Source organism: Apteryx rowi, unplaced genomic scaffold (genome assembly GCF_003343035.1).
Source record: "Apteryx rowi isolate R43461 unplaced genomic scaffold, aptRow1 scaffold_275, whole genome shotgun sequence".
NCBI classification, from domain to species: domain Eukaryota; kingdom Metazoa; phylum Chordata; class Aves; order Apterygiformes; family Apterygidae; genus Apteryx; species Apteryx rowi.
The window spans coordinates 225,049-362,040 of NW_020449141.1; the positions used below are offsets into that span (position 1 = coordinate 225,049).

Consider the following 136,992-nt stretch of genomic DNA (forward strand, 5'->3'; position numbering starts at 1 on the left):
GGGACCGTGCCGGGAGCTTTCGGCAGGTGAAATGTCCCCGCGGGAGCAAGCGGACCCGAAGGGGAAGGGGAGCTGGTGGCCAGGATGCCTCAAACTCCTTGCAATTATTATGAGACCTCAGCAGTAAAATCCTTCTGAGAAAGGATGGGAGAAAAATCAGAGACTACTTGGAAAATGGTCAGGATCAAACCCTGAGGGCCAGGAGACGTGGAGGGGAGCAGAGCTGGCTCCTGGATGAAGGGATCTCCAGTGGGGAAACGGGGTGGGTTGGGGTCCAAGCAGCCTGCGAGCAAGTTTCGGAGGGAAACTGCCAACATCTCTGACCTGAGAGGTCTCATCCAGACCCGTGAGAGGTCCCACATTTCCTTCTGGCATGCTGGTTCCTTGGGGAGCAGCTATGGTGCCCAGCCAAGCTGATGTTTTGCTACGCAATTCGCCTCCAGTTCAAAACGGAGCATGAGCTGAGATGGACAGGTGCCATCAACATAGCTCACTGCTCACGGGCCACCTCACTCCCTGGACTCGCTGTCGAAGGAATAACAGCCATGGTGAACTGCAGCCCTCGCCTCTCGTGGCCAGCTCCTGTCTCATGCCACCTGGCAATCAGAGCCTTTAACGAACCCTTCAACTACATCTGGCCCTGGGGGGTCACCAGGTGGCAGGGAGGCTGCTGTGGAGGAGTTGGGGCTGGTGTGACGCCTCTCCGGGGACATTTGCCCCAAGGGGTCTCCCGGGAAGACTCCCACCTTGGCCAGGCCGAGCCGCGGGCTCTCCCCGCTCCGGGCAGCACGTCCGCCCCGGTGGCCCCGGTTCGCACCGGGGAACAGGATCCTTGAGCGTGGCCAGACTACACGCTGTTCCAGACAGAGGTGACACACCGCGCCACGTATAGCTCATAAATCTATGTATCAGGGAGGTCTGTGACTTGCATTTAAAGTGGGGGTGGAAGCTATATGAAGTTTCAGATTTCTCCTCTCACCTGTCGGGAAATCAAAGGCCATTTGGATTTAATCTCCTGCTGGGGGAGAGGCAGCTTTAACCCTCTCATGTGCAGGAGGAAATTGAGACTGAGTGTCCCAGCTCCCGGGTGAGGACCGGCCTCACCAAACCCACGGGGTGGGAGGGAGGACCAGCGGCAGCCCCTCTCCTCTCCCATTTTTCCTGGTTTCCCGTTCAGGGCTCAGGCTGGGGGGACATGATGGTTCATCCCCTGGGTCCCCACCAGGCTTTTGCCCAGTGCTTTCTGTGGCAACGGGAAACACCTGGGGACACGCTGCCCCCCCCCAGGGATGTTCTCGCTTTGGTTTCTCATTACTGAGTGCTTCCTCCTCAAGGTAAAATGAAAACCAGAAAGCCCTCCTGCAAACGCCGCCGCTCTCACGTACGCCATGAATATAACCATGGGCAGAAAGAGGAGGTAGGAGCAGAAAACAGGCTGTGCAGGGTGAAGAGCACCCTGCTGACACGGGCTGCCTTACCTGCATCCGTGTCCCATCATGGGGCGCGCAAAGCCGTGGGGTCCCTGGGCTGGCACCGGCTTGTTCCTTGGCTCTCCCACCGGCAGGGCCCAGGGAAGAGGGAGCCGGAGGAGCCGCTGGCACAGAGAGCAACAAAACAGCACGCATCTGCAAGCTCTTCTTCGCTGCAGGTCAACCCGACTGTTCTTCAGCCGGATTACGGGGTCAGCCAGCCCCTGGCAGCCGGCAGGTCGGCGTTATGTAGCATTAACGGTGCTGCAAGGGAGGAGGAGGAGGACACGCTTTGAGTTATGATTCACGGCCTGCTTCACCTTCCCGGAGGCAATCGGAGAGCCCGGCTCCGGCTCTCACCCAGCCCAGAGACCCACCAGGAGCTTGGCATGCTCAGGAGCCAAGCCTTGCTGGTGGGAAGGGGCTGGCGAGGGCGGAAATCCCACCAGCTCTCAGCCCCACCGTCGGCTCCCAGAAACTGGCCCAGGCTGGAGGTGGAGGAACGTGGTCCCAGCCCTGTCTCAGCTCACGGAAAGGCATCACGGTGCTGCAAACTATCCGTCAGAGCAGTTTACGACGGTTCTTATTTCTAGCAATGGGCAAGCAACGCTGGTCCCTTGAGCTAGGGAAACAGTTCATCCAGTGTGTGAGCATCCAAACTGCTTATCTGCCCCAAATCAGCAGCCCTGGCACTGCCAGGGTACTGGGTCATCACAGCCAGGACTCAGCGCCAGAGCGGCGCCAGTGCCGTCCGTGCCCTGCCAGCGCCCGCGCTGTGCGCCCAGACAACATCGCTTCCCGGCTCCTCTGCATTCACCGTCCCCTCTGAACCGTGACCGCCGGCATCTGCGCGCAGCCTCGCACAAAGCACATCCGGGTGCAGCACAGACCGTTCCCTCCTGAATTTTGCAAGCCGCTGGAATAAAGCACGTTTCAGCGCTGCACACGAATTGTGCATCCTGGGAGGGGAGTTTGGGAGCGCTCGGCTGGTGGGAAAGGTTTGAGTGCTTCTCCGGGTTGCCACTCACGGTCAGTTTGAGGCTGTGAACGTTAAGTTCTCCTTCTGAAATAAAAGGAACGATTACAAAAGATGCTGCAAAACTTGGCAGAACATTAAGACCTTTTTTGGGGGGAAAGCTCAGCTCAAATCCCTCTAACAAAGGAATTACGTCCCTCCTGTACCATTGCATGTACTAGTCTATGAGCTGTGCAGAGAAGGTACCTTTGTATCACACGCCCTGTACTGCTAAAACTAATGTGCACGGAGTGTGTTTATTTGTGCAGGACTCAGCGAGTTTCTCCTTTACTAAAGCGCTGTCAGCTTTTTCCATGAGCGCAGGTCCAGCTCCCTCCTCTGTCCTCAACCCTGAGCTTCACCTAGGACCTGCTAATCGCCGGGGCCTCCCGCCTTACCCTCGGCACAGTCACCTGCTGCTTCTCGGCAGTGCAATTCTAGGAACTGCCTGTTCACGCAGACGCAACCGGCCGGCGGCTGTGCAAACCGGCTGCACCGCGCCAGCCGTCCTGCCGCTTCGCCGCCCTGCTCGGCGCTTTCTGCATCTCGCGAAAGCAGCAAAGCCCCGCTCCAAAAAGCAACCAGCAGCCGGGAGGTAGCTCAACGCGTTTGCGGTTCTCACGGCTCCTGTGAAGCAGGGCTCCGGGGTAGCTCCAGTTTGGGCATCCGGCACCACCTGGCAAGGTCAGTGGTAGGAGATCGGGTCTGTTGGCAGTGAAGGGCCCCCACCACACTAACACAGCCCTGTGGGTGCTCTGCTGCCTCAGTGGCCATGCCCACGTGGCCCCAGGCTTTGCAAGCACTGAGCATGCACCGAGCTCAACATGCGCCGAGCTTTCACCCACCAGCATGGTCTTCGCTGGACCGTAGGCTCTTCTCACCACTGTGTCCCTCCTCTTCCAACACACCAAACTGCAGTGAGAGCACCCACGCCAGCCTTGTGCCATATCAACACTATCCCGCAGCTGTGAAGAAAAAGCGTATGATTAATTTTCCAGGATTCTTCCTCAAACTGCCCTGTCCTGACCATTTGTGAAGGCTGTCCAGCCCCGCGGTGGCTCTCTGCTTGGGCAGGGCCAGCCGGCACTTCAAACATGGCTTGTTGCCAGCTCTGCCATGGTGGCATTGCCTGGACCCCGGCACTGGCTCCTGTGTGGACCTTGGGGAGGCAGCCCTCACCTCCTGCCTGAGCCCCTTTCGGCTCCCTGATGTCCCCGACATCGTGCCATGGCTCTCCACCCCATGGAGGTCTGGCCTGTGGCTTGGGGGTGAGGACGACCAAGCAGCCCTGTTGTAGCAGCTCTCCTCCAAGCACCCTTTGCTCCCAACCTGCCTTTGCAAGACCGGGGTGGGACCTCCACCTTCCCCAGACCTGCTCACCAGATCGTTCACGCTCCATCCCAGCTCCTGGAGGTCATTATTTTCTTTCTTTTGTCCTTTTTCCTGCCACCACTCTCAAGTCCCTTCTCCTGGCCAGCAGCTCAAAGCTATTTTCCCTCTCCTGCTCTCTCCAGCACTGCCCTCAGCCTGGAGACCTGTTACCCCGAGGTCACTGCCTACTCCTTTTGGGGTGTCACGGGCCCTTCTGCTGCCAGGGGCAGGAGCAGACACCTCCTTGCCAAGGCCAGCTCAGGAAAAGCGGTCGGGCTCTCTGTCCACCGCTGGGAGAGGTTTCACCTTCTCTGTGCACCGGTCCCCCTGGGTGCAGTCTGTGCTCTACCTTTACGTACAGGGCAAGATCATACGGTCCCTCTCCACCTGATTTATTAAACCCAGCACCACAAGGGCTTGATCCTGTCCACTCCCCTCGGTTCAGCAGCCCTACTGAGGACAATGCCGGCATGGCAGAGTGTTCCCAGGCCTGGAGATTTTCAGGCATGATTCAGCCCAGAATGAACCATGCTGGGTGCCCCATGTGCTCACCCCATGTCAGCGTAGAGGAAACACCATTAATTTTTCCCCCGCTTGCCCAAGAAGTACACTCGCCTATGCAGCTGAGAGACGATTCAGCCTGGCAGAGTTACTGGTTCCTAAATGTCCCAGCCAATAAAGAGCTAAAAGTTCAGATGTGGCTCAGCGCATGGCACAGGCTCCCTCCCGCACGACAAGTCTGGGCTGCGGCAGAGTTTGCGAGGGCGAGCTCCAGGGCCGTGTCCTCCCTGCAGGCAGACGCTGTCTTCCCCACCCAGGCGAAGCACCCGGTGGTCTCCCCATGGTCCAAAGCCACAGCACGCGGCGCGTGGCCCGCGGGACTTTCCTGAAGAACGTCAACCCTGAAGCGAAGAGGATGCAAGCCCGGTCCCTGAGTGCCCATAAAGGTCCTGTGAGCTGCAGGAGGAGGAAAGACAGCGCCTTTTCTCTACAGTCCTGATTTTGAGCGATTGCTGAGTGCACACAGCTCTCCTTGCAGCTACACTGGGGGGGAGCTGGCTGTTGTAGCTCCTCCGGGAATAGGTCTACACAGAAGTCAAAGGGGTGAGTCCACTTTGCAATGGTGCATCCAGGCCAGCCAGACAACGCCGCTGCCTGTGCAGACACCCAGGCAAGGGGGGGCAGTGACATGGCCCAGTGCAGCCCAAACTACACTGGCAAGGCTGGGGAGCACAGGCTGGTTTTCTTTTTTTGTAATACCTGACCCACGTTGGCCTAGCCGGCCCTCCTTGAAAAATACGGGATTCGGGCATGTCATTCTGAACACAAAAGGCTGCAATGGAAAACATGGTTCTGCCTTCATCCTGTTCTGGTTTCTTCCTTTTCCTTGCTCGCAGTCCCCTACGTTTTGCTTTCCATTCTATCAGTGGACATAAGCTAATATGGAATGAGATATTAATGCAAAAGGCCTTTGGAAATATTCATTGTTCATCTCTTAACAAGATTACCCCTGAAATCCTCCATTGCTCTGAGGGAGATTTAAAACCTTTCAGGCTCTCGGTAACCATAGCAGCACAGATGTGAAAACTAAAGGGAGACAACTGATGTGAAAAATCACTGGGGACATACGCACACACACACACACACACACACACACACACACACACTGTTTGCGAGTGCGACACAAAGGCAGGGGAATTTCTTATCATCGGCAACAAATGTCCTCGCTTAACTCTGTGTAACCTTTAAAAAAAATTGACTTCAAATAGCAGCAGCCGGTTTGCCTTTATTAAGACCTTCTATAACATATGCACTCTTTGCAGAAATCAGTAGAATTACTGGCAGCAGCGGTTATATTATTATTTTTCTGCACACGTACAACAAAAGACCCGTTTGCCCTGCCAGGGCATCTCCTCCGCACACACGGTTGTCTCCAGCCCCACAGAGCGCAGCGACCTGCGCCGTGGCTCTCAAGGCAGGTACCCGCCTCTCCTTCCTCCAGGCGGACTTTGGCAAACCCTCCAGGGCCAGCAGAGTTGCTCAATGTTTCCCAGCGCGTCTGTGAGCTTGCAGCTCCTTCCCTGCAGGCTACCGGGGTAACGGAGCAGGTGTAGAGCCAAGACGGGGTGTTGGAGATGGTCTCTCTCTGAAACGGGTTCCTCCTTCCCCATGGACCATGGACAAGCCATTTCTCCACGTGCAAGAGAGAGAGAGAGACGCCAGCTGAGTGTTGTGAGGTTGAAGAAAAGTCACGATGCTCTTTTTGGAAGAAAATCACCCAGAAAGTGAGCAGTGGTGAGGGTATAAACTAGCTTCCCCAGACACCTCCTGAGAGCTACTGCTGGCTGGGACATGCAGAATTATGGCCCATATTCACCTGGGAGAAACTGTGGAAAATAATACATTTGCTCTCTCCTGAAAAAAGCAAACAGCCCTCTATCTATGTCAGTCTAAGCACAAAGAAACATTAATAAAGCTTCTTTTCAATCTATTTAGTAAACAATTGATGGCTTTAGACAGCTTCAGTTTCCAACGTTGGCTAAGACAATTTGTCATCCCCTGCTTCCGTCTTCATTCTTCATTCTGGCAGCGCCTTCGGTTCTTCATTCCCACTGAAACCGATGGCACGCCAGGTCCCAAACTCAATCACTGCTTCGACCATCAGCCCTTCCTGCCTCTTCTGTTTGCACGGCTAAAACTGGCATTCCCCAGACGCTCCCGGCTGATCCAGCCTTCCCCCGCCCTTGTCTTGGGCCTACCAAGGTCTTCGGGCAGGTGACCACATCTTCTGCAGCCTCAGCACCCCGGGAGGCAGCGGGAAGAATAAAAAGACCTGAAAACAGAATGCAAAGGGAAGACAGTCATTTTCTGGGGGAGAGAGAGGAGACTCTTATGAAAACCAAAGTTAAAAAAAAGATTAGAACAAAAGGCATTTTCCATGGACATGGTTTAATTAATATTTTTAATCAGCTCCCTAGCTGAGCCTTAGGGTGCCATGGTTTAGTTGATGTTTTTGGAAAACAGTCCCATTGCTAATGTTACTAGGGAGCCCAACTTTCCTCTTCTGATAATGCAGAGTCAGTGAGGAGATGACTCTGCTTGCCCTGATGAAATCTCTTGGCTCGCCTCATAATAGGATCAGATAGGAATAGCTCTTAATACTGCTAAAATACGATCCTAATTGGGGAATTGAATGGCAGGAATAATTCTTGTGAAAAAGGCTTTTGAAATCAGCTGAATAAACTGAGCCAGAACTAAATGCTAAAACTGGTACCTTGCTATGAAAAGAAAACGAACTGCATTAAAAATACAAAAACTGGTCCAAAGCTTAAAAACAAACATAACAAAATTTAGCACAAAGGCTTATCTTCAGCTTTTGAACAAATTCCCTCTGTATTTGCACTATTCATAAATCAGCTTCTAAAACCAGTCCAGCAAGAAAAAGAAAAGGTGAATGCTAAGGAAACACATCCAGACACGGCAACCTGCATGCCTGCCAGGAAACCTGCTTTTGAAAGCAAAAACATCTGTCTGCTCAGAGAAGGGGAATAACACACATCCTGCTTTTCTGCACCATAAATCAACCAAGCATTCCCCTCCCGACCTTTGCCAAGTTTGAGCCCACGAGTTAAACACTGGCTCTGCCTCTACCCTACTCTACCCCTTTATGTGGGTCTGCAGCTCACACTCCTTTCCCTGTGCTGAAGGTCTTCTCCCCGCCACCACGGATGCCAGGGTTTTGCACTGGGATAGGAGTGGCGATGGGTTTTTTAAGTTTTGCTCGGTTTGACCCAGTTTTTGCCATGCTGGTGCGCAATCAGTGCCACGCATCATTTCTGCAGGGAGCTGCCCCACGTTAGCTGGCTCCTTGGGTTTGGAGTGTTTGTTCCAGAGCCCAAAATGTTCTGGACACAGTGGAGAACTTGGGAGCTTTGGGTCAAAATTTCACTGAATCCGAGACAGGGCCAGCGTTCCTATCTCGGACTGTTTGGCAGTTGAACTTGGAGATTACGGTGCACAGCTTTCTGGGGGATCCTGTTTTTCCCTCAGGTCAAATATTTCATAGAATCAGAACTATTGACAGTTGAACTTGGAGATTATGATGCATGTTTTTCACGGAGATCTGACTTTCCCCTCAGGTCAAATCATTCACAGACTCATAGAACAGTTGAGCATATTTGCAGCCACCTAGTCTGCAAACATGTCTCCAAATACACACAAGTGTCAGAAACGACATCAAGCAGCCCCCTGCCATGTCCATCCATGAACCACCCAACAGGAGGGGGAGCATGAGTTAGCTCCCTTGCTGAGAGCAAACCCATGCCAAGAAGCACAAGTTATTCTTCACGGAGGACAAAAGGGCAGGACGGTTTGTGCAGAGCTCCGGCTGCAAGGCTGCCAGCTCCCCAGCGCTCCCGGCAGCGGCGAGAGACGCGGAGTGCAATGTGCAATGTGGCGCGGTGCTCTCCAGGGCTGGAGTGGCTTTCCAGGATAGAGCTCCGCGGATTGGCCCGGAGCACCCTGCTCTCCTCCCTCCCTGCCCTCCCTCCTTCAGCACCCTCAACCCACAGAGATTGGACAGCCAGGTGCCACATGGCAGAGAGGAGCCAGGATAAAAGATGAGCTGGTCTGGGGGACTGTAGAGTCTGCAGCAGAACAGCCGGGAGAAGTTTGCAGGAAGGTGGCAACAAACTTCGCTGGGTGCGCAGAGCCGGATGATTCAAGGCACGGGAGACACCAGGCTTTGGGCTGCAGGGGAGGGCAACAGTCACCCAGAAACAACCACAGTCTGAACGCAAGCTGCGGTGCATCCTGTCCCCTGGGGAGCCTCTGTGCGCAGCCATGTCGCTGGTGGTGAAGGAGAAGAACCACGTGCGGCTGGTCTTCTTGGGCGCTGCTGGCGTGGGCAAGACAGCCCTGATCCGCCGCTTCCTGCTGGACACCTTCGAACCCAAGCACCGGCGCACAGTGGAGGAGCTGCACAGCAAGGAGTATGAGGTGAGCGGGGCCACGGTCAAGGTGGAAATCCTGGACACCAGTGGTAGCTACTCTTTCCCAGCGATGAGGAAGCTCTCGATCCAGAACAGCGATGCCTTTGCCCTGGTCTATGCTGTAGATGATGCCGAGTCCTTCGAGAGTGTCAAGAGCTTGCGGGAGGAGATCTTGGAGGTGAAGGAAGACAAGTTCCCTCCCATCGTGGTGGTGGGCAACAAAGCAGAGAGCGGTGGAGAGAGGCAGGTCCTGGCGGAGGATGCCCTGTCGCTGGTGGAGCTGGACTGGAACAGCCGCTTCGTGGAGACATCGGCCAAGGAGAATGAGAACGTCCTGGAGGTCTTCAGGGAGCTCCTGCAGCAAGCCAACCTGCCCAGCCGGCTCAGCCCAGCCCTCTGCAAGAGGAGGGAGACGTTCCCCAAGGAGCCCATGCTGAGGCCACCCATGAACAAGACCAACAGCTGCACCATGTGCTGAGCCGGGCTGCGCGGGGCCGGGAGGAAGGCGCGGGCAGCAGCCGCACTGGCTGGAAACTCAGGTGGGCTGGGTGGAGAGAGGTGCTGCCTTGGCCAAAACCAACCCTGCTCCCTCCCACCCCTTCCCTCCTCTTCCCCACCCAGCCTGTTCAGACTGGTTAGATTTGTAGATCAAAAGGAGGGACTTGGAAGGGATGCTGGTCGCTTTGATTTGGCTGGCACCGGAGCGGCGTAGGGAGAGGACGGGTTCCCAAAGGGCGGGAAGCGCACCTGAGAAACCGCGGTCTGTCTGTACGTCGCTACCCCGGGGCGCCAAGCCGGCAGGCATGGTCGCATCACGGGAGAGGGGGCTCAAAACTGCGTCGGAGAGCATGTTGCACTCATGCAACGGCGAGCTTGCAGGGTTGCAGGCAGGACCTCACGTGCTGGGAAGGGGGCAAACAATGGTCTTCTGCTGCAGGCATCAGGAAGCAGATGTGGGCATCTGTGCAGCTGCCTTGCACTCCACCGGCTCCAGTCTCCCAGGTCTCATGCAGGTCCCATGTCCACCTTGCCCCAAGCATTTGCATGTACAACGTTCTGCTGCCAGCTCCGTTTACAATGACAGAACCAGTGTCCAAAGTAGTTTTGATTTTGTACTTTAGGTAGGCGTGTAGAGCATGCGATAGGGAAGTCTATGCATCTCCTCAGTTTTCTACTTTGTTGTTGTGTTTTTTTAAAGCTACCCAATAAACACGTTGTTGCAAGCGGAGCTGGAAAACATGTGGGTTTCTTTCTTCCGTGTTTCAAATGCTGCAGAGCCTGATATGACTGTTTTACACCTGGACCCCTTATCACTGCATTTGCTTTCCCTCCTCCACGTGCCGTCCTTATCTGGAGCATCCTGGCACCGGAGGTTGCTCCCCCTGCTCTCCAGCCTCCCCTGGCAGTGTCAGTACCTTTGTTGTTATGATTCCCCTGATAATTTATCCACTAAAATTTTACCAAGCAGTGAGTAACCAAAAATAAAACAGCCCTTCTGACATCCAAGCACAAAAAAGAACAACAGCCATTAAAAGACAGCTGATCCGCTGAATTAAAACCATAAACACATTAAGATAAAAAAAGGAGTGGGAGACGAGCACATAAGGGCAGTATTTACCATGCTTCAGCATGCACTGCACTGATTTACTCTCCCTCTCGCACAGCCCGTCCTTGCTGTAACCAAGTGCCTAACCTGCTCAGCAGCCACACAGACACAATGAAGATATTAAAATCTAGCAAAGAGCCCCCCAACCCAATCCATACCCCTTAATATCACCACGGCAGCTGGGCAGCTTTGGGTCCTCAGCGTTCAAAAAGTTGGCCCTAAAATATTGTTGGCTCCTGTCTGCCCCGGGGTGGCTCTCCCCATCGTCGCTCCCCAGGACCGTGCAGCCAGTCCCTCACCCTGGCATCGCTCCGGTCTGCAGGTGGGAGTCATTTCCAGGCTTAATCCCCTTGTTGCAAAGGGACAAGGCCAAATGGCACTGGCATCTCCACTTCCCACCCGGGCAGGACAGGAAAGGCGACCTCCAGGGTCCGGCCGTCTCCTGGCCCCGCTTCTCCCATCCTGGCAGCCACCCCGCTGCTCCTTAAGGCGAAGGGCAGAAAGCAGCAAAATAGAAAGGGGTGGCCAAGGTTCGCCTGCACACCGGTTGTCTGGGGAGAAGGAGACCAGCAGGGTCGTGCGAGTCCTTCGAGGGCTGGTGAAAGGTGGTCAATGAGATCGTAGGGCAAATCCATAACAGCTCGGCACACTGGGGACCGGAGTGGGCTCTGCATGGCCAGACAAGCACAAGAGGCAGCTATCGAAAATGCAATCAACAGTCAGCAGTAGTAATTTCCCAAAGCCACTTCCAGTGTGTAAATGCACAGGGTCCTTCTCAGCTTTCTGGAGCACACAGGCTGGCACATGAAGGTCGGGGCATGGACCCAGGACTCTTCCCCATGTTGGGGTGCCAGAGTCAGCAGCACGGCAGCATATTGCAGCGCTGCAGCAAGGCTGACCCGGGCCAGCCACGCGCGGGACTGGCTGGAGAGACATGGAGCTCAACGCCTTTTGCAGGGGACCCAGAGGATCGGACAGGGAGAAGGGAAGGCAGCAGGTCCCGTCTCTTCTGCAGAGCAAGAGCAGGCACCAGTCAGGAGATGCGACTGGAGACCTCTGATGGCAGCACATCAGGAGAGGCCGGAGATGGGAAGGGTCACGGCGGGCGGAAGCACGCCTCTCGCAGGGATGCACGGTGCAAACGGCTTCTTTCGGGCAAAGTATCAGCTCGAACTCCCTAGGATCTCGGCCTGGCCGAGATCAGCCCCCAGCACCCACCAGGAGGGACCCTCCACCACCCCAGGCTTCCCCTGGCAGCCAGCGCTCGGTGCTCAGGCACATATAAAAAAAAACCAACGTGCTTTTAGACACGGGGTTCCCAGGCCGTGCCTCGGCCAGCGCCCAAGACGGCTGCCGAAGGCAATGGCCACCCCCACGTYGCCTCGGCTTTGCTCGCTCGGATACCCAAGGCACAAGGCCCTGCCTCGGCGCAACAGCTTGAGGCTTTCACTGCAGTGCTCCAGCCCAGCGATGAGCACAACCGCCGGAGGCTTCAACCAAGCAGACGTGTGCCGCAGGCCCGGTACCTGCCTGCCTTACGCCGGCCACGCTCGCTGCCGTCTTTAAAAGCAMGGCGAGGATGCCCTCTCCTGGCCCTGCCGGAGCCCCCTCCTCCGGCCTCTCGTTCACCACCGCAGCTGCTGGGGAAGGGGCTGGAGGAAGGGGGGACTCCTGGGCGAGGGGGTTGGAGGGGCGCTGGGGACAGGAAAGCAACCGCGCCGCGGGGAGGTGCTTCCCAAAGCCGACAGCGGGGTGCTTCCGTCCCCTCGCTTGCAAACCCTGCTTCTGTTGCATTGCAAGTTCAGCGGCTTTGCAATGCTGCAGGAGAAACCCAGCTGCGCGGTGCTGGTCACCTGCGGTTAGGCACAGCTACTTCGGCTGGAAGTTGGGATCAGCAAGCAGGTGGCACACCGGGATGCTGGCAGGACGAGCGCCTTTCCAGACGTTACCTCCTCCGGCTCTGTGCTGGCCTGGGAGGCGGATGGGGGCAACGCAGGGCCAGAGCAGCCGGCAGCCTTAGCCCGTGCAAACCTGCAAGGCACCAGATTTGCTGGAGGAAATTGGTAGAAGCAGCAGCAAAGCTAGGGAAGGCTTGGCAGGTTGGTGCAACGCCGAGTAGCAACAGTCTGATCGGAGCTCCTGAGGCCGATCCCGGCAGAGCTGCCTGCGCCAGGGCTAGGCGGAGGCTGGATCAGTGCGCTGCGCCCGTGCAGCGGGGCTTTCTCCCAGGACGGAGCAGGGCGAGGAAGGAGCAACCTGYTCACCAGCATGCCAAGCAAGGTCCGTGCTTCAGCAGCTAAATGCCATTCCCAGGAAGAGCTGAGCCATGGAGGAGTTTCCAGCGGGGCTTAGCTTTACAGCCTGACACGCCAAAGAGCTGAGCACCTGTGTTTCGCACTCCTCCGACAACGGCAACATGCGAGGAGACTTTTGTCTCCCAGCCACTCAGCACAGTCGCCGAACCAGACGTATTCGCAGCCTCAGAGGCCAAGCCCAAGAGACGGGCGGCGCTCACGGAGGGAGCATTCGGGAGATGGTGCTGCAGGCACGGCGCTCGACTGGCCCCGTCTCCACAAACGTCCCGCTGCCTTACCTCTGAAGAAGAGGAGCAACTTGTCCTGTTTGCTTTGCACTGGAGGTTACTGCAATGCCCCGTGGTGGAGAGCCTGGAGAAAAGCTTTTCTCCTTGGCGAGCCACGTGTGGGCCTGAACCCACAGCACCGCTATCCCCAGGATTGCATCCAAGGCATCAGCAGCACTTGGGCTCCTGGTCCCACCCCTGGGACCGGAGAGGTTTCTTTGCTCTGCTCCACTTGATGCCATTCAGCTGTGGTTTGATTTGGTTTTTCATACGTGGTTTGTTGTCTCCACACGTAGAGGGGCCCTGGCAGCGGGGAAGGGAGGCTCATGCCTGCACACGATCCCGCGGGGAGGCAGCGGGAAGTGCCGGACAAGGACACCAGGGTCCCTTCTCACGCTGCCTGCACCCGAGAGAGCCTGTGGACAAGTCGCTCTCCCCAAGGTCGCTCTTTCCATCCCCAAGAGGCAGGAAAGATCCTGAACATCTTGCCATTGCCCTTCCTTCCCTCTGCCACCCTCTGTGTGACCCCCCTCACTCCAGACTCGCATCCAGACTGGATACCAAACCCGCCACCAGCTCGGGCTCAGGCCACCTCGGCGGAGCAGTGCGTCCTGCTGCCTCCTGGTCTGGTCCAGCTCCGGTAGCCCATCGCCCTGATCCGCAGCGAGACGCTCCGGTCTCATCTGGGCACACAAACGGCCGCMGAGGAGCAGGACGCGGCGGGAGCCGTCAGCTGCCGGCCGGTTACGTGCCTAATTGGCGCTGCCTGCTGCCGCTTGCGCAGGTTGTGATCGATGGGAAGACGYGGCGCAAACACTTAAGCCGAGGACACCCAACGAGAAAGCAAAACATTTTAAAAACAAAAAAAAAGCGGCGCTTACTCGTGGAGGATATAATTAGCCTTATTTGCCTTTAGGGCCTCTCGCTTTAGCGAGGCGCAGCACCGGGGAAAACAAGCCTGCACGCTAAGCGCTCTGCAACCGGCAAAGCGCCTGCCCTCACGTCGCGGGAGGCAGCTGGGGAGACGCCAAGCGGGCTCCTCGGGTCTCCCTGCCCCGCCGGCACGGCCACGGCCCCACCGCCTCCCTCACCTCCTGCACGCGATGCCGCGGGGAGGCAGGCGCCGTCGTGGAGCCCCCGCGCGCACCCCGGCGGCGCCCAGCCCCGCGGACACGCACTGCCGGCAGTGCAATCCCGCGCCTGAGCGGTGCGTTGCAGCGCTTTGCAAGCTAATAAATATTCTTATTTTATATATATATATATAATATATGTATATATATATATATATGTTCTTGCTAACACGTTGCTTGCTTTTCTCGATCGCCTAAGGCTTGCTGGCTAGGTCAAGAAACACRCTACGTAGCAAGTTCGGTCCAGCCCAGACCCTTTCGGGCAGTGCTTGCTCTTATGGTTTGCGTTCTGTGTCAGATAACTGGTTGCAGCAATGAGGAAAACCTCCTTTACCAGCGTGCAAACCTCAATTYGAAATCATTTACGAGCAAGGAACTTTTTAAAAAAATATGTCTGCACTAATTCGAACCACTTTGGGGAGGTCAGCCAAGCGTCACACGTAAGTGGGACACAGCCTGCACTGTCACTGTGACACACACYGCGTTGTACATGCGGCTGGGCAGCAAGGCCTCACCAAAGTCATCTGCAAGCAGTCACGCCTGGTCTGCTGCTGTCAAGCAGGTAATCGCTGAATCAATCTGCAGGGCAGAGAGGCAAAGAGAGGTGGTGAAATCTAGCCCGCATCACCCGGCAAGCTCGCAAAGCCCGGTGATGCTCCGAACATGGGGCCCGCGGACCCGCGTCGCCTTCTGCATCCAGCCCTCCCTCCCTCTCCCTCACTCGCTTGAGACATGAGCACAGCAATTTCTCCGCACCATCTCGTGGCAGAAATTGTGAATTGCAGCTGAGGACATTTTGTGAAAACGAACTGCTTTCTCCCATTTCGTACCGCAAGGAAGGTGGCGATTTAAGAAGGCATCAAAATTTTTCATGAGGTGTGAGGGGACAGAATAGGATTTGCTCGTACAGATAGTTCCGAAAAGAAGACTTGAGTGGTTTTTAGGCTAAGTCTCCAGCTTTTTCTGAAAAGAAAAGTCGGAATATGAAGCCATGTATATGTGAGCAAAATTTTAGATTGCAAAATTTGAAATGTGCACAGTTGGTCAGTGTAAATATTATTCTTCCTATGAAGTCTGCAGGGCACCCTGTGTTAGCTTGCACACTGACAACCACCAGCTTCCCGTGCAGGCTTTGCAGATGTGATGTGGATTTCTTTCCCAGATAAAACAGGAAACAGAGCACCAACCTGTCTGCAAAATCTGACCTCCTGGACTGCAAGAGCTCATGGATCTGCATGGTGCCGGAGCTGAGGAATGGGGAAGAAGCAGCATTTGCCCAGACAGATTTACAGCACTTTGCCTACGAGCGACCTCTCAAGTGACAAAGAACAGGGGACAAACACGCAGAAAACTGCTTAAAACMAAGGTTTTTCAAATTCAAACCCCTACATTTAGGACCCTAAATGAACCTGCATTTGTTCCCTGCCCCTTTCAAGGGCTGAGTATCCAAGCAGCCTTCAGGATGGACAACAYGAGCTACTGAAAGCTCATACCCTATAGAGGCTGCTTGTGCAGGCTGCAGGTGGAGAGGCCCCAGTAGGTGCTCACAATGGACAGGCAAGGCCAGGTTGTGGAAAGCCCTCGGTGAAGAAGGGCCTTCTGCCATCTCACCACCTGCCCTGCAGCGCCTGTTGCCAGATCTGCCCCGGGAGTTCATCATCTATCCRTCAGCAAGCCTCAGGACTCCTGCACTCAGCCTCTCTTCAGTTAATGTCCTCCCTGCTCTCACACGCAGTATCAATTTGCTCRTGCACTTCAATACAAGCTCAGAAGAAGATAACTGAACCATGCTCTGGAAGAAGTGGTCCTTGGGAAACCCTTGATGGTTTAGGCATCATTCAGGAAGTCTCAGCATAGAAGTTATCCCCAAAATTCTCTTTAAGAGTGAGAAAATGTCAGACATGAAACACTACAATTCTAGTGAGGGGGAAGAACAGAAGCTGAGCTGGAAGAAACAGAAGAATCCATCAGCTGGAAGATGTCAGTCCAGGGCATCTTCCCTTCTTCCCAGAGTCATGATCCCCAGATTACTCACCAAAGAACACCAGGTTTCCCARGTAGGAAGCTGCTTGTGATGTACATCCTCGATATAAGCAAAGCATCTGCTTGAAGGAACCTCAGCATCTCCTGACCAGACTACAGAGAAAAAGGGAATATAATTTTTATGTTGTCTTGATCTCCCTCATTTCTTACGAGAAGCCATTCCCTGATTCAAAAACCAGCTGTGGCTCACTCCTAGTCCTGAAGTTTGGGAAGAAGTTTAAGCCTAGCTTCTACCTTCCTCCACAGTCTGAGTTTGTTTCCTCCTTTCCTCCCAAAACTGCACGGAGACTGAGAAAGTACAACTAGAAAATTCCCATCTTGGTTGGCCACCAAGACTGGCAGCGTCAACTGCAGAAGGTCTCTTGACCAGGGGAAGTTCAACTCTTGCATTATGTAGGAAAAGAGGGTTTTCTTTTTCTCTTGAAACCTGCTGGAGGTCTGGCTCACCCTGCCCTGGCACTCTCACACTGCCCAACCAGTGTTAAACTCTTCAAGCTTTTCAGCAAGGCAAGCCCACTCACCTCAGCAGCCTCAGCACCCAGATCTCAGGTCAGCATTGAACCAGGACTGTTACGAGCTGGACTCCAGAGCACTTCATTAGCCCCCCTCTGAGCTGCAGGCGCTTTCCCAGTCACCAAACCCCAAAGTGAAACTTCTACTGCACAAGCCCTATCTATTTCCAGCCCTGCTTGTATGAACAGATAATCTCCTTCCAGGTGTGCATCTTTCCCCAAGAGAAAAATCAGCCCTTTGTCTGCCACTCTCCTGCATCGCTCATCTTGGATACACTCCCCTACCCCATCCCCTCAAACCCTACCATATTCAGAAGATCTGGATACAAAGGTTTTGCTCATTTGCTCATTTCTGGACTTGAAGAAAAWGGCGAAATTCCTTCATTTCCATGCTACAGAGCCTTTGAAAGCATTTCATTGCATGGAGAATTTATTTGGCCGCAGTCGTGCCTGTGAATTGCCAAGGAGACTGCGAGAGGCAGGAAGGACTAGGACAAACTGAAGGGAGAGGTGAAACTGAAACGCCGGCAATAGAAACAGAGCAGGATCGTGGTCAGCATCTTGCAGGTGTCTGAGGGGCACAGTCACACGCACAGCCCAAGCGAAATGACTGTACGGGTGCAGCTGAAGGCTCCAGAGAGACATAGTTCACCAGAACCTGTCTGAAATACAGCAGACTGAGCTACTGACTCTGGAGGCTAAAGGATGGACCCCATGATCTGTGAGATTACTGATGAACTTGAGTTTATACTGGCTGTTCCTTTAATGCTTCCTGGAGTAAAACAGTTTAAAAGCCGAGCAACAGGGCAGAAGTAGCTTTCTCAAGTCTCTCCACTGTGCAGTCTTGCTACTACCCAACTACAGCAGCAAATCTTCTTTCTGCTTTTGGATGGCAAAAATTATCTTGTTCGGAAGATTTCAGTAGTGGGACAGAATCTGAACACGAGGCCTCGTTTCCCAAGGAATAACTGCCTTCAAAGGCAACACTACACACACACACTTGCTGCAGGGCAGCATTCCCCTTCTTCACATAGGATTGCTGCCAGGCAGCRGTAAGATAGAAGCTGGAGAGGGACCGTAACATCCAAACGTGGAGTCTACATTCATGCCTAACATGGATCAAGTCTAATGCTTTCAGTGACAGACCCCGCAAAGACCAGGTCAGCAAGGAGCAGATTCTGACCCACAGACTCTTTTGTGATGTGGCTGTGACATGTGGGGGCTACCAGAGCACCGCAAGAGGAGCTGCAGCATGCATGGACCCAGCACGCGGGGCTGCAGGGAGAGCCCAAGCGAGCAGTTGCGTTGAGATGCAAGTAGTCAGAAGCAGAAAAACGGCAGCGCCTTCCCCACCCACATCAGAGCCTCAGGAAGCTGGACTTTCTTCTGCTGCCAAAGGAGCTGGGGAGCAGGTGCTTGCTATGGCCAAAGGAGGCCCAGCAGCTRTTCCAAAAAAGCGGGAATCTCCACTCTCTCCAGTGTCTTCCCAGCTTTCCATTATAGCTGTTTGGTCTTCCCATGACAGGAACTGTCCATCCTTATCAAGGCTCTGGCCCCTCGTCATAGGGCAGTGAAATTAAATTTTGCCTGTGCTACTAGAAGCCCTGACTCAATCCTTGCATTACAYCCTTGTAACCGGTGGGGAGAATCTGAGATGCTCATAAATACCCTTGTTTCGCACACCATGAATCTCTGGCCTCTAGCATGATGCACAGTAGATCAGATAAATCTAAACTTGGTATTTCTTCTCTGTCAGATACAGCTCCCATTGAGCAAAGAGGCTGGACACAGCCAACACCTCTCTGGTCTTAGCATTGACTATGAGAACTGCAAGGCATTTTTAAGAATGCTGTTTGTGTTCCTCATCACTGCTCTTGAAACATGGATCGCTTCTCATGCCAGCTGGAATACTGCAATTTAAATGCATTGTCCAGGCAAGAACACTAAAAATAACTCAATCTGAAAAATGCAGTGTTTGGCCTTCTAGCCTTGTTGAAGGTCCAAGTGGAAAAAGAGAATTCTTCAAGCTTTGCCCTCTAGGCTTACTTCAGAAAAGCTTCCCTTTCTTCTCTGCTAACACAGGTGGCGCCCACCGTGGCAAATCTCCCATGTCTTGGAGAACCTGGATTCTAAAAAACAGATCAAAAGACTCAAAAGACAGTGTTTGAACTGGAAGGTGATGAAGCTCACTATCTGTACTCACTGGTATCTCTGCTAGAAGAAGACATTGACACTGACCTATGTACCAGATCCCATTATTTTGGGGCACTTTCTCTTCCCCTCTCCCCTGCCCTCCTTGCCCTCTCTCCTCAGTAGCACAAGCAGAACTTCCTTATTACGGTCACTCTATACCTTATATTTTATCTTACAATGGCTCAGTGCTTTATTCTTAATCTCCACCGGATGAGGAAATGATTTTGAAACTGTCTCCAACTACAAGCCCACCCAGGTTACCGCGTGAGCCGCAGTTCACAAACTAACAGGTAGCAAAAACTTAACAGGCAGTTCGGGGAGACTGCACCCCCGAATGGCTTTTATACATAGGTCTATTTTGACACTGTCCCTGCAATGTAGCCGTCAATGCTGCAGCCATATTCACTCAGAAGCAGGACTTGAACCCAGGGGGGTTTTCCCCAAACCTGCAGCAACCACACAGGAGAGCAAGAAATAAAGGATATTAGAACAATCTTTGTATTTAACAGTTTTAGCACTATCTTACTACATGCTCAACGTTTACATATTGATGGTATTAAGAAAGCCGTAAAATAAACTATCATTTTCTTGCTATTGCAGAAATGTATCTCACCCTACAGCCAACCCAACGGAGGCAACTAGCTCCTGGTACCTATCTGCCTATTCTGGTCCCCGGCTTCCCAGCCCTCGCCACCGCCTTGCCTTATTCCCCTGTTACCGCTTATCTTTGAGGCTGGAGGGATTTTTCCTGCTCCTGTGGGGTACAGAGAGTCAAACACAACAGTAAGCGGCCATTAGTACTGTAACCGAAACAGTGAGACCTGCTGCACAATCAGAAACAGAGTCTTCTCCTTCCCAACAAAGTCCGTAAACAGTTCTCATCTGCTCGAATGCATTTTTCCAACATAATTAGTGAGCAAAGGGACGAGGGAAAGTGGTTAGACCTGCGGAGAAATTATAAAGGAATCCGGCAGAGTTTTGAATTATCGAGATCATCCCCCTGAAAAAAGAAGAAAAAAGAACATTTAAAACAAAAACCTATTTAATCGCTATTTAATCGTAGCTCAGGATTGCACCTTAAGGTTAAAGGTAGCTAGGAGATGGGATGGTGGCGGGGCAGAAAGGGCTTCTCGTCAACAGCCAGCAGCCCCGGAGCTATTTCAAGGCAAGCCACCTCTACTACCAATAATATTTATCGAAAGCAAAGCAATCTTCCAGCTTATTGTGTTTTATAACATTTTAATAACCCTGAAATCATGACTGCACTGGGACCACGTTTTCATCAGAGAAAAATGTACAAGCAACTTGTTTCCAATGCATCGGACAGTAAAAAACAAACACCGGGGGCACACGCAGGGCCAAGCGTCACATTCAGGTCTAGCGAAACCCTCTCCTCGGAGCGAAGAGACCGGCGGGAGAGCGAGCGAGTGAGTTTGAACGGTYGACTTCGTGCCGGCTCCGCGCAGGCCAGACGGGCCGTCGGAGCRTGTAGTCTGGCAACTTGCAGCAAGCCATAGTTAACCTGAGAGATCGGGTGTATCCGCCGGAGGAAGACACCTGGGCCCCACTACAACATGGGGATTTCAGCCGTCCGTCCTCCCTCAGGAAAGCTACAGTGCGGGCGCGCGCCGGAGACGCCTCTCCCGAGTCCCAGGAGCACGAGCGCGTTACTGGAAGAGACCCCTTCCGGGCGAGGGGCAGGCGGGAGGACAGACGTTCGGCCGCTCCCRGAGACGTTACGGTTTCGCGGGGACGTCGCCGCCCCGAAGCGACGCGAGGCGCCGGGGAGAACGGTCCGAGAGGCCCGCGGGGAGCCGCGGTCGTCCTGCGCGTTTTTGCTGCGGCGAGGGGCCGCCGGCGCCTTCCGCTTCCCACTGCGGGCAACGGGGCGGCTYGTCGGGGAGCCGGCGTTTACCCGGGGCCGGCGGGGGGAGGCCGGGGGGAGGTCGGCATCCGTGCGGTTTGCATACAGAGTTCGTTCGTTCGCTCGCTCGCTCGCGAGATCCCGTTTTTCACGACTGCCCTTCCCGGAGCCCGGCTACGCAGGCTYGGCGAAGAGGTTGTACATTCAGCATCGATACAGCGATACAGTTAGCACGCCGGGCGTTTTTACAACGTGTGARCGCTAACAGACGTTTAGCAGCAGTCCGTATACAAGGGCGCGAGGTGGTCCTTACGGGTCACCGCGGCAAGCTTCGACCTGCTATACCGTAGGTACGCCCCACGCTATAGCTGCCCGGAAGCCAAATGGTGACGGGTTTTTCCATTCGATTTCCAGACTCGACTCCAATAATTCTTAACATATACAGATATCCATATACATTATTATTATTATTTTTTAATTAAAATGCTCCTTCACATACACAATCATATATTGAATTATCAAGAACAGTAATATATTTTTGGAGCAGAAGCAGCGAAGCAATCTGCTCTGCCAGTGCCACCCACAAACTAGACAAGTAACTAAGAAGGAGTTTGACAGCTTCAGACCGCTTAGGAAAGAGAACTTCTCTTGGCCTAGAAGATAGGGGAGCCATGCAGTGAAAGTGCTATGGAAGATACAGTAAATGCAATATACATAAAAACCCCACAAATTCTCAAAAAATATTTCCTTGTAAAGATTCTTTAGACATAAGGATAATCCTTATTGTTAGGAGCTATCTTTACAATTTAAGAAATACTTGCTATCGTTAAAGCAGAAAAGAGAATGACACAGAACATAAAATCAATGCCAACACTAAAAAATCAATTTTTCCCAAAAGCTGTTATTTCTTTTCAATTCACTGGGGGGGATACTAAATTTTGAGAGTACATCTGATTTAGAAAAAGCCACCTCTGCCAACCTCATGGAAGACAAAAGCTCTTGTTAGCTAAAACTCTGCAAAGGACTTGGACGTGAAAAAAAAAAAAAAACCAAGGACACCGAAACCAAAAGGCTTCACTGTTCAAACAAACAGYGAACCAAAGCAAACCCCAAGGAAGGGAAAGAAAAAAAGCGGCAATCTCTCTTGCAAGAATTTCAATACAAATAAATGAAAGAGGAAAAAAAATGAGGGACAAGGAGGGAAGGGAAAGGGAAGCAGTTCACAGCAAAAAAAAAAAAAAAATTGTTTTAATACCATTTAGCTGTGTAATTCTGGGGTGGTTGTCAGATACTCGGCAAATTAGCAGACTGGGCTTCCAATTGGATGTTTTAGCTATAGATGTTGCCCCAAAATCTAGATCTGATTATTTGCAACTGTGTTGTATATGCCGGCAAACCACAAACTCTGGCGTTTGCTTCTTTTCCCCCCTAAGGGTCGGTCGTATTAGAGTTTAATAAGCCACTGATCCCAGGGTCGGGAATGACAGGCCAGTGCCAGAAAGCTGGGCTGAAGCCCCGCTGCTAGGACAGTGGGTCACTGCTGTGAACTGCTTCCTTACTAATCCAGGTCTTGACGGGAGACGACTTTTTCCTTCTCCAGGGTGGAATGAGTTACACTGCACAAACTGTTAACCACCAAAGACCTGGGACCAGAGMAGGTGTAAATCGCACGCTTTCAGTAGACATCGCCATAATGCCATGAGGAGATATAGAACTGGTTTTATGGAGGTGAGAGGAAGACGACTAGGTTCATCTTTAGACAAGATGGAGCAAGGCTGGGTCCCTCCTCGACTCACCGTGCCTCACCCCTGCGCCTAATGCCAGCTCTTGTAAGCATCTCCCTCAGCTTCGAACTCTGCAAGGCCAAACGTCTGAATATTGTTGTGTTTCTACCCTATTTTATTTACGGGCTATTTGCCCACCTCCTAAAAATTTAGTCTAACCGGCAGTTTAGATCCAGAGACATCTAGGTCCAGACAACGGGAGGTGGCACAGGGTGACTGAGCGGGCGACTGACCCTCCACCTTCAGCCTCCGGGCTCTCGGTATTCAAAGCGTTAACAATTCGTCTACCATATTGCTAGAGAGAGACATGAATAAATGAGGAAAACAGCGTTCCAACAACAACAACAACAACAACTGAACACTGCTTTTTACGCATCGCGCTGTTGGATGTGATATGCAAAGCATCAATGGTACAAGCTGATGAGAATGCAAAAACACCAAGCACGTATTCAAAGTGCGCGACTACACTTACAGGAGGGATTTGCCTGGCTGTACACTAAACTCGCACTAGTATCAAAAGAGTTAAACTATCTCCGTGACACATCTCATCAGATTTAACAAAAATTTTTAGCATCCCCTGCAGAAAAGAAAAATACACATTATTTGAACAGCCAAGAAAAAACTGCAATTTATTAAGTTTCAAAGAATCTTCGTACTCTTGAAAGCAACTTTCGGTGCATGTTCTTTTAACAATCACATTCTATGAGGAGAAATAACATTAAAAGCCACATTTTTTTTTTTTAATCTCAGAGTTACAGACATGTTTAATCCAAAAGGAAAGGCAAAAAAAAAACCAAAAAAAAAAGCCCCAAACCCACCCCCGCCCCGAAAACCCTTAAACAGAAATTTCAACTTTTGTCCCCAATTTTAAAATATCAGGAGTTTTTCTACAACTCAATGCTAAACTTCAGCATGGAAAATTGTATGTAAACACGCACATACACACATACATATTTTATATAAGAGTGTGTGTGTGTATATATATATATAAAATATATATGTAGGAGGCGTGTAATGGCAATGAGATGCAATTACTCTGAGGAAAGGTTATTCAGCTAAATACACTACTAAAACTTGAGAAAAAAAAAAAAACAAGTCTTGAACCCAGTTTGTGCATAGTTCATGATCCTCTATAAAACCAGCTTTTGTTAATTTGCAATCTTGCAGGACCCTTTAAATCTGATAAAACCATTAAAAAGCTAATCTTCCAAAAAAAAAAAAAAATGTAATGCACAAGTTTCCTGATCCAAGCAGGCAGGGAGCACAATGTTCATATAATTTTTTAAAACATACTCGAAGCGTATGTTATTCCATTGTCTTTCTTCCTTTCAAAACAATCAAAACATTGATCTTTTTTTTTTTTTTAAACATAAAGCAATTTTTTAATATATAAAGCACTCTTCAAACATCTATTTCTTTTGAGTCCATTATTTGGTAAATATGTAACTGCTACACATTAGATTAGGTATTTTCTTCTTTCTTACTGTCTTTTTTTTATTTTGTTTTTTAATAATATCTTCAGTGCTAGGAGTTGGGTTTTAAAAATACATGAAATGGTGTGGAGTTGCTCCTCGGGAAACCCGGCTTTCCTGAGACATCTTCCACCATGTGCAAGATAGTGATCACAAAGTTTTCGCCACTTTGACGAAGAGGAGGAAAACAACAACAAAAATAGTACACAGCAATGGCCAAAGAAAAGAATAATACAACAACACTGTTCAATCCCAGAGCTCTGAAGTAGCATATCTTCATTCTGAAAATAGTTTTCTTTACGATGGAAGTCTTTTTTTTTTTTCTTCTTTTTTTTTCTTTTTTAATTCCTTTTTTTATGTTAAAGTTTGAAGGAGAAAAAAAGGTCTGTAAACAGGTGGGAGCCAAAACTCCTGGCTCCTCCAAAAGCAGTCAAAACCTATGTCCAAGTGCTTGTTTCTGTTCCTGCTTGCAAGGGAACTATCCACTCTTTACAATTATCTATGGCCACAGTTCAACAAGAGTATTTTTTTTTTTAAACTTTATATTCCGAATGGAAAAAACGGTGCAATACTCCGGTAATAATTTTCTTGCATTAGTCCACAATAAAAAGCCGCTAAAGGTAGATAYACATATTATTCTCCAGAGATACACACTGTAATTTTTAAAATGCGATAAGAGTCCTTGAGTAAACATTTACACGTGAATTGTCGCCGGCCCCTTCTATCAGTTTGTTTCTTTTTTTTTTTTTCTTTTTTCTTTTTAACATCATAGGATTAGCTACAAGAAGGGCTGCGGACACTCAGTGCAAAGTTAGAAGCTAATAACAATTAAACATTTGACCAATGAGCAAATAAAAAGCATATACTGAATAAAAGGAAAAAAAAATAAAAATTCACACTTTTGAGTTAAGTCACACACGGGCGCGCGCACACACGCACACGAACGCACGCACAAGCACACGCACACACACGCGTCTGTCCCAACAAAACGTATAGTCTGAACTTAAAAAAAAAAAAAAAAATTCTTAGAGCCTGTTTTTTGTGTACTGATGCCAACCTGGAAGTGTAATAATTAGACTTAGAAAGTGTTCACATTTTGTTATTGGCCTGCTGGATTCAAGTATTTGCATGTTTGATATGTTTTTTTTTGTGTGTGGGGGGGKTTTTTTTGTGTGTTTTTTTTTGTTTTTTTAAACTTTTTCGATTTTTGGGATTAAAAAAAATGACATGGAAAAAAAAAAAGTAATGAAACGAGGGTAATGTGCATAGGCAGATCCATGGGAGTAGTGGACACAGAGATACCCCGATCCCCCCCCTCCCGCCCGCCCCGTCCAACCTGTACAGTCAGGAGTTCCCGTTCGGACTCCTTCCTCTCCGGTACCACCGCTAAATATCACACTTCACCCTTTCTGATTACTGGGTCCGCCTCCGGTAATGTGCATAATAGTCACAGGCTCATTTTTAAATAGGCTTTCTTTCCCCCCACCCCTCCCCATCCCGTGTCGACAAAATAACCCTTTCCAGCCCAAATTCTGAAAAGTGCCCTTCATGATAGACCTATTCTAAGCAGCTTTTATACTTGGTTTGTAAAATATCACCGTACGAACGTAAAAAGACAACGTGAAACGACAACAACCAAAAAAAAAAAACCAAAACGAAACAAAAAGCCGTGGGAAAAAAAAAAAAAGGAAAATAAAACCTGTCATTAGCACGGGACACTGACCAAAAGGAGCCCATACTGTTGCCTTAACAGTTCACAAGGGCTTCTGCAGTCTCATCGTCGATATCGGACAGAGGTACTAAAAAAAAGGGCTGCCAGTCTGATCGGTTAAAGCTGGATTCTTCGCCGAGCCCGGGCCTGGAAAGGGTTACGGTTTTTTATCGCTGCTGCTGCCGTTCCGCTTCGTTTTTTTCCCTTTAGTGCTGCTGATTGTAACTTCGGTCGCGCGGCTCCTGCTCGCCTAGATGGACTCACCGCTGAGCAGGTCCCCCGGCAGGAGCGTGTTCAGCGGCGTGGGGCTGCCGATCACGCGGCCGTCGTCGGCGCTGGGCGGGCCCCAGAGGCTGCTCGAGTACTGCGGCACGCCGCCCCACAGCAGGTCGCTGCCGCCCTTGCCGCCCAGGCAGGCCGCYGGCCAGTGGCCGCCGCCGCCGCCGTCGCCGCGCACCAGCCCGTGGCCGCCGCCGCCGCCACCGCCGCCGGAGCCCAGGCGGCCCTGAGCGCCGCCGCCGCCGCCCGACTGCCAGCCGGAGGTGGGCGGCAGCGGCTGCCCCTGCGCCAGGAAGCGGTTCACCTCGTCCTCGCCGGCGAACTCGGCCAGGATGGTAGTGTTTCCCAGGACGCACCTAGCGGAAAGGGCGGGAGAAAGGGAAGGTGAGCGCTCCGGGCGGCGCCCGCAGGCGAAGAGACGACGCGCGGCTGCGGAGCGCCTCCTCCGAGAGCGACCGCGCTCCGGGCCGGACCGTCGCTGCCGGCAACGCGTAACCGCCGATTCGCCGCGCCGCGCTTTCAAAAGCCTCGTCGCTGCGCCTCGGCTTGCCCTCCCTGAATATACTGTAGTGCTTAAATCCTGCAATGGATTCAACAACTTGCTGCATATGTTAAAATCACCCAACCACAAGAATAAGATTTTTTTTGTCTGTCTGTCTGGTGCTTTGGAAGGTAAAATTCGGACACCTCTCAACCCAAGATGTATGAAGCCACCATACTCGGTGGTAATTTTCTAGGTACAGCAAAAGGCTGAAATTCCGATTCCAAGTCTACGCTCGAGCGCCTAATAACATCTCCCCCTTTCTCACTTTTACTTTTGCATAAAAAMGTTATTTCTGAAGCTTTTATTATTTCTGAGCACTGGGCAATGGGACCTGTGGTAATTATGGCACTTGGCTTTGCTAAAAAATAAAGGCTACAGATCCAGTACTGTATCATACAATGGAGCAAAGCATGCTTACAATCCTGAAGTGTATAATTTTTTTTCCTTTTAAAATATTTTCAGAAGACCTCTAACCCTTCTTTTTCAAACATAATAAACAAGCACACCTTCATACCTTTTAAAATCCTATCCCATCGCAAGGAATGTTTAACAGTAACTTTTCAAGGTACAGTTATATTACTCTTTTCTGCATTTTCACGCTCTTTTGTATCCTTTATTCCCATTTTTATTTAAAGATAYACTTGAAACCACCTGGCTGGGTTAGGAACATCTTTCCGATAGCTGTTCTCTGAAAATTGGTTCTTGCTTCAATGCAACTCACCACTCATCCTGCAAAGTTGAAGGTTTTTTCACTTTTTTTCATTTCTTGAAACCTCACTTTTCTCTAACAGGATGTTTAAAATTAATTTCTCTGCGTCTGTATCACAAGAGCAGCTGCATGACTAACGGAATGGGTGCAGTCCTGTTCCAAGAATCTAGCTTTTATTTTCTTCTAGCATTTGTTTTGCAACCCAAGAGCATCCAAAAACGAATGGACGATAAAGCTACCTGACACTGTCCACCAGATTGTCTAGTTCAGTCTCACCACTGCATGGCATGAAACCCCAAACATATATATTAACAACTACATTTTTGTTGAAATAAAAACTTGTTTGAAAGCAAGCACCGACGATGTTTGAGGGGGCTCTGGCCCTCATCCCCTGACTGCAGCCTCTTGTTTGGAAGCCATCAGCAAAAAATATCCTTTCCTATTTCTATGATGTCAGTAATTGATTTCAAACAAATTCTGAAGAATACTGAAATTAAAAGCAGTGGCCACATAAATTTATTACAATCAAACCATACTATACCAATCGTGCTATTCCTTTTCATATAAAATTAAGTTAAACTTCCCCATTTTAGTGGCCTGGAATGTCTAGATTGCTAAGGAAATCAAGATCCTTGCTGCAGAAGTCTTAGAGGTGACAGATCCTTACTGAGCACATTATTAATGGCGAATACCTATTCTTGTAATGACTTCTCATTCAGTAGCATACGTGTATTCAGCCTGCAATTACTTTATTCCTCTGTGCAGCTCTCTCATTAGGTAATTTCCAAATTCAGACTAACCTACCTAGTGATCAGTTCTGAATCCCAGCAAACAGATGCTTAAGAAAATCGGTTCTGAGATAAAACTGGCTTCGTAACAAAGGAAAGACAGGGCAGAAACGTACATATGCAGAGACTTTTGGGCCTTGGCTGCTTCTTCCTTGGAACTGTATCGGACCACAGCGTTCCCTTGTGTCAGGTTCAGGTGGAATGTTATTAGAGGGCCATGTTGCAAACACAGTGTCCGCAGTGTGGAACCATCAATCTGGTAAGAGAACAAGGAAAAATGGTTATTTGTATTTTTGTGATTTTACTTGCAACACTTGCTAACCAAACCATTCTAAAAGTAAAGAAGAAGTACACCTAAAAGAAAAAAAAAGATCATTCTACAAGATCATTTTAGTTATAGACTGATAGTCTTGATAGAAGAGAGACGTCCTGTCTTTTCAAGACTTCTCTATAGTCTAGTGCACAAAACTTCCCAGCTTAGGTGATATTAGTTATATTTATCATTAAAAGTCTACAGATAAGTCAAAGGAAAAACAAATTGTTCATAAATATAACTAAAAAATTCTCCTAGATCCTTTTAGATGTCTACATTCAATGCTTTTGGGCTTATGTTCCTCCTTATGAATGAATGATACCATGGGGAGGACTAGAGGATTTGACAGACTTAAGAGAAAAATAAAAAATCCACAGGAAATGCAGATTTAAATCTCTGAATCTACCTTAAGATATCATTCACTTCCAAACTTACACACATGCATAATTAGCGTACAATGAATGACTAATTACATACTCTTAAAGTTCATATTTGATTCACTCTGYAAAAGCTTTACAGATTCCCTGAAGAAGACAGACACTCATAACAAATGCAGAATAATGTGTTTTCCTTTCAAATAAACTAAATGACCAAGGCTGATAAGCATTGATAAGCATTCTTCCCACCATTTCTTAAATATGACAGGTTTCTTTTCGTAACTAGCTACATTTAAGGGTACTTACCTGGGGGGTGAGGTTTCGAAGAACCAGCCAGCTGCTTGTTCTTCCTGAGCTGTCAGTACTCCATGCAGAACCTACAAAATTGCAAACAAAACTTTTTACCATGATATGGAGAGTGCCTTGCAACTTACCTGGAACTGCAACATAGTAGGAAGTGTAATGGCTACTGAAAACAAATTTAACAACAGTTTACCCACATCCTGATTTATTGTCTTCTCTGGAATAAAAGGTTGCCGAATGAAAAGTACTTCTGTTACACTTACAAGATCTGTGGCATTTTTCACATTCCCACAATAGCTATCAGAAAACAAGTGGATGCAGGTACGTCACTGCCACAAACTCTATCTGCAGGTTACAGTAGAATTAAACTGGAAGAAATGTTTTAAAAGCTATTCAGATGTCCAAGCTGCGATTGCTGCTTGCTATTAAAGATTTTTACAGCACTGCAGCATTCTGCTGTCCTGCCAGTGATACATTACTGTATATGACATTTTCAAAACAGATACTTCTGCACTGACAACGTTCTGATTAAAGCTACTAGGATACAACCGGCAAAACCTGCTTTTCCAACTTCAGCCTGGTGTTTTACAATGAGAAAGTGAACAGGCTTGACATTTACTAGTGGCATGTGAAAAACCGCAGTACTTCTCTAGTCACGTGGGCGACCACACTCGGGCTCCAGAGAGGATCCTGGCACCAGCACTATCTGCCCACCAGGTGGGGTTTTGATGAAAAAAAGCAGACACAAAACAAATGGCAACGACAGGGAAGAACATTCAATTCCCAGCTCACTGAGGGCAGATTACTAGAAGAGTCAGCTTGATAAAATATGTATCACATTTATTTTGGAGCAGCCAATACTTTGTAAACAAAGATGGTCTGTATTTATATAGCCATATTCAGAATTTCCCTAACTTGTAATTAAACAGAAGAATCACACCTAAAAAAAGAGACTGCACAAAAAAGTTAAGACATTCCCTGAGAGCCCTGCAATGTCCTCAGGTACTAAATGCTTCACATCCATGCTCCTGAAGTGCACTCCATGTCTAATTCCATGGGTTGATGCACTCAGTTTGCAGCCTTGTGGGCACTCGTAGGTCACACCGCAAAAAACCCCAAACGTATCCAAAAGGTATTTTTAAAAATTAAGAAAATGAAAAAAAAATCCTAGTTGGAGTGAAATTATTTGGTAATTCATTGGTAAAATTACTAATACGATCGCCTGACTGATGACACTTTCATTTACAACCTATCCTAGGTAAAACAAACAAACGTGTGCTCCATCCCGAAAACAGATGCACTCTGCTTGTATCGCACCTCAAGCGCTTGCAGCCTGATACAAAACTTTGGGGTGTCTCCCCACTCTAACACAGAGAATAAAAGTGAACAAGTACAAAACGAAGGCACTGCATTAGTATAAAATACAGAAGTCGGAAGTACCGGAGGAGTAAGAGCTGGTCCAACCCAGTGGACTGGCACCCCAAGTAGATGATGGCTTGGTGTTTGTTAAGCCTGGAGGTGGTCTTGTAGGAGCAGTAGTGTTTCTGGGTACCTTCCATAGTTCATGGGATAGAGAGGCTTGCGTGTGAGAGATTGGGCCAGAGGACCATGTCGACTTGATGTCTGACAATTTACCTGCAACAGAAAAAAAAATAAACGTGTGTATTGTTAGTTAGCAACAAGGGTTAAACTAAACAGGATGGGTAATCTTCAAGCTTCTGCATCAACCGTGTTTCTCCATCTTTGCAGGAGAGAAATGGAATAGCGCTCTGCAGCAAATCGGTGACATAAACCCTATTCACATTGAACTTACTTATACTAGTATTTACATTTTCAAATAATTTAGTATTTACTCAATCTAATAATACCTGCTCCATTTATTATACAGTCCCCTTTTTCTACCTCCTACTATTTTTCTTTGTCATAAAAGACCAGTTACCAGAAAAAAGACCAGAGAATAGACTTAAGTATTTGAAATCTAATTTCACCAAAACTAAAATGAAACTTCAAAAATTCTCTCTCTCACAGGTTGAACAGAATTTAACCACTTTTTGTACACAACTCATTTTACCTAATATAAAGTAACTAGTACATGTGACTGTTCTGATATAGTATTAAAATTCTAAAGATCAAACATAGAACAAAATATTTCTGAATATTGAAAGTGACAGACAAACTTTTTTCAAGTTTTCTCTGAAAACCTGAAGTCTTCAGCAGAGTAGACCACATCCCAATCTGTCAACCTTTGTAAATTTTTACTGTTCAGTCTGTTATTTCTCCAATTGGTATTTTAATTCTTTGACTACGTACGCTTCCTGTCAAATCAGAGCTTTATAAAATAAGAGACAAACTTGAGAATAAAAAGTACAATTTAGCATTCAGAGCTGCACACAAAATTGAGTCACTTTACAAATACTGAATCAAAACCCTTTGAAATACTTCACCTTTGGGCTTGCACATCCCTTTCTTCCTTGTAACAACACATGCTCTGAAAGTAGAGAGTCCAATTGCCTTGTCATAGCACGTTCCCACCGTCACTAACGCCAGCAGCACGCGTGTGACCAGAAGGGACTGCGATGGTCGCAGCACTGCACCTTCTGCCACAGCAGATACTCTGACACTGTGTTTACGCTGGCTCAATGCTTTTCTGTTGGCTGCAGGAAGGACTTGGTCCGACCAAATCCAAGATGCAAAACGGACTCGTGAAATTTTTTACAACCAGATTTGAATCAGCAGAGTAAGCTTAAAATCAGTGCTTTGCAGTTAGCCACAGAGTTTTTATTAGCAGCCCTAGAGCCTAATTTACCAATCGCCAAATCATGGCCTCAGTTATACAGGCACACACTCAAAAATTGCATCTATTTATCTATTTACATCATCTAAACTCAATGATTTTATATTGAATTATAATAATTTGAGTGAGAGGGCAACCGGTCTCCCGTCTTTCTGCAAACTGTAGTAACAAAAAGCATTTAACAATGATGACTGAGATACTAACAGGAGAAAAAAGGGGGGCAGGGGAGGGAGGAAGCCTAATTTTTAGAACTCACAGAGCAGCCCAGCTTGCAATTCAATGCATGATACGTGCACATTACCACAGATTAGATGTTGCTATGCCACTGCTTCTCATGGGGTTAACACAAAGATTAGATGAGATTGCAAAAAAAAAAAAAAGCAAATAAAGCAGAAATGCATAGCAGAAGAAAAGCAAGCCACCGCTTTCATTTTCTTTGCTTTCGTTGGAGTAAAACATTTCAAACAAAAGCTTTTTGTTTTTGGAGAGAATGAAGTGCATTCTGCAGTTTGACCTGGAGGTTGCAGCTTCATTTTTTCAAAGTGGAGGGTTTTCTTTGATTAAATACAAAACTGACAATACAATCCATACAACAGCCCCTGCACATTTTTATAATGGGACAAATTAGATATTTAGGTAGCCAGTTAGCAACCAAAGTTTCTGCGACTTGCAGAGAGAGATGCTTCAGAATTAACAGCTCATTAAAAAGAATGGGTCAAGTCACATATTATCTAGACCATCTGCAAGCTCAGGCATATACGGGTGCATCAGGCTTTGGATTGACTATTTAAAGACATTTAAACATGTGTTTAAGCTACTTAACTAGGAGGACACACCAGCAAAATAAATCTGTTCTTTAGGAAGCCTTCTAAAGCAAAAAAGCAAGCAAACAAACAAACCCCCTCCACAAACAGAGTACCTCCTTGAGGTACCACTAAACTTTTTCCCAAGTCAGAGACGGTTCACTTTTAAAAGTGAATTTATTAACAATAATTTCAGATCAGCTCTTACTGGAAGGGCCTAATAATAGTGTTACTACTGAGGTCCTACAGAATAGAACATACCTCCTCAAAGTTGCAATGGAAACCATCATTAAGAGCTCTAGATGTCAACCCACAGCGTCAGCATGCGGCACCATGCGGAATAAACACATTTTTCCTTAGCACCTTTCCAGGCATACCATACAGTGCTCACCACCGATGAGCTGCCAGGAACTGCCTACCTACCCCAAGACTACAAAAAATGTATTTGTGTCTATAGTAGCACTAGTGTAACAACTGGGAAGGAGCACTTTCTAGGGCCTTTTCTCAGAATGCAGAGGAACGGGGAAGTAGAAAGGCCATTTTTCGTACCTGCAATGCTAGGTGCGGATGCAATGCTGCTGAAAGAGCTACTGTAGCCGGAGGCACTAAGCGGCCAGGCACTCGATGAAGGCAGCGTGGCATTCTGAGATGATGTTGGGGATGACCCTGCAGAACCAGCAAAGAAGCAACTAAGAAAGATGGGCATAATGATGTTTGGTGTGACATAAGCAAATCTATTATGTGCAAATACAAACCATGCAAGTTTATTTTCCTTAATCAGCCTGGTCTCTGAAGTCTAGGAATGAAATGTTATAGAAAGCATGATAAAGTGAAGCAGAAGTCTTTAGTGGAAAAGAAAAGAAAGCTGCCACAGTGGCAAATGTATTAGTGCCTGCGCAGAAGACAAATCCTGCATTTCCTTTAATATGCACGACTAAAATATCAGAGTTAAACTGTTTAGTCTCAAGGAACAGGCGTTATTTATAAAGGTGCTTTACCAGCTGACTCGAGCAATGGCAACTGTAGATGAGCATAAATGTAGATGATAAACTAACCTCTTACCACAGATATTTGTCCTAAATTACTTGAGGTAAGCACTTCTACATTCTAATGCCCACAAAAATCTTTATTTTTTTGCAGACTTATGGTAAAGCAAGGATATATTTTAGCAATCTGTTCCCAAACTAGTAACATTAAAGGAAATAGCCTGAAACCATCTTGGTAAATCATTTACAATCTGAGGATCTATCTAAGCATACATACAATTTCCTTACTGGCAGCAAATGAAAGAAACTGAACATAAAACAAAATATCTTCATTATAAAGACCAGAAGAGCTGGAAGCATTCTCTCTAGCCACCAACAAAAATTAAGTGTATATCTCAGGTGACTTATCATTACTGACATACTTAGATATACAGTGATACTGAAACATCTTTAACTGACTAATAAAAACAGGCAAGTTCTTTGGAAAAAGACAGAGTGATGTACTGAGGGAGAAGGGAGGATGTAAAAGGACAATCTCATCCCTCAGAGCTCAATAAACAACACGGGCTACACGTTCAGCTGGAGCAGAAACCAGCCAAACTTTACCTTATCCAGACTTACTGGGCCCCACAGGACACACCAAAACAGACATCAGTCTCAAGCAAAATAACTATATGTCGAGGCCTTCTCCGGCCATAATCTACTCCCTACGCAGACAGCTCTCTGGAAGCCCGGGGGTAACGGACCTGTACCACGTTCAGGGGATCATTGCTCACGGTGCTGAAAACAATTCTGATTTCGTTTGACTAAGACTTTTAGCTTGTAGCAGATGATCCTGGAAAGCTTCGTTAGCCCTCAGGGCAAATCAAACCCAAACCCAAGCTTAGGTTTTGTGTATAGTGTACAGCGCAAGGACGCCATACACCACTGTGGGAGGATTTCAGCTCCATTAATACAAACTTTGCGCTGCAGGATGTGCAATGTTCAAAGCTGGCAGCAGGCCACGACAGCCCCCATCTCATATGAAGGGATGCTTCCAAGAATGCAGAGGATTTTATGCAAAGCAAACACCTAGACCATACACGCATCTAGAAACTGATTCAGCAAAGACACTTTAATTAAAATTATATTATTTACATTAAAAAGATAAAAAGCTGATGAGGAAAGGAAGCCTATTATGGACCCCAACAGTGACTGCTTTGTCTTTTGGAGGCCTATTTACTTCTGCGAAGGTCATCTATACCAACATTCTGTAAGGAGTTTAATTATTTCTTCACTCCATAGATAGATTATATACCAACAGAGCTAATGTGCATTTTCCTTCTATAAAGAAATAAGACCTGCAGTAGTTATCATCTAACATACAGGTGTAGCTCTGCAATGCTACATTTTTGGCCTAAAGGGAGCATTTCTTAGATGCATCTGATCTCAGCTTTGGCTGAATTATACTTTTGTACTTTTCTATTTAGCACTGCAAAGATTACTTCAAACGTTTCAGGTTGCCTGCAACTGAAAGTACGTTGGGGTCATTAAAAGTTAATTTATCATTACCCATGCACATAAATACTTGATGTTTCAGCTTAAATAAAGATTCCTTTCCTGGCAGTTTCATAGCTGGTGAGACACATAACTCAACATTATTCCAGGTGATGAAAACCCATGCCTCCTTTCCCTCAGGTTTCAGATCCTTTCACCTGAGTTAACAAGTTCAGAGCTGGAAACCAGTTTCAAAGACAATTCTGATTTTTAAGCTGTGCTGATATCACGCACGTAACTACTATAACAAAATCCACGTTTTTCATCTTGACAAGTCCTCTGACAACTTGATTAGAAACCTCCCGTGCATACTACAGTGCTCTAACAGACACTTTTCTTCAGATAACTTGCCTCCGGTGCCATACTGACCACAATTAAACCAAGGCATCTTTCCTTTGAGCCACTCTCAGTGCATCTAGCTGGTAAGCAGCATTGCCCTACTGGTTTACCATTTTTGAGAACACCCTTTTCATTCTGGACTAAACACTACTGGGACAAAAGAAAGGGAAACGGTGTTGGGAAATACTAGTTTACAAGTTAATTCCCTTTTGTCTTTTCTTTGAGGGTTTTGGGGTTAACACGGGTCCAATTCCTTTTCCTGTTTGAGCTTTTAATGAGGCACCAATTGCGTGTGACAGCAGCTTGCTGCCTCAGCAACAACTGTGGAACTTAAGTATTATGACTTGATGAATATTTCATATAGGGTAAGAAATTGGTCAGTATGGGGAGCAAAATCTTGTGCAAAACAAAGTGTCAGGAATTATACAGGGTAGGAGAACTTCCAGTGACCATGAAAGTTTATATTAAATCTCATAGCCTTTCCCAATACAAAAATATTCATATTCCCGTGGAAAAAACAGGAACTTTGTAGTCCCCCATTTCTGGATTTTCAGTGCAAGTTCAGCAGCGGAAGCATTATCAGATCAGGATTACATGCAAAAATATAGCATAACTGTAATATACGAAGTCAACTTTTTTGAAAAGAAGAAAAAGGAAGTAAACACAGATGTGAAAGTAGTATGTGTGTTTACCTCCACTCTTGAGAAGATAGCGATTAACATCCTGTATGGTGGTGTTTATGGTGGGCCCAGTCGGAACGCTTCCAGGAGTAACATCAGGGTCATTTTCAGGATCAATGTTCTGCAGTCCTTTCCATGGCACTCCTGGATGAAATTCTGTTGCAAAAATAATAAACCCAACAGTATATAAGGTCATAATTCTTCATTCCAATTTCTTCTTGTGTATCAGAAGGTAAGAGGGCTCAGTAAATAAAACCAACAATAGTTTTTAAGGACCTGAGTTTAACATGAAAGCTTTGTGTTTGGTTACCTGGTGGCCAGTTTATGCTGGAGCCATTGGAAATTTTATCACTATCGGTTTTGGCACGTGACCAGCTGTGAGGAACAGCTACAGGTGGACTGGCTGGCGACTCACTGTTTTGGATCAGATCATACCGGCCGTAAGAGTCATCAATGGAGGACTTTCCCGGAGGACCAATACTTAAACCTCCAGGGATAGCACCTGCAATGAATGAAATGGAAAGGCTTTGTTTAGGAGTGGGATTGATTTTCAATATTGAGTTTCCTCTGAACCTATATTTGATTATTATGCTCTTTTTTCTTTATTTCAAAGCTTAAAAAAAAAAAAAAGMAAAGTAAACACAGCATGCAAGGCTTAACAGCTTCCACAGCCTTACTAGGAATTACAACTGTGGGGTATACCACTGGTACATTAATCTAGGCTTTCAAGTTAGCTGAAGAAATTCAGATTAGTTCACTGCCAAAAAGACAGTAAGTAATTCAAATCATTACTATGACTGTAAACAGGAACTTGCTGAGACAGCATATTAAGAAATATCACTGTAGGCATGCCCTGCTCTCATCTTCCCTTAGACATTCATTATTGGTGGGGCGGCTGACTTGAAATGGCCATTCTTATGTTCTTACAAATTATTAAACAGCMATTTGGCATAAGCGGTACAACTATTTGCAGGAGAAAAAAACATTGCTAAGTAAAATACTTTGTGCTGYTAATAATAAAAAACAGGATACAGTAAAGTTCATGGAGCATCCTGTTCTAAAAGAACGAGGAAAAAAATGACGCAGGGTATTGGATGCTGATAGGGATAAAGGTGYTAAATGCATTTAAAAGCATATTTTTTAAAGCTTTTCTAAACTAATGTCAGGAAAATCTTCAGAAACAAGGTGGGTTTGTGTGTGTGTGTGGTGGTTTTTTTGTTTGTTTTTCCTCAAGCAGCTCATCCTGGCCAGGAAAGAAAAAAAGACTAACAGCACAACAGATCAGCAATCACTTCTGGAAGACTATGAAGTTTGTGTTCCTACCTCCCAAAGTATATATATATATATATATATATATATGTATTTTTATATGTATTATATAATCCATCATGCCTTTGTACATGACTGGCTGTGAAAGGTTGATGAGGTCTTGATTGAGATGTATTAGAAAAAATGTGAGAGAAAGCCAATGTAAAGTTTTTTAGAACAAGGATACGCAGATCTGGAGTAAGGGGAAGCTCGTGCAAGTTACTGCATACACTGCCAGCACCAATGGTTTGTTTCACTTGAAATCCCATTTTCTGAGCAAGAAAATTCACCAAACGAAAAAAGTTTTGCACAAAGGGAGTGACAGAACTCCAAGAATTTCTGCCTACTGTTCAGTGTGACTACAGAAACCATTTTAAAAATATTACAGCCTGAAAGGGTGCTTTGTAGCAATCATTTATCAAGGTGTAAAGAAAAAAAAAACTGAAATAAAATTACAATTCCAATGTGATTCAAGTCTTAGAAAGCTAAACGGACACAGAGGTTAAATGTGACATACCGTGCTTGCTGGAGTTCTGGTCAAGCGAAGAAGCAGCACTAGACAGATTATCCATTGAGTTGGGGTGTGTCCACTGAGGAAGGCGAGACTGGGACTGAGAAGTGTCCTTCACTGACAAACCACCAGTAATGTCCATGTTATTTACATTCATGTTCGGGTTCAGTCCAGCTAAGGTGAAAGAGGTCATTAGATATACATAATATACTGKCAGATTGAAAAAATTTAAGCTTTTGCGCTTGAAAATCCAGCTAAAGGTATTATTAAACATTGATTTTCAAATATTTTTATATATGTGTAGCAATTTACATTTTCAGTCTGCCGTCAGAATTTTTTGTTTTTGTGGGAAAACCAATTTACAATACAACTCCAATGAATTCAGAATATATTAAGACGTTGCTAAAAGGAAGAAAAAACACCAAATACAAATATATTTTAATGCTGCCAGTATTTCTACTTTCAGTCTCTTCAGTTGTCCCAGARAAGGCATTCTGTAAGAACGCACTGGAATGCAAAGTTTAAACTAGTGAAGAATTTGCAGCGTTTCATTGCTAAACCAAAGTATTCCTAAAGTCTTACYGGCACACCTTTATCTTGCAGATCATTTTATTTTGCTTGCAACATTAAAAAAAAACCCAAAGGGATTAACTAACCAGTCATACAGCAAATCAGCTGTTATTCATCAGAGTAGGTATTATACTATTTGGGTATATACTTGAATATAGAGAATAAAATCACCCAGACTATGCTTTCATTTAACATATACATGATATTTAGGGAAGAATTTTGACATGCTTCCACGATATGAACTTGGATCCTTTTAGATATATAATCGTGAGCATTAGTAGATCACAGACAGCTGAAATACGGTAAGAAATTCTTAGTCTTGGCCCCTTAATTCATAAATTCTTTTGCCTTCTGGCACTCCTGCTATAACAGCTCCCCATAGCAGTCAGAGTTACCTTTTTAACAGCTCTATGGCAGATAAAGCTTGACAATTCTATTGTACAGAGCATAAAGAATGGCACAAAGACATTATATGAATTCCCCTATGTTGTAAGTGAAGTCTACGGCATACACYACACAATCCTAGAAAACAAGTTACTCTGTTCAACCTGTCTCAAAGTCGGRTCAATTATATTGAAATCATACCTGACAGATCTCTGTCTAACCTACCACAAATGACCAGTGATGAAGATTTCAGAGCCTTCCCACGCAATTTATTCCAGCACTCTTTCCTTAGAGTAAATAAGTGATCCTTCATCTTCAACTAGATCTCCTTCGATGCAACAAAAGTTTATTACCTCTTGCTTCAGCCACAGCAGACATGCAAGATTTCTTTGAAGCTATTATTTAAATTTCTGAAGACTGCTGCATGTRTCCTGAGTTTTCTCTTTAGACTCCAAAGACCAAAGAATTTCATTTTTCTTCACCAGTCACGTTTTTGAAACATCTAATCACTTGCACTACTCTCYTTCTTCAGAGGCAGAGCGTAGGTGAGCAAGTATGGTTCACTTGTACAGCTACTAGATAGACATGTACCACTATGATTTTAATCATTTTGATGTTATTTAATAAACATAACTCTTGTATTTCTTGATTTATTATACTACATAGCAAAGTAGTTAGACACGGAAAGAAAGAAATACACTCTCTCTGCCTTTTCAATACCGAATGGCTTTAATGAAGGGCACTCACCGAGAGGGTAAGGAGCAAAGGTGTTCGGTGAAGACTGTTGCTCTTTGGTCTGCAGGTCAGGTAGGCCGGGAGCCTGGGGATGGGGTGAAAAGCTATCCATGGCTGATTTGCCTGCAGAGGGGTGCAAAGATAGATGTGGAGGGGGAGGCTGCTGCTTCATAAGCAGGGCCTGGGCCAGCTGGCGCTGGTGCTGCTGGATCTGCTGCTGCATGTTATTGATTGTACGTGCAACCTGGCAACAAAAGAAAAAGGATGAATAAGTGCACGGTGGAACAAAAGGTCACTAGACTTCTTGTGCCACTTTTCACATTGAAATAACAGCACAGATCTCTCTTTACAAATAAAAATGGACTGAACTAAGAGCTGAACAGCTTTATTCCAATTATTATTATCATTATTATCCTAGTCCTTTTCATTATTCAAACCACGCACTAGGTTATTGTTTCTAAGGACACTTTAGCTGGTTTGGTGCAACACAGTACAATCTCTTACTGCTTCTGAAATCAAACTCTAACGGTGAAATTGGGTTAGCAGTTACACCTACTTGCTGCTCCTGTTGTCTCATGGGTCCGGAAACATTACGCTGAGCCTGTAACATCTGCTGCTGGATTTGTAAACGTTGGTACGCCTACAAGATGGGAATGAGAGGTCAGAGGTCTGACCATATGCAACAAGCCTAACATGCTTGCTTGAACTGCTCTTGTAAATTATGAAACAGAAAAGACCCAACTCTTGGAGTTTTCTGAAAACTGTTAATGAAGCAAAAGCAACAATCTTGTAACAAATGTATTATAAAATGTGTTTAAGTCCAGAGATTTTTTTCTAAAACCAAACAGGACAATGAAACTACTGATGAGTAAGTTTGTCAGCAATGACTGCTCATTAAAGATAGCAACCAGATTTTTTACAAATAATTTGTAAGATAAGAAGCAAAAAAAAGAACGGGGTTACAACTATTAGTATTCATTGTATTTCTATAGTATTATGTTGTTTTGTTTTGGTCATGTTGAGTTCTGACAAAACATTGCATTTAATCAGTTTAAAATAAAAACAAAAATTAAATCAATAGAGTAGCAATAACAAGCTTATTTACATTAAATGTTGCCTTACTCCAGAAAAATTTCACAATTTCAATGCGGTTAATTGGGCAGTAAAGTCTTTTTTCAAGGTATTCTTCCTCTGGATCACTTGAATTTAAAATGCAAGTTGAGCTCTGCATAGGTATTTCTCAAGTAGCTGTGTACCACCTAATTATCACCATGGTATGAGACCAACACCGTTCTCCTCAAAACTGGGAAAGCAGATCAGAAATGAGTAGTGGTAACAAACACTAACAGAAGGCTTCAACAACTATCACGGTGACATTAGCAACTAAGGTAGTTTGTCATCCACAATAATCTTATATTCAACCCTAGCAAATACTGCCATACTGTTAGCAAGATATATCAGTTTTGATAAAAAAAAATCATAAAATCTAATTGCATATTTATCAATCATTTTACTTCTAAATCTAGCAGAAGTACACAGCATTTCAAAAGCAAGTATCTCTTAGCACATGATGTGATTCCATTATCGCAAGAAATTTATCCCACACTTTACTATTTATTAAGGCAACCGAATGAAGTTCTTCAGGTAACTCGGGTGACTAAGGCTGCCAAGATTTCTCTCTTGTTATGTTGTGACAGAGTAGACAAGTTTCACAGTTGGTCGGTCAGTTAGATATGTTGGTGTTTAATATACAGATTAGTGCTGTTTGAGGATATACTGTCTTACTCACACCAGCACGACTACAACTGACTTTTGGATTCCACTGATTAGTTTTAATGGATAAATATTCTACAAATGACTATTTATAAAGCCTGAGGTAGAAAACATGATTTTGTTTCTTTAAAAAGAAACTCTACCAAACAAAACACCATCTGACTTGTTTTAAAGATCTGTCACTTCCATTTATGAATTTAGTTAGCAGTTCTCCTATGTTATCTTCATGCCTTCAGTTCTGATTTAGAACTTATTTACCACGTCTTTTAACTTACCAGCTGCAGCTGATAGAGCTGGTTCAACATCGTCATATGCTGAGGATTAATTGGCGAGGTTAATAGTGCAGGGTTGAGACCAATGTTTTTTGCTGCAAACTGCAAAAGCTGTGCTTGAACCTAGAAATGAGAGGTGTATTAAATACTGTATATTCACTGTTCACACCGACAACTGTGTAAACCATAAATAAGAGTCACAAGACATCAGCTGAATAACACTACTGTTCTCAGAGTTTGTACATGAACTATCGAAAAATTAACAAGAGGCTATAATACAAATCTTAATAACCATAGCCAAATGTCCATTACAGAAAAAAGCAGAGAACAAATCCCTCAGCTCCCTAAAAATACTGCTTGCTGCAAAAAAAGGAAGGAGAGAATCTGCATACCCAGACAACATATGAGAACATCCTGCCCCTGTAACATGCTTGTGAGCTAGTAAATCAGCACAGAAACAGCAAGGAAACAGCGGCTGCAGAGTCAAGAGCATGACAGAACAAATACAGAGGAGAAGAGAAAGCATATAGGGAAACTCCAGGAAAAAGGGAAAACACAAAAGAGGAAGTTTCATCTAACCTGAGGGGATAGAAACTGAGGCACTTGAGCACGAAGACTAGGCTGGGATGAATTAAGAGGTTGCACTGGCGGTTGCTGCGGCTGTTGCATGGTCCTGGCTTGTGCTGCTCCGCTATTGCCAAACATACCCAGATTGCCACTCGGTATCTACAACAGGACAAGAAAGACATTGGCATTTAAGTGCACCATCCAACATACAGCCTGGAAGTTACTTATCTGCGCAGCCTTCATCCTCAGTGCTTATGACAGGCACGAATAAAGAAAGCAGTATATGCAGACTGTTCTGCAGGAAGCTTTATTGACTATCAGGTTTAGAATCGGGCGTGCCAAAGATCACTGTATACCCACAGCATCCCAAACCTGCCAAAACTTTGTGCAGATGTCTGCGTAGAAGGCAGTTGAAGCTGAGGATTTCCATTATAAGTATGCACGACCCTAGAGGGTCACACGATGAACAACGAAAAGTACTTGCCAAATGTCTTTGTGCTGACGTGGGAAGGGGTAGGAGAATGAAGTCATTAAACCCACAGCATCCTAAATATTAAATTATCTAAGCTGTTCTTGTACACGGTCATTTTACAAAGCCACTGATAATGGGCATAATATTAGTGCTGTCTCCGCTTCTCAAAGATATGCAAGTGCTGGACAAGTATTGCCTCAAGAAAAGTGGTTCCAAGAACTTCACTACATTTAAATTAATCTAAAAAGAATATAGGTAATCAAAGCCACAGCGGAATGATACATAGAGCTCTTCTGTGTTGCTTTTTCCTATCTTTGCTGGTATTTCGATTTTATGACAAAACYAACCTTTTCATAATCAACACGAGTTTATGACCTCTTAGTGTTTATGAATCAGTCTCTGTCTCTTAGAGTTTAGGAATCTTCCCTTCCATCTCCTTTCCCCTTCATTCCCTTTCAGCGTGCTCTATCACGGGGACAGCACATCCCTCCTGCCGCAATGTTCTGGGTGACCAGAGGTGCTAGGAGCACGGCTGCTTTCTTCCCACCTGTCAAAGCCATGAGCTGCCGCGACAGTTACGATAGGAACAAAAAGACCCATCGCTTCTCAGCCATCTCATCGCCGCATAACCGTGACAGCCAGGAGAGACGAACTAGAGCAGCGCCTCTGTCTTAAACTAACTCTGCGACAATCATTAACGCCTCCAAAAAAGAAAGCTCACATCAATCACGGCAGGGCTATACGGGGTTCAGTAGTATAAATCCGTAACACTACAGTCTCTTCTCAACGGATGCACGTAATTAGGAGGCTAATTGCACCTAAGCACTTGTTTTCCATCCTATAAAGCCAAACGTTTACACGGCAGGTCGTTTCTCCACTGTTCTTTTTTTCCCCCCCGCGAACAAAGATCGTGTCCTCATTTTCACTCTGAGCCACCGCTTCCAAAGGGGCAAGTGCCTGGCGCTAGCCGGGAGCCCCCGAGAGCTGAAAGGCAAGTTGGGGTCTCTGCGAGCAGCCTTACCTGTCTAGAAGAATTCAAGTTTTGCATGCCCAGCCCTGAGGCAATCCCGCCCAGGGTCTGATTAGGGAGTGCACTGTTTGAAAGGGGGAGCTTCAGGCTTGGTGAAGGCAAAAATGGTGAAGTAGTGGGCTCTTCCACTAGGCCGCCATCCTGATTGGAGAAACAAAGGGTGAGCTGTGTGCGGCGCCCAGGAGCGGACAGCGCACAAAACAGTTTCCCATGAAAAGACAAAAGGGCGTGGAGGAACAAAAAGATAAAAATGTTAAAAAAAAAAAGAAAAAAACAAAAAAAAGAGGTATGAATAATAGGGAATGAAAAGTATGGGGTGAAGGAAGAAGAAAAAGAGAAACAGGATTAAGGTACTGTTTTTCTTTACGTTGTCGCGCTTAAGCCACAAATGCCCGTTGCCCCTCAGCCACCTCTCCAGAAGGCGGGGAGGGACTCTACGTCTCAAATTTGGGGTCCGTAACGTAAAGCAAGTACAGAAAGTAGAAGCAACCTATCGCAGAGCCAACATGCAGCCCTCTCCTCCTCCCTCGTACTTCTGCTTCACCACCAGGTTTAAAGGTGGAAAGGGAAGAGGCCCAGCACGTTTCAAGGAAGTCTGCTGGTAGTTTGGCATATGCTCCGAAGCGGAGCACAAACACACGACATACCGCTTTTGCTAACGCAAAACTTGGGAAAGGACAGACAAGCTTATTTGACACTAGTCTGCATTTGGTTCCAAATCATAGCTCCACTCTTAAAAAAGCATTTTTGCATGACTCCCCTTTTTCTAAACCAGACACATGCGCCTGTTTGAATATTCATGTAGCGCTGACTAATATCCACTATGAAATGTTACTCTCCGATGCATCCATAGAGCACAAAACTCTTTAAAAGCAATAATTATTATGTTGCCTGTACAGGCTTTTTAAGAAGGTGGTTAAGACACTGCCTCATCCTCCCCCAGCCTGTCCTCCCCAGGAAGAGCCTAGATTATAGCAGTCGATGAGGAGTCCCCCCTCTCTCATCAACCAGCTGTAAGGACCCACGGTTGAACATGGACACGGTGCGCAGAAGGCAGCCCCCGCGGGGGGCAAACAGTGAGTCAGAAAATAAAAGAAATCACATAACCCCCAGTGAAACCGGTATAAATCTAGCCATTATTACAGTGGGGTACTGACTTGTGTGTCAGACGGGGCTTTGATGACTGAGAAGCCTGCAGCAAGCATGATCAAACAACGCTATGCACCGAGTACAGCTCCAAAACCACGCAGGGGAAAAAAAATCTTTAATTTGCCTCATGCTGGACAGATATTTTTAAGGCAATATCTTCACTGCCAGAGAGAGGCTTTTTTATAGCTGAGGAGCTAGGTTATTTCAGCTGATAAACCCAACCTCCCAGAAGACTGCGAGATACTGAAAAACATCTTTTGTTAAAAATAAAAAACCACACCAGTCCTCTAACCAGATACCCAAACAAATGACCTAACGCACTAAGCACTCTCCGTAAATGTTGCGTTCTAAGTTAACCCTGAAGAAATACGTTCTCAAGGGCTATCCTTAGATGCAAAGGAAAAGCTTCTGTACGATCAGGCACGGTGACGCTTGGCAGGGGATCCAGCTACCCTGAGGGGGACGCTGACATTTTCTAATGATATCCCCAAGGCCTTTCGGCTCAAGATATTTTACATGCTGCTGGACATCAGTCACACTCTGCAAACAACTGCAGCTTGCATGACAGTAACAGGTTCAAGGATTTCTCCTTACATCACGGACATATGTTTACAATTTGATCCTTCCCCCTTTAAAGCGAAAATCATTTCTGGTGCGCTCTTTCGCTCGGGTGCCACTGTTTCCTACGCAGGCACCAGTATCGGTCACGAAAGACTAATGTAATCTCCCAGTTGACTCAAATATCGCTAATGCATTCCCATGTCATTCTTTTTTTTTTTTTTTTCATTTTAGAATTATCCAGTGCTCAGGAAGATGAAAGAGAAGCCGCACTGGAGATGCAGGTTTCCAGTTTCCCAAACGGCAGCACTCTGCTTGGCTGCAAGGCCGGCTTGCTCAAGAGCGCGCGCCTGAGCTCAACTCCAGCAGACGTCTTTTGGAGCCAGTTTATAACACAGCAAGTTTATAATTGCCGCCATTCACTTGGTTCTAATTTTTTAATTTGAACTGCTCATAAGGGTGCCAACTGCGCCGCACACATCTGTGCTCTGACACATGGGACTGAAATCACTTCGTTTCACATACAGTATTTTGGTCGGTCAACAGGAAGGACTCATCAGCCTCAACCTAGGATGGGTGAAGTCTTTACTGTCGATACAATCATCTGTAACCCCGTATTTTCCAGTTTCTTTATGCGGTATCCATTACCTGAAGAATAATCTGTTCTACCTAACTTGTCCAGTCCAAATCTTTCCAGTGATTTTGTTACATATTTAACCCTCAGGTTAAACAAGTAAACAAACCTCTAACACTGGCATTGCCAAAATCATGCTAAATCCAGCACAGAATTTAATTTTTTGAAAGGATTTGACGCAGCTGTAAAATCCTACAGGGGCAGCGTTTCCTTCTACACTTATCCAATGCAAAGCACAATAATGGTGCTTAACGATACATTATTTTTAAGGCTTTGGAAAGTGTCCTACAAGAGTCCCATGTACCAAATATTACAGAATGCAAGCTGCATTACTCAATGTTTTTTATCCCTGTGAGATACAGACAATTTAGCACAGGATTCCTGAACACTTTGGCAGTCACTTGCCAACAACTGTCACTTCATGAATCAAAACAGCCCAACAGATGGATGCCAGACTGCAGAATGTGCCAAAGGTCTTTACACAAAGTCAATTACAAAAGTAGTAGAAACCACAAGTTAACTTTTGAAAACCGAAAAGAAATCCTCTTTCAAAGAAGGAAGCTAAAGAAATAAAATTTCACCGCAAAATAGGATTCCTTCAAACCTGACAGAAGTTATGTACAGGCATAAGAAACTTGCAAGAGGTGTAATATTTGGAGATGGGTTTATCACCAGTATTTCTATTTTTGGAAACAGAAGAACTTGAAAGATGTTTCAAAATTTGACAACATAAAAAGAAACAATCACGGGATCATAGGAAGCAGAGATGGAGGAACAAAGAAGAAAATGAAAATCTAACTTAAAAATCTACTGATCATCATGTAAGTGCAAAGCCTCAAAAAGTGTTTCTGCTTAACGATGAAATATCCTATTCATTACCCCAAAGACAAAAAGCTATCACACTCACTAGGGACAACTGGGAAGGATAAGGTTGAAAAAATCCCCATAATATTTGTATTAAAAAGAGGAAACAGTCTAGTCAGCTAGGAAGAACTGAAGAAGACTGAAGAACTGAAGAACTGGAAGAACCTGATTGCAGCCAACACGCATCAAGACTTGTAGGCCTGTATTTATCACCAACAGGGAAGAAGAGCTGGTCAGCGAATAAGATAATATTGAAAAGGAGGCTTAATTTGTAAGGGGAGAATTTCATACAGTCTCCTATGTGCTCCAGAATTTGGAAGACAGGCTGGAAGCAGCATCGGGGCAAAGGTAAGACAGGACCCAAAGTTGGCAATATGAGAGAAAGGATAAAAAAGCAAAGGGAGAGGAGAGCAGGAAGGGGAGCTGATATTTTTTCTCTCTGCTCTGTTTTTGGCACTTTGATAAATATATCACATCTTTTCAATGGTCCAGAATTCAACATTAGCAACTAATTGTGCTAAAAAAGTTAAATGAAACCTTTTTATGGTTCAGAATTTTCAATAGAGGGGTGGTCAGTTCTGATCACCATCAAACAACCACACATTTCTTCTGAGCTTAGAAGAATGCTCAACAGGTACAAGGAGAATACACACCAAACTCGAGTCCTAACACTCAGGAGTGGGTCCCAACCCTAACTCCTGTGCATCAGGAAAAGATTCTTTGAAGCACTCTGGGCTTCCAGAAAAATCTTACATTTTTCTCTTTTTTTCTGTTTGTTTGTTTTTACAAATTTGATGGCTCCAGAAGACATCAGGTAGCATCTTCAGGCAAACCTGACACCTAAGTACAGCATGCTTGACTCCAAGTAAAAGATAACGTGGCTAAGATCATGTCTCAGGGTACTGCTAGGCTGGATCTGTATTTTCTTGAAGCCATTGGATTTTCTCCCTTCTCCTTTTATGGTGCTACAGGGCAAGATAACATCCTGAAAAATAATACAATTAACAAAGCACTGAGTGCCAAAGATTAACTCAATGTGACACAGAGTAAAGAATACGTGCGGCAAGCGTTGAAGAACAAGTCCAGGCAGAAATTCAAAGGAGACATTTAGTTGCACAGACCAATCTGTGCAACTTCTTTATCTGAATAAATGAGTGCTGATTTTATCCTTCAAAGAAAATGCAGCAGAAACAGCACTGAGACTCAACTGAAGTGAGCTGAGAGATGAGACAGAGGTAGCAATGAGCACACCAGCCTAGCTTTCAAGTTCACCAACATGAGGAATTTTACATAACTTACTGAAGACTCAGCAAAGCCAAATAAAAGGATAGTGACTTCGTAAGACAATAGGTAAAGTCAGGAATGTTGGCTCGGATGCTTCGTGCAGCTGTGGCAGACAGCTTGTTCACCGACCACAGAGAAGGATGACCTAATCGGGAAGCGAGGCAGCTCCAGGTTCACGCTCTGAAATAGTACCTCAAAAGGGCAAAAAAAGTTTTGAAGAAGAGGAGCTGCTCTAACAGCATGAGATGGAAATATGGAAAGAAAATCTCTAGAAAAATCCCCTCTTCTTAGAGTAGAGACTACATTTGTTTAATCCACTTAGCAAGTTGCTCAACACTGTGATAGCTAACAAATAAAGTTTGGAATCACAGTTATTTCCTTCGTTATAAGAAAGTCATTGTGACAGATTATGCCTAGACTGACAGATTTTACTAGCTGTATGAATATGAATGATTTTAGTACTCCCTTTTCAATACTTATGTTTAACATATGTTTCCATAATTATGCGTTATGCTGCATATAATGAACCTCTCTCTTTGGCAATAATGTTACTGCTCAAGATATTGTTATACTAGAAAAGAAAAGGTTAATTGGCATACACGCACTAGTCTTGTGCCCTTCATCGAGAGGGATCCTTCAATTAACATATTCATTCAGGTTTGCCATAAACAAATAGATTGGCCATAGTTAAGAATAAATGATGAACTTTATGGTGGCAGGAAGAGAAAAAGAAGAAAGAAGAGCTAGGCTGTGTCTGACATGCTGAAAATATATAATCAGCTCAGTCTGGTTTAAGAAAGGACAATATAAAAGACACGATATCACCATAACATGAGTAGGGAGCCCTGAGAGAACAAAGTGTTACTCCCTCATAAGCAGAAAAGCGTATTTCTAATATATTCATATATGGAGGAAACTGCCACGATACTACATTAAGAAGCACTGTGACAGCATTTGAACTATCACAACTTTTGCTATGTAAGGACCCTCTAAAGCAAATCTTAAACATGCACTCATTTTTTCTTATTAATATAAATAAGCTGTAACAGTGTATCATACATTTGTTTTTAAATCAAATCAACTTGTTTACAGTCTGCATTGTACCAGAACAAAAACGCAGCTAACTGTCTAAACTGCAAAGACAGCAGAAGTAGTAACAGCTGCCATTAAAAGGTCAGTGCTTACCAGCTGCTCTAGCATAGCACCTGGATCTGAAAAACCACGCTAATTTTCTGACCACAGTACCTGGGAACCTATCACACCTAGGACCATAATTTTAAACAGAGCACTAGAGTTAAGGCTACAAGAAAACACAGGGTGGAGGACCAGGAAAATAACCATTATTCAGGGTCCCTGAAGTTTCTAATATACGTAGCCTGTGCTAACAAGACTAGATGTCTTTACTACCTCACATCCTGTGAACAGCCCACACAAAATGAATTGGTTTCAGTGCAGTTTGTAAAAGGTACTGATTTCCACATTCAGAAGAAAAAAAAATACAAAAGCCAAAATTCACTCACTGTCTTTATTGCCACTTCAAATAACCCATGAAAAAGAATGGCACCACAGACTGATCCTCCTCTAGTGATAATTTTCTGGGGGATTCTGAGGTGCTTTGGTGGGTCGGTGTGTAGGACTTTACCTCAGGCTGTAAATTGCATTTCCTACTGAAGACCTGGCTGCACTGTTCCCTACATCCTTTTCTTTAGGCACTTTGTTTCTTGGACACCTCTAACTTCTGTAGCCTTCTACTCAATCACTACCTGGTCCTGGAAAATTGGTCATACATGACCACAGAAAAGGAAGCTTATCAGAGAAGCTATTTTCGACCGTGTGTGTCTGCTCTTTGAGTTAACATAAATAAATTGGTTCCTCATTCCTAATTAAGTATTGAACTTCCACAGGAATCTATAAGGAGCTCAGAACCAAAACAGGTTTTAGGAGCCTAGGTCTTTTGAGGATTTTGGCCTAGGTCCCTACTGGCTCATTAGCTTGGGCAATGCTTACTGACTCCTTGGACTCTTACAGACCAAGAGGCTTTCTGTTCCCCTTGTTTCTTTTTTCTCCCCATTACTAATTCCACCGCACTTTTTTGCCCCATTACTAATTTCATTGCATTACTGATTCCTTGGGTTTTTTTTTTCCTCCAAAACATAACATTGGGGATGATCATTATTTATTTCTATGTGGAAATCAAATTGCGGATCTTTCCCACAAGGACTAAATTCGCACAAGGTAAAGGAAGAGAAGAAAAAGAATAAACCAGTATGTAATTATATATCACATTTCTTTGCGGAGCTTTCTAAACAGACAGTGGAAATCATCAGTATCTCTACATCGCTTACAGTTTTGACTTGTCAGTGATACCCATATTTCTGAGCCTACCTTGTCAAGGAAGGTGGGGCGGTCCATGGAAGACTCTTTGGAGATTGGTGGTGGGCGGCAGCCAAGGGGTTTGGTGACCATTCCATTGTAGTCGGTCACTCCCATTCCACGCTTGTCCATTTCCACCTTCTTTTCCAGCAGAGCACCTTCACAGAAAGCAAGGGGAAATACATTGAAAAACAAAGGTGGTGCAAAGAGAGCGGATTGTCAAAACTCTGAAAACCAAAACACACTAGAAACTATTTCTAAATCTGTTACAAATCAGTCCTTTTTAAACAGAAAACTACATATTTTGCCTCTGAAAGTACTAAAACCTACACACCCCTGCTGGTCTTGATAGTAACCCACAGAAATGTCTTGCATAAAAAAAACCCCAAAACAACCAAAAAAACCCCTTTAAAAAATAAAGTTATCCAATTAAACTGGACTTGGTAAGATCAAACTCCAGAATCATGAATATTTTCTGAGTTGCATTAAAGAAAAAGAATTTCAGTTACGCAGCTACTTACTCATGGCCTGATCGAGATTCATATTGTTGCTCTTCAAGGCCTCTTCCGCTGGCTCTCTCTGTTAACAATATGGATTAAGTTAGAAAAAAAAGTAACCATGCTTATATGATTTCAAAGCAAACTGAGAAAATGGATACGTCTCTTAAATACTGGATTTAACATTTACTAAATGGCACAAATTATGTTTATACATGTTTTTTCTGCTTTTACCAATTCCCACAAAGATCCAGTTGTTTCAGTTTGTCAAACAAGTAACAGTTGTACAAGGTCAAGCCATATGCATCTTCTATTAAATTACTTCCTATTTTCTGTGGTTAAATTAAGTGTAACTACTATATGCCTCTCTTAGCAAACAAACAAATAAATAAAAAAAACTCCAGCACACAGCTATACTCTTAATTCCATCTGTTTAATAAGGGAATGGGGAACAGAAGAATTATTACTGAAGTTCAAAGTAACACCTGTTGTCATAAAACTCAGAACTTCAAAAGTTCTACAAATGTCATCAAGTTAAGTATGTCAGCAAGTAATCTCAAAGAGCGTTCTATTAACTTATGGTAAATTTCTGAAATTAGGGAAAATGTCTAGATGCAGATAACAGAACTAATTCCCTGACAAGAGGAAGACTAATTATCTTTTTGAGGCGACAGCCTGAAACATCAGAAACAGAACTACAAGCTACAGAGGCTAAGCCACAAATATGCTAAAATATGAACGCTACTCACAGGGAAGCCCATGTCCGTGAGCTGTTTTATCAGACGGTTCATGATCCAGGCCTCATCTTGCTTGCTAGATGTCTTCATGCCCTGAGTAAGTAAGTGGGAAACTCCATTAAAGGTCTATTTTCTATAAGCAAACCAGTGACATGTAGATCAAATACATGACCCGTTTTCCCTCTTAATAATACATGTTACTATAAGCTCTGTTAATACAGATATTTATAACGTATACAGGAACCCTACAAACAAAATAGCTAAGATTCTCTTCCCCCACAGAGCATAAAAAAATTGTCTCAGTTGAACAGCTGTTGAATGTACTATTTACTATTTGATTTGCTGACCTGTGAATTAAAGTGACCTTTAAATTTTTCATCTTTAATCTTGGCAGAAAAACGTGATGAAATAAAAAAATTCTGAAATAGTATAACACTTCCCAAAAAACATTCCCAGAAAATGACTTTGCAACCTGAAAGGTAAGAATCTTACGCTATTCAGCGCATTTTCTTAAAAACAAACAAGAATGTTTAGATAAACATCTTTAAAAGAGCTCTGCATAGCTTCTCTCTTGCAAAATCCTTAAGAAGTACTCTTCAGTTCAGTTCTTCAGAAATTACCAACAGACAAGTGTGTATTTGTTTTGGGGTGTGGACAGTACGGAAAAACAGCCTTACTTGATCAAATCACTGGCCTAATTACGACGGCTAATGGAATAACAAACTAACTGGCTAAATGTAATCCTAACTCCTTTAATTTATGGGCTGGCCTTTTCCTGAAATAAAGACTCTGTGCAATGGAAAACATCCTAACATAATTGCACGTGTTCTTGGTTGAGCGTGGCATTAATACAAATTTACTTTGTTCTCATAACAGTACACACCTTACAATTATCTATTTGTTTTTGGAAGTAGGAAATAGTTTTTGCTGGACCACTTCACCGCAGACTACAGTTTGCTTTTCTGCCACTACAGAAAGTGTCTGAAAGTCCCCCTTATGCTTTTTCTGTTTGCTTCTGTTAATACGTTATTATTTCTTTGGAATACATGGAAGCTTATAAAACTTACAGAAAACAAAAATAACAAGAAGGAACCCCCTGAAGCATCTGACATGCTAAAAGTCAAAGATCTTCCACTTTCCCCTGGAAACCAGGTAGGCTATGCTTGAATCATTTATTATTGATAAACATTATTGATAACAGTTAGCTTATGTTTGTGTTCAGGTGTTGGAGGCCTAATTTAAGACTTCAGGTGTAATGTCTATGTTGGGCCTAATAAGTAGCAGCTTTTACTTTATTTGCTAGTAAAATGGTACATAAATCCACTTCCCACTATCACCAGGTTCATTTTTCACCATTCACAAGGGAACAGATTTTCATTCAGTCCAAAGTAGTAATACTAGGAAGAAAACTGGTAAGAACTGATGCTTGAAATGCTACACTGTAATTCTGCTGATTTCTAGAGACTATCCTTATTTTTGTCCTACCTTTTGAAGTCCTTTCTTCGGGGCATTCCCCCAGGAATTACAGGAGGAGCTGCTCTCTTGAGAAGCAGTATTATTCCACATATCTCCTTCTTCATCTTCCCACTGACTAGTACTGAGATTCACTTCATCCCCACCACTGCCCCAGCCTTCTTGCATAGATTTTGAAGCTGGAGGGAACGGAGAGAGGGAGAAGAAAACCAGATCACTCCGTCTGCTGCAAATTTTACAGAAACATCCCTTTATGTCATATCTGGTACACTAATATCTGAGCATTTTCAAGAGATACAAAGGTTCAACAAAATAGCTTATTTGGCATTAAACTATAAGGACGCCTTCCTTGAAGCTATCAAAAAAGAAAAATACTCTAAAAACTGTCATAGAAGGAAGAAATCCAGCCACAGCAGGTCTTCCTTCTCCTGAACAAGTAAGATCTGTGGCCATTCAAGTCTCCTGAGGAACAAGGCACCAGAAGTGTGACCACACACTGATGACATACAATTTTGCTTTCAATGAATCTCACCATTTTAGCTGCCATGTTCTTCCTGATGAGCAAAACCGAATTTCAAGGCTACTGGCAGTCAGAAGCAAACTCGTTCAGACCTCAGAAGAATGGGATCTGAAGGGAGTAAGCGGGCTAGCAGGAACACTTTAACTGATGAGGTTGTGTTGCCTCATTCTGTTCTGCTCAAAGGCTGGCATAACACATTTTAAGACCGCTCACTCCTCTTTTTAGGTTTTCTGGGACTATGCAATTGTCTCTCAGTATAGTATTTTGCAGAAGTGGAGCTAAAAGACCACCACAGCCAAAAGAGACTTCTAAAAAGCACCTTAGCCTCCAAGGCATTGGGAGATGGAAGGTTTTTATTAGTTAGGAGTCTCAAAGCAGTAAGTAGTTCAGGATGTTCCTGAACCTGTGAACAGTCTTAATAGCTGAAGAAAATATTCACTTCTCTCAGTTTCACAGAATAATGAAGTTTTGACTAGTCATTCTCAGGTGTTTCTTTTCCCACCAAAATCAATCCTATCCTGAGTTCAGTTGCTTCTCATCCTGATACAGGTTTGTTTTAAGGGCCTAGGGATAAGCACTGTTCACATTTTTCTGCAGTTTTACAGGTTCCTGTATCTTTGCAATTTATAAGGTACTGCTTTCAAAGTACACAAAAAACTGTAAGGAGTATATTTAAATCTTCTGGGCAAATGCACTGCATTCATATTTTTAAATGCGTTATCATGAGAGAAAATTTGGTATCTGGAATCTCAAAGTTTTGAGACAGTTTCTGGACTTTTTGAAAACAAAATAATTAAGAAAGCCTCTGACTTAAATGCACAGAAAATCAGAAGAAAGAAGTGCTGTTTAGAAATACCAGTAAAGACATTCCCCCTCATTTCTCTGAGCACTTCTCCGAGTGACATCCACGTGGGTACCTGGTTTGCACAGTGCTGGGGCAGCAGCTGGAGCGGTTGTTCTTCCGTACGTCCCTGCCGGCTCGGCAGGATTATCTCCCCACCCTGTACCACTGCTGGGGGGCTTCCCCCACGCCGAAGTGCCATTATCAACTGCAGCAGAAGGGGAGGACGGCTCTCCCCAAGAAGCTTCGGTCTTCGTGTGGACAGTAGGCATTTCGCCCCAGCCTGCTGAAGCAAGGAGAAGAGGAAAGGTTTACTAGTCTGTCTGGGAAGAGCATGAACCAATAAGCAGACCCAGTGACTCTAATTAAGCATATTTAAAAAAACACAACAAAAAACCCTTTGATTTGGTCTCAAAAGTCTTTTTCTTAATTGAATACTGGTGCAAAGTTGTTAAGATGCAGGTCATTTTTCTACATAGCCAGGAGCAGGCACGCTGCTGCGTAAGTACCAGATCTTGTCCGAAGGGAGCAGTTGTTTCAAAAGTCACTTCTCAGAGCAGACCAAACAGGGATGACCTCTGCTAGGACACCACTCTGCCAGGACAACACACCCAGCAGTGGGAGCACTGATGAGACCAAGACCCATATTTGAGCTGGACCTTGTTTAAATGAAAGACTTGAAGCAATTTTAATGCCTCTTAACTATATACAAATTAGAAATCTCTTTTCTCGTGCCCTATGAGTAAATCAGACGTCTGTGTTACCACCTTAAACATTCATTGATTATATACATTGAAATCAGCCCTTAAACCCTTTATTAAAGGCTCATGGTTGAGCGCGTTCCCTACATCCCTTCATCACTGAGGCTCTACATTATAATCCATATGGTTTTCACAGCCCAACTAGACGTGAGTGCAATCAGGACCTATAACACAAACATGAGGAACGGCAGATAGAAGTCACTGTTTTCCAACAGAGTATTATTTTAACTCATTGAAAGATGTAAGCTACTATAAAGAAATGTCCTTAGCCTGGCTTGAATCTAATGCGCTTAAATCCATATGGCACTGATTTTACTCCTGAAGTTGAATATACCAAGAACTGTCATGTAGCTTTTGAGCCCTGAAGAGCAACATGGAGCGACACAGAAAAAGCTTAAATTGGATTTTAAATTACAATTACCTCTAAAAAAGGTTTCTTTTGAAGTTATTTGCTTCTGTTTTTTTTTTTTTTTTTACACATAGGAATTCAGTATTTTTGTTGAACACCAGCACTTGAGGAAAATGTTTTTAAAGTTTTTTTTTCTCCCCGAAACAATATGTAGACAGAACAGCTTCCTACTTTCATGGAAGACCGGTTTGTTTTAGCAAATTTTCCAGAAAGACAGACTTTGATCATACATGGATTTCAAGTTACTTTTTAAAATACATAAATGAGTCATATATAACAGGCAAGAAAACAAAGTATCTTACATTTACCTCCTTTCTGCACCAACAGATACCCAAAGAAGGTGGATAATGACAAGGAAATCATTTAAGTAAAGGGACTAAGCAATAGTGTTTCATCGAGCAACGTGTTTACATTTGCTAGAAGTCGTTGCAGGACCAAGTGATTTCAACAGAAATTCTGCTACTAGAAGCCGCAGGCAATGTACACCACCACTAACATTTTGGACACTAGTTGGCAAACAGTGGACAAAATTCCTTTCAAAGAGATGGTTTCATATCTGTTCACCACTCTAATGTCACTGTATGATATATTTATTTCAGGTTCCATTTCTTAAATCAACAACAGTTCTCTTAGATAACAACAAAACTGTGCATGACACAAAATACTGTCAAACTAAGCCTACATGTTCAAGAACACATATAAAGCTCTTTTAGTACCAGTGTTTTAAAAAATATTCCTAGCAAAAAACCAAATTTCATTGTTTCTCACGCAAAGCCAACTCTCAATCGTGGTATGGTATTGGAGTTATGGTAACAATAATAAAAAAAAACTTCCCTATGAATTTGTAATTAAAAATTTGAAACAAAACCGCTATGTTCTAAGCTGTATCAACCAAACTTGAATTTCTGGTTAATTTTAAGGTGTATACAAATGATAACCACACACAGGCACACACATGTATGTATATAACTGAACCACTGCTTAACACAACAACTTTCTTGGTGTTTCGCCTAAAACCCTTATTTAAGATTGCTGCTTGCGTCTTTAAGTCAACTCATTTAAGCGACACTTTATTTGAATTTCTTTCTCACTACTCAGGAGGCCGCCTTGTCAGACAACTGCATGTATTTATTTTAATTATACTAGCATCTGAAAGGGATTAACTGCACACAAACGAAACAAAACCCCAAAGCATCTCTGAAATACCAACTAGAATGCAAAGGCGGAGAGGGCAGAATAGCAGTATTTCTCTGCATTCATGCAAACTACTCATAAAATCAACCCTAAAAACACAATTCATATACTGAAGCGGTAAAGCGTACTAGTTTGTGGAATAAAAAAATTGAAGGAATTGGACCATTCGTTCCTGTAAATTCAATAGCGGTGATTAAAGACCACAGATGTGCAACGCCGAGTTATTTTTGCCTTAAGTGCGCTGAATAGTAAATATGGGATTACAAATAATGAGATAGCCTCTGCTAAGATAATACTTGTACCTACATAAAAACAAACAAAATGCATTAAAATAAACATTGTCAAAAGAATCTTGACAGATTAAATTAAATTCAGCAATTTAGTTAATAAAAATGGAAGGCTGCCGCAGAAATAGTTTATATACTGCAAAAATTAACCTCTACCCACAAATTCTAGAGTATTTATCAATTATGAATCTGTTTTTCTCCTCCAAGATAAGCACCCGCTTTCTTAATGTTATTACCTCTGCGCCACCTTTTTATGACTCTATACAACTGCTCCATTTTGGAAACTTAAAAAAGCGCATAAGGTTACATTTTCAAATGGATGAGGCAAAATGCGACAGGCAGCAGGAAATATATTTGCTTTGTGTTCTGCAGAAAAGTCCCTTTTTTCTTAAAAAAGAAAGAAAAAAAAAAAGAGGCTCGTCCTTGATTTTTAAAATAACCCAGTAGGATTTGCTTTTCAGACACAGGTGGACTATCGGACAGTCCAGTGCAAACAGCTTGCCTCTGGCAGCGTGATGCTTTCCAGTGCTATATAGCTCACGATAAGGGCAGCTTGCAAACTCCATTACAGAGGGTTGGGTAAATGCAAGGAACTACTTTTAAAGTTTCTTTACGCAGTTGTTTGGAAGGAGAACACCTTCGGAGCGGCCTGAAATCTGAAAAAGCCATCAATTTTCCAAAGTGCTGCTCAGAAAAAATTTGTGATTTTCTTTATGGAAAAAAAAAATGTATCTAGACTTTCCTGAGAAAAAGCTCCATGCTTTAAAAAAAAAAAAAAAAAGACAGATCCGGATGAATGTTGTTTTAAACAGAATAAGCTCTGTTAAAGGGTTCTTTGGCAGGAGAGTGAGGTTTTAATACTGAAATTTCTAAACACTTAGAATTGCAAGAAACAAAAAGATCACAGTGAGTAATAGATATGGACACATTGGCAGTTTGTTTTATAGGGAAAAATAAACCCATAATTAACACTGGGCCCCAGCCAACAGGAAATCCTCAAGGGAAAGTGAAATGTTAACTAAGCTATGGCAGGATACAGTTGTTTTCCCTCAAAACAACCCTATAGCCATTTGGATGACAGAAATTGTTTTCCTTGAAGTTGTTTGGTCCGTGATAAATACCAGAGCGTATGACTACAATACAGGCAATCCAAAACATTAGGACCTTATGGAGATGAAAAAGGAAGAGATTCTGCAGCAAAATGAGATTACTTACTAAATCTTTGCTAGTTAGTCTAAGAATAATGGAAAAAAAATAAGCTGTAAGGGGGGGGGTGTATGTTTTCAGGAGTCACCCATGAGCCTTGACCTTTCATGTCTTACTTTTCTGCAAGGGTTTCTTCTCCATGCAGTGGAGCTCAGGACCTACTCACGCTGCTCAGCACCAGGAGAGCTGGCAGGTCTGCACAGTCTGTACTTACAAATCTGGCTTTCAGCAATGACATCAACCTTGAGCCAAAGCAGAGGAGAGGCTTTGCAGAATCTTCTCCCCCAGAACTCGCTTGTTCCAGGGCTGAGCAAATTCTACACACGTTCAGTTTATCCATGAGTATCCTAAAGGAGCTCCAAATTGATCTGGTTTCAAATCCACTCTGATGCAAATTCAAGGTATGGAAAATGCATCACTCCTGCATTCTCTGCTTCATGCAAATGACATGTTACGAATGATATATAAGTTGCCACCGAGACAATTGTATAAGATGATTAAAGGAATAGCAAGAAGAGGACTTCAGAGTTTCAGAATTTAGACCTGCTTCAGAGTTTTAAAATTTCAATTACTTACTCTCTAGGAACTCCAGAGACTTTACTTCTCAATATAAAATCTCCATAGGTAAATCTACGTTATCTTTTGCTAGTTCCTTCTTCCAGAGGGAAGACTGACTACTGGAATCCTGCCAGTCTCCACCTGTCCAACAGGAACAGGAAAATTATGGGCCCACTTGTGAGCATTTGGAGGAGAGCGCCACGGCTCTTCAGGATCCAACACTCGCTCTCTTTTGCTCATCCCCTGATTTGCAAAATCACTTCTCGCTCCTCATTCTCCTTGTATGATATTTGGAAGAGTTACAAGTGCTAGTAAGAATTATGCATGAGTAATTTAGGTTAACATTTAATCTAAATCAAAACCACTAGCTCTTTGCTTGTCTTTCCAAATAACTCACCAGCGGTTTGGGAGGAAGTCCCTAAAACCAGAAAGGCATACATTTATCACATTAGCTACCACATTTTGTTTTCTTACAACACAAAAAGAAACTCCTTGGAGCATTTTCATCAAGTGTGTACCAACATCTGTTTCCCATCACTAGCTTTTAAGTTCTGTATTCAAGGAATTTTGAGAACTGCTGGGGATGGGTGACAACCTGAATAACAAGACTGTAACTTGCCCTTCATTTCTAAACTAATGTAGTATAAACTTAAAACTCAAAGGGGATTGCTGCTCCCTGGTGAACAGTCAACTGGTGCTGCAGAGCAACAGAAAAATCCATCTCTCTGCTTTGAGCATGCGTGTGCCGTCCTGCAACGGCACCACAGGCTTCCTACCAGCACAGGAAGAGAAGCCAGGATTTGCTATTCTGGATGTTCCTCAAATAACGGTAAATGATAAAAGTGATCGGCAAGGCACATCGTGATCCATGCAAAAGTTAAACTGCCAGTTTAATACCTTAGTTCAACGGCTGGAAGATTTTACATGAGCACTTACCAGTGCCCTTTGGCTCAGCCTTTAATTATACATAATCATACGTTTTTTACAGAACTATCGTGCATGGAAAAGAACTGTTGGATGAAATTTGGTGGTGGATTACAGGAGAGTGCTGGCTACAGGATCCTTGTCTCACTTACTGTACAAGTTGAAAACGCGTAGTTGATGGGACAGGGAATTGCAGTAGGAAAAAATAAGGTTAAACGGTACTCCAACATACTATAAGCCTATGTCTGTCTGCATCATAGAAATGCCACGGATTACTTCAGCCTCATTTTTAGGTGTCCCAGATGAGACATTATTTATAAATGTTTTTAACTCCGTATAAATTTCAACAAAGATTAACTTATTTGCAACATACATTGTTGTAAAGCTGCTATGTGCTATATGCAATGTTAAAAATCAGGTCTTAGGCACTTTGAGTTGGGAAACTAATGGGATCATTTAAATTACATTTTTTGCTCTCCATGTGTAAGATAAGCATAAGACTAGTCCTTACCAGGTACAGTCAAAAGTAAAGATTGTCATAATATGTAAAGGCATGGAGGACAACTCCTAGCTTTCATTGATTTGGAGATTAGATGATAGTTCTTTAAAACATTTCTACACCTGTGGCCTTTATAGTTGTACTTATGTGCACATCTGTGAGTGTATGTAAGCAAAAACACACACACAGAAAGCGTAACTTATGCAGGCTTGATCGCACTAGCTTTTAAGAATAGTATCAAATTGTATTTTAAATTGTCCTCATTATCATTATTCAATTTATCCTCCTTCTTGCCTATTACCCTAAGTTTATTTTGGGGGTTGTTTTTCCTTTAATACCTTAGAATTTTCCTAATAAACATTTTTGCAAGATACTCGACACTGTCATTTTAACATGGTCGTGGGGCATCTTGAGTAGATCACTGCAAATTACTAAGCAGATCTCTGACTGTGTCAGCAGATTACTTAGAAGGAACCCTGCCTTTCCCAGTTGTGCTACTATTTCCAGAGGAACCAGTGTAGATTAAGACCAATTTTTAAATGCCGTTTTCAAAATCTGAAGGATTCTGAACATTAAATTTTCCTCTGCAAGGTGTTAAGCATTATTTGAATAGCATGAACAGTACATCACTGTAGGTGAACAGGTTTACAAGCATACATGTAATCATCCAAAAATCAGCTTAATGTCAAAGAAAATCCCCAACACTCTTCAGTGATGGCCATCTCCAACATAATTCAGAAATTTGAATCATTTCATGGATGAAGTTTCAAATAGGGGTGAAGTAAGTTTAAGGCAAACTAAGAATTATTGATCAAATATGTTGAACTGACCACTTCTGGACTTCTTTAAAGAGTTCTCCTTTTGGATCATTGCACTAAAATGCATACCTCAACTGTTAAAATATTGAAACAAAGCAGGGAACATGAGCCTATTTTTATACAGATGTTACAGTAAGCCTGAATTATTTCAAAACATCAGAAAGAGAAAAAAATGACAGAAATGAAGAAGCGAAAACAGATCCCACTTGGAGATAAGCACAGCTAAAAAGTCAATATTTAGCCATGACCAAGACAAAACAAAAACTTGCGAGACAACATCAGATGGAAGGATTTCAAACAGACCTGCGAGATTAGATTTCTTTTGAGAAGTCTGTGGGGCGTCATATGGAACAGGGCTTCCAGTAACTTCTGTTTAACCACCTCCAGCTCTCTTAAAGCATTTTTCTCTTTTTTTCCCATTTTTATTCCTTCCTGCTTGTCTACAACAGTACCTTGTCTTTAAATTAAAAAAATTCCTATATTTTTTTCAGATACATAATGCCTAAAAGCTTGTAATTGGAACTCGGGTCACGTCAGACTACGTTTTCCTAGTCACCCTGAATATTGACATGTTTAACCAAGCCAACTTTAGGAGACTCACATAGAAGTCCGGGATACTACCCATGTTTGAGACCTAAAATATGGATGAAAACCGTTTCTATAAAAGACAACAAACAGAAGACACAGAAACAGCAACAGCCTAGACTCATGCAACCGTTAAAAAACCCATGTCTGTTGCCAAGAGATACAGTTTGCAGAAAAGAAACAGATGCACAGTGTCTAAACAAGAACAAAGACTGAAAAATAGAAACGGAAGACAAATAAAAGGAAAAAGGTTAGCAAAAAACCCCAAACCCTCCAATGCTTGAATTAAAAGAAGCTGCTAAAACAAGGTATCGTCTCACCGTGGAAGACCTGAAGAAACAAACACAGACGAACAATCTAAGAATTTAGCATTTTCTTAACTGGATTTTTTTTTAAAGCTTTTCTTGCATTCATTGTGCAGCCAGCAAAATTCCTCTCAAGCCTTCTTTAAAGAAAAAAAAAAAATTCTATTGCAAAAACGGCATGACAAGCGTAGTCAGCTGGTCTCACCTTGGATGGGCAGTTTTCTAGGCTCAGGACCTGTGCAAGCACGTCTGAGCTATTCTCAGATACATCACTTCAGCGCTGACGAAAAGATCATAGAGGCCAAGAGAATATAGGAGAAAATAACACCATGCCCGTGCCAAACACCTTCCTTGTAATTCCTTCTGGACTTTTTTTTTTTTTTTTTAATAGTTGGAATTCAGAAGAAGAATAAATAAGGAAGTTTGTATATCAGGTTCTACGGGTCTCCTTGTCGAGACAAGAAGTTATTACTGCTTCAGGGTAATTGAATAAATTTCTGCTACGATTTAAATACTGGATTTGCATCCTCCATGTGCAACTACGCACTGATCAGCCTAGTTAACATTCAGCATCATTGGTACTGGCATAGTAGGTCCTAATTTATACACCGACAAGTATACTGCCTCAGTTAACAAAATGAAATTAAAAGGCCTACCTCCTCTACCTTGATACTCAGTCTCAGGTGAAAACCTGACAAGTGGAGGACAGAGTAGTCGAAGACAGAGACGCAGAGATTTCCCTTTATGAACTCAGTGCAAGTGGCCCCACTTGGCCTGCTGAGCTTGAGCAATACTGACTTCAACTTTAAGAGGAGCCCTTGCCTTAACAGTTTCCGAAAAGCTCTCTCCACATACAGGTTAAACGTCCCTTTTTACACCAGAATCCCATTAGCTTCTCTGCGGATTTCACAGCCCGTCCTCCCGATCAGCAAGATTTCAACTGGTAAACAGAGCAAGCGGGAACTTCTGGAGGAAGAATGAACTAGCTGCTTTGTTGGTGCTAGTAAATGCAACACGATCAGTCAAAGAATTTAAGCTCCATGTTCTACATCTGTTTGAAAAACTGAGTAAATTGTTAAGCCATAGTCAAAGTGAATAAAAGGAAAACGCCAAGCAGATCTCACTTTTTTTTTTTACCATTGTTAATAATTCACTTTATGCATTCAGAAGTTGCTCTTCCCTATTAGACAGTTACCTGTTTATTCCTCAAAAACCAGAGGGGCAATATGAAAACTAGATTTAAATTCTTTGCGTTTTACCTCTGTTTTAAAAGCAAATAAAACGATTTTCATACCTGGACCAAGCAGCGGGGACCGGTTCGGCTGGGCACTTGACTGGTGCGATGGCTGAGGTTCAACCATATTTGTGTTGATAATGGTGCTAGTGGTGGTGGTATTGGTTGTGGTACTGCTCTGAATTATAGGATTATTTCTATCCCACATGTTTACAGTCTTGTTGTTGTTGTAATTTGGGTCGCCCCAAGCTGAGGTACCATCATCGATTTCCATCTTGCGGCGAATGGACGGTGGAGATGGCTCTTCCCAGCCAGTTGCCTCACAGTTCTCTTTTTGTTTGGCTGGCACTGGCCCACCAACCCACCCCGACCCCGTCTGTTTGACAGAAGCAGCTCCTCCCCAGTTACTCACGTTGCTGTCCTGGGGTTTATTAGCCCAATTTTGTTGGGGGCCTGGTTTTAAAGACTCCCCCCAACTTGTACCTGTATTAGCCTTGCTGTTTGTGCCATTTCCCCACCCACTGGTCCCAGACCTTGTGGAATCATTCCAACCAGACCCCGATCTATTGTCAGAATCCCATCCAGATCCATTCTTCTTCCCATCACCCAAGTGTCCAGGAACAGATGATGAATCTGCCCAATCTCCACCTCCCGAAGTCCAGCTTGGATTTGATTTCTGTCCATCTCCCCAGTTTTGAGATTTAGGTTTCTGAGGTTCACCCCAGGTAGGTGATTTGTCCTCCTGATTTGCGGTCCCACTCCAAGCGTGGCCGCTTTTGGCAGCAGCAGCATTATTAACAGTAGTAGAGCTTGCTGACTCTCCCCATCCCCCTGGGCCATTTGGTGCTTTGTTGTTATTGTCTCCCCAACCTGTATTTGTTGGAACAGCTGCAGGTGGAGAGTTGACCCACCCAGATACTGAAGAGGTATTTGTACTGTTCATGATGGACCCATCGTTCTTCCCCCCTGAGTTTGAAGATTGAGTAGCTGCACAACCCCAGGCCTCTGTTCCATTGTCATTCTTTCGTTCAGACCTTGGGGACTCTTCAAATTCCCAGGCAGTGTTTTGCTTTACAGGGGTCTGTCCCCACCCTGTATTGGACAGGACCCTGGGGTCAAGGTCATTTCTTGGCAACTGAACTTGCCCTTGGTCTATCATCCCTTTGTCTCTCCTCCTGCCTTCTCCAGCCCCCTCCCTCCCAGTACTGCCTTCATTTTGACTTCCACCGCTGTCATTACTTCCTTCGCTAGCTGTGGTGCCAGATGCTGCAGCTTTGGCCCAAGAGTTCATTTGTTCATTGCCCTGCTGCATGGCAGGATTCGGACTGGTAACACTAGAGCTATCCCACCCTGTTGATCCTTTCCCATTGATGTCACTATTGGAATGCTGGTTTGAGGGCTTGCCCCATTCACCGTTTACACCGTTGCTGGTGTTACGGTTGGGGTGGCCCCAAGCTCCAGAATGCATACTACCAACACCACTGTTGCCACTGCCCCTGCCCCATGCTAGTACCCCAGGCCCAGAAGGAGGCCCTGAATCCCACGCGCTTGCTCCATTTCCTTCCTTTTGCACAGCACTGCTGGATCCATTTTGTTTAGCACTTAATGCTGAGTTCACAGTGTCTCCATTCCCCTGACTGAACCCAGAATTGCTGTTTCCTGTGGCAGGATTACCTGGGGACATCCCCCACACTGAACTGCCCATTCCTTCACCATTGCCCCCACTGACTTGAGAAACTGATGTTCCATTAGCACCAGGAAGGCCTTGCAGGTGGGGCGGGATGATGGCCCCCATACCAACAGCCATCCCCCAGTTCGGCAGTCCATTTGTCTGCATTGCATTGATAGGGTTTGGTGAAGAGTTCATGGGGTTAGTGTTATTTGGTCCATCAGTGTTAAGGTTCTGAGGTTGTACGCTGAAAGACACATTCTGAGAAGTGGACGTTTGTGGTTCTGTGCTCTCTTGCGGCAGCAAGTTTCCCCAGGCACCTAAGGTGCCTGTCGGGTTCCCATTCTGGTTGCCCATGTTCTGACCTATGGCACTGACTGGACTGCAAATACTGGAAGGGTTGCCTGCTCCCACAGTTCCTTCATGTCCAAGTACAGGCCAGGCAGCTGGATTGGCATTAGGGTTAAGGTTAAGATTAATGCCAGCATTTGAGTTGGAAGCACCCCAGCAGTTTTGACTTCTACCATCTCCAATCATGTTGTCCATCTTTCCATCCCCACCGCTGGCAGAGCAGTGAGCTAGGCCAGAGCTGGAGCCTGCAGCCACACCCCACACTCTGGCTGAGCTTCCATTACCGTTTGCTCCACCAGCTCCAAGGGCACTCTGGTTAGAAGTGCTTTGGACGAGTGCTCCATTGGCGCCATTATTGCCATTAGTTTTCTTTGTATGTCCAGTGAAGTTGCCTTGGGCACTCCCTGTAGCCATGCTACTGTTCTCTGAGCCACAGTTGGAGGCAGAGTCAGTGTCTGTAGTACATTCTGAGGCAGATTCAGTCTCAGCTCCTGTAATGGAAGGCCACGCTTCCTTGTCAGTCCTGTCTATTATCACTTTATCCCAGCTGCAGTTGCCGTCACTCCGGAAAGTGGGCTGCTGTCCCCAGTGGGAATTTTCATAATGGTCTCCCAATCCACTGTGACTGAGATCTGAAAGGATCCAACAAGGTTAAAAATGAGTCCACTGTGCCAAGCACTATGAAAATACCCTATTAAGCACTATTTTACATTCTAACGCTGCATTCAAAGTTAAATTCTACATTATGCTAAAAATATTTGGAGTACATTTTTTGCGATGCAGTAGTTTTCTTCACTATAGTAAAGAATCATGCTCACATTTATGTTTTTTAATCTGATAAAACTCTCAATTAAAATAATGAAAGCATTCTGGTTTAGGACAGAGCACCAAAAATATTTTGCATTTCTTGATACACCAGTAAAAACAATAAACAGGCAATAAATATGGATAGCAAATACACTAACTGACAGGAAAAATCTAAAAAACGAAACTGAAAAAATGCTCTAGGAGATCTCCAGGAGAGGAGACTCTTATCATTTATTTTGACTCAATCAATTCTCATTCTTCAGAGAACCACCATAAAAGATTATCCAATAAAAAATCTAAAATGTCCACCTGCCATTGCTTATTACAAACACAATCACATCACCATCATCCCACTTAGTTCATACTTCATATAGGTTTTTCCTCAACCCTACCTGTACATAAAGAAACAAATATTGACAGCCGTCTTAACCATTCTGTGTCGAATCTACATTTAAACACCATTAGTCTTACTTACTTTTTGGCAGAGAACATAGACTTTCCTAAACAGCAGCCAGTTTTGCCAGGGAACTGAGCTCTTAAATGATTTGCACGGGGCTTAAACATTCTTTTTAACTTGCACATACAGTCCAATTTTTCCCCCAAACCAAAGAAAATAAATGATACCTTGTAAAGATACTCAGAATGCATTTTTTTCATAGCGCCTCCCACATCTTTAAACATCTATGCTAATCCAAAAATTTAACCAAAAGCTCTTGAACATCTAGTTGCTTGCTGGAGTACAAAATTTAATAAACTGAAAGACACAACACTTCTCCTGCTAAGGCAATTCAAGCTTACTTCAGGTTATGAAGCTGAAGCTTTTATTTATATGCTGATTGCTCTGTACAAGAGCGTTTTAGTACAAATTACTCCCTTCATTTTCTTCTGATACAAATTTTATTGCAAATAATTCAGTCTGATCCTAGGGATACTGACTAGAGGCAACCTGTACCACAGTTCTTCTAACTGCTTCTCTGAATAAGGGAGAAAACTGTGCATATATGTACATTATGAATTTTGAATATCAATTATTTTTACTTGCTGTAACCCTGAAGAAACACAACTTTTTTTTTTTTTAAATGCTCAATTATTCTTCATTAGATTCGAATAAGAAATACAAGAACTATTTTGCGGGGAAGACGTATACAAGTCTCAATGAGCTGTTAATAGCGGATGCCTAATATACATTAACTTAAATCACAAATATTTTGGTGTGATTAGCTCGTCTTTAGTTGCCTCCAGTTAAAAGCATTCCAATACTGGGAAAAACAGAATAAAAAGAGCTCCCTCTCTTAAGCCAAGTCTAGTTATTCACACATTTCACCTGTAGCTTTGCAAGCATTTAGCAGAAAGGAGTGATTACTCAGTTTCCTGATGAGGATTGTAACGATGAAGAAAGAACACTCCAAACCAGGACAATATCTTTATATCTCCAATTTTTTCTTTTTATTTATTTTTTTAAATCCTTAGGTGCTCTGGTTATTCAAATATCTGAATTCTCTGACTAAACCTTCAAATTCACTATTTTTCTTTAATGTTTATTTTTGAAGAAGTGTCAACATGACAGTCTAAGACAGTCACAGGTGCTAGCTAGCTTAGGATGGGCTGGGCAAGAAGTGGACAGCAGAGCTTTTTCCATGAGACAGACCTTCAAGTATCTCCGATTAGAGAGCTCCAGAACTCCTCTGTCCAGGCGGAGCTTGAACATCTGCCTAACCTTTGTAAATGCAACTTTTGCCAATGCATTCAATGATACTTTTGGAAGAGAAAAATTACTGTAGAGTGGAATTTGCATTTAAAAGCTCGTAATATAGACAGAAATGCCAGGATTCCAAACTGCATGTCATATGAGTCAGGAAGAAACTGAAAGCTCATATATTAATTTGAAAGTATTTTTATAATGGAGTTCCTGAAAGTCAGACTGAATTTCAACTAAGTACTATAGTCAAATGTAAAGACTTATGACCAGAGGTAAGAAGTGATGGGAGATACAAACAGAATGTTCAGATGAATATGGGGAAGAATTGGTAGGACTTCCCAAATTGCAGCTTTTAAATTAATTTATTTAAAGAAATTGAAGCAAAAGTAGGAATGTTAAAGATAGGCAGGCAGAGCAGTCCTAGCTCATCACCTGTCTGCTCATGATCCTGGGAAAAACCTAGTGTTTCACAGAGCAAAGAGCAAAATAATTGAGATTTTTATTATAGATCCAAAAGAGACTATAATATGAAAGTAGCCACTCAGATTTACCTGGCTTCTTTCTCCTATACACAATGACTAGAAAGGAAGAAAACATCGTGTTATTCCTGGACAAAGCCGACTGGGGACACTGCATATCTGCAATGTTGCCAGAGCTAAGGGAGAAGGTTGAAAAATTTACCTGATAATCCAGGTTTGCTATGCAAGTGTTAAACAGAGACTAGAATCTTAGATAAGACATAGAAGGTGAAAGAAAGCCAGTGAAATGACTTAAAATGGGTCGACAGGGTCAGAAAAATGAGTCAAGCAGCATTCTCAGCAGAGCAGAAATAACAAAGGAAGAAAGCGGCAGTAGTCAAGGCCAGAAGATAAGGAGTTGAGGTAACCAAGGAATCAGATAAGAGGAGTTATGTGAGATTTTTCTCAACACTGTGGGTGGTGAGATTCGGCAGTACATTTCAGACATGCCAGAAAGATTTAAAAGTGGCTTGAAATGTACAGTTTCAATAAAAAGGTCTCGTCAAAGCTGCAACCCAAGCTACGTATGCGAGTGCCTGGGAGAAGGACGGTGCTGCCCAAGGCAAGTTGAGTGTCTGTCGAGGGCAGGCTTGCGAAGAAAGATCAAGAGCACAGTGCAAGGTGATGCTTCTATACTTACAAAGATGACATGAAGACCAACAAGAGGAGCTGAAAGGAAGTTGCTTGTTTAACCGTTTTTTTCCAAAGTTAAAATGATCGTTAAAGCCCTGCTCAAGGATGAAAGCACTTAAAGGGAGAAGGTAAAGGGAAGGGGAGGGAATGGAGAAAGTCGACGACTAGACAGAGCTGTGGAAGATTCCTGAGAGCAGAGAGCAAAATGATTCATTAAATGATATACTAGGATTTTGAAGAACAGACAGAGAAACAAGGGGGAAAAAAAAAAGAAAGCACGAGGGAGATGCTTTTGGAGGGACTGCAGATCAACAGATATTCCCTTTCAGATATCATTGGCATAGTTGCTTTTACTGAGATTCATATACACCCTCCATCAATAACCATTGACTAATCTCAAAGTGGCTGCCTTGATAAGGGTTAACATAAATCCGTTAGATGACATAAGATAAGGAAGTATTTCTTTTAACAATATTGTACCTGTCCTGTACGTTCCCCGTTCCGCGGCAACAGGGCCTGGTCAGTGCCATCAGGCTGGCAGTAATACATTCAAAAAACCAAACAATTTGGTAAAATCTAAATCCAAACCCTTCCAGTATAACATGAACAGTGGTCGGATTATCAGTTAAAAAAAAATAAAAAATAAAATATGAAAGAAAGAAATGTACTCGGACAAAAATGGTTTCTTGGAGATTGAAGACAGAAGCTGTTCCAAAAGCTACTTCAGTTACCAGCTTTTTAAAATGTCTGGCTTTAGCTTCTGGACTACATCAACGAGTCTCAGAAGTGACTGGGAAAACCTCATGGTGGTTACCACGTATCTGACGACCTGCCTGAGCAGATGACTTGCCAGAGCTCTTTCAAAGTAGCAGCTTTCTTCTGGTCTCAGACCGGGAGATTTTTTTTTTCAGAGAGACACAATTATTTTGGAGTGTCCGAACATTACTGGCACGACTAGCTCCAACAGCAGAACGCTGCTGCTATAAAACTAGAAGTAACAGGACAGATGAGAGTCAGATGAAGAGAGTGGGGAAAAAAATGCACAAAATAAACACACAAGCTACAAAATCTGTGACTTTAGTCCTGGAGAAAGATAACAGTTTGAGTACAGACCCCGATGCTGAAGAGAGAAATTTTTATATTCTTGCCTCTAGAAGCAAATAAACAAAGGACATTTTTCCTTTTTCTGTAAACATCTCTTTTCCTAGAGAATAAATAACTAAACAGTAGCACAGAGTCCTACTTAATCCACGAGGATTTAAAATATATAGGCAAAATAATGAAAGGGAAAATATCTTTTATGATTGAATCTAGGGATTTTTTCCCCTCTTTTTTTTTTAAACGAGAATTCCCTCCAACTCTCTAAGAAACCAACTCTTCATAAAAATTGCCAATATTTTCTTCTGTTTTATTTTCAAAGCTGTTCGACTGAAATGGGGAAGCCATTAAAAATATTAGTTCTCGAGAACTGGTTCCCCTTTCATTTACCTGCAAGGACCAGAAGTAAAGCACTGCAGCCTTTCAGGAATATTTCTCTCTCTCCTCTGTGAATTGAATAAAGATTTTTAATAAAGCATCAGGAACAGGAACCACAGGTATTTTACGTTAGCAGCTCTTAGTACTGGTAAGCCACAAAAGTGAAACCAACTTTTAGCAGTATTTTGTGTTTGAAAAGCTTAAATACGCATCTTTCATAAAATACTGCTCCCTTGATTAGCAAAATTTCTTCGGCAGTCGGGAAGGAAAAATTAATCTCATACTCAGATTTAAACATAAATACCCAACTTTTGTCAAATTGCAACCGTACTGCATACCTGAAAAATGCACAGCTTTGATCAGCGTTAGCAATAAGAGTTATTTATAATATCCTTAATAGGGAGAGGGAAGATTACTGGTATTACTAAGTATTATACTCAACATGCTTTGCAAACTTTGATTCAGTACTTACTAAAAATAGAAACCATTTTTGCCTGTGTTCCATAATTAGGATGAATAATTAGTTGTAAAAGCGGTTTAATGTTTACATAGATTACACGCGTAAGCTACAAGAGTGAAACGTGAGAAACTGTTGTAGGGGTTTCTTTGAAATAAATATTGAAATAATACTTTGCCTGCACAAGCCATTTATCTGAAACGTAGATCCACCTCTGAAAATGTGGTTTACAGCAATATTTCTTTTCATTTTTATCCAGCTGAGTTAAAAATAACTGTATCTTCCCAACTCCAATTACTGTAATTAGTTTGAACTGTGCACAGTGAAATTAGGCATCCTCAGCTATAATGTAACATTCAGCTGATTTACGAACCAAAGCATGGAGAGGGTGTGAAATGGCAAAGCCTGGCATAAATATTTAATGAGAACCACATTATTAATAAAGTTTTGTTTATCCCTTTTTAAATCAAATCTAATAGATACTCCCCCTCTTATTGCTAGTTTTATTTTGCAATTCGTTTTAGTCAGCGTAATAACAACCAGATTCATTGGCTCATTTTGTCCTGCCCAAAAGACACATTACAGACCATGCTGTCCTTCGCTTTGACATGCAGAAGAGAGAAATATCCCGAAGGCTAGTGACAGTCCGGCTGGGGTTTTTAATTGTCAAAGTTTAAAGACTCGGAGCAGGCAAGTTAACACAAAGGCAAATTACTACCCCCCCCCCAAAAAAAAAGAAATAGCTTAATTTTCAATTCAAGTCAACACAAGGCAAGCTTTAAAACAGACTCTACATGATTTTTTTAATTCTCAATTAAATGGGAACTGCCAGAAGTGTTTGAAGCGTCGGAGCAAATGTAGGTTAACTTTATAAAAGAAAAAGAAAAGATGATACAAACATCTATTCTGAAGAAAGAAATGCAATGAAGCAGCAAATCTGTGAACTGTAGTGCTAACATTTAAGGCTACCTGGTACATTTAGATATATGCATATGCTGTCTGAGGCTCAGGACAGATTTGAAAACTGCCATCTATTTGAAGCAACTTAGGAAGCTAACTTACAACAAGTCTCATTTTATGAAATCTTGAAAAGCATACACAATGTGGGAAGACAGAGATGGAAGCACTGAATAAAACAGCTTTATTTATTTAAAAACTAAGCCATCGTTAAGTGCACAAGTGGGAAAGCCTGCTACCCCGTTTTAATTTTCTGCACTACGACATCAAAACGTAGCTCATTTCCTCTGATGCTGGAACCCTTTAAATGCATTAGCAAAACAAGCACAAACAAACAACAGTTTTCATGATTAGTAGGGATTCCACTAAATGCTACCTCTTCAAAGCAGAAACAGCAGGAGCAAATGCCAAATAATTTCATTTTTCTGCTCAGTGCAACATATCTTTAGCAAGCAGCTCGCTGCGAAGACGCCATTTTATCAAACCTGAAACGCAGCCAAAAGCTCAGGACGCTGCGCTGCTGCGCTGTCTCTGAAACGTTATGTAATAAATTGATTTAACAGAAGCAGATGCTATTTTCTCAGGGTTAGGGTTACTTTTTTTCTTTTTCTTTTTTTTTTTTTCCCCTCCTCTCCTCCTTGCGGGCTCTAGAAAAGGGCTGACGGGTAATAAAATACCTGCAGAAAGGAGCCGCCCAACCATCCTAGGAGACGCTACGTCGTGCGCAGAGCTGTCGCTACTGCCGCCTCCGCGCTCTCCAGGGCTCTCCGCTTCAACATGTCGGCCGCGCGCAGCGCGAGCCTCGTCCTGTCGAGCTGCCAGGAAAATCGCGCCGTGCAAGCGTGCGCCCGGACAACCTGCGAGCTCGCGCGGGCCTCGGCCGCCGCGCCGCCTGGGGAAATGCCCTCCTCCCCCTTCCCCTCGCCGCGCGCCCGAAACGCCAGGTTAAGGTATCGGCGGAGGAGGATTTTTTTCTAAGCTTCGATTCTCTAATTGCAGCTGACACTAAACCGATCTTCCGTCCTCTTTAAATTCTTTCGGCTGTCGCTAAACATTTTCACCGCGGGACCTGGCTGCAATTAGCCGCGCGGCCGCTTTCCGCCCGCGTTTTGAAAGTCAGCCAAAAGAAGGAGCCGCCGCGTTTCGCCGAGCGAGCGGCCGCGGAGGCTCCTGCCCCCTCAGCGGCTCCTGGCCCCTCGGCGGCCGCGGAGGCTCCTGCCCCCTCGGCGGCTCCTGCCCCCTCAGCGGCTCCTGGCCCCTCGGCGGCCGCGGCGCCGCGAGACGGGGGCGGCCGCGCTCCCAGCGAGTCCCGCACGGGCGCTGGCACGCCGCCCAGCGCTTAATTACTTCCCTGCCTCTGCCGAAAACAGATCCCGGCAGCAAACACGAGGGCAGATTAATCACGGCCCCCGTTGTTTATAAACGCGCAGAACTGCCCCAAACACCACATCCCGGCTCATGCTGCTTTCTGCTCGGGCGCACGAGGGGAAAAGCTTTCGAAAACTGCACGCCGGGGACCGCTGGTTGTCTTTAAGACGTACGAACAGTGTCAACACAAGGGGGGAAGAAACCAGCTTAATATTTTCAGGATGTATCTTAACATTGCAAATTAGATGAGAACTTGCATCAATGCGTATATAAAAATCTTAAGGGATAATTTATACACACCCTTCCAGGATTTCTAATACACTCCTCTGCAATTACTTCTCATTTCCTTTCTCCTCCTCCTATCTGTCCCAAATACATACTGATTACATAGTAAATGGAGCACGTTTTAAATTTGCTGTTTTGACTCCGGTCAGGTGTTCGTCTGAACGCTTTTATCCTTTCCCACGGGATGGCACCTAACCGAGGCGGCTSTAAAGCTTTGCCCGCGCTCCCCGACCTGCTGCCGCTTCGCGACCAAAGCGCAGTCACCGGGGCTGTTCTGGGCTCGGGAACAGATCCACCAAAGCACTCTTGAAATAATAAGTTCCCTTCCGAAGGCATTTATTCCCTGCTTCTTTGCAATAGCCTCTCAATACTGGGTGGCTACAACCTCATTTTAAAAACAACAGAAAAATTAAAAGAAAGAAAGAAAAAAACCCAAACCTTTTGCTTGTTTCTGCTCCATTCAGAAAACTATTTCAAAGGCAACCCTAAATTAAGTTTGACATTCAATTCTGCAAAAATTTTAAAGTCAGAATACCGTTGTGGATTATTATATTCCATTAATATCAGCTACACGACTGAAATTTTCATTAGTTAAAATTATATGTCACAACTGTAAGAGAACCTATGACAGTCCCACGTTTCTTGTAGCTTTGTTACAAATATTGTAAACTTCTCCTGAAATCTATTTCAATATACAGAGGCAGGTGCTCATAAATGGTACCTAATCAAGGGGCCTATGTCTACCAGACCAGGATACAGAAGAAGAAAATGCAGAACAGATACCAAAGTCTGGGGGCAAAATAAAACACGGTTTCCACCCCAGCGGCTGCTGCAGTGCCTAGCAGACCCTTTCGTGCACTCCATCTTCTAACAACCTCTACAGAGCATTTGTCCGATAAAATCTGAAAATGTCATTTTCAAAAGCTATGCGAAGAAAGCAAAGATCTCTTCTCCSAGGAACTGATGGGTCGCCAGCTAACCTACCTCCTTACAGATAATGAAAGACTTAAAACAGGGGATTCAAGAGGTTATGCAGACCATTCGCCTGATCTAAGCAAACAGTCCTGATACATGCTAAGGGATGTTTGTCCCACCTGCCAGGAAAGCCCTCCCACAACTGAGATTTCACAGATTCCTAGAGCTCACTTCTTAGATACCTTTAGTATGGGGAAGATTTCCCTAAAATCTAATTTTAATCTCCCCTGCTGAAATTTAAGTCTAGTACTTCTTTTTTGATCCATCACAGGCATACAGAACAYATCATTTTCTTCTTTGCAGCAGCCTTTTATGTATTTCTGCATTTATAACTCCACACAGTCTCCTCTAGACTTAGCAGCCCCAATTCCTTCACTCCTTGCAAGTCTTGTTTTTGAGATGTCTACTCATTCCTGTTACATTCCTCTGCTCTTTTTCCAGTTAATTCACTTCCTTCTGAGAGCACAGTACCCCAAACTGGACTTAATGTTCTATTTTGAGGCCTTATCAGAAATGAACAGCATAAATGCTTCATGGAAAAGTGTTTTTATAAGCCTCAGTTTATCTGTCTTCTTTTCAAGAGTATGACACTGTTAATCAGGTTTACCCTGTGACCAAGTCCAGATCCATTTCTGCAGCATGATACTCAGGTAATCATATTTGTCTACTCAACCACTCCTGCCAAAGTAAAGAATTTTTCCTTTTTTTTTTATTTGAAAAAATTTGATTTTATCACCATTATTCCATATGACAATTCTGTCTTCCAGTGACCTGTTTCCACAGTTTACTCATGAGAATGTCTTCGGAGGCTTATTTGTCCTCGTATCAGTCTAGAAGGTTAAACTGACCCATAATTCCTCAGCTTCTCCTTTCTTCCCTTTTAAAAMCAGTTGTTATATTTTCTCTTTTCTGCTCTTGAGACTTTGAAAGAATGCAAATGGGCCAGACTGCTACAATCCATCCTTAGTACTATGAATTGCATCAGATCCAGACAATTTGAAAATGTTTTATTTCCTTAAGTACATTAGCTCATTCTAGCCTTAGTTCTAAGTCAGTCATTGGTTCAYAGACCAAAGGAAAATGCATTTAAGGCACTGTCGATGCCATCTAGCAATGGGTCTCCCTGTTGATCAGGCCGATTCCCTTGGTCTTCCTCATTACTATTAATGGMGTCAAGAAAAAGTTGTCTTTCTGTTCTTTATTTTTTCTTAATATCTGGAACTTCTTTAAGACTTGTTTCTTACAGTATCATACCTACCAATTTCTTGAGTTGTATGAGTTGTATGAAATTCCTCCCTTTTTCCTCCTCCTTAGGACAACACTCTCATTTGTGGTCACGTTGACCTTAGCTGTCAACCTTTCACTCCTCCACTAGCAGAGACAGGTCTTGCTACTTGGTCTCTTCACATCCTTCATCAGGAAACTCTGCACACTTAACTTGCCGGCCTGTTTGCCTCCTGACCTTTTTTCCCAGCAGACACCTGGGCCATTTATTTATCTGGCTACCACTAAATCACAGCCTTCCACAGCAGAACCACAGACAGGATACGGATCCACAACTGCCATTAAGCCATGCTGCTTTTGCACAGTCATTCTCTTTGAAAATGAGGACAGCAAAAACACAAAGGAGTCTCAGTTATTTATCCTTTCACAGATTTCTCTTTTTCYGACTACTAGTGAAAAATTCTAATCGCTGTCAAGTAGATTTGGAGCAGCAGATTTATTTTTCATGCTCTGCTGCCTGATGTCAGATAACACACACAATACAGAGAAATTCATTCCAAAGATTAGTTTACTGATGAGTTTTGTTTTTTTTTTACAGTCATTTTTCATTCATAACACCTGTATTTATGCTACACAGAGGCTGCCACTTCTCTGTCTATATTCAAAACATTGTGTGGAATTTTCGAAAATTTACAGGGGAGAAAAATACCTTTATTAGCCAAGACTTATTTCCCAAAGACTTCTCTCATTACAATATATTTCAGAAAATGTGGATCACTTAGGAGTACATCCCAGACAGTATCTGCTGGCTAGCTCTCATCTCCATGTTAACTGTTGTATTTTCTTCCTTTCCTTTTGTCTAAACACGCATCTGCCACTAGTGACTTTGATAACACTGCCTGCTTTCCGGGGGCATGGGTTGGACAACAATCACTACTGAACTCTAAAAAGCACCATGGAAAAAGAAAAAAAAAACAGAARAAAGAAACATAATCGCCATCCATGTAACCTCCGGTGGTACCTGAACATCCCGTTGCAATGGTAACTCAATGAGACTACCGGCAAAAACACACCTCGTCAAGAGATGCAAAAAGTGAAAACTGTTGGGAGTTTTATTGCGGCTAAGCGCCATATATTTGCTATATATGGTTGTCTGACTTTTGCAGAAGTAGTAGAAATAGCCAATTCTGGTATTTAACCCACCAGCATGTGAGTGAGTTCATTCAGGATCAATGCACGTCCTCAAGGCGTTATGCAATACACGTAGAAAAAAAATGGGAAAAAACGTACCACTCCGCTATATCTAAATCCTTAGTCTATATACTGATATTTGCTCATTTGGATGACTAATAGATAGACTTTTTTTGATTCCAGTAGGAGATCAGTTTTAGAGACTCTTCATTAATTACGATATAAGTAGTAGTAGAAGAGACTATCAGCTTATAAACAACACAATGTTTACACTTCATTTCTGGTTTCTGAGTATTTTATTGCTTCCTTAACAAGACACAACCATCAGAAAAAAAAAAAGGATGAAATTGTTAGTAATGATTTTTTAAATTTTTTTTTAAAGAAAACACTGTTCATGTAAAAATCATAGGTGGATCTCAACAATTTATAAAATTTGTGTTACTGTCAGAGAAATGGCAGAAAAGGTGTCCTGTTATTTTATTCATGTTACTCATTAGCTTGTCTAAAATTAAACCTAAGAAAGATATAACCAAGTAGAAGCAGATAAATATTTTAGGCTACATAGAAGTTTTTAAGAATCCTTACATTACTTGAATACAAACGTATTTAATTTAGTGTTAATACAGTACATGGAGATGACATTTTCAACTATTCATTTGCCTCCATAAAACAGCAGAGCAATATATATAAAAGAATATCTGTCTCACACTACAACATTACTTCCACCACCTTTCTGAAAACTGCTTAGTTCTCCAGTTTCAAATTTAAATTACATCAGGATCAAGCTATATAGCTGCTATTCAAAGTTCATGGTCAATAAGGGTTTTTCTTTTTTTCCTTCCAATTAAACTATTTACTGTAGAAGTAACCAATAGAAGATGGTATTTCATTATTAGCAGAGAGAGAACCTGTTTTAAAACTCAATACATACAGGACACAGCTATAATTTTATCTTATTCTTCTTGAAAACTCTTACTTTACCTAAACATTAATTCATGCAGAGCTGACTTCCAAAGAAAACTATAAATGCATTCAACCTGTTGTGTACAAGAGTATAGCCCTGCAGCACAGCTATATAACAACTACTGAAAGTCCAGGGTTATAAAGTATTTTAAAATCTAGAATGCTTCTCTATTTGTATTACTGCTTATCCTGAATACTGCTTTACAGCTCTCATTTCAATTTTTTTTCACTTTTCTAAAAGAATTCAAGATATTAGAAGTGATTTGGATTAGTGATTTAGATTTAGAGGTGATTAGAAGTGACTCCCATTTTGGAATCAAACAAAACAGTACTTCCATATGCATAAAACGGACATAAAAAAACCTGACCACAGTGCAGTGGGAAAATGCTATATATAGAAAGTATGCAAACAATATGAACAGATATACTATCTTTCTAATCTCTAATTTATATTTAAATAGTGCTTAACATTTTAATAATTACAGATAAAAGAGTGTGTTTATGAAGGACCCAAAAGAAAAGTGAAATGCAATTTTTGTAGTTTTTTTTTTTTTTTAGTTCTGCAACTTTTTGACTAAGACAGACAAAGATATTCTGATAATGGAATTACAGAATATGAGCATAAACAGATAAAGTTCAGCTAATAGAGGCAGCTTTCACATGCTTTATTTGTTAAAAATTAACCTGTTTGCCAATCTTCCAGAAAACCAGGTTAAATCTTATCTCAAGCTCTTGAAATGAGACTCTACCCACATGCCTCACTAGCATGTTTGCATATGCACGCCTTACCTACAGCTGTCACTATGCCGAATAACCTAAACTACGAGCAATTGCTCAAACACGCATTTAGCTCAAGGGTCACTACTACGTTGTTAGACCTGATGAAATATCCGTTTGTCAAAGCTTTTCTGCATTTTCCAATCATATTAACTGCTTTTAGAAGAGATGCTATCTCTCCCTGCAAACTTCTCTCCCAGTTTGTCTTTACAAGTGTATAAAACCACCCTATTAGAAGGAACTCTGAAGCAGAATGCAATTGAAGGGTAGGAAATTAGAGTACAGCAGGAGGAAACATATTATGAGATTATTTTAATGGTAAGGTTTTTTATCTTGCTTCCCAGAAAATTATCCAACACAAAGTTAATACCAATGTACTTATAATAAGAGGCGCGAACATGCTACACAATGGTACTCAGCAGCTTTCAACTGCTCACAACACTTACTTCGAAATGCAAGTAACATGCCACAAGCAGGAATAYGCAAATTGCAGCCAATGACATTTCAAAACACGAAATAAAACTTCCAGCTTCATAGAAAAAGAGAAAAAAGTTCAGCACACAACCTAGCATCAGCCCACAGCGGGAAAATAACGCGTCTCTGCAACTGCTGTAAAATTCTCACTTCCCAGAAAACAACAGATACAGCATATTGAAAGTGCAACTCTTCTGCTTCCACAATGATTGTGTGTTCTACACTATTTGGAACTACTGTATGAATTACTTGCTTTCGTTTCTTTCTAGGCTTTGGAAACAAATGTTACTGATCAGTTCCACAAAATATTCTACTTGCCATACAAAAAAAAATGCAGAAGTTCTCTGCTAGCTCCTGCAGGACATGGTATGTTTCTTGGGAGTTGATGGATGTTGGTTTCACGTGGCTGAATTGCAGAAAAGCGAGAGGCATCTTCAAGAAAAACTGATCACTCCTTCTGATCTTTGTTCTTAAAACCATCAAACACACACAGTGGTTGCCTGGAGACTACTAGACCAACTTCATCAATTGTAAAGAAACAAAGGAGAAAATATTACTTGCTATTTTTGCTCTCCCGTGGTAGTTTTCAGAAATTAACTTAATTCTTGCAGATTACGTGGCAAAGGAGCATTCCTGTAATGCCTCGCTTCAAGGAGGCAAGTTACCTGTTCGCCACATACATTGGCGTTAGTTGAGAAAATGGAGAAGGAAAAGGAATACAGAAGGGCTTTGTGCGTCAAGAAGAGGCTACGTAGCTCAAGACTGAAGTGCTGGACAGATGACAATTCTACAGAAAATGCTCTAAAGTGCTACGGAAATTAATTTCCTAATAGTTACCAATACATAAAAGACTGTTTCAAAGGATAAGATTTCTAAAAGGTTTCTATTTTACGCAATTTGAAAAATCGTATTTTCTACTCCTGACGGTTGCTCTAGCTCATGTTTTATAGATTACCTTAAGACAGAAACAAAAAAAATCACTACTCTAATCCACTTCACTGATATCCCCAAATGATAAAGCCTGAGAAAGAATACATTAGGGGCCATTAATTCTTACTTTCCTTACATTGGCAGAATATCCTTTTTAATTCATGACACTGAATTTAGAGTTCTGATAAGTGTTTTGGATAGGCCAAGGCAGTAGATAACAAAGACTGATGATAAGAGAATAAAGAGACACAGTCGTGAGATTTTTCCAGTGAAAAGGCTGGCAATGCCTCTCTAAGAGCCTTCCTTGTAACCATCTGGATGGTTATACATAGGTCCTGGACGCAAAGTGGTTGTATAACTTGAAGTAAACTATGTAGGAATATGTCACTTAAAAAACAAACCCTCCCTACAGATTAAGTATCTTCTGGATGTAAGATGCTCATTTATGATGATCCTGGCTCTTTGATCCATACCAAGTCATCCATCAAGACAAAGCTGTTCATCATGTGTGCAAAGGATTCACATATGGAAACTTGCTTGGACAGAAGCCAGCATGGGTCCAACGAACTCTGGTTAAGCAATCAGGTTATCAGAGAGGGAGAAAGATCCCAAAACAATGTATTATTCACTGTGTCTAAACCCCGCAGAGTTCTAATGGGAATAACATTCATGGAGCAACTGCTCAGCTACAGTGCAGATGCTGCTTGGACAGACACAACCTGTTTATACGTGCATCTGGTCCCCCCACTCATTCTTCTGGACAACTAATAAAAACACCTTTCTTAACGTGGAAGTTTGTTAGGCCATGACAACATTCATGGGTGGTTTCTTGCTCTTCTCAGTTTAATACTGCACTATATACAGAAAAATACATGATTTTATGTGAACATACAGGAAAAGAGCAGAATTAGAATGTATTTCAGAGAAATATGCGGCCCTGCTGCTTCTTAAAATGGGGGGTTCAAAATGTGTTTAAAATCATATGGTACTTAGTGAGCCCCCAATTTACTCTTGAGTTAGCTTTCAAGGTACACATATGGATCAAATTGTTCAATTATACTGTTCCTTCCCTTTACTTCACTTCCCTGGAGAACTTTTACCTCCAACGGCTTTTTAGTAAATGAAACATGCAGAGAGCCAGATATTGAAAGGAATATAGTCCTTAACGGCAATAAAATGAGGAAGCAGAAAAGTTTCCTTCTGGCAAAGTATTGCTCATTCAGAATCCTCATTAAAAAAAAAAAAAAAACTCCTTATTTTTATAGTCACAAAAATATGAACTATTTTGAACTAAATTGCATTAAAAATTCGTAGCTTAAGTGCTGGAGGTTTTCAGGACTTTGAACCTGCACATCTCAGGAGAGATAATGTACTGCTCCATGGAAAGAAACTGAGGCGTGGGGTGAGAACGCCATGTGTCTGCGAGTCACATCTGCTCCTATCACTACAGAGGTGTCTAAAAAAAGAAGAAGAAAAAAAAGGAAGGCTCTTAGGTGCCCTTGGAAGACAGAAATTCTCTCTGAGGTGAACAGTTACTTAAATCGTAACAGCTGAAAAGGTTTTGCCCTTCCCTGGATACTCTTCTTTCTTCCTTGATCTTTATGCTCATTGAGGTGAAGAGGAAGCCAGTATGAGAGATCAATTTTGAAGAATAAGATTGACAACATATGTATTTCACGGCTGCAAAGGTCCCCCAGGAGTGCGATACACCATACTCCTCTCTCAGCTGCACAAAGCAGCCAGGTGCACAGCTGCTGTGGTTATAAACCGAGCTAGATATCTATTTTTCTCCTTTAACTGTTCTTGTCTAGTAAAGGAACTCATGCTCCACCTGCTGGAAAGAGAAACAAATGAGCCCTACCATTCAGCAAATTCTTTCTAAGAGGAAGATACAACTATGTAAGTCTCAAAACGCAGGCTCTTGCTGTCAGCAGATGGAAGAAGTAGCCAAGCGTTTAGCTTCTCCAGGAATCTCTTCCATACTCCAAGCGCTGTTACACAGATCTTCGGGTGCCCCTTTACAGCTTGCTTTTTGACCTTGCACAAACAAGAACCCGACAATTTTGACTTTGCGCAATAATTGCAGCCTGATAAAAACAAATCAGTGCTTTACACAAACGCTTTTATAACAAATTAGATGTGGGTTAACTTGTTTTGCACAGTATGGAACACAAAAAGCTGCTACACTCCTCCTCCCGTTTTCACTAGTTTCTACCGTATTCCGAGTTTTTCCAACGGCCACAGAAAACTAGCAAAAGAATAAGAAAGCAAACCAATTCAGCAGTGAAAAACATCTGACGATAGTTGCCAGGCTGAAAGACCATAGAAACAAATGCTTATTTGATATAGCAAGTTAAAAAAAGGAGTCAGGAAAAGAGAAGTCTAAAACCTCAAGGTACTTACGCATCTGAGAAGAAGATGAAAGTCAGACAGCCAGTATCACATTCTTACAAGCCAAGTCCTTTTATGGATTATTCTGTGATTTATGCTGAACTTTGCTTTATGATTTACAGGATGTTTCTTCAAGATCAGACAAAGATGTTTAGGATATGCCTGTACTGCTGCTTAGAGTAACAGCCAGCCTGAGCCACTTGAGTTGGACATCCTGTCTCTATCATATAATGAGATACTAGATTTCTGAAAACACACTAATAATAAGCATTTAAATATCAATATCTCATACAGAATATTAGTCTGATAGTTAACAAATATCTCTGTATCAAAAAGAAGCTGTAAATGCCAGCTGCTTTCCCTGCTGAACTGTGATTTGTAAAGAAGAGGATGTGAATGCTACTCTAATTCATAGAAATAGATTACTTCCCATGCCACCAAAGGTGAGTGCTTGAAAACACAGTATTAGAAAACTCTTCCCCTCCCCAAATAAATATCCTAACCAATAAATATGCAATTGTTTTATTTTGCCTTTTTGGATTTGTGTTTTCGGGGAGTACTTCAATCATATTTTCAAATGTGTCCTGATATCTGTAAAAGCTGTAATTTCTGAAAGACAGCTGACTTTCTTATCTAACTAAAACTTTTAAGGACAATGCCAAATAATTCACTACCTGCAATAAATTTAGTAATTCTGCAGTAACTCCCTTCTGTGCTTACTCTGGGGTTGTTCCCTGTTGGAGTTCAGTGTCACAAGCAGCAACTAGCGCAAAATTAGCAAAAGATTCACCGCTGTCCGAAGGGGAAAAACCACAGACAGTTTGGATCAAAATTTTGTGATGCCTGACAGTGCTAATGAGGGATAATGAGTGATCCTGGAAGGCAGGCAGACATTACCAACATCCAAAATATCAAAAAACCCCACAAAACTTCGTCTTACTTCAGATCACGTTTTCTGTATCACAGAAAGCTGTACCTGAGAATGCTCCGTTCTTTGCCTAACGTGGTACATATATATCCAGCCAGGGATGAAGAAGGTGATATATACCAATTACTGACTAGATTAATCCTCACCATAAAAATATGTTACAGGATCTCTAGCGCAGAAGGGCAAATGAGAAGAGAGCTGCTTCTTATTTGCTCATTAGCAGCTAGAGAAGCAAGGCAGCTGAGACACCTATTCCTCTATATGCTGTTTCCAAAAGCCAAAAGCTGAGTTCCTGCTTCCATCAGAAATGGAGGGAATTAAGTGGTAGAAAGGTCTAAGATACTAAACTACTTTTCCCCAAATATTATTTTCCTAACTTGAGAATAACAACTGAGAGCATGAGCACATACAGGTACAAAAGCGTCACAACACAACATAAGCAAAGTTCACATTTTTGATTTGCATACAATTTTACACAAAACGCTCTTTAAAGAACATTAACATTGCAAAGAAAGCCAGCCAAAGATTTGGAAACACCCAAATCCGTGTTGTTTCTGAAAGAACGATCAGTAGAGAAATATTCACATTACTTGAAGATAACAACCATTATAACTACCAAAGAAACAGGAAAAAAAATCTGGAAATAGACCCCACGGATCTAAATGAATAGGAAAGCCTTTAACTGGAGCGTAGGAATGACCCATTATATTCATTTTTACACTAAAACAGAGCAGCAGCATACACTTCACTTCAGATCCTGCCATATTAAGCCAACCCTTACCACCCCCTTAAGATTTGGCAAGGGCAGCGCTGCTGGCGAACGGCTCGGTACGCCCGTGGATTTCAGCTCTTACCTGTTTGGGTCTTACTGGGATGATGCTGTCCGCCGGCTCCCGGCTGCGGAGGAGGACTGGCCCCTGCTTGCCCAGGCCCTTGCGGCGGGCTGGCGCCAGCGAGCGTCCCCGCGGGCAGCGGCTGACCCCTCTTTAAGAGCTGCTTCTGTTCTTGCTGGCGGAAGCGCGGAGGCACCTCTCGAGGCAGGTAGCGGGAGGCAGCCGGCTGCTGCCCGCTCGCGGGTGCCCGCTTGCCATTGCTGCTGTTGGTAATAGTGCTGGTGGAAGTACTGGTACCGCTACCGGCAGGTTGGGGCTGGCTTAAACTGGTCTTAATAGGTTCTGGCACTAGGTAAGACAAAACCAAAAAAGAAAAAAAAAAGTTTTCGTATTAGAAAGGAATCATTTAAGAGGTTTTTCTTCTGTAACCGAGCAGAGGCACGGCGTTTTCTCATCTCCCGAACAACAGCTGGCAAACAAAGAACACAGAAACATATAAAGTCCGTTCAAAGTAGAAATATTTCAACGATAAAACTCAGAGCTAGTTTATAATATACGTAGCCTCCTGAAACATTTTATGCGACAACTTTGATATCTATGGCTAAAATCACTGATCTTGTACTGATGGAGAAGTTATATACTGGAATACAGCTGATGAATGCTTAGGCACTGAAGTGCTCCTCAGAGCCTACGTGCCTTCTTCTGAACCGTGCAAAGAACTTATCACATCTTATCACATGCACGTCCCACCTTTCGCACTGGATCATCAAAGTTAGCAGCACGTACAAGAGAGGCAGCAGAGAAGCTGTTAACCGGGAACACGACGCTGCCCAGGGTATTAAGAGGGGAGAGGACTAAGCCTAAGGTCCCATCAGTCCATMGATGCGCAACTACATGTCGAGCTGCAAAGGGCAACCATTCTCTAACTGCAGTTTATTCATACAAATATATACATGTCTGTGTGTTTATATTAAATACAATTTAGGAAAGCACAGCCCTAAGAAGAAAGATGAAACACTGATTTCCTATTAACTCTACGACAGAGGGAAGGAAAACACTTCTCAGATGTTTTCAGTTCCAGCATTCCCAAGACTTCTTGGGCTGCAGCCAAAGCAAGATGTCTAACAACACTTATCCTAAAACAATAAATAAAAAGCCCCACAAATAAAGGGATGGCTAGAAATAATTTTTGCTATTAATGTGCAGAGAAATTAATTACTAAATAGGAAACAGCTGCACAGAGTACATAATTTCTTAAAACTTTAAGAGTTAGAGTAAGGCACTGAGAAAGCAGCATGCTGTGAAATTAGAATTTCAGAAAAATGATTTAAATTGAAAAGGAGTATGTATTAGGAGAAAAAAAATTTTTTTTGGTAATGAAAAGTTATAAGGAAAGATTTCAAATAAAGATTAGTTTGCTTTAGTCCTGCTTTACCCAATCTGTAGATTTAGATATATATGCAAATACTTTGTACATATATTTATGCCCAAGTATGTTCCATATATTGGGTTTAAAAAACAAATTATGCTCACAGGTAACTTATTCAACACATAATTTTAAAGGACTTTAAAGATATGGGGCCTATGTTTTAAAAAGTTGTACTTAAAATTCTGATCACAATTAGTTCCTTTGACTGGAAAGAGTGAATGACCTTGCACAACTCTTTTACCATGACAAGTCTATTTTTTCAGGACTTTTTTTAATCCAGTGTCTTACAAAAATGTCAAGTTTTTTTTTTTTATCACAAGAATCATTACAGCATTTTTGAAAAGTTACATAATACTGTTTCTCTGCAAAACACTTCTCATTTCTAAACAAATACTGCGATGTAGTAACCAAAAAAAGCAAACCGCACTTCAGCTMCATATTTGCAAGAACACCAAAAAATGGGCATGAGGACAAAAAATAGCCTACACACTTATTTTTCCCTGTATCACAAAAAAGAGTAAAGGAAAACTTTCTCATCCACAATAAGCAGCACTCAATTTAAGCTGCAAAATGGATTCAAATGTGTACAGTACAAACTTTCTTTTAATCGTTATCAGCACTATTTTTAATAATAAAAAAGATGTGGTCTTTGAAAGAGAGGTACTAAATCCCCAGTACATGCAGAGCACGCACTTTCCAGGTACCAAAGCAACTAGTTCACAGTATCACAGAAAGAACTCTTCCATAAAKCTCTCTCTTATTTAATAAACGTATTGACTGGTCTATAGGATACACAGAAGCGATCCATTTGTGACTAGAGTTTACATTGCAGAGAATTAAATCACACAGTTATTCACACGCCAGCATTTCAACACAAGGCAAACATGTGCTTTTCTTGAATCTTTCAAGTCTAAAACTCTTAAACACATTAAATACTGTCCTAACTGTTCCTTTCCATAGTTTTAGCCTCTTTTTTACTACCAGGATGAAATACGATGTCCAATAAACATCAGCTAAGTTAACATAGCATTATGTTTTAAAATAGAATAAATTGGAGTTATTCTCTACCTGGGCAAAATGCATGAAACCATAAAACCTGGACAAAATGCATGAAACCATAAAATCCTAATTCAGTTTTCGGGTTTTCAGTGACCTCTCAGAAAACAAGTTCCTGTTCCACTAGCTTATGCAGCCACCACACAAGGCTTCTTGTGGTCTTCACCCAAACCTTTATAGGAAGCATTTCAAGATAGCTAAATCTTCACATACGCGCTCCAGACATGCGGTATACCACAAATTAATCTCGTCTGAAATAACAAGGCCAAGTTCACCCCGGTCTGTAGCAGATTTGCCAGCACAGCCTGGCACAGAGACGTCGGCCATGAAACGCGCCCGGTTCCTCAAGTCACCTGCTGCAGACACTTGCCCTGCCCCAACAGACACCCGTCGGGCTTCCTGGAGGAACATCGCAAAAACGTTCGGCAACGGCCAAATCGTGTCTCCTGGGGCTATCCATATACCTGGGACAGTGCTCACGGCCTCTCTGCAGGCTTTGGCGCGCTCGCAGAACTAATCCACTCCCGCAAGGGAAAAGGCAGACGGGGGCCACGTAGTCCTGAGGAYGGTCTCAAAGCGAGCGGGCACTCTGAGAGGTAAAAATACGCCGAGTTTGACGGCAAGCATCAGTGTCTCCAAAACTTTGAGCAATAAATTTAACTTCTATCTTGGAAGCCCAAACAATTTTACCTATGTTTATTTCTGTAATAAAAAACTAACTTGGAACATAAAAACCTAAAAAGCACCAATAATATCTTGAGAGCAGAGAATAAAACCTCTTTTGCCTCTGCAAAACACACTACCAGCCTTGGACACATCAGCAGCTTATTCTAACTCTCACAATCAAAATATACATTAAAAACGTTACGAAATGCAGAATACAATGTATAACTGCAAATTATTTCGTTTCCACAATATAAATAATTCTATCATCCACATAACCCAAAATATTATTTAGTTTTAATGGCGTTTTTTCACAGTACTGTTGACTTTACCATTTCACCTGGCCRTTAAAAATTACAGCGTATACTATAAATTAAACTGATCCTCTCATTAAACGGCAATCCCTCAGGAAATGAATCTCTGTCAAGTTCTTTCTGGAGAGAGTGATGTTGGGAAACGCATAGCTGCTACTTGGTGGCAATATAGGATGTGCAGGCAAGTATCCAATATACTGTGCAGAAAACATAGGCTTAGGCTATTACCACCTGTCATTCCCATTTTGAGAAGTCTGAATCACCGTATACTTGGGTAAGCTCAGGATTCATATCTAAATGTCTGTTTTCTAAACTTAATTTGGTATCAAAGGCCAATTGCTACTACGATTTGTTCCTTTTGTCAAATCAAAAGTACAATTGCTATAGTATCGCTTTTTTTAAATCCTTTTGAATCAAGTAAACTAAATATTCCCATTTCATTTGGGAGATGCAAAGCAGAAATAGGAAAATGAAAAGAACTTGATCTTTTTCGTAAGACAGAGTTGTAAACATTTACCTACTCCAAAATTTCAATTATTTAGTACTTCAGAAAAAAATTCAAACCGTCTGTGATCTGCCTGGAGCCTCAAGATTCAGAAAGAGCTCTCAGGATCTAGGTTGACCTGCCAGAAGGACATAACCATTTCGGCCAGGAGGTTTCTCCAGTTCAGGTAATGGCCCAGCCATGCAAGCGCCTGTGCCGGCGTATCAGAGGGAGCAGGAGGGAAGGGGAGGGAAAGGAGCCAGGTAGGAACCGGCAGCTGCTGAAACCATGGCATGGTCTTGATCATCTTCCCCTTGAGGAAAAAAAAAGGTTGGAAGTGACTCGGAAGAGGACATCCTTAAACTAAAAAATGATTTGGCCATGGAATTGAAAAGAAGTATGAGAATTAAAGYCATTAACTGGCATAATACCAACACAGATCAGGTATTTCTCTGGCCCTGAGTTTTTGGAACTTATTTGAAATGTATTTGTTGGAAACATAATTTGAAAAAGCAAAGTAGCTTTTTAAAAGCATTATATTCTCATTATTACACATAAAATAATCACAGATGACACTTCCAAATAGCATACATATATATATATATATACACACACACTATATTTTATATAGATATATCACCACTAATCTAAGTCATAGAATACATGTCAATTTTTGCTTTAATTCAAAGAGCAAAGCAGTTTTACCACAAAGGTGTGCCTAGAGAAACCTAATTTTAGTCCTAGAAATAATGTTTTCTTGTAAATACCTGAATCATACATGAGAGAATTGAACAAAGAAAATCAAAATATCAAACATGCTGCACTGTAGAATTAAAATATTTCTGCATATTAATAGTCCTGATTTTTTTCTAATCAACACATCAAAGTGTTTTTCYATTTTGTACACCAAAACCTCTTTGAAATTAGTAAAACAGGAGAAACTCTTGCAAGAATACCACATATACATTCCYGGTAGCTGGAAAACAACCATTTGATTGCACCATCCGCGGGAAACGAGCAAAAAGTAGCAACAACACAGCAACGGGCTTAATTCCCAAATTAGCTTCATATCAGGTTATAATCTAGCATTCAAACACAATAATAGTATTTGGAGTATACTTGTTACAAAAACGATGTAGTATGTACCTTTTTCTCCAATAAAACCTCAACACTTGTTTATTAAAGTTGCCTCCGGCAACGTCCACGCAGCAGCTTTGATTTGGTCCGCGCCGCGAGAACCGCGTGCTGTTCGAAGCGTCCACGCTCCATTTTGTGTCCATTAACTGCCGCACGACACCCACTCTCACCACCTCTCCATAAGCCTTTGAGACGTCCCCCTTCGCCCAGCAGATGCATTTTGAGGTGCTGGCGACCCTTTGCAAAAGGCACGATGCCCAAAGACCTCCTATTTTAGCAGACCGTAGGCTAAAAGCAGACCGGACCGCCGGCTTCTGCGTATAGCCTGGCAGCGCCCGCGGCCCGGGCAGGCAGAGCAGAAGACGCGGCCCTGTGCGCTATACGTTTAATCAGCCCCAAGGGCCGACCTGCCGATCTATAGGGAGACCTCGCCAGTCCCCGAAGGAGCAGCCTCTCTAGCCCTTCGCCGGGAAGTGACACACGGCCGCGGCTAATGTTATTTGGGCAGCAGCCGTTTGAAATCCAGAAATCAAAATGCAGCTTTTATTGCTAAATTTTACAACCCAAAAATACTTCCCCTGCCCCCCCCATGCATATTTTAATTAACATTTAATGCGATATGATTTTCATAGCTACCGCAAACACATGGTTAAAGAGCTAAAGCAAAAAATTTTAAATAGAATCTTGCAAAAATACAATTAAAGACGTTTAAAATTAAAAGCCTCAATACTGCTTGCTCTTAAGATGTTTGTGATGGGTATCTGCTTATTCTACAATCTCGGCACTGTACATACACTAAACAATGAGCTTGCTTGTAATAATTATCAGTACTTAATGGTATCTAAACTTCTTAATCCAATTTTACTCAAACGAATCCAATAATTGCTCCATATGCTTTTTGATGGTTACAATCTCGGGAATCCCGACCGCATAAGAAGTGTTACGAGCGACTGTAGGTGGATTTTATTAATATAATGAATAGGATCAGTCTAACACATTTCAATTACAACAATAGTGTTTAAGTGCATTTCTATGACATAAGGCAAGAACAGGCATARATGAAAGAAACTGCCTAAGCCACATAATAGTGATTTATGGCAGCTTTTTGCCTTTCATTCACCTCATTAACATTTCTCTATATTTCCCGAATACCCAGYGATAGAAAAGTTGCATTCCTAAAGCCGGGAAGAATCAAGACGCTCCAGAGRAGAAACGGTTAAAACCCAGAAGCGCGTTCTTGGCTGCTACAGTGACAGGATTTATTTACAGCTTCTATTAAACACAGCAGCTCCATTACAAAGTGCTGCATGTGAGAAGAATTTTTGATTATCCAACGCCGACGCCTCACCGCGTTAAACATATCCTGCCCGTGTGTTATTATTATTATTTTATTTTTTATTTATTTATTTTTTCTCCTGCGGCAATTCGTTCAGGTCATTGTTTGATGGGTTTATGAATTCATTACAGGAAGCAGATGGATCCCATAATTCAGAGCTATTCTCCCAGCCAATCGTAGGGGCAATTCCCCCCCCCCGTCTTGCTACCCCCCCCAAATCAACCTTAACGAAGCCACTTCCTCCGTGCCCGATTCCTCACCTACGTACGCTGCAAAAGAGAAACGGTGCTTATTAAAGCAACCTCAAAACAGTAAATGCTTTTAAAATACAGTGGAGCACTGGCAGTCCTACGCAGACCCCCCCCCCCCAAAGTCAGGTCGAAAGACAGGAACTTACCCAACTCGGGCGAAGAGAAAATACGCAGGGTTGCAGACGGCAAAAAGGGATGTCCTGGTTAGTAAGAAATTCCTTTTTTACTTGCTGAAAAAAATCTTCCGTTAGGGAGAAAAAGGGGTGTCCCCCCCACGCCCCCCCCAACCCCCTTCCAAAGGATGAATTTTCATTTAGGAAATTACCTCCTTTGTCTGCTAAGCGCTGATATTTTTTATCCACAGTGACATCTACTGGCAAAAGTAAAGGTGTTTCGGTAAACTGTTACATAAAAACCTAATACTTCTTAATGCTTCTAAACAAAAGTGGGTGTATTTTCTCTCTCTGCTCTTTCCCCAAGCACATAAATTTCTCCTGAAAAAAAAAAACCCCTAAACCCAACACAATATGTACTGCAGAAAAATTTGTTTGCAAAACAAATTGCAAAATTAATTTGTAACAGTCCTCATGATGGGGCTTTAAACATATAACCAGTCGTTGCAGTTTGATAATAAAGCCTAAAAGTCAGGGTTAAAAGTAAAAATATATGCATTATTACGGCTTTGACACCACTTATTTGAAGAAATATTTCAATTTTGCACTACTCCCCGAACATACCTTTTAGTAAATACCGAGCATATATAAAACCCTTCCCTGGTTTAACTTTATTGCCGCCCTGCCTTTTATCTCATAGCCGAGCGGGGCGCGTCTCCTCCCGCTTTGCCTTCCRCATGCTTCCTCTCCGCTTCCCTCCTCTCCAGCTTTGCAATGTTTCCTGCCTCCTTTCCTTATTCTCTCAACATGCAACTTCTAAAACCTCTCACCAAAACCTACCTTTTCCTAGTTACCCTACAGGTTTCTCTCACTTTTACCAACTTCTGCCTTCGATGTTCTCTGTATGATCTGGCTACATTTAGCCAGTCCCGCTCCTCCAGAAGGCAGCTTCAGCTCTATAATATTTGCCACTGATTACATAGTACCTAAACTGCAATGGAATAAACCTGCTGAAAAGTTATTAACGTCGTTATTATACACTGCATAGCCAGTTAGCCCAGCCAGAGGGGACAACGCTGGAGAAGAGAAAGAAAATCCAGCTCGGAAGGGGTGTCCCAGAAGTAGAACGGCCTTAGCACACAACCACATCGTATTTGAAAAGCGTTTTTTTGCAATAACAGGAGGAAGAACGCCTTTAAAAATTTGATTCTGTGAAAGACGGACTTTTTTTTTTCCCCGGAAAATATACCTACTTGCTACAGGGGAAGGCCTTCTTGCTTGTAGTTTTTAAATCGTGTTTAAATCATTGGCTGACAGCGCTCTCCAGCCACACTTAAATGCTTTGGGTTTGCATGACAAGTTATCTTTACTACAGATGAATTCCAAACCCACTTTGCAGCTCCTATTTTCTGCAGACAAATGTAGCCATCTGATCCGTTCATCTGAACACATTTCATAGGCTTCATCAGGATATAAGCATAATTTATTCTAAAACTATACCCAGATATATGATCATTGCATGAAGTTAGCAGATACTACCCATCATAAATTGATATATATTAAACGYTGAAATTTATTTGTTATCTATTGAGTGGATTTCAATTCAGTCAAAAATTAATTCCTAATTTTGATGCTGGAAAACCTCCTTTGAAAATATGTCATCCAGAAAGATTTTTTACAACCATCTGTGGGAAACCAATATTTTATGAGGAAATCATAATAACTTATGGGCCCCACAGTGACAAGTAAGTCACAAATCATCTTCCCAAGAGTGAGACTTCCACATTACTCCTTCCAAAGTAAAGGTTTCATTTTAATCTTTATTCCTGATGCTGCTAGAATCATATAAATAATAAAGCAAGCTGAAAACAGTATTCAATTTGGTTGTACTTTGCAATTTTTGAAGCACTAAACATTCTTTTCTTAAACATACATTGGTATTAACAGTACTGTGGCTTGTTCAAAGCTCCATGTCGGTTGACTGGCCAGCCGGCAAACTAATTGGAATAGATAATCGTTAAATTCACATTAAGGACTTGCCTCAAGACCTCTGCAGATAGGTGGGAAAGGGAAGTAACGGTCCTGCACCCGGGTGCACCTCTCAATGAAATCTGCTGGAATCCGCTGTCGCCGAAATGCCTACAGATTTGGTCAAAATCGGCCAGAAGGTTCGAAAGCTAAACGGGGGAAACTGAGACAGGAATGCAACCCAATCTCATAAACCTCATCTCCTCAGGAAACTAGGCCAAATATATACACAGTACAACACTTATTGAAGAGTATTCTTCTATGATCTTATGGAAAGTGTCTGTAAAACTATCGCTCTGCACCATTTTGACAGAAGTTAAGATTGCTAAATTCTCTAAAAAAAACAAAACAAAACAAAAAAACTTTCAGAAAAAAATTCTAAAAATTAAAGAAATGAYGGTGTCACAAATCATGGACTAATGGAGGAATATAAGTGCTTGAATTAGTTTATTTTAAACGGATACCTCCTCAGCTACTGATGGAAAAACAAAGYACAATATCCCTGCAATCAAAGAGCCTTAAACATTTCCGCATAAACCAGGAGGCCATGCAAACAAAACCTCTCTAAATCACCAGCATAAAAATTTATGACCTGCTTTCTTCTAGTATTTGCTCCTTTTCAGGTAATTCCACATTCTTTCAACATCCTTCCCTACCCACACGGATCCTTCCCTTCCTCTTCTCTGGGTGCCTCTTTTGGGTCCTCCTGACACTATACACGTTTCAACGTTAATAAAACCACCTTTGCCCTCGCTTGTCTTCACCACTCTGCCCCTCTCCAAATAACCTCTCAACCTAATCTCCATCCTTGCAAACTAAGCTGTAAGAGCTTTGGAGATTCCTAGTGGTATTTCTGGGCTAGAAATCAGTATTTTCATTCAGCTTCCCTTATCAGAAACATTTGACATGGCCATGACTTCCTTGCATCTGTGTTCTGTTGGCTTCTGTAATTTTTTTTTCTCGTCATCTTCTGTTTTGCTAATTCATTTAGTTGAAGGTGTTACCTTCTCGACTGCTGGCTTTATGCAAAAGCCTGAAATACAGAAACATTCAGGGCTTCATCTACTGCCTAACTCTATTTTGTCCCTAGAACAGTATATCCAGAAAGACCATCACTGCACATACCTCATCCAGGACCATCACTGCTACCCTGATAATTCATTTGTTTCTCTCCCCACTTAGATCCAATCATCTGCTTCATCCAAACTGAAACTTTGCCTGTTTTCCCACACTTCCTTTTGGCGTCCCATCATCAACCAAAGCTCCCTCTATATATCTTAACTTTGTAAGGGTTTCTGACATGAAATTCTTGCCCGATTTTGTCACAAGCAAATTGGGGATATGTGAGCTAAATGCAAAATTGGTTGAAATATTCTCCAGSAGAATCAATGGCTTGCTGTCAAAGCGGATGTGTATTTCAAAAAGATTCCACAGAGGTTTGATCTGAGCCTGTGCTGCTCAATATTTTCATTAACGACTGGCAGATGGACTAGAGAACGTCCTTATTAAATCTGCAAATGACACCGAGCTGCGGAGGAGCAAGCAGGGKGTGACAAGTTTGCTGCAGGACGGGATAGGAATTCAGCGACCATAACCTGGAGAAGCAGTCTGAAAAAAAGGGACTGCGATTCAGCAAGGAGAGTCGAGCTATTAGGCAGGAAGAACGAAATGCAAAATAGCGAACGGGTGACCCCACAGCAGTTTCGCAGAAAAAGATGCAATGTTTACAGCAGATCACAAACCGAACAGAAGTAAAAAGGTCAGGCTGCTGAAAGAAGACAAGCATTGTAATGGAATAAATAACCAGCTCCCAGGCTTATAAAGCAACCCTTCTACTTCGCTCTGGCATCTTAAAGTCTTAACTAAAACACTGTTCCCATTGTTGACGGCTTCGCTTGCGGGGAGATACGGACCACCTGGAAGGAGCACAAAGGGAAGGCTCAGCAAGCTGGAAACGTGAGCTGCAGGGCGGACGCAAGGCCAAGAGGAGCTCAGTCTGGAAGACTCAGGGTGCACACAGCAACCCCCCTCCCCCCAAAAAAGCCCTCCCCCTCTAAAACACAAAGAAAGAGGAGGAAATAATTTGTTCCGTACCCACAGGGAAGAGGGCAAGACTTACTGGGTTTAAATAGCAGCCAGGGAGATTAAGATTTACATTTCTAACAATACGGATGATTAAGGATTACTTGCAGACACGATACGGGTTTGGCGATCTTGTCTGGGGGCAAGGGGACAGAGTAGGTGACCTCTCACGATCCTTTCTAGCCTTACTTTCTACAATCCCACAACTAAACCGGAGCTCCTAAGCCATTTCATTAACTTTGCCCGTTTTCCTCAGTCCTTACACACAAATCTTTGCTCTCTCAGGTTGACTATCAGAGCGTTGTCTTCGGCTTCTGCTAGGTTTTAAATGAGACAGCTAAGACATGGTCTTCTTCAACCATGCTTATCCAGATTCGCTTCATTTTGCTCCTGATTAACTTCAAACTTCAATACTGCCGCGTTACGTTTTGTCCCTCAGCTCCACTACAAGCAGGTTTGCCTGCTCCTTCCAAGCCCAGCTCTGCAAGCCACCTGCAGAACTGCTTTGTAGACACACTCCTATTACTACTCTCTTGATATGACCCTATACTCCCCAATTTTAACTTTTCTCTTATGAATGGGAGAGGCCCCTGATAAAAACATGCGTCTGCGCACGCTTCACAGCTCAGATATGAGATTTTGTTTCCCTTTCTTAAGCAGCGTCCACATGTTTTCCTATGTCGTACTTGTCAGCAGACAGGGTGCCAAGATCTTTTTTTCTGCAAAGATACACAACTTGCTTTTTGTGACACAACGTATATATGTATTTTTAAGTTTTATTCAATCATGTGCTACATTATTCTGGTTTGGTTTAGCATACAGCAGTCTTGTGAAGTACACTTGTATTCTGAACAGCTTCTAGTATTTTCCTCACTGCTTTTCTGCTATGCTAGCATTGATTACAACTTCAATTTTAAATTCACAATTAATTAGTTGGGCTATATTTAATCCTAATGGGCATTAAAACAGCTAATTAGTTTGATAGGCTGCTATCAACACTAGATTGATAATCCAAAGCAAATACAATGCTATTTAGCACCATACTCTTCCACTGCAAGTCGGACTACGTCATGGTTATTGCAGGCTTTCTTTCAAGTTATAGTACTCCAATTCACAGATGATGTGACGCAGTATTTCTGAATTCACGTAACTCAGGCTCCAGCATTAATCATATGCATCTCTCGACCCGCGGACTTTTCCGAATACAGACCCATTGTAAAGACAAATAAATAACTATGTCTTGCTAGAAACTGGTCTCCAGACTATCATCTATCCTGACGAATGAGCCTCTGACATTTCAGCATCGACGTATTTCACATTTCTGACATGTCATCATACATTTAACTTTGAAGTCAGATTCCTGTAAACTCAGTTCTCACTTCTAGAGGAGGACATTATACATGCAGACTCTTCTCCCTAAACAGTACACTGACATTAGCAAGCCAACTTGCCTATTAAAAAAGGAAAATAATGAAGCTATTAAAAGTTTCCATCGCTCACGCTAATAATGTTAAGAAACAATAACATTCAGAACGGTCTAAAAAGGGCAGAAGGGAGATAGAGCCACTGCTGGGACTGAATCAGCTTGTGCAAGAAACTCTTACTCGATGGCAAAGTGAGAGGACACGGGGATCGCTTAGCTAGGATATAGGAGCATCTGCAGGCTTCTGATAAGAGGGATTCATACAAAGCAAGTTCAGCCTTCTTGGCTGCTAGAAAAGTCTTGTTTCTTATATACTTTCCCACAGTAGAGTAAAAAAAAAAAACACACTTAAAAACAATTAAACCCCAGCAATTTATTAGTTAGTTTAATTCTAGCTCATCTAGAAGCTGAGAGTTTCACAAACATTCAATCTCAACAGCGATTCAGTAAAACAGTAAAGGATTATACCATTTCAGCTACCAGGAACGAGTCACGGGCTTTCGATGAGGTTCCCTCTCTCACCTTTCCTCCTGCCCTCTGAACCCTTCCTAAATGTTGCTACAGCAACCTCATCAGTAACTATACAATTAAGATGACAGGAAACGACTTAGAGCTTAAATTATACAATGCTAACACTATCATCACGACAAGTACTAGTGGGAAAATCCAAGCACATAATAATCTAACAGATTAAATAACCTGATACAGAGTCACATAGGAAGTCTGGCAGACCAGGAATCGAATCCTTTAATTTCAAGCTGACTGAGCACATTTAACATCATTACACAATGTTTTACATACAGTTTTCAAATGTAACAAAAATGGTTTTTTAAATATATTTACAAATGGTGCTAAACCACCGCATTGAAATAAGAAGAGGGAATGTTTTTAATACGGCCACTTCCAGCACAGGTTGAAGAGTAAATGTTCTTTACAGTAGAAATCTGCTTATTGTTAAATCATTTGTGCAAACAGATAAATATGAAAATTCAGTGTGTTCATAAAGCAATTAACAATTAAAATAATCTGAAATATCCATTAACTTACTGTATACGACAGAAGCTTAAAATTTCATTTGCACCTTGGCCAGTGATACATCTACAGGCTACAGCTCTCATCGACAAGTCTTGAGACTCCTTTAAAACTCAGTACAGAAAGCAGGGCAAGCTGGCGGATTACCGTCTTGCAGGTTAACATGTAGTTTTTATATTTAACTAGGCAGAGGCAAGAATCCTATTACAAACAAGTCTCTGCCTTAGGAAGCGATTAATACCCATCCTGCGTCAAACGGTCAGTTCGAATCGGCCCTTTTGTAGCAGAATCTGCTCAGCCTCCCTCGGAGCTACCTACCTCCTCCCGCCTCGGCAGGCAACAGGTTCGAAGAGAGACCGAAAGCAGCCTTGCAGCYGGGGTCAAGGAGAACAGAGTGAATCAGAGCGTAAATGCTTCCGATTTCAAACGCATGAGCAGCTGAGTGCTGGGGACACCTCGTGCATCCATCGCTTCTAACTTGGAACGAAAAATACTGACCTGAGGACTGCAATACAGGTGCTCCGCAGGCGCACACAGACTACGCTGCGCCTACAGCGGACGCGCGGCACCGACGGGCTGCGTGTGCAAGGTGGACACACCTAGAGTTTCAGGGTGTCTCAGGGTACAGTCAGTACCGGTATCCCATCCGCGCTGCTGAACAACTGGAAATACYGAGCATTCACATTATGTCAGATATGGCCTCCTTTTCCACTTTGAAATTTAAGCTGGAAAAATACGCTACAGATGACCCAGGCCTAACATGCATGTGCGCACACCAATCTGTATCAAATCCATACTGGGTCTAACATAGCCTAGATACATCAGATTCACTATACATGTGCATGCAGTTTTGTTCAGGAAACTAGAAACGTGGTTTCTCCAATTATTTTATTGGTATTTTGGGGAGGAGCAGATTGCGTTGTTATTTTACTCCTTTTAGACATCTCTATTAAAATATCAGCGTCAACTGTTTGAGGAATACATGCTGGCAGGTGAAGGTAACGTACCCTATATGATCATGAGAAATTAAGTATACTCTTCACTCGCACTGCCAGTGCTTCTGACATCGTGGGACTATGCACACGTGTCAAATTGACTAGAGCCCTGTGTAAACACAAAGTCTTGGCTCTACTGTCATGTACATTTATGGTACCAAACAAATATTTTAAGTGCAGTACTAAAATAGTAACAATTTTGTGGGCAAGAACAATGTTTTAAATAAACTAATAAAAGGACTCTGAAATTTTGGCATAATTCTCTAAGTTCACATTCTACCACAAGAGAAGGCTTAAGAACGTGTTTATACTACAGTCCTAAAGAGAGTGTAGAGATATCTGGGCCATCATTTTAAATCAGTCAACATTAGTAACTAAAGTAGAGCCAACACGGATTTCAGCACGGACCAGCTTCCCCTCCTATTCAGCTGTGGGGATATATTCCAAGTGTCAGGTAGCATCACCCAGAAGAATGGTGTATGTAGCTATCTCAAAAAACCCTAAAACTGAAATATTTTGGCTTTATATTTCAAGGTCTGAATCTTTACCAGCTTACCTGAAGAYAGTATGAAACTAAAAAGCATTCATTTATATTTAACTTAACAAAATTATTTTGAAAATGAATGCTTTGAGGAACAAGGTTCTTAAAAAYGTACAAAAAATAAGGACATTGTCACCACTTAAAGAGACTGCAGTTTACAAACTTTCACAGATTTTATTACTAGAAAAATATTTGAAGTTCCACATCCTATTTGGGATGCAATTCGTAATATTGGAAACACAGGCAGTCCCATGGAAATGGCAATCTTTTGTCTTCAGAAATAAGCAGATGAGAAAAATCTGGACCCCCAAAAATCAGAGCAAGTGATTCCTTGCTCAGATAAACCCAATTAAAGTCATGCTGTAGGAAAAAAAACACTAGTTGAGTCTGATTTCCTGCATACTGATTTAGAAGAAAAAAGAAAACATACTGAACTTAAAATTTACATTTCAGCTCTTTGAATATCCCCTTTTAAATCTAAACAAGACTTTTAATATGCAGATAGTGTTTTCCTGAGTGAGTTTCCAAATACAGCCTCTTCACTGGAAGTTTTGGTTTTGAACTAAGAGTTCAGCTACCTGATAGCAAAGCCTGGGTTCATATGGAATCAGAAGCAAACTCTTTATTAATTCAGCTTAAGCCGAACACATTTTTTATGTCTCCAGRGCCATCGTGAATTCATGCTGTATACAAAAAACAGGATTTAAATTATTCAGAAACACAAAGAAAACAGTTCTAGCAGTTTTCGGGCTTTTGTCTTTTCAAATTCCTCATAAAATTTTCCCAGATAAAAGCAAACTAAATTCCGCCTGCTATTTTGCAATCGTTTTACTGTAGCTAAGATGAAGCCAAAGCAGCTCCGTTCAATTTGTTGAACGCGGTCTCACAGCAAACCTCCTTTGTGAGAGCGTTCCTGCACAGCAGGTCCATTGATGCCCGAGCATTCCTTAGGAAGCTTTGCACCATTCCTTGCAAAGCAACGTCGGCATCTCTAAAGGTTTAAACAAGCGAGTTCACTAAAAACACCATGAATAGGGGGGAAGAAAAAAAAGGAAAGCACGGAGCACAGCCTCTCCGTCTGTCGGCGTTTCTGGACCACGAGCAGTGGTGTCCCTGCGCAAAGGCAGGCGGCTGTATTTGTTGTTGGGGTTGACGGCTGCTGGTTGATCGGGCTGTCACCATAGCAACTTTCCGGGAGGAACTCACAATGCGCCCAAACGAACTCCGAGCTAAATTAACTTATTGCATGTCACCAGTGAGAAATGACTGTTCAGAGGTAATTTTCTGTACTAATATGTAATAGAGTTAACTCTCTAAATTGAATTAAATTAATTAAATGCCACTCCCAGTAAATCAGATTCTATTACGTGAATGTTAAAAGAAATTAAAGATGTTTTAATAAAGATTACTAATAATAACTTAATATTATTACTTCAGTTTAATTCAAAAATTCTGCTCAGTTTATTTTAGACACGTCTTCTCCTTACTAGGAAGGAATACCCAATTATCCCACATACACTGCTCACATGTATTTCATACAGCTGTACTTAGACTTATCCAAAGGAATCAGCACTAGCAATGTAAGAACTGTTCACCTGTGAAATAGATCTTGGTTTAATATATGAAACTCAAAGACTTTCTCCCCCCTACACTTAAGTTTTTGGTGATTTCCCAAGCCTTCTAAAACTGTGTTCACTTTCCAAGGAGTTTCATTTCTGCTGAAAACTTTTTTGTAATAAGCAGTACTGCAAGGAAAGACGAAGAGACCATACTTGTCTAGGGAGGTAAAAAAATAAAAAAAAATTCTTTAATGGCTTTACAGATCTATCTAACAATATATTATTATCTTAACTTTTTAAAACACCGTTTATTGCACATTAGGAAAGGATAATCAGCTGGRAGGAAAAATTAAGACACCTCAATTTCCCAGTGTAAATAATGGACAGGTTATAATTGGAAACCGATGGTATTAATGCAGTACCAGATGACCCTGACTTTATTGTTAATGCATATTAAAGAGTCACTGAAATACTTCAGGCAAAAATGGGCCTTATTTAGCATTAATGATCCTATGGAATTACAAACTACCATTTAAGTATTATTACTTTAGCTTTAAAAAAGAAACACTCTCTATGCATGAGGTATAAGAGGAGACAGCTATTAACAGCAGGGGGAGCACAAGGTATTGCCATATCTGCCACTGGCAATGATGACAATGACGTCAATTCTGTAAGAACCCAAATATCAGGTTCAGTTCAAGTTCCATTAAATACACATAGGAAATTCAATACTTCCATAAAAAGAAGACTGTGTAAAGTACAGTAAATAAATATTTTAAAATGTTTTCTGAACCTCAATTAAAAAGCAAGCATAAAATCAGACGTGAATAGCAAAGGTACATCTCGTCCCAAATTCCAAGAAAAGGTGTCTAAAATTGTAATATTAGAGGCCAAAAAGCAAGCTTTTTGAAAAATCTATTCTGAACAAGCCAGAAAATGTTCCCAAACAACCAYGGTGAGACAAGACACTTTCTGATGCAAAGCTTCATTCGCCTACAATGAAAGCACAGAAATCTGACCTGACTGGGAGATCATAGAATCACAGAATGGTTGAGGTTGGAAGGGACCTCTGGAGATCATCTAGTCCAAGCCCCCTGCTCAAGCAGGGTCACCTACAGCAGGTTGCCCAGGACCCTGTCCAGGCAACTTTTGAAAATCTCCAAGAAAGGAGACTCCACAACCTCTCTGGGCAACTTGTTCCAGGGCTCTGTCACCCTCACAGTAAAGAAGTTTTTCCTTATGTTCAGATGGAACTTCCTGTGTTTCAGTTTGTGCCTGTTGCCTCTTGTCCTGTCGCTGGGCACCACTGAGAAGAGTCTGGCCCCATCCTCTCTACACCCTTCCTTCAGATACTTATACACATTGATAAGATCCCCCCTCAGTCTTCTCTTCTCCAGGCTGAATGGTCCCAGCTCTCTCAGCCTTTCCTCATATGAGAGATGCTCCAGTCCCTTAATCATCTTAGTAGCCCTCCGCTGGACTCGCTCCAGTAGCTCCATGTTTGTCTTTTATTGGGGAGCCCAGAAGTGGACACAGGACTCCAGATGCAGCCTCACCAGGGCTGAGTAGAGGGGGAGGATCACCTCCCTTGATCTGCTGGCAATACTCTTCCTAATGCACCCCAGGATACCACTGGTCACCAGGGCACATTGCTGCCTCATGGTCAACTTGCTGTCCACCAGGACCCCCAGGTCCTTCTCTGCAAAGCTGCTTTCCAGCAGGTCAGCCCCCAACCTGTACTGGTGCAGGGGGTTATTCCTCCCTAGGTGCAGGACCCTGCACTTCCCTTTGTTGAACTTCATGGAGTTCCAGTCTGCACATCTCTCCAGCCTGTCCAGGTCCGTCTGAATAGCAGCACAGCYCTCTGGCGTATCAGCCACTCCTCCCAGTTTGGTATCATGAGCAAACTKGCTGAGGGTGCACTCTGTGTCTTCATCCAGGTTAACAATGAGCAAGTTGAACAATGCTGGATCCCAGCAGTGACCCCTGGGTACACCACTAGCTACAGGCCTCCAACTGGACTTTGCGCCACTGATCACAACCCTCTGAGCTCTGCCTTTCAGTCGGCTCTCAATCCACCTCACTGTCTGCTCATCTTGCCTGCACTTCCTGAGCTTGCCTCAGCTCTCTTTTGTCCTGGAAGGCTGGAGACTATAGCAGCAAGCAGTTGTCAGGCACGAAAGGGTCACCCTGGAAAATTCAGTGGTTTTTGTATCTATCATACAAGGCAGGGGAAACCTCCCAAAGAGAAGTACTGGGCAGAGCTACAGGAAGGCTCTGACCAGTAATGAATATATTGTACCAAAGATTTCTGAGGGTTACATTCAAGGAAAGGTGAGGCAGAGACACAGGTGCTGGGTTTTGCTGTTTTGCAAGGAAGAAGGTAAAGAATACAGACCCATGGTCTGGTTAATTTTTTCTTGGAAGCAAGAAAATATGTCTGAGCTAAACTGAGGTGACTGAAGACCTCCCCACTTGACTTCCCACAGTGACTGTTGGACAAGATTAGAAATATAACTATACCACAAAGGAAAAAGAAAATTACTCTTGGAAGACGGCAGAGAGGATCCATCAAAATTCATGCCTTGCTATGTCAGACACACAACATCAAACATATTATGTTCTTCCTATTTCATTTTGAAGACTTTCTCTTGCTGAGGAGAGTCACTGCTCCTCAGAGATGTCAGACACAGAAGAGAAGGGCTTCAGATGTAAATCAGGGAAAGAACTGAAAATGAGGTTGGACAGTCTACCACCTCCAGCACAGTAAGGAAGTTTTCTCATGCTTTGTCAATTAGGCCTAAAAAACTGCTGTGGGAAATTAAATCTTAAGAACAAGCAACATTTGAATGTATACTTCAGAGGACTACCTGCAGAGAGAAAACGGGTAACAAACAAAAAAAGCATGGTGGGGGAAAGGACGGTTGGAAGAAGGCACTCCCACATCATCAATTCAAGATCCTTACAGGATTAGGAAAGAGGCCGGCTGAATTTCAGGGACAGATAACTAAACTAGCAGAATTAACACCAGCACAGCTGTGAAATAGTTTGGATTGCAGAGCTATACACTGGATTGAGACAGGAAAGCAGAAGCAAGTAGTCTCCAGTTTGGCCACTATGGTAAAAACTCAAGAGGATTATGCTGGCTCATGAGCAGAACATAAAACAGCAGTATCACTCATGAAAAAGCAAACACCATATCTGGATATACAAACAGGATTATCACCTGAAATAGACAAAAAATAGGCCTTAGATTTTACTTGCAACAGCACTAGTAAGGATATAGTTATATAGGTTAACTATTAGGTTATATAATAATCTCCAGTTACAGATACTCCATTTAGAAAATAATTTTGGACTACCTGGAAGGATTTCCAGAGGAGAGAAATGTAAGTGATCTTGCTTTGAAAGTATCCTGAAAACACTATTATGAGGAAAGACTGAAGAAACTAGCACTGGTAAGTAAAAAAGAGTATACACAAAAGGCCACCACAGAGGAGGGGAAAGATCTGCTCTCTGCGTGCAGGGTAAATCAGATGAGAAGCAATGGGCTTAAATTACAGGAAAGCGGGCTCAGGCAAAATATGAATAGTAATTCCAATGATAAACAGATCTTTTTTCAAGAACATCTGTTGGGCCTGTCTTGCAGTGGGGAGACGGATCAGATAATCCCTTCTTGTTCATCTAAAGGGTTATATCCAGTCCTGTGATTCTGAAACTTCAGAGTGGCATTTAAGTTTTCAGTGGAGTTGAGGACTCCGCCAGTTCTGGAGCTTAGTAACTCATATACCTCAAAACAAAAGCCCACGAGGGCCTGCACGGCCTTGAAAAGGCTAAAGATCTAGCTCTGTAAACACTGGTGAACAAAGACAGCAAAAGCAGCCAAATTAGAAGTTATGTCAGAAGTGTTAAAGGCATCCTGAAAACAGGAGGATGGATCTTCAGGGGACTCTAGGATAAGACTGGGGAGAATTACTTCTGCCAATATGGGAAGAAGCAATCAAGAGCCTGAACCATACCTCAAGTTCAGCTCTTCCTCTTGGGCAAACAGGAATAATAGTTGCTGACCTGCTCAGGGCAGCTAAGGAGTTCCCCAAGCCTTTRGCGTTAAACGCAGGTCCCACTAGACTGCTTAGCATGTGCCACTGCTGCCATGCCACAAAGGCTAGGGAAGGATACTTATAAAGACCATCACCTCCTCTTGTGGTCATCTTGGACCTGCAATCAACCTTGTGAGTAACCACCTCTCAGGAAGCTAATGCACGCCACACTGCCTAAACCAGTTCAAAAATAACCTGAATGATCAGGTGCACAACGCAGAACTGACAGAATGCTTCAGATATTTGACAGAGTGTGAGCTAGTTAGACAGACATTTTAAGTAGTCCTGTAGGATTTGTAAAGTATGGGCTACCATCTCTAACAACTCAGGAGAAACATTAAAATTATCTTGCAAAACACAAGGAAGTCAGGAGGCAGACTAAGTTCTCAGAGCAGAGGAATGTCAACACCAGATAGTCAACAGAATACAAGGTCCCTCAGGCTGAAGACTCCACGTACAGTGTAAAAGAGGCAAAACACTTTTTCATTTCCTTCATTTTGCCAAAATAATCTTTTTCAGGACTTGTAGCAACTATCCCAAGAATGCACACTAGTGTCAAAAAAGCAGATTTCCTCCTTCTTGAGGAAAAGATCAAGAAAAGTGAAGTTAGAGAGCTAGCACAAAACTCAAAACAATCCAGCATCTTGTGTACACAACTGAGCTAATACTCCTGATGCACCTCTCCAAACTTATGGTTTGCAGATCTTATAGATATTACATTTGTATGGGACACAACTGTCCTCCGAGTAGTAAGATGATAATCTAATAATGGAAAGCGATCACTACACTGCAAGTAAAGCATAAAGCTGATAAGTTTTCACGGAGATGGCATCATGGCAGCTGCAAAGAGAATTTCTCGTGAAAGAATGATCTAAGTGAGATAGGTCTCAAGGCAGAGAAGAAACTGCCTTGATATACATGTCTGTTTAAAATAAGTGTAAAAGCTAATAACAGATCCTAGTTCAGTAAGGAAAGAAGGATTGACCTGATAAAATAGGTGAGCAGTGTCATTCACAAGTAAACAAATCTCAGACTCTGCAGAGTGGGTAGGAAAAACAAAGAGATGCAGGGGTGCCCGGGTTCATTATTCTCAGTAGATAAAGCATGTAGTGATGATATGCTAAAACAGAAAAATGCATCAGATCTCAAGTACCTGGGCATATAGCTCTGACAGAAAAGAAATAACAGACAACATTGTATTGGAAAATAATTATTTTCTAAGCAGGCTGATTAAAGAACGCAAGCTATTGTTTAAACTGTTGTAATGCCAGACAGTGTAAAGTTTGACCATTTCACAGTCTACATGTTTAAATATACCGCATTAAGCAATGCCCATTACTGAAAAGGAGGTCTATCACTGTGTGTGAAAGTAGACACTGTGGGCAGATAAATAACCATAAAACAGCATGCAGTTTGATCATAACTACCACTGTTATCATTGTGTAGCTGTTAAAATTTATATTCTAGAATATACAGTTGTCAACAAGTGCATTGGCAGTTGTTTTGTTTTTTAGAAAGCCAGCGAGGGATTTATCTGAGAGGCATTGCCACCAAGAGGTACTCAGACAGTTAGGTCTGGATTAGAAAAGCCAAACTGGTATTATCTAACTTGTTCTAATTCTCTCTTCACAGAGTACTCTTGCAGGGATAATGTCCCAAACTTTAAATTTATTACATAATGGACAACACAATGAGAAATCTGATGAAAGCATGTAATCCTACTGCCTTCAAACAGGTTATCAACCCTTACAACATCTGGATCATTTGAAAAATACTTGTAATTAACTAGGTCTAGTGTTTGAAAGCTCCAATTTTCAAACACTTGAGAAAGGGAGGGGGGAAAGGGGAGAAAAAACACAGATAAGGTTGTCACCATCCCTGAATTTGATAAACCCAGACCATTTCCTAATTGACAGAAAAGACAAACAACTTGGAAGACTAAAGCTGTCTGTCTGTAATTACGTTATGAGCACATGCCTACATTTGCATGACGACAAACTACAGAAGATTATCACTGTGGAGTACACACACTACCACTGAGTACGAAAACTATCGAGAGCCTTTGACTTGAGCTCCTAATTATTTCTCTATCCCCAAATAAGGAATCTATGAAGTCTTCAAGGCAACCACCATTGAAGGGGATTAGTGGTGCTCACTTGGGTCTTAAGAGAAAGAAGTAATTTTATGCAAACAAGTTGGAACACTTTGCATCACTTCAGGAGGGCAATGGTGCTGTTAATCCTCCTCAGAACAGAAGCACATTAGGAAGAATATATATTTTATTTTCAAAAAGACCTTGAAGCTTTTTTTTTTTTTAAGAAATGTTTTCCCCCCCCCCCCAAAATTGTTTCTGTGCCTCACTGCCCAAAAAGAGGTTTTACTTGACAGCTGGAGAGTCTAACATTTCTCAAGAGCTATAGAAGACACCAACCTTCAGAATTCTCCATCCTTGACTGCAGGGCTCAGGATGTCACACCTTGACATACCCTCTCTCCTGCAAAAGGACACCAATGCTCAACACCACAACTAGTCTCTAGTTAGACATCTTCGACTAGAAAAGTAGTATGTCTGACAAGAAAAGTGCTCACAAAGTAAAATACAGCTTTCAGTGTAGTAAAAATTATCCATACACTCGTGTGTTACTTTAAATTTAGATTGTTCTCTCTCATTTGATAACAGCAATGATGACTTGAACCAAGATACTTATGATGTTACTTATACTAATGAGAGCAAAAAGCATGCTAAATATCACTGAACTATTGTCACCAGAAAATCAAGGACTCTGTCAGAGCCATGCTGCCTGAAAAAATAAGCAGGAAAACCAGGTTATTTTCTGTATTAATTAACTCCAAGCCTTCCAGCTCATTCTTCTTGCTCTGTCTTCCTGAATATGCAAATGTCTCCTCCTGTGTGCTTTCCCACCTTTTTAGTATTTTCTACTCTTTTCCACCCAATATTATGGCAGGGATTCTAAGAGTTTTGGTCACAATCCATTTTTTGGAGATTTTTGTCTGTAAGTCAGTTGTCAAAAAAATCAAATTTGTGTTTGTTAGAAGATTCTTAAAACAGCAAAACAACACAATGGTAGCACTTATCAGAGAATAACATTTCCGTGTTATAGAGCTCTTAACATATGGCACTAGGTTATCATTACATTATCAAATGACCGCATATTAAGATCTAATTGAAGAACTTATTACAGTGCTCCCTTCCTTCTGCAATGATGATTTATGGCACATTTTGTCACTACAATGTTAAGCAGTTCAGTACAAACATAGCACTTAACTAACAAGATGGCAGAGGCAGATATTCAAGCATAAGCTATAAATACTCAAATGAGTCAGAGGTCACAAGTCTGTTGTAAATCACACCTGATTTGTAGGCTGAAGCACATTTTCTAATGCTGGATTAAAAACCTCTGCTGGTCCCTGCAATCATGTGACACAAACTAAAAACCTCAAAACCCTTAAGTTYGGGGGTGTTTTTTTTTTTTTTCCACAGACTAACCATGTTACACACTGTCATAATTCTACTAAAGAATAACGATGAGATTCTCTAAAAAGTCTACCCTTTCTTGTTTCCTGATAGAAGTACAGTTAAACAGCAGAAACTGCAACCATGGTCAGAAAGACCAGGGTTATCAATGGAATATACATAGAGCCGCATTTCTACCAATACCATGAGCAGAACTGAGTGTAGGTTGAAGGAAGATAATTCACGTCAAGGCCAACATAAGCAGAGAACATTAAAATAGCACATTTGGGCAGGGTAAGGAAAGAATCCCTTTAAAACTATACAAGCTATACATTTGATTTGGAAATGAAAATACCTGGCTCTGAAGGAAGGTGTGTCATGACTTTTGTCATCAGAATAGAAATGCCAAAGCAGGAGACCGGATCTCAGAGCTTTCTATCCACCCTTTTTTAATGCCCATTTATAATACAGTTGACCATGTTCCTCCAGATTATAAAATACAAAGTATTGCTTGTGGCATAAAAAAATGCAGTGCTAATTTTAAAAAGTATCTGAAAAAGCAGTCAATATTTGCGACATCACAAATAGTTTATCATAAGCAAACACATAGTGTGAAACGCTTTCTGTTCTTTTAAGCCCTCCCTCAAAAAAACTTATTAGATTAAGTGTCTACCTTGGTAGGTAGGTTAATCTCTCATCTACATACCTTCCTGACCCTGTGAGTTGCATATTAAAATCATCATACGGTGAAGAGTCGCAAGGCACATGGCACAGACAGCCCAGGGGAGGGCAAGGCTCCAGAAATGGACCACAAGCAGATGACTGCTCAGCGCGGGATCCGTCATATCACCCCCTTACAGGATGCGCAGTGCTGGACAGGCTGCTAAGTCCCAGAATCGTCGCAGCTACGCCAGTCTCTGCAACCTTGCTTCATGCCACGTGCAGAGCGCTGAAGTTCCCACACCCCTCTTCCTGGCCACGTGCCACAGACCCGGTAAGGAAAGACCTACAGACCATCATGAAGTTCAGAGAGGCAGAGAATGGCCATCTCTGCTTTAGACTAAAGGAAAAAAGATTTTCTAGACTAACATTTCTAATCAAGTATTTACCAAAATATTTTCTACGTTCAGCTAAAAATAGTACATACTTAACCCTTTTTATTCCTTATGTTTGCAGATCTAACACTTACCTTCATTGTAGATGAAGCTGGAAAAAGGGATAGAAACTTTGTCTTTCAGTTACTGCGGTGGCTGTTAGAGCAACAAAGTATTACTAGAGAACTTTAGCTATTTCATACCAGCAGGGCGTCTTTAACTTCTCCAGACCAAGTGCTCAGAGTTCAGCAGGGATGGGAGCAAAGGAGTCAGAGACTCAATCACCTCTGGGCTGGCTAAACCCGCAACCAGGCAGCTGGAGCAGAAGCACGGAGCAAGATGCATTGACCTCTGTATTTATCACAAGCGTATTTCTGCTCTTAAAAGTCTCYGATAGTTACGAAATAGCGGCCATTTACCACGCCAGTGACTATTTACCGTAGAGCGCAAAACTCTCCTTGGTCGCTACAAAGGAACGTTCCCATTACAAAAGCCTTTTTATAAAAAAATTTATTCATCGAGTACATATAAAACGGCAAGAGTTTACACAACTAAAATCAACACTAACAGGCTGCGTTCAGTAGTCCCGTTCTCGAAAAAATTACCCTGAAGAACAGTAATATGAAAGTACAAAGCAGCGCGTAGTACAAATGCGTTCACTTCCCACCTCATCTAATTCGGCAGCGCTCCTCTCCCGTTAAACAGGAAGCCTACTCTCATTTGTTTTCGAGTAATTGAGAAACATTTCAGCTACTTATCAGTTCTCTGAATCTTTTTTTTTTTCTCCCTTTCACACGTTGCCTAGAACTGCTGCCAACAGTATCTTTGTTAAAGATGCGGCCTAATAAAAATACCTCTAGCAATCGATGCCTCGGGGGGGGGAAAAAAAAACAGAAAAAACCCAAGAAGCTTCAGAAGCTGTAACGTAGAGGAGGCTTAAAGAGTTGGATCCTTGTTTAAACGAGGGGAAAAAGAAAAAAAAAAAAGCGTCCGAGCTGTTTAAATAGAAGCAGGAGCCGTGCGAGGGAGCTTCCTACCCCCGCGCCAGGGACTTCGGCGGCAGCCACATACCTCCCCTCTATTGGTGGAAACGGCTGTTTGTTTTGGAAGAGTTTGGGGCTCCACATCACAAACGAAAACATTCAGCTCCGTCTGAGGTCTCCGAGCGCTATTTAACCGACAKCGCACCGTCGGCACCCACCCACAGGAAACCTCTTTCCTCCCCGCTAGCTTCTCTTTCCTGAGGCCTCGGCCGCCGCTGAGCACGCAACGGCCTGCTCGCCTCGTACAGCAAACTACAGCTACGCGCACGAAACGTATGAGTTAATTACTAGACAGCACGGTATCTGCACATTTTCCCTTGTGCTGGAGAAAAATCTTAATATCGATGAAAACATTTTTGAAAGCGCCTTGCTCGCATCGCAGGTTTTTCCTGTAGGACAAGGCAAGCCCAAAGGACTAACCTCTCGCATCGCTTATCGAGCTCCAGTTTGCCCTGTCCTACAGCTACTTCCCTACAGTACTTTCGCCTTCAGAAATGCAACTGCTATTAAATAAGAAGCAGTATAGGCACATGGTCTCAAATCGGCCGAGAAACAGCAACTGCAGAATTGTTCCGTTCCCTATCTTTAGTCGGATAATCTTCTTTATTCTTCTCCAAATACAACCCAAATGGTGGAAGCAAGCCAGTAACAGAACTGAACAGCACACGCATGAAATTAAGCTGTTTTTTTCTAAGTTACCGCAGTCTGAAGCAGGATGCAGCTTCCCTTGCTTATCTAGGCTATTCCCAGCTTATGGCAAAGGTCACAGTCAAAAAGTCGTGTCCRTACTGCAGGCAACTACATTAAATCACATTTATGAATCCCTTACCTCCCCAAATCTGAATATAGTAACATTTTGCAAAAGGTTCAGTTCCGGTATGGTTTTAACCTTTGACTTAACACATCCTGTACACCAGCACGCAGTATCTGCTGCAGTCTATTCATCCAGGTTTATTGTGTAATCCTGCCTTTACGACAAACTTCTTTTAACTCCTTTCTCACAAATACCAAATAAACAAACTTGGTCCACGATAATCCCTGTGTTGCCTTTTAAATACAGTAGCATTTGTCATTCAACCTTGACAGCGTAGCAAAATAAAATACTCTGTGCAGGACTGCATGAAAATTTACAGTCAACTTTGAATGTTCTATTTAAAAAGTTTGGCCATTTTTTGCCTCTCATTAATTTAGAATAAATATCTTCTATATTTTAAGATACGCCTGCTAATCTATCACAAGCATGTRTACATCTCGCCTAATGATGAATATAAGAGAGCAGTATCATTAAGTGGAAATTAAAAGGTCCTGTATGCCATCCTAAAAAGCCTTCAGTAATTGCTCAAAGGAAATTTTAAAACAAGGGTCATCCATGTGGCTCTAAATAGCCATTAATTCTTGCAAGACTATGGATAGGAGAGGTTTGGATACTATACAGCCAAGCCAGTTTATTCCAGAGAAGCTTATTGCTTTCTGAAGGATACACAGTAAAAGCGAGGAGTGCTGGTTCTTTAACATAACTCTATTTACTATCCTATTCCTCCCAGTTCCTCATATTTTATTGTGGTAGTACAGGACACTTGAATACAAAGATAGTGGACAAAAATCAAGCCAATGGAGAAATGCAGGCCCTAAATTTGAAAGAAATGAACACGCAAGCCTAGCTGAGAAACAAAAATTACTCTCAAGCTACTTATGAAACTTGCATTAAATTTGACATTTTAAAGCAATTCAAAATTAGCTATTACAACAAAGACAGAAATAATAACATCCCACACAGGAATGCAGCAGGCCCTGTGTTTCAATATTAACAGAAATCAACAGTCATTGTATTATCATGTGAAAATGAACTTAATTAGTCACTTTGACGACAAAAACATCTGCCATTGAATTACGATATTAAAAAGTCATTATAATACATTATAAAACAGTGAAAACTTTTGACACAGAAATGAGCTAATACAGAAACAAAACGTAGTATTGTGGAAACAGAAATATTCCATTTAGATGGAAATCAATCATATATAACTTAATCAATAATTTTTTACATGCACTCAAGATTTTGAGGAGCTTAACTCCTTTTGCTACCTCCTCTCCTGAAAGCAAAGTCCACTGATATAAACTACGTAATATGTTACAGGGCAGAAGCAGCAGAATTCAGATAAAATAATTTCATTTCACACTTTCTACATGGGAAACAAATTTCCACGGAAAAGGACACAGTTTCAGTAAACTAGTTGTAGTAGTTTCTTCATAGTGTAGTAAGAAGGTTATTTTTCTGAATTCCGTATTAATGAAGTGACACTTAATTCTGCTGTATAAATACATAAAAAGCATTTGAAACATAAGTTGTTTTGTCAACCCCATATGTTAGGCTTGGCTCTTCTCTAACTTCCAGTCTTGGGAATCTGGGAAGCTCTACTTGTCTGTCACCTAATTACCCAGCAATAAATAACAGTGCATGTTAACTAATTCAGACCTGCTCTACAACCCGCAGCTCTGTGGGGCAGCAGGTAAATCAACGGACAGGCTGGATAAAAAGTAAAGGTCAACAGCTGCAGAAGAGAGACATTACCTGTACTCTCTTCCTCAACCTTTTCCAAGATTGCAGCTTCACCAACATTTCTCCTGGAGCACATATCTAATAGTTCCCTGCCCCAAAAAGAGGAATGCCTTGCTTATCTCTGGTGCTCCCTGGACCATTCTGCAAGCCAATTCAACTCACTAATCAAGCAGAAAACTTGCACAGAAATAAGAAAAGGAGGGGGGAGAATAGCTTTCTCATGGATTTGATTAATTGAATKTACTCACTAAATCGAGTTGAAGTGCACAGACAGGAGCAAGTGCATGTAGGGGGAGAGATTTCCCCTTTTAGGGGGCAATTTGCTGTCATTTGAGTTAGCTAAATAACTACTAACAGCCAAATGGGAAACTAGATTTGTGCTGACATTAGATAAAAAGGATGACATACACTGTGTTCTGTTTCATAGCATTTAATCTATATATTCATGTCAAAAAGGTGCTGTATGATACTAGTAAAACCAGAAAAAAAACAAGCTTAYGCTGAGAATTCCCACGTACGAAGTCAGCTCCTCCAACAAAGTTTTAGGAAAAAAATATAGCAACAAGATATCCTCTCTCCATTATAAAAAGAACTTAAAGAGTAAGTAAGAATATATCTTTAAGCAAATTTACAAATCTATCAGACGGTTCACAAAAGAATAAATGTTAATTTACCTTTGGTTTTTTGTTCAGCAGCCTGAAAAAAGAAAGAAAGAAACAAAAAAAAATCAATTACTTGACAAAATTCAAAGTGATAGCTGTAATTATGGGGCTACAGTCCTAACCTTTTTTGCAGAAAATGCATATAAATCAGGTATTAGTTTCTGTTAAGGATCTGAGAATGTTGGTTGAAATCCATGTATTAGGAATGTAAGAATGGCTGTCCCTGTTGGATAAAAGCCAAGAGCCTAGGAGACAGCATAAAACATGGCGAGCCGTATGATACTACCCCCTTATAGTCCTCCAGCCTCTAACCAGCAGAGGCTCAGACGCCTCCTGAACCAAGTAAGTCTTCTGCTAACTTGTTAACACTTCATTTCCATGATTTTTTTCAGTATCCGTTTGAATCCATATACACTATTAGCCTGCAAAGTTTCATAGCACATTTTGTGAAGACCTACCTCTTTTTATCTGTTTCAAACCTACCAACTTTTCTTTTTATCTATTTTTCTGATAGTGGAAAACGACAGCAATCAATTCCTATCCACATCCTCAAGGCCGCTGTTGATTAAAACTAACTTTGTATAAATCCAGAAAACAGAAAGAAGCAAGAAAACACAAATGACAGAAAATATGCAATGGCCATGGAATCCACAGTCACTTAAGCATCAGTTTAGTTTAATCCAGGTAATTTTGCAACAAAGTGGATGAGCAACATTCACATGATATAGCTGTGGGAGCAGTAACTTACCATCAGTGGATGGTAAGCAGCTTGGGAAGCGCTAATGAACTGTCACAACTGCTTTTGTAGAGATTTTCTGACCACAGCCTTACTCAAAGTCAATGGGACTGCTCACTTGTGTGAGAATTATTCACAAGGCTAAAAGCTGCAGAATCAGTCTCTGTATGGTACATATACAGGTGAGCACATCATTAAAAACAGTAACACAGGCAAACCTTTTTCTGAGCACCTTCCTTCTTTTTCTTTTCTTCCTGCTTTTTCTTTTTCTTTTCTTCCATCAAATGTTCCTCTTCTTGTGTTTCTTGTTCTTTCTCCCTGATAAAAATAAAGGTTTGGAAGACCTTTTCAGTAAGATCAAGCTTATCTAGGAAGGCAAATAATCCATACAAATATCACTAGTTTTCTAACTCTCCTGTGTAAAAAAAAGGTGTTTTCTAATGCTGTAATAAGAGCATTACAACAACAAAAAAAAGCTATTCCAAAATTGAAACCAGTGACAAATAAAATAGTAGGGAATACTAATTCAGAAATGATAGATTTTATTGAGAACCTCTTTCCCCACTCAAAAGTGCTGTTTAAAATTGGTATGTTTTACAAGGTATGCGTTCCAATGGCAWCTTGGTGAAAATTTAAGCAGCTAAATAAGAAGTTGTCCTAAAACAGACAAACAAATTTGAAACCACACCATGTATGCTTTCTTTGTCCATCACTATAATAAATGATTACTATAACTAAACAAGTAACACCACCTCTTTAGTCAGCATCACTTGTAATTCTTTCTGAAGCCTTTAATCTGACTACAGACTGAAGAGAATTCCTTTTTGTATTGAAAAAATAACTGTAAAACCACTAAAACATGCAGGAGAGTCCAAGGCAGATACAGCATAGGAAGTATATCCATTTCAATTTATGTTATTTCTGGTTTACAACATTGTCTTTTTGCAGAAATTTAGCAACAAAACACTGCTTCCAGAATTCCACATTCCCAAGATAGCAGGGCATTTCTGCAACTACTACAGGAGCACAGGTAGCAACGAATGCCCAGTGCAAATCTTCTAGCACCTCTCCGCTGCCTTGTACAGAAGGGAGGCTTACAAGCTTGTAGCCTTTTGCATCGCTTGGAAAAAAGGCATCTCATCCCATGCCTCTGGTACTCAGGTACGTTTGAAACAGTCAATTACAAAGCACAGTTTTATGTTGAGTATTTCATATTAACAAATTCTCTGAAAATACTGACCGAGTACAATCAAGTCCTGGAAAGGTGTCACTGTTCTCTCCGATTTGTTCTAAACCCTTTACTACTGACTCTTCAAGTTGACACATGGCTCCTCAGACTCACCTGGGATTCACCTGCAGCATAGGAACCTCCCTAATATCCTTCCAAATAAATACCAATGCAAATAATTCATTTACTTTTTTTTTTAATACCTATTTTATCTTCCTTGATAGCTCTTTAAATCTTGACCATTTAGCAGGCTTAGAGACCTTCTGGAGAACATTCTGCTTCTGATGGGCTGAAACCATTCCTATTATTATTAGGCTCTATGCCTTCAAATTATTCATCAAGATCACTTTTGGCCTACCTTATTATTGCTTTACATTTAACTTGCCAAAGCTTGCATCCTTCTTTGGATTGTTTGGTTAAAGAATGTCTTTTTACTTAAAATATTCTTTGCTCAACAAGTCTATATGGGGGGGTCTTTATGTAAGGGGGAAACAGATACTCCACGATTCTGCCATCATGTCTTTAAATATTCTCCACGCAAATATTCTGCCCTTTAGCTATTTCTCTCATTTTCCTTTTACAAGCTTCCTCATTCTTACATAGTTTCCCTTCTTTAGAAAACATGATACTATGGTAAAGTTTGACATTTTGGTTGTTGAGCTTTTTGGCTTTTTCACTTAACTGAAAATACTGAATTTGACCACTGTAGTCCCTTTAATGCTTACAGAGATCATGCACACTGCTCCAGATTAAGCCAAGAGTAGCTTCCTTTTCCTTAAAACCTTAAGTTACCCAAAATAGTAAACATTATAGTAAGCAATTCAGGAACCCAAACATAGATATTAGTGCCTTTTCAAACATTTTACAGTATCCAATTTACAGAACTGGTAGATATGACACAAGACCTGTGGGAAACCCACAGTCTAGAATAGCACCTGGAGGTCTGGCACGATACCCAGGACATCTAAAGTGGCCTTAGATATCTCTATTTTAAATGCCTGAATCACTTCTGGTCATGTCTAAAACTTTATCACCTAGATGACTGCCCAGCTTCATGCTGATTTCAAAGGGCCATCTTCCAAATACAGCACTGTAAATCAATGTCTGAGAGACCCTTGCTCTAAGAGTTGCAGAAACTAGTTTCAGCACAGACTTAACACTGAATCTGAGAAATAAGTAGAGTGGATTGTCCTAGGACGTTGCAAGAAAATGAAGATTTATACTGTCAAAGGAAACAGAGTTGAAAGCATACACAGATTTGGTTTTATTCCTATGACCTCAGCAGAAGAACAGAAGTCTCCTGCATTTTAGTAACTACAGAGTAACAATACCTACTCCCCTTTTTTAGCACTCTCTCCCCAAGTCAGACCAGATTCTAAAGAGCCCATGCCTTCAAGCGACCTATCCTAAACTGTCAGACTGTTAGTCAGGGAAGTTCTTGCTTTTTTGTTTTGTTTTTTAAAGCAGATAATTGATTAAAGTCAGTGCAAAATGAGAAATTTCTTCGGTTTCCTCTTGCTAGTACTTAAGAATCCATGAGATTATAGGCATCCCAGAATACGAGTTACATTTAAATCTCTTTTAATAGTCAGCATTTAAAAACAATAAAAAATAGGGCAGAATTCAAAAACAATAACAACTTTACTTAATTTGCAGAGTTTTCTTTAAACCATGAATGCACAGACTCCCAGCTTTCTTGTTAGGTCTTATTTTTGATACCAGGACCATTCATCGCTGCCAGCGTCTCGGTCCTTAGCCTGGACTCCACTGTGAACTTCTCTATTTCCAGCCTTTCTATCCTCTAAAGCCGGTTGTGTTTCAAAGTTTTCACAAGCACTGTGTATGTTATTTCATCCCTTACGCAGGTAATACACCATGTCAATGGATTTCCTAAATCAAAGAACAGCAAACATTTTGCTCCATTAAAAATACAATGTATTTCATTGCCATATTATCATATCAATTACAACATAAGAGGTAGAAGTGCCACTCCTAGTGGAAAACCTGTTTTTTATTTCATTTCTGAGTTTAAAATAGCCTCAAATTAACTCAGGAAATGATACTATAATTTTTAATGGAATTCAATTCTCAAAACTGATTTACATAATGATACTTCTGAATACATGTGCTTTAAATATGCTTAAAATAGAAATAAAGCTCCGAGTGGCCTCTCGGATGGCAACTCTTGCTGTCACTTTCAGGCACAAATTAGTCATCTAAGAGCAAAACAAAAGGAAAACAATAAAAATATTGTTCTATTAAGTTGCCACAAAGGCATGTGTTGTAGTTGTGCTTCTTGACTGACAACTTAATCTTTATTACAGGAAATACACTAAAAAATTTATGAATACAAAGCTCATGATAAAACAGAAAAGTCTCAAATGTATTTGTTCAAGTTTGCCTTTTCCATCTACATAGATTTGAAGYATCAAAATCATGGGGGATTTTTACAAGCGGAGAACAAAGAGTTTTACTATAGCATCAGATATTGTTTTTATAGATTTCAATTAGTTTATTAAATCCAAGCCTAAACCACCATGATCTTTAAAGTATACATGCTTAGGAGACTATCTTTAAATAGAAAAGCAAGATGAAATACAGGTCAGGCTCAGGACAATTCGAGAACGCTATGGGAAGTAGACGCCTATTACACAAAGGCTTATTATTCCCCATAAAAAGGAACAAATCTAGGCCGCTTTTGTTTTTTAACCTAAGTAAAAACATCAGGTTTCTAGCTGATATCAGACATTTGATCACTTTCACATTTGCAACCACAGCTGGTATTTTGAATTAGCACTGATGTGACATTCTATCCAGAATATTTCAATAAGCCTTTTGGGACTATCACATTCTTAAACAAACTTCAAGTGGAGTCTATTTGTGTTATTACATGCAAGGTTATTACCCATACTGTGTTTTAGCTCATAAGTTCCCACAAGAGCTGAGGATCAGACACAGACACATCTCTCTGTCGCCCCTCCACGTGGCACGGTTCCAAACCTAGCAGCCTAACGAATTTCATTTGGGTATATTTAAGATGCCAAGGGTTTATTTACATATGGAAATTGTCTGGAATACCTCTTGAAGAATAGCATTCTCAGACTTGGTCTACAGATGTCTTTGGCCAGTTTAGTCCAATGAGGAATTTATTCTGGAATAGTTCTTGTACCTGAAATTTTCACATCCTACTTTGTGTTGGCAAAGCCTCCCTAGATAGCTGTAAAAGCTGGTGTTACTGACACAAATCCTACACGTTACATATACTAGCTTAAGTGTTACTCAGGTTTTGACTTCCCACCATCACACAACAGTGCATGCTGCATTTTTGAACATATGTGTTTTTTCGTCACAAAGATGAACTAGGAGTGTAAGGAACAGACAGTAAATGCCCAAAGGCAGGTGACCAAAGCACACTGACCAGGCTTTCTGCAAGCGGCGAGCAGAACCATCCATCACTGCTTGTGATAAGGGAGGGTTTAGACAGCCACAGGCAAGGAACAGGAAACAGACCTTTTACCAAAGTCTCAAAATCTGGCAGTATTTCTTAAATAGAAATGAAGAAAATTAGGGGGGAAAAAATGAACAAAATAAAGAGCAATGAATGCTGGAAAGGCAGGCTTCAATTCACTCAAGACAACTGGAAAATACAGTTGCACAGGAAACAGAAGAAAGAGAAAAGGTGCTGTTTCTTGGAAATCACCAAGAAACCAAATGTGAATGCAGATTCCCTAACATAGAGGAGGAATAGTAAAAGTAAAGCAAGAGGTCAGCACGCAGCAGTCCTTGATTTCATGACTGCTAGAATGGAAAAACCAAAACCCCACATCTGCCTATTAATGGCTAGTTTTGTTTCCTGCTTGATCCTCAGTTCTGCCAAGCTCTCTGTGACCTTTCCAGAACAAATCCTGGTGGAAGGCAGAGTTTGAGTGACTTCAGAAAGTGCCAGCTTTTTTTTCCTTCGATATCCAGGCTCAGTCATCAAGAAGAGTCAGACTGGTCCCTAATTACAATCTCTCCAATCACCTCCAACAAGAAAGAAGCAGACAAAATTAGGTTAAATAAATAAGAACGACTATAAAAGGGCAGCACAAACATCACGAAGGTCAGCAAATGAGGCAAAAAATCAATTAACAAGGGGCATGTAAAGACTAAAACGTGCCACAAGCACTTCAGTAATACGTAAGAGGAAAAAGTTGCTTTGATACTCAATGGGAAAGGAGGACCACTGGAAGATGAACCTAAGAAGGCTGAAGTGATAGTATTTATTTCCACCCTCCCCTTTCTGCTTTGGTCTTCACTGAAGAGGTCAACTGTGAGCAGATAGCCAACAGTGATCTGAATTGGTGCTGAGCGCTCAGAAGTCGACGGGAAGCTACGTAGCTGTGCTTTGCTCCAAGCTGGGAGGCAGGGGCAGTAAAGAGCCAACAACCAAGCCACTCCTACCCCAGGGTCTCTGCCACCTCCACAGCAAGCCCCAGAACCGACAGCAGCCACAACATAAGGCAGAAATTTGGCCATAGCCCTCCCACAAAATGCTCAGTCCTTGCTTCCTCTCCCAAAGGCCTGGCAAGCGCAATGCAAACTCGAAAGAGTCTCCAGATGCATTTCTTAAATGCCTTTTCCCCACATTTGGAAAGAAGGACCAATCCAACTTTTGAGGAAAACTTCCATGAATTAGTGCCGGGAGGGGGAAATAAGGGGAAAGGATAAGGAACCAAACATTTTGCTATCACTCTCAATTAAAAAAAAAAAAGAAAGTTAGCAGAAGTAAAAACAACTTCAGAAGTCTTTAGAGAAGTCAAATGTTCTCCCATTGGCTGGGCCTGATGTAGTTTACCATAAGAACARCTGTGTCCAAGTCATTGCAGATTACCTTAAAGAGTCTACAGAAGATGGCTGGCACTCCAGAAGACTAGCAAATGGCAAACATCATACGCATAACAAAAAAAAAAAGGGGGGGGGGGGGGGGGGAGAGGGGTAAGAACATGAGTAACGGCTAACAAGGATTTGTCAAGAAAAGCTACATCAAATTAGTCTAATTTTTTCCTAAGGCACAGTTACAGGCATTTCTAAAAAGGACGAGAGAGGAGGTAACAAGTCATTTATTGACTTTCCAGGCAATGTGCAAAGCTTTGTTAATAAGAACATGGTTGCTCTGTTTTCTAAGAACAAGGTATGGAACATAACCTAAATGAAGTAACAGTAAGATGGCTGCAAAAAAGCGTACTCAGCATTTCTCTTTCCAACAAGGAGAACCAGTGGATTTTGCTGCAGTATGCCACATGTCCAGCAGTATTCAGTACTTTTACTAATAACTTCACTGCTGGAAAAATGTGCGCACTTATTAAGTTTCCAGAAAACATCAAGTCATCGGGCTGTAAAATATTGTTCCAAATTCTGTCCATCCTTAAATCTGATAAACTCAAGAGGCAGTATGAAAAAAGTAGCATATAATTCAGTAAGAAAGCATGCAGGGTACCACATTTTGGCAGGAATAATCGTACGCATCAATACGACCCAGGGACCAACTGGCTAAATGCCACTTTGGAGGGGAAAACAGTTGTTATTGCAGATCACAAGCCCAAGGCAAGGCAACAGTGTCACAAATGGTCAGAAAATCATCAGCTGGGGTACTGTGTCTGGTTTTGGACTATATACTTCAACAGAGAAACAGATCAACTAAAAAGACTCCAGAACACAGCAACAAGAAGGAGCAGAGGTCGAACAAGCAYGAGCTATTGGAAAAGAAACTCAAGAGGTTTGGATTCACTTAATCTAAAGAGAARGCAGGCATTTCTTCAAATGTGTGTTAAAGATAGAGAAGAATGGAGTAAATTCTTCGTTCTTACACTAGCTATGGAAAGTAGTACTGAGTTTAAATCGCAATAATGTGTAATCCCATGCTTTGGGGTTTCTAACTGTCCAACTATGACCCTTTCCTGCGCGTCTCACCGTTGATACATAATTTGCCTTGACAGGGGATTTCTCCCTTCCTCTGAAACATCAAAATAACATCCACCACTAACAAGTACGGGTCTGAAACTTAAGCGTTCTTTATATCTAGTTGGCTTGTCCTACACGCTTAAAGAAATTCCACTGAAATTCCTTCAGAGAARCAGAACACTAATATAGCTCTTGATCTTCTACTGTACAATATAGCCTTTTATTTTTATTTTCTTGATTTGTTACAGGGTACTGAGGTCTTCAGGTCTAAGATGCTCTGTGGACCCTTCTCCACAGGTGCTTGTAATGGTGAGGGATTAGACTTGACCTATATACTCCTTTCCAAGCCTCCTTTAAATCGCAGCACAGACAACTTAATTCACTACTGAAATTTGACTGCACAGGAGCAAAATATAGTTGCTGTTTAARGACACACAAGAAACACTACAGCGTTAGCTGAGAACAGGATATGAAAGAGACCACATTCAATTATAATTCTTATTGAAACTACAGGGAGACTTCAGGTTGCCCAAGAGACTAAATTAATAAACCTGCTCTTACAATCTGTAAAACAGAAATTTCGTGATAAGAAGAAAAAAAGAAAACCTGTTTTACATATCCCATCTGAAGGCCGTATCTCCTGCAGTACATGGTACCACTAACGGTGACACTCTGGATTATCGGCTAAATAGCAATTAAATACTGACAGTATCGAGAGGAGAGTGCCAAATACTATTTACTTCAAGACCTAGGCTCTYGCTGGAGGTTTCTAATCTACCCAGTGTTAACTTACTGTGATCCTACTATATATACACATATTAGGTAAATAACTTTTTAAGTTTATTTATCATGACATACTGAAGCAAATTAGTCTGCTTTATTTTCATTCCGGTGTAAATAGTAACTATCATTCAATTCAAGGAGACTTTTAAAAAAAAAAAAAAAAAAAAAAAAAAAAAAAAAAAAAAAAAAAAAAAAAAGCAAGGAGACCAGAACTTGATTTAGTCTCTAAGAGTTAATGAAATAGTCACTAGAACTGGGACAAAATCATGAATGGAAAAAGCCTTTACAAATGAAAGATGCACAATAACTATAAGCAGTAGGGCAGACTTCTAAAGTTTCATAAGAGTCTGTATTTAAGCACTGCCYGAATCTCAGCACGTTTGTAGGGTTTTTGGTTTTGTTTTTCATCTACAGACTTCCTTTTGTTCACTTTCTCCTGGATTGTTATGAGACAGAGTTACAGTACTATGATTTATGACAATGACAATGTTTCAGTAGACATACRTTATGCCAAAGTTAGAGTAGTGCAAGTGGATTTGTACAGCAAAACTGCCAGTGCAAAGGACTTGATAGCTACACTATGCACATTTCAGGAGATTTTATTACTTGAGACTAGCTCTAGTCTGCTCCCATGTACTGAATGCCCACTCGCAGCAGGAAGCATTAACTGCACTCTTGGAGCGCATCATCCAGTTAAGTTTTACCTGAAAGGAATACAGTTGATGCACTCCAGAACCACTCCATGATGTGAATCAAAGCATCTGATGATGCTCTGAACTGAGGACAATCAGGTCTGCTTAAACATGAACTCCTGATCCAAATTAATGCTCTAAGGTAGATGAACCTATGGAGTCTGAACCTACAAACACAGGTATGCTACTTCTGCTGTGAAGGTGTTGCTGTCCATAGCGCATACCTATCTATCTATCCAAAGTCCACGCCAGGATGACCTAAGTAGTCAGCAGGGAAATCCAAACATGAGCTAGAGCACTGCACACAAGAACCTCACCCATATATACCCTACAAGCATAAACCATACCAGAATTTGTTCCCTTGGCCTGCTGAGAACACCCCAACAGACCTCAAATACTCCACTGTGCACACAACTCAGGCCATATAAGGACCAAGTAAAAAATAAATAAAATAAATTAAAAAAACCCCTTGCATTCTATTCATCCCTCAAAGCAGGCTAGAAAGAGCAGGAAATATGAACAGTGCCTCCCATCCTACAGCAAATAATGAAAATTAAGCCACATAGCAGTGAAGATAACTAGATTTAGTCCCCTGRCCTTGCTCTGCCTCCCTCCCAGGCCTGATGATATTTACTAGCTGTTGACATAGCATCAGGTCCAGAGCTTTTCCCCAGTCTCCCTGGGACACAGTATGCAAAGGAAAACATTTGGCCTAGGCATCCACATATAAGGTTTCAACCTCAGCTTTGGAATCCAGTATCTCACCAAGAGAGTGGCATATTGTCTCTCTCCAGGTACTACCAAGGACTGATGTTTGCTATTTTGGTATCCACAAGTACTTTAGAAGATGAGAGCTCTGTGCCAACATAGGCAAAGCCCCCATAGCAAATTGCTCAACTAAGGAGCATTCATGAACTGACCTACAAGCAGACGCAGCCTAAGGACAAGTTTCTGGCTCAAATTAAGCTGTGCTTGAAGAACATGACTTTCTGAGAAACACTGCTTCCTGGAGCAGCTGAACGGTCACACTGCAGAGGAGGAGGCCAGGAAATAGGAACAGGAGCAACAGCTCCACAGGATGTTTGCCACGGACCGTAAGCCCTAGGATCTCTGACAACAGGCCGCTCCCAGGGACAGAGGCTGGAGGAGCCTGTCAGCATGCATCCTACCAGCCCCAGCAGGGGCAGGAGGGACAGCACATGCTGCAGAGAGGACTGATAGGAACAGCAGCTTCCATGTAGGATTCCTCCATATCCTTCAAGCAAACACTGCTAGATGATTATGTGTCTTTTTAAGAGCCATGAAAAATGAGTTTGCRTAGCTGAAATGATGTACTGTTTTGCTTGTAGGGATTTCTATTGCCTTAAGTCTTCCTTTCCCCCCTCCCATCTCAGTCACATGCTAGCACTGAATTATTTGAGGTCAATCATTTTGTTATCAGCAGGTGAAAGCATATTCAACTTATTTATTGCAGGAGCTGAAGACCAGGCTGATACTCTCACACAGGTCACGACTGTTAAGATAAGAGACATGACCTACAGGATCAAAAGGTAAACAGCAGAATCTATGCTGTGGACAAGAAAGCTCATGATGCTGCTCTTGTATTTCTTCTTCTGGGGAAAAGGCTGTGCCAGTCCAACTGCAATGAAAGATACCCAGCTTACAGCAACCACAGCCACAGGTACTCACACCCATTGCCAAATCCATGAACCAGTTCCAGTGTGATTAAAAAGGCCTTGGAAGGTGAGGTTTGGAAGAAAAACCTCTTGTTTAGGTAAGACTCTCTGCCACAGGCACTGTAGAAAAATGCATATGCATTTCCCTCACTCCTGCCCCACAGCCAGGGAAACCGTGCCAAACAAGACTGGCAATAACATCAAGCTACACTAGCAACACAACAAGTAGGAGCAGACACGTTTTCGGTCCTGCACATGCCACTTGACTTAATTTAATATAGATGTGCCTATCTTAGATGACCTCCTGAAGTCTCTTCCAACCTGAATTTTCTTACGATGGTAAAACTGTCTCACAGATGTGTGGTAGGAGCCTGCAGAAGTCGGTCTCTAGGGAGGGAGATGGCATCCCATGCAAGGAACAGGCCTCTGCCAGCTCAGAGAGCTCCAGATGTAGCCCTCACGGGGCACCTGAGAACACACAAGTGACAGGGGGGCCCAGAACACAGCTGCAGCCTTCACATTACCRGATGCTAGCAAAGAGAGAGACCTGGAGGAGGGAGCAAAAGGACAGTGGCTTCACAGAAGAATGTGCCTCAAGATCTAGAATTATAAAAATAATGATGCTATCCCACATGCTGTAGAGCTCAAAACTATACTCCCCTCCAAGAAGTAGTGTAATACGGTCAGTGAAGGGCACAAGGTATCTTTGAGGTACATAGAAGCTAGGGTAGTGTAGACTGGGTGTAATGGATAAGGTGCTTTCCAYGCTGCACACAGGTTGCCTTGAAAAGCTGAAGTTCAACTATAAGGACATAAATATTCTTATTACAGGCGATCCCAGATACAGACATAAAACTTAGGTGAATGCCTAGCTCCAGAGGTAAAAAGGCAAGAGGAAAGGCCGGGGGGAAATGTCAGCACAACATAGAAGCCAGAAGGGAGATAAATTTAAAGGGAATACAAAGGCAGAGCTTTATATTTTTGTGTGTGTTTTTTGTTTTAAGATTTTAGAATATACAAACCCATAATACCCTCCTTCTGCATTTTTTTTAATTTGTTGGGTGAGCTCACTGAACATTCAAGTTGTTGTCTTAAAGTTTTCCAAATACCATTCTATTTAAAGGCACTGTGAATAGGGAATTCAATTTACCAAATGAATGAAAGAAGAATTCTTAGCAGGAACCCTGGTGAGCTAATCAAGAGTCACAATAAAATGTCAGGGGTCCTGGAATTCTCAACAGGAGGTTAACACCAAATTTGATCCGAATAAAGGAAAAATACATGTTCATGACAAAACATACTACAGGCTAGTAAAGTCTACTCTAAAATATGCACTGCAAATGCATATGAAAGTTTAAAGATAAACCAAGAAAATAATCTATTTGATTGTTATGCACACTTTTTATACATCCCTAGCACAAAAAAATCAAAACACTGTGCGCCACGCCTGATTCACTCAACTCAGAAGAAAAAAATAATAAATTTTGAAGCAATTTAGTTTTTGTTCCACTGCATCTTCAGTTGCAATGCTGTTTTGAAAATTAATACATCAATACAATTCAAATTATATAAAAACATCTCATTACTCTGTACCTATCCCCAACAGGCTGAAAACTGAATCCACAAAGTTCAGAACAACGCTTATTTTATTGTCTACAAATCAAGGAAACAAAGATCCAAGACAGCACTTTTCCCTCCACAAATCTACCAGAATTTAAAAGGTGACCTCCATATAGCTGAAAAYGTAATCCTTATTTCCATTAAGTACATCAAGTTTCAAGCTTCTCTACTCCTCTGCCTCACTTTCTGTGGGAAAAACATATGGATACCAGTTGGATTGCCAATAATAAATCTAGCAACCAAGTATTCAYGTAACAGCTGAACTGAGTATTACTGTACATAAGAGTTTCAGAATCACCATCAGAATGAGCTACCACCCAGTTTTCAACTTAGCAAATGGATAGGCTCTCCGAGGGAAAAGGGGAGGGGAGGGGAGGGGAGGGGGCGCGCGGGGAGAAGATGGGGAAAGGAGATGGTCATAAGTGACCTTCCAGAACAGGAAAACCAATTGCAGTAAACACCACTTTGGAAATCAATTTACGGTCAATCATGATCTTAGTAATAACTATGTTATGCTTTCAGTTATTCCATGAAAAGCCCAGAGGGGGACGGACAAAAAAGCTCAGAAGTACATTCAAAATGTCTTTAAGTGCGTTATCTGATCAGGAGATGCAGACAGAATTCCACAAAGATCAGTTCTTGCTCGTCTGGATGCTGAYAGAGGGACGGGGGAATCGCAGCTTCAATGCAGCTGGACTATCAGAATGTCGCAGTATCATTCAGTTACAATAGATGGTATCTGACAGTCTGTTATTTGCTTCAAAAGCATGGTTTTGTTGCTGTAATATTTCATCTAAAATTTGTGAAGAACACTTCATCTTCATGAATACAAGACCAAATTGAAGTTGAGTTTGTTTTTAACAGAACATTATGTAATGATCTAATAATATAACCACTGCTTTATTTAATTACCATACAGAAATGTGATAACACAGTATAAAGACTGACATCACTAGATAATGCACTGTTGGTGCCCAAAGAGACTTATTTAACATGGATTATTCTTTTCAGAAGTGAAGGATTTCAAAAAGCTTGATTAGAAAAACCATTACAGACATAGTAAAACTTATGCATTCATCAAGCTCCTGTAAGTCCCATATAACAGTAGTTAAAGGTGAAATACGCTATTTAGCTCTCCCTGTGGGTGTGTGTATGTATGTGTGTGTATATATATATATAATATATATATATACACACACACACACAAACACACACACATAGCAGCAATTCTACTATGAAAGACCAAAATTTAGTTCCACACCTGGATCAACCGGGCAGACAAGTTTTATGATGATCATACTAGAAAACATTAAATGCCATTTAGATTGCTACCACCAGGCTCTTCTCCTTCCATACAGGAACAAGAGGTTGCCTTTTTCATATTTATTTTAAAAGTCTTTAAAAGGTAAGTACATACCTCTTTATATTTTATACCAGTTGATAATAAGCAAAGAAACCAAATAGCTTCATAAGCAGGAAAATGAATAGGTGCATTAGGAAGAGATGTGATCAGCACTCTTATGCCAATAGGTTATTTCTAACGGCAAGTTTTTGCAGCATCACAAAACAAGAATGCGTTACAACATTCTGTGCTTACAGAATTGCAGCCACAACATCCTAGAGACACAAACAGGGTAAGATTTGCAGAGATGTAACATACTCTATTACGTAGTCAGGGAGTAAGAGACAAACTTTAAGGCGAAGCATTTGTTTCAAACCTGAAGATGTGGCAAAATTCAGACCACACACAGGCTGGGTGTGATTCTCAAGGTTAGGTAAGCTTGTTCAACTGATTCAGAATAATGAGAGAAAAGGAAAGTGGAGATAAAGGTGTAGAGAGAAAGATGTTAGCAGAGGGATAATCAGGAACTGTACTCCAGATGATTTTTGGTAATACACTATGTAAAGTGTCTTAATTGATTTACATACACCCTACTGGGCTATGCCTGCAGTGTTAGAAAAGTTTAACTTCACATTTCATAAGAAACATCTCCTCCGGGCTTGTTTTTCTGAGCATACGTACAGTTCAGTCAAGAACACTACAAGCAATGTCAAAGCTATTACTCATCATGTAAGTTTTCAATTGTGAAAACAAACAAACAAATCAGTTAAGTAAAYAGCAAATACCTTAAACTCTTGTAAAACAATTCAATCTTTAAATTAAGATGAATGTTTTATCATTGTTTCTAATTAATGTACTCATGCTTAAGCACATCTTAAGTTAGACTAAAAAAAAAAAAGACATTGCCACAAAACCACAGATAACAATTCTCCCTGAAGTTTGACCAGTTATCTTCCCACTGTTTTATGCTAACCTTAAATTACACAGTGATTCACCTGCACTAATCCAAACCTCTTGAGGTACTTCTGTTTATGATTTTTTCCTTTGTATTTTTATCTCATTAAAAATAYATGCTCTTTACCTCAGAGAACTCCATGGGTCAAAACCCACAGTTTATTTATCTTTAATTTCAATAGGAAATAAGCCTGTCTGATTTAATGACTGTTTATTCTCCGGAGTTACCAGCAACTGCTATCACAAGACTGCAGTGCCTCTTCAGTAAGGAAGAAGTGATCTTCTCTGGTTTTCTTTTAACGACAGACTTTTTTTTTTTTTTTTGGAAGTAGTAAAATGGCAGTCAGCACATTACACATCTGTGCAGTTGATATTTTTGCATTCTTATAGAACAGTCATTTTGCTGGAATGGTTTGTGCTAAAAATACTGGACTGATGCTCTGTTCTTTACCAGTAACTAGCTACTGCTTAAAAACATGCATCTCCAGTGTCAGCAAAGGTAGCATTAGCCATAAAAACATTTGGGAATTCTGAAGGCCTAAAAGACCTGACTGCCTTAGATTAGAGCACAACTGAAAGCAGACTGACACAACACCAAATACCAGGCGGAGCTTAAAACAGACTAAGCGGAAGTCAGTTTAAACTAAAAGTTTAATCAATATGTATACGTACTGACTACCTCAAATGGTATCCAAAGCAGCATAAGTAACATACACCCTTCAAACAAAGCAAATAAGCTCTTCTTCCCATCAGGAATTCTTGCAAACACAGTGTGAGGGAGAAAACTGCAAACCTCAAGCAGAAAACATACAGACAGAACACAGGAAGGAGAAAAGGAATAGGAGGAAAAATAGAACAGCTAAGAGGAAACAGAAATGCCATTCCGGGAGATCTTTCCTGACCAAGATTAAAGCAAAGGCGCCTCCCACTATCCCTTCAGAAAGTCGTTATGGGAAAACATGCACAGCTCCCATTAACCAGGAGCTAGGGAAAGAAGGGGAGTGGATCTGCCTCACAGGAAAGCGCCCATGGGTAGACACCAAACACTTCAGGGCCCAGGGGTGGCTTTGTTTTTTGTGGATTTTTTTTTTTGGGGGGGGGGGTGGAATATATTTTCATAAAAGAGCCTGTAGCTGGTAGCTGCATGATAACTACTTTGAGACCTATAAACACATTTTTCTCTGGGGCTCAATTACCACAAAGGACGCCAATCGACTTGACAAGTCAATTTTTCTCCCAAGTAAAACATCTCATTCTCTAGCAATTCAGTGCTTACTACTAAAAACCCCACATAAACAGCCATGAGATAAATATTAGCTATTTTTAATGCAAAGAAATAAGCGTTAACATTCCTCATAAATGAGCTTCTGAAAGTACAATTTCCCAATTGAAATCTAAGTAAATGTGAATCTGGTTTTCCTTTTTTTTTTTTTTTTAATGGATGTACATTTCAACACACGGAAAAAGCAAGCTGCAGATAGCTGTTTATTACAAATGACTTCCACCTCCATAGCCCTCAAAGGCAAACTATAAAGCTGTGTGCAAAGCTAGACAATCTGGGCACCCAGCCATAAAACATCACTGCTGCAGCACAGATAACTGTTCTCACTCTCGAGCCATCCTTGGCTGCAAACCCACAGGGAAGAGCTCCAGAAAGCAGACCTCACTACCGCCAAGGCTTCTAGTATTTTATGAGCTTGAATTACAACTACATTCAGGACTTCAGCGCTGAAAAGTTACAGCGCTGATTCACATCCAGGGCTAAGACCAGAACTAACTCAAATTTTGATGCTTGGTACTCTGAACTGTAAGACTTAGGAACAGCTAGTTATTTTACAGTTCTTCAGGGAAATTCAGCGTGCCTCCAAGAAGAGGCCTTTCAATTTGGATGAGAAGAGACAGATGTTACATTTAAAAAAAAAGAAAAAATGATCAGCTGCATATTTTAAAGTACTGCTGCATTTTTTGCAAGTAGTGCCCTTTAATGAAGTCCTAAAAAGTGCTGTAACTATTCTGTACAAGAATAGACAGTTTATTATCATGATCAAATTTAGACATTTTTGTTTTGAGCAATTTTAAAACCTATTAGTGCCAAAGTAGGACACTGTGCAAAGAAAGTTTCAGAAAATATGGTTATAACTGTGCATTGGAATCCACAGTGAAGATTAATCATGTATAAATAATGATGAAATAAGCATACATATGGCCACATCTGTTAATGAAGACATAAAACTAAGTCAAGCTTTTGGTAGACACAGATTTCATAAATAGCTCAGATTCCTAAAGCAAGATCAAAAAATACTTTGATTCCTCTGCTTTCATACATTAAGAATAATCATTTTTCATTTTACCACTAGCATTTACCAGTGAAGAGACTGTGCAAAGCACATAGATCATTTAGTAATGCAATTTACTGTCACTTCTAGATCATCTCCCCACTCAATAAAGTATACTTCTCTTCTAAATACTATTTGCCCTGGCTGATATCTTCATAATACAGCTGAAAACCTCCAGCCATTATCACTAGAAGGCATCAGCTGATCCTAAATTGGCTAGACTGCGGCGTCACAGGCATTTAAGAGGTTTCCTTATCATTCATCTTTAATACTAAGGGATTGACAGGCTCCTACCTGCAGCTTCTAGGCCAAAGGGAAACCTTCTAATGGTATTACCGTTATCTTGTAATCTGAATTTTAAACAATTAAAACAATAGCACTTCTGCATTACATCTCTACTGTAACCAAAGATGATAAATTTTTAATCAGTTCTCATGTTCAAAGTCCTATAGAGAGCACTGATTTTTTTTTTTTTTTTTTGTTTTTAAAACAAGCAATATCCAATCCTACATTTAAGTTGCTCTACCTTCAAACAGAAGTAGTACAGTAACAGGCTTTAAAATACAAATAATCAACAAAGACTATTTCATTTATTTAGGAAGGGTTTGGCTGTTTTATTTTTAAATATGCACTTCTCATAGTCGATACTATCTAGCAATTCTTTCCAAATGAAAGCCTCTTTTTACTAAAGCAAAGGATGGCTCCACCCCCGACCTCCTCCTGCAGCTTGTTTTGGAAAGGGGCCAGATGACAGCATTTGGAAAAGCGCATGTTTACCTCAGCAAGGCCAGCTGCTTGGAGGAAATAAATGCAAGTTAACATATCACCCATTCCCACATACACCAGTCTTGGTTAAGTCTTTGCACTAAAACTGAAAGTAAAACACTTCTATTAGCATTTTCATAACAGACTTCCCATTAAAGAGAAAAGGTGTCTACATTACGTACAGTATCTGAATTGACTGTAAAACTGTAGCTCATTTTGAGTTAACAGCAGGCAGTAGTTCCCTTACACGATGAACACGATTTCCTGGCATTTCTGAATGAAATACAGAAAAATAAGAGATTTCATTTCTAGAGTAATCTAAGCTATCCTTTCTACAAGGTTCACATTCAAGCACAGTTTACTTCAACAWACAAAAAATGTATTGTCAAAATCTTTGACCTTACCCTGGTCTATTCTTCCTCTAGTTTGGCAAGGTAAGGAACTTCAGAGTACTTCAACACAGAGTCTTCAGATTAAAAGCACTGTTGTGCCCAAACAATTTTATTTATTTCTCATTTTAAAGAAATTTCATCTGATTATTTTTGAAAGTCTTTAAAAGTTCCTTTAAATAATAAAGGATGGCATTACCTTTTTTCCTGCAAACATGAGCGAAAGGATTACAAATTACATCAAAATCATAGCTTTTCATTTAGTTGTAAAGAAAAATCATGGAAAAAAGAAACCAACAACAAAAAAACCATTTGAGCCAGAGAGGTAGATTTTTCATGCATCTGGCTTTGGAGTAGAGGATAAGGTGAATGCCCCTCTACTCACAGGTGATTAGAGACAGGTTTTGCAAGATGTAAGGATTCCCTGCCAGGTCAAGAGGGTGAACCTTTAAGTTACCAAATGCTTCTTAGCACTAAAACAACTCAAGGACAATATCCTGGAAGAAATTCCATGACTCTTTGCACCATCACTAAACTGGTACAGAGCAAGGCTACCCACCAGAACGTTCCCAGTAAGCGGGACTAACACTCCGCATCACTGACAGACTACTAATTGCAAACTAACATATACTGCAATGGACACAACTGCATACACAAAGCAAACATATATGATAATTCACTACTCAGTTCAAGTCAGCTTCTAGCCTTAGTGGATGCATACCACCACTTAAGTTTGTGAATACAAGAATCCACATGCACACAAAATAAAAACCATCAATAAATCCTAAGTATTTAATACTGCAATCCAGAAGAGTACTAAATAAAGACATTAGTCCGCACTGTTTGCTCCCTTTTTTTTTTTAAATAGGAAAAAACGTTTTGTCAGAAGTACAGAATATTGCCTAAAATACAGCTTACATTAATATGCGTTAGCCTTGTCCTTAAACATTAAGGGTATATTACTACCAAACCCAGCTCCTCAGCTAAATCTCAAACAGTTTTTTGATGGCAGCACCTGTTCACCAAGAGCTGAACCGAGACCATTTTCATTTCACTTGCTATGTGCCAGGCAGATAACTTCAAAGGATAACATATCTCGTAATGACTTAAAGATAATAGCAAAGAGGCACAAGGCATTATTATCCTATTTCTAGCCCCCTGAAACACTCGGGTCCACTCCAAGAGTTCAGATTAATCTGATTTACTGTAGCTTTTTTCAGAGACTCAGTAGTCTTCATCAGAAGAAACGAGGTTACCTACCCAATACCCGCCCATAGCACATTCTCCTTAATCTCACCCCACAAGAAACGTTAGTCCTACAAATTAGAGTAGGAGCCTCTTGCAGGTTAGAGCAGGTTTTCAAACCAGCTGTATAGGAGCCTGACATCTATGCTCTCACATTCTGGGAATACTTCTAGAAGACACAGGAGAAACAGCAGCACATCTGAGAGCAGCATGTACAGGGTTGTCAGCACACCATTTTGAGCTCGCAAATAAGGCACTGAAGTGGCTTGACAGATACGCGAAGCCTTTCTGAGTTTAAGGAATCTCCGATATGGAAAGCTACGTGATTTGCTAAGCATAGGCTGCACTCACTGCAAGTCACCTCCTTACTTCCTCGGAAAACATATGGGAGAAGAAGCAGCAAGAATCAGAGTCTACCCTTCCAGCACTTTCCTAAAACAGTAAGTAGTAATATACGATAGGAAATTACATTTTAAATCCCAGGCTTGGGTGAATCCAAAACCAGTTACTAATTAAGGCAAGATTTTAGGAAAATGACTTTTTTTAAGAAATGAATATTCAACAGCAGTACAGATGTTCTGCTGCCCAGTGCTGTCCACGCATCTCACGTTTGCACTGTCCTGAAGTCCACACAACACTACCAATATCCACCTGATTTAAAGCTATGCATCGTCAAGCAGTCCAACAACAGCTAGAATCACTGGATTTTTAACTACCTTAACCAGTCCAACCTTAAGAGCAGATTTTAGTATATAGTGTAAATCTGTCAGATTTATATATGTGCATGAGGAGAAAATATGCAACAGAAATGGGCATGACATACTAAAGATTATTTCTAAATTTAGAGTGGCTATTATATTAACTGAACAAATGTCTCCCCACCAAAACATTTAAGTTTTATCAGAAAATAAGGTAGCCACAAGGTATTACCAGCAGTATTATAATGTGTATTTAATAGAAAATGGGAAAAAACACAGTTGAGGCATCCATTAATCTATGCATTCATACCGTTCAATAAATCCCATAATTGGACCTTCAACTAATTACATATTAAGAAGATTAACCTTTGACTCAAGCTTGCGATATAAACAAAGAAGATTCAAACAATTAATAAACTTCCAGTGTTTCAAGATTTCTAAGGTTAACAGCTGAACACTCCCCATTTTCTTCCCTTTCAGGGTTGCAGTTAAGAGCATAAATTCTGTTTAATATTCTCTCCCCCACCGGATGACATTTCAGCTTTATATGAAGATCGCTCTCTAAATACTTACGAGAAAATTGCAGTAGTTCCCCATAAGCTCATTATGTGGGGGGAGAAAAAGAAAACAGATCTAGAGACCTCAACTTTTAACAGAAAGCAACTACGAAGGACAAAGCTGGAGTCTCGTCCGCTCACTGATCAGAGCAGTACTTCTGACCTTATTCAGAAGACTAGTTTTCCAGAATTACGACCGTTTTCAACACACTGTGTAGTAGCGTTCGCACATGTAAGTTAGAAAGCAAGTGCACACAGTCATTTCCGTAACAGAAACAATTTTAATGTCTACATTTAAGTGATACAATTTATTCACAGATAAAACTTCTGTTAGTTATTTTGCACACAACAGCTATTGGAAGTGGAAAAAATACATATAAAAATAGTTAATTCTAACATTTTTACGAGTCGTTTAAAGCAAAAAATGTATATATTATAAAAATAAATGGATTTTGAAGTATTTTGTGGTGTTATTTGCTTCACTGACTTAGTAAGCAGTTTAAAAAAAGATTTAAAAAAATCCTGCTTTAGACTTGTGAGAAAAGATGGCATGCACTGGCTTAGCAGGTCTCTTCCATTTCTAACTTCTACAATTCCCAAATTTAGAGAGACTATTACCCCTTCTTACCTTTTAGTCTTTTCTTTATGGGGCTCTTTGGCAGCTTTCGATTCAGTCTTGCTGTAAGGAAACAAGTGAGTATTTTGTCTACCGTGTAGGGGTCTTTCTGACGTGTTCCTTTTTTATTTAATGCTTTTTTTTTTTTTTTTCTCAAGTGTACCCGTAATTTCACGAATCTGAATACGAAAAAAATCTCACACGGCCAAAAAATTAAGTTTTTTTTGTTGTCGTTTGTTTACCCCCCTCAAAAAAAAAAAAGTCTGCCACACAGGAGAAAAAACAACAGATCAACAAGAAAACACTATCCAAGTAGAAAAGCAAAGAGCTTCAGTGTTATCCAGCCCAGAGGAGAAGTGCAGCAAAGGCAGGTCCAATTCCAAAACAAGCTTTTGATTTCCAGTGAAGCAAAAAGAAAAAAAAAAACAAGACCAAGAAACCAAGACAAAATACACCTTAAGTCCCCAGCTAAATTTTTGCACGACTGTGTGTCTTAAATACAAGTTTGCTTTATGTGTTGCAGCAAAGCCCACGAAAGCCAGGATCTGGAGTTGACCGGGATGAGTTCTCGTGTGCGTGCCTTGATGGATTCTCAGTCCACATGGAGGAGCATCTGAGGGTTTTAAAAAGTGCAAATTAAAAAGAGAAACGAGGGCCCAGAAAACAGTTCAGGACGGATCCCCCCCTCCAGAAAAACGGGGCCGCGGGGGGGATCCGGAGTCTCATGGGGTTCCGGGCAGGAGGAGGATCCTGCTGGTCTCACGGGGAGATCCGCGGAGGGGGAGGACCCGCAGCAGTCCCTCACAGGAGGAGGATCCAGCAGCCTCTCTCGCAGGGACCCGGGCGAAGCGATCCAGCAGCCTCTCTCGCAGGAGGAGGATCCAGCAGTCTCTCCCGCAGGAAGGAGCGAGCGCGGGGAGGGGATCCGAGGAGGAGGATCCAGCAGAGTCTTTCACGGGGAGGGGGGCACGGGGACCCGAAGGGGGGAGTGGGGAAACCCAACAGTCTGTCTGTCTGTCTGCCTGCCTGCCGCGCTCTCGGGGGGGATCCGGGGGCAGCAGCAGAGACCCCGCGGGCTCCCGCCGTCTCCTCCGCGGGAGCCGGCAGAGCCTCTCGGGGGGGCTGCGGCGGCGGGGGCCGGGAGCCGGGCGCCTGTGCCCCCGGGGGGAGGCGGCAGGCGGGGGCGGCAGCGGCTCCCCAGGGGCCGCAGCAGCGTCGCGGGCAGGGTCGGTCGGTCGGTCTCGCCGGCGGAGGCTGGCGTAGGGCGCGGGGGGGCCCGCAGCGCCTCTCTCCGTCTCTCCCGCTCGCTCTCGGCTCGTCCGCTCGCGGGCAGGCGGTGCCAGGCTCAGTGCCGCCGGGCCGGTCCCCCGCTCCGCCTCGCCGCCGCCGCCACCGCCGCCGCCACGGACGCCGCCGCCGTCCTCGGGAGCAGAGCTGCTGCCACCGCGGCCATTTTGTTGCTAACTGACAAGAACCCCGCCAGGCAGCGCGAGACCGCGGAGCGGCTCCGCCGCGCTCCCCCTCCCTCCCCTCCCCTCGCGCCGCTGACCTCAAACAGGAAGTCTCCCCCCGCCTCCGCCCCCGCCCCTCGCCGGCCCCGCGCGC

The 136,992-nt window shown here is 42.2% G+C and overlaps 3 protein-coding genes across 12 annotated transcripts in view; 1 reads left to right on the forward strand and 2 right to left on the reverse strand.

Annotated features, from left to right (window-relative positions):
* The first annotated feature begins 8,691 nt into the window (after positions 1–8,691).
* Positions 8,692–9,324, forward strand: LOC112967425 (GTP-binding protein Rhes-like). Its single transcript, XM_026068567.1, has one exon. The coding sequence runs from the start codon at positions 8,698–8,700 to the stop codon at positions 9,322–9,324; it is 627 nt and encodes a 208-aa protein (XP_025924352.1). The 5' UTR covers positions 8,692–8,697.
* Positions 9,325–23,910: 14,586 nt separating this feature from the next.
* Positions 23,911–114,785, reverse strand: TNRC6C (trinucleotide repeat containing 6C). 10 transcript variants are annotated; one of them, XM_026068550.1, is made up of 22 exons: positions 114,762–114,785; positions 113,820–113,841; positions 84,453–84,779; positions 63,586–66,177; positions 54,822–55,031; positions 53,397–53,563; positions 51,924–52,004; positions 51,199–51,256; positions 50,690–50,835; positions 43,807–43,956; positions 42,326–42,472; positions 41,750–41,869; positions 40,258–40,341; positions 39,714–39,945; positions 38,019–38,186; positions 36,504–36,695; positions 36,206–36,349; positions 33,202–33,318; positions 30,496–30,690; positions 29,059–29,129; positions 28,179–28,318; positions 23,911–26,377 (listed from the first exon to the last, which is right to left on the reverse strand). In XM_026068550.1, exons 4-22 carry the CDS (start codon positions 65,957–65,959, stop codon positions 25,993–25,995), a joined length of 5,181 nt encoding a protein of 1,726 aa, XP_025924335.1. In that variant the 5' UTR covers positions 65,960–66,177; positions 84,453–84,779; positions 113,820–113,841; positions 114,762–114,785; the 3' UTR covers positions 23,911–25,992. The 10 variants fall into 10 exon arrangements, with proteins under 10 accessions (XP_025924335.1, XP_025924338.1, XP_025924332.1 ...); XM_026068553.1 differs by lacking the exon at positions 33,202–33,318; XM_026068547.1 differs by lacking the exons at positions 84,453–84,779; positions 113,820–113,841; positions 114,762–114,785 and adding exons at positions 70,691–70,746; positions 72,770–73,267.
* Positions 114,786–135,522: 20,737 nt separating this feature from the next.
* The window catches only part of LOC112967421 (serine/arginine repetitive matrix protein 1-like), a 4,485-nt gene continuing 3,015 nt past the window's right edge, over positions 135,523–136,992 (reverse strand). The window contains exons 2-3 of the mRNA XM_026068559.1: positions 136,193–136,847; positions 135,523–136,000 (exon numbers count right to left, since the gene is read on the reverse strand). Coding sequence (XP_025924344.1) covers positions 135,678–136,000; positions 136,193–136,847 — 978 coding nt within the window. The 3' untranslated portion in view covers positions 135,523–135,677. The remainder of the gene's footprint in view (positions 136,001–136,192; positions 136,848–136,992) is intronic.

Coding starts and splice junctions, on each gene's coding strand:
- LOC112967425 (XM_026068567.1), top strand. CDS start 8,698: ATGTCGCTGGTGGTGAAGGAGAAGAACCACGTGCGGCTGGTCTTCTTG.